A 136,750-nucleotide genomic window follows, 5' to 3' on the forward strand; every position below is an offset into this window, starting at 1 on the left:
ACTCTAACAGTGAGAGGTGTCAGGCTGATTTGATCTATAGTTTCCTGCTTTTGACTTCCTTGTTTCCTCAATAGTGGATTTACATTGTGCCTTTTCCAATTCAGGGAATGTTAAAGTATGCAGTGATCTACCTTCTCTATAAAGGTATTCACTTCATTTCAACAATGCAGGCAACTCATCAGACAATGGTTTGCCCAATAACTTTTTCTTCAGTGATAACTTTTTTTTAAAAAAAGTTATTTTTCCACAATATTCCCAAATATCTCACATTGTTGGGAAGTTTTAAAAAAGCATCTTTTACCATAAAGATGAGTCCAATACAATATCTGCCATTAAAAAAAAATCCCATTATTAACTGTAATCTCATCTGCCTTGAACCAATATTTACTGAAATCTGAATCTACTTTAGTTATTCTTCCCTTTTACACAATAAAACTTTGATAAAGTAGTACCCTTAATACATCGGTGGTGTTAGACTAGCAAATTTTCTAGACTATTGCGTATTACTCTTTGTACACTAACACATATTTCACATTATCTTTACATGTTATGAAGTAGTAAATTTCTAGTGAACCAATTAAGCTTAAAGGGAATGCAGTAAGCAGAAGCTCAATAAGTTTCTAGTAAAGTTCCCCACATTTCTGACCATTGTTCCTGACTTTAGACGGTGATTCTAGTACACCCAATCCACATTCCCAATAACATGCCATGGATCTTGTGAGTATGTAGCTCAGTGGATAGTAGATTTAAAGATGTCCAGTAAGTAATTCACTTCGTGAGCTGGATGTCAAAATATAGGATACCATTTCAGAGATTTATTGCCTATATCTTTAGAAGCTGTCAGTTCTTGTATTACTTGGTTATTCACTCTCATACACTATGACAGTTTCTTCCCTTCTGTCATCAATCTTATAAAAATAAAGTTATGAAAGGGATAGATCAGTTTTGTAATCTCAACAGCTCCAATTGTAAAGACATGACCTGCCCATACAAAGCCATATTGATCATTCTTAATCTGATCATTACATTCCAGACGTGCATTAACCCATCCCTGGGTATCTTTTCCAATGGTTTCCCTACCACTGATGTAAGGCTGACTGACTTACATTTTTCTTGATTATCCCTTTTCCCTTCTTGAAAAAAAAGTACAACATTAGCCACTCTCCAGTCCTTTGGATCCTCTCCTGTTACTAATGAGGATGCAAAAATATTTGTCAAGGCCCCAACAATCTCTTTACTTGCCGGGGATATAACTTGATGGTCAAAAAGACCCAACACCACCTCTTTTTAAATCTCAAAATATCCCAACAGATGAGCATTCCCCACATTATGTTCACTGTCTTTGTTCATGTCCTTCTCCTTTGTAAATACCAAGTGCCGAGTTATTACCTTACCCACTTTCTTGCCCCTTTTGTCCTTGAGTGATCCTAGCCATCTTTGATTTTTTTTAATGCAAGAAGGACTATAAAACAGTTCAATCCCTCTCCTTTATTTAAAATAAAATCCAAGAATAGCAAAACTGGCTGCTTCTCATTTTTACACCCCTTTTAAAAGCACTGTAAAAATCAACTGGCTGCAAAATTTAGACCTTCAAGTTGCACATTATGGATAATTCACTTCATAAATACATTCTTCATTCTATTAAATTACTTTTGTCAAAGTGGTGGCAGTGATATTCTCATTTACCTATTCCTGAAACTGAATACCATTTCCTGGGCACCTTTCAAAAAAATTCGTAATTGGCAAAATTCGCAACACAAACTAGAGAGTTACCAAATAATAAAATCATAGATACTGTGGTCTTGAGGATAAGTTTTAAGTTATTTTATTTGTGGAAGAGTGCTGGAGAAGAATATTCTATCTCTGTGTTCCTCTAATTGTCTCAAAGCACCAATTTTTTCACCCATTTTATTTGTAATTTTGTCTCAATGGACTTCCCTTATAGAATATTTATCAATAAATGGTAAGAACAGTCTCATAATGATGTTTGTAAACCTAGAAGGGATACAAATTAAAAAATAAAAACAAAATATTGAATAGTGAAAGAGTATCTAACATTTCAGGTTAATGACTTTCATCAGTACTTTGCTTTTCAGCTTGCTTAGTCCTAGATTTTCAAACAGCTTTGTAGACTGCAAAATAAATTCTTCACTATGTATCTCAGATGCCCATCAGCATGAAAAAAAAGATTTCATTAAGCAACAAAATATAAATGTTTGACATTTGAGAAAAGAAAGTAATAAACAGAGCAATTTTGTACAATATTCAAAGATTAATTAGGGTAATTCTTCAATATTAGTTTTTGTAAAATCTATTGAAGGAAATTCACTGTTTGTGTCATTACAAGTTTTACTTACCTCATAAAACATTCTGTATTATTCTGTAGTGTTTAATCCTGTTAAGTGTTTGGATCACTTTAAGTGTTTTTATAAATACAAATAATACTTTTTTCAAAACTCAACACTACAATATTTGCTCATGGATTTCAGCAATTAAATAAATTGTAAATATTATTCTAAATGCACAGTTTTGGAAAATCAAAACTTAATGATGAAGTAGCTTGTTTTTACAAGTCCAAAAGTCATAAAATGCAAATAACAGCTATTCCTGATTGGAAAAAATTCCAGTCATATGGCACATATTTAATCATCACCTTCACTCCAAATATAAAGCTTCTCCCAATAAAACAATGTTCTACAGCTTGGACCAGCAAATCTTGAACTTTCCCTTCCTCTGGTTCTTCCAGTTCCTTTTTCAAGTCTTCGCAGTATCTATATGGAATCGAAAACAATGCACAAATTGAAAGAAAGTGCTCAATGTGGATCACTTGTCCGGCAGAAGTGAACCTGAAGGGTTAGTGATTTGCTGGAATGAAATACCACCATTTGTATACTACCACAACATTAGGTTAGATTAATAGAGTTGCTTCAGTAAACCAAACTTTGTGTTCTATTTAGTCAGTGTATGGAATAGTATTTCTAGAAAGTCAAGTACAGCAGAGTAGAGAAATCTACATTTTAAAGGACAACTACATGTTAATATCCAGAGGTTGTTTAAAAAAAACCCCACTTTGGTTGAGTGCACTGTTGAAAACTCAATCATACTCATGTAGTAAAGCTTAACATTTTCAGAGTTTCAATAAATGTACTTAGTTTTAAGATGGTCTGATGGTCTTAATGACATCAATGATATTCCCAGACTTAGATTTACCTGTTTAGAAATCCTGCTGCTGCTCCAAAGTAAGGTTCAAGACAGCTCCCAAAGATGGTAATATTAAATATGTCACCCTTCCCTGCAACTTTTGCAGAAAGTCTGTATCTGTAATTTACATTCTGCGCTATTGATAAACAGTCACGCCTTGGGCACTGGAATCTGCAATTAAAATAAAATTGAATTGATCTTTCACAAAATATACATTTACAGTATTTCAATCTGAAAACCACTTCATGAATCATGGAGAATTGAGTATACACGCATACCTTCACAAATGTTTTTTAAAAAAAAGAATGAAACAGGTTACTGCTCAAAGCCAAATCTTGCAAATCACTGCAGATGTTGAGAGTTTTGGAAACTAAAGGAAATGCTCAGCAGATGACACAGCAACAATGGTGACAGAAATCAAGGTAACATTTCAGACCAATAACCTTTCATCAAACTGGGATAATTGAGGGAAGCAGCATCGTTTTAATAAACTATAAAAGGAGAATACTGGAAATCTGACATAAACGTTGCCAGCATTTTCTGAACTCAGTATCAAGCTTGAATCGTTTATTGCACCCAATTCTGATGGATGCATTGAGAAAACCATTGCTAAGCTATTTACAATTTGCTTGAGAACTTCTGCAGAGATGGAAATAAAAAAAACCCAATTCAGCCACAATTTGCAATCAATACACCTTAGATATTTCTATTCTTCAAAAAGCAGGGGAATTGAATGTTTACTGAGGGGTTTGAAAAGTGAGAAAGTCTTACTGATGTACAAGGGGAGAGCACAGATTTTATATACTTCTAGTGAAAACCTTCTCTGGCCTTGGTTAGCTCAGAATGTAATGACTTGGCTATTTCCTGAGATGTCCTATAAAGAGTAACTAAATGAGAAGTAGTAATCTATTGATTGAGAGATACAAGATTTTGTACTAAAATTGTTTTTGAGGGGTGATGCAGAAATAATCCATTGTAGCAGCCCACATGTGGAGACACAGACTGGCCCGCAAAATGGCCAATGGTGATCGCGCAGACCTGGGGGGGGGGGGTAAAGAGTGACACTGGATGTTGTCCCAGGTGACCTCTGCACAGCGGCAAGATGGGGAACTTTACCGGGAATGCTGGCCAATCTCAGGCCAGCGTTCCAATGACGTGGGGCCCTGATGTCAGCGCCTGGGGGTCATATAAGCGTGACAGCCAGAGCAGTAAACCAGTCTGGTTTTCCTAAACTTTAGTGTGTGTGTGACTCTTCTCCACATTCACGTAGCGCGAACGCTACATTGGTGACCCCGACAGGTCCAACCTGTAGTTGGACCCGAAGATGTTGGATCAAGTGGAGCCAGCGACCATCCACGCGATCTCCCTCAAGGTTCCATTGTTCTGGATGTCGCAGCCACACGTGTGGTTCGAGCAGGCCAAGGCTCAGTTCCAGCTCCAGCACATCGCCTCCGACTACATCTGCTACTTCTACGTCGTGAGCGCCCTCGATCAGGACACAGCAGTAAGGGTTATAGACTTCCTACGGCAGTAGGACTTCCTACGGCAGCCTCTGGAGCAAGGCAAATTTGCATCCCTAAAAGAGTTGTTAACCCACACTTTCGGGCTCTCCTGGTATGAGCACGCCACCTGATTGCTGCACATGGATGGACTAGGGGACAGGGCTCCAGCAGACCTAATGAGTGAGAAGCTCACTCTAACTGAGGGCCACAAGTCTTGTCTGTTCTTTGAGCAGATCCTTCTGGAGCAGCTGCCTGAGAATATCCGACTCTTGCTCACGGATATGGACTTCAGCAACCCTTGGAGGGTTGCAGCCCAGGTGGACATGCTCTGTAGAGCAAAGGAGGACACAAGCACCATCATAGACCACATCAGCAAGCCTGATGAACAGCCCCCGGTGAGATCAAGGGCAGTGGCTAGACAAGTTAATACCCCAGGACAGCGATGCTACTATCATCAGCGATGGGGTGTGGAGGCCGCCAACCCTGCAGGTTTCTGGGAAATGCCCTGGCCAACATCCACGTCTGGGACTCCTTGTCAGGCAGGTGTTTCTTGGTTGACAATAGCGCCAAGATAAGCCTCGTCACCCGCAACGGCAAGCACAGCACAGCACTGAGGGCAGCCAACAGCTCCTCCATTTGGACTTTTGGGACCTGCACCATTCCCCATTTGTTTCGGCAACAGCCGCCTTACACGGACCTTCACCTTCGCAGCAGTGGCACAACCACTTGGGACAATCATGCACCCGCTTGAATGAGTTTGGGCTGACGATCAACCCCACTAAATACCAGTTGGTCCGGCACTTCACTAAGCCACGCATGGTGAAAGGGCTTACAGGAATTCACCAATATGATAAAGTTTTACCACAGATTCATACTGGCAGCGGCACGCATCATGCACCCCCTCTTTGAATAGATGGCAGGCAAGCCAAAAGACGTTACTTGGGATGATGAGTCTTCCAGGGCATTCCAGAACACTACAGACACACTGGCCAATGCCACCCTCCTGGTCCACTCTAGACCAGAGGCACATACTGCCCTGACAGTCGATGCTTCCAGCACAGAAGTAGGGGGTGTGCTGGATCAACTCATTGAGAGCCACTGACAACCCCTGGCCCTTTCAGCAGGCACCTCCAACCCCCCCCCCCAGAGCTCAAGTAGCGAGCTTTCGACCGAGAGCTGCAAGTCATTTCGTTACTTTTTGGAAGGCCGGCAATTCAGGGTCTTCACTGATCACAAGCCATTGACCTTTGCCTTCCATCAGGAATCGGACCTGTGGTCAGCCCAACAACAGAGACATTTGTCCTACGTGTCCAAATTTACCACGGACATTCAGCACATCATGGGGAAATGCAAAGTGGTAGCCGACGCTGTCAGGCCCTGAGATTGTCAATACGTGCCCTGTCCAAAGGAGGTTGACTACGGGGCCCTTGACAAAGCACAGCAGCAGGACCCTGAGATCCCTGCATATAGGACAGCCATCTCCGGCCTCAAGGTGGATGATATTCCTGTCGGCCCAGGTAACCTGACACTGCTGCATGAACTCTCTACCGGCAGCAGCTCCTGCCCCATTGTTCCAGCTGCATGGAGGCACCAGGTTTTCAATGCCATCCACAACCTGCAAACTGCACCACAGTCAAAATGGTGGCTAGTAGGTTTGTCTGGCATGGCCTCCATAAACAGGTCAGCCAGTGGGCCAAAATCTGCACAAACTGTCAGTCCTCCAAAGTGCAGTTTCACACCAGAACACCCACAGACTTTTGAGCAAGCACTGCACAGGTTCAGCCATGTACACATCAACATAATGGGGCTGTTACCAGTTTCCTGTGGGGCAAGATACCTCTTGACCATGGTGGCCACTCCACAAGGTGGCTGAAGGCAATCCCACTGGCTGATACCACCACAGAAACCTGCACCAGGGCACTCATTGACACATGGGTGTCCAGATTCGGGTTCCCAGTGCACCTAACCTTGGACACAATGATACAATTCACCTCTGGGTACTTTCTTGAGATACAGCTCCACCACACCATGGCGTATCATCCTCAGGCTAATGAGTTGATAGAGCACTTGAGTACCTCAAGGCAACTTTGATGGCCCAGCTCAAGGGTCCCAACTTGCTGGGCAAATTGCCTTGGGTCCTGTTGGGAATTTGTACGCGCCGAAGGAGGACTTCAATGCCTCGACGCCTTTGGTCATCCCCAAAGAGTTCCTGGCCCCAAATACACACCCAGAATATCGCGCAGCAACCCTTGAGAACTTGCAGTGAAAACTGGGGTCCCTGGTCCAGCAGCAACCCCCACCATATGGCCAGCCCAAACATAATGTCCCCAGGGATTTAAAGACTTGTCAGTATGTATTCGTGAGATGGGACACACAATGGCCAGTCTTACCATAGTCCTACAGGGTCATCAGGAACAACGGTTCCAGCTTTGTCCTCGACATCGGTGGGTAAGGAGGAAATTTTTACCGTCGACCACCTGAAACTGGCATATCTAGACAGTAATGAGTTGGTCTCCACTCCCCACCACGACACAGGGGCAGACTGCCCAAGGCTATTGAAAATGGCTCGGTTTCCAGTTCGTGCATGGTGACACAGATCGGCCTGCAAAATGGCTGACGATCGCTGCAATCAGACAGACCTGGGGGTGACACTCACCTTCATCCCAGGTGACCTCTGGCGGGAACACTGGCCAATCCCAGGCTGGTGCTCTGATGATGCGGGAACCTACATCAGCGCCTGGGGCCCACATAAGCGCGATGGCCAGTGCAATAAACCAGTCTCACTTTCCAAAGCTTTGGTCGCACTTCTTCCCGCTCATGTAGCGCGAACGTTACACCGCCTTACTTCTGATTCACTCCTTCCCCAGCCCCTCTCATCCCAATATTTAACTAAATAACTCTTCGAATACAAACATTTAAATAAATTTGACTTTATTCTTTCTGAAAAATGTCTTACTAATGTATTTATTTTTATAAATACATTGAAGTTGTACTATTATTTTACAATGTCATGGGAGACCACTTAATGAACTAAAATGTTTTTGAATGCTAGAAATCTGAAAAATGCAAAAACCTGCAAATATTTAACAACTGCAGTGAAAAATCCATTCATTTTCTCTATTTTCACCATTGATGAAGCATATTCAAGACTTAAGTGACCTATCAACATTTCTTACACAGCCAAAAATACTTCAGCCATCCATCCGAATAGGCAATGATTTTAGTATAATATCTCGTATGATAGATAGCATCAGTTGTAAACAGCATTCAGCCAGTACTCAAACACCAGCCTAGGAAATGTGCGGTTATTGATGGATGCTTGAACCGACAGGCTATGACTTGCGTCCATTTTCTGTGATTTCCTGGACCCAATTGTGTCCGTAAAACATAATACACTATCAAGATTGATTACTCAATCCAATAGCCTGTCATTCTGCAGTCTCTCTGAAAAAATCAAGGCCACATCCAAAAATTTGTCGCACAGTAAACTACCAATAGGATTTAACATTACTAAATACTACCTTAAGCTAATCATAACACAAGGCTTAAAAGTTATGCCAATTCTGAACTTCTAATGATGACCTAAAGAGATTTTAAGGAAGGACAGAGGAAGGACCATCTGGAAGGAGGTTTAGATAAAGAAAGAATAGACAAAATAGCAATATCAGAAAATTTTCAAAGTTTACTGTATATTTCAATCTATTATATTTGATTCAAAGCTAATTTTAGTTCATACCTGCCATGATTAAAAAGTATCCGAGATCCACATTTCTCACAAGCTGGATACAGAAAGCAAGTGTCATGAAGATGCAATATCGATGCAGCAACAAAATATCTTTTCTCATTCATGCGACTCCTTAAAGAACAAAAAAAATAAAAAACCTAATTAATCATTTGCGTTCTAATTAAAATGCTCAAATTAAAAATAAATGAACAAATAGTGGTTCTTCAGAGCAGGGTGATATCTGAGCGCATTAGTTCAAAGTTGTTTAGGTGTCAAACCTCAGTTGGTCAATGTTATTTTCCAGTCTAGGTGAATGGAAACTGGAGAGAAATACATACTCAATGAGCATTGCATTAAGCAACCAGTTAATTAATTTTGGAGGAGCTGAAACACCATTCCTTAAAAGTGCATGAGATCAGTCATATGTACTTTTATTAGTGAATGACACTTTGCATAAAGGTCTCAACATAAATAAAGACAGCATCTTCAGTAGAAGATGGACAGAAACATTGGACACTATACTTATGCACCAAAATTCTTACTTGCTGCAGCTGAACAGGTACTTTGTTTTAAAAAAAAAATTACATATGAAATAATTGATTAAAAAGATAATAAGTACACAAAAAAAAGATAATAAATATTCAGTGATCTTAATGCAAAAAAAGTGACTTGGCAATAGTGCAGACAGTCCCTTTGAGGCATCAAAAAAGTCCATGATTCAGGTTCAAGTCATGAACTTGAGGAGCTTCAAGAGCCTGATAGCTATCGGCAAGAAATTGTTCTTGAACAGTAAAGCAATAATCTGACAACATTGCCCAGAAGCAACACTATGGACGCATGTTTGTAGCACGGCTTGAACTGAACTTATCTATTATTTGAAATAGTGACCAGCAACAATATTTATGTACAAATAGAATAATTCCAGGTAAGAGCAGATAGGAAACCCAACTTATCCATATCTAATTGTAGGTATTGCCAACAAGATACAAAAAACTTTGAATGTTTTGAAATTTATCTGTTAGCACATTATTTATGAACTATAGTTCCCACAAATATTTGTAAAGTCATTTCAAGGATGGATACATTTTAGATTTGAATCAGCTGAACTCAATTTTCAACTGGGGCAAGGCTTTAAAAAAAAAGCTTCTGTTTACATCAGAGGTACTGAGGAAAAGATGGAAGAGAGCTTTAAGTTTCATGAACAAAATAACAAAATGTTGCCCTTGCAGCATTTCAACTGATCTTTTTCTGTCGCACCATATATTACTTTTTAACTACCTGTTAAATTCAAGGATAAATGGACTTGCCTCGATGGAGAACAAAACATACTTTTCCCACTGTATTTCATTCATGTGACAATAAATGATTCAATTTTTAAAAAAATCCACATTGTCCCAATGGCCTAGAAAGCACTCCTCACCTCCAGTTCCTCAGAATTCTAATGAAATTTTGCATGGCCCCTAATATGCCTTACTGATTTTTACAAATACATCATAAAAATCAGGGAAAAATAAAGTATAGGCGCCACAAGACTCCCACCCCAAGGTTCAGGAACATATGCTATCCCTCCACCGTCAGACTCCTCAACCACAAACTTAATCAGGGACTCCTTTAAGGACTCTTATTTGCGCCCTTTATTGATTTTTTTCCCCCTCTCTGCATTGCAGTTTGTTTACAATATCTGTTTACAGTTGCTTACATATATATGCTGTATCCAGTTTGTTTTGCACGACCAATAAGAATCTCAAGGTTACCTTTAGTACTTTTGTCTGCACCAAATTGCAGATACTCCTTTTGTTCTCCCTATTTTGCTGTAAGTTAAAACACACTCGTTTCACAATTTCCCAGTTCTGAGGGGTCATGGAACCGGACCCCTGCTTGTCTTTCCCCAGATGCTGTTACGGTATCCGTCTATTTTCTTTCCTGTTCGATATCTGGACTTTAACGGCACCACTGATCTTCCCCTCCTCTTTTGAAATTCCCGCCGGAAGTGGTGCCGTCCAATTGTTGTCCCCCCTTCCCCTTTCCGCTGCCCCCGTTCCCCTTTCCGCTGCCCCTACTCCCCCCTTCCCCTGCTCCTACTTCCCCCGTTCCCCCTTCCCCTGCCCCCCACTTCCCCTTCCCGCTGCGCCCCTACTTCCCCCTTCCCCTGCCCCCCACTTCCCCCTTTCCACTGCGGCCCTACTTCCCCCTTCCCCTGCCCCCCTTACTCCCCCCCCCCCCCGGCTCATTGGTCCCGAAGATCGGAAGGTGGAGCGATTGTTTTCGTTCCGGTTTTTGAAGCTGTCGTGACAGGGGTTTCGAAGAGTTTCGGTTCTTTTTCTCCCACTGATCCTGCTCGAGCCGCCGAGTTCCTCGAGCAAAGTGGCGGCCTGGATCGGCTTTTCCAAAGACTGCAGGACGTTCGGTGCGGAGAACGCACGGAGGGGCTTCAGTTCCTCGGGGTCCACCAGCAGCTCGTGTGTGATGTTAAAATGGGGGGTGGAAACAGTGGGAAGCGCAAGGGCCAAGTCGGGAGTGGGCAGAAAGGAGCGAGATTTGTTTCTGACTTGAGTCCAGATCACTGGAACTTCGTACCCAACAACGTAATCCAAATAAGTATGGCTGAGGTTTGAAAGAATTGCACAAGTATTTTTCAGTGCATGTAGATTTTTGCTATAAAAGCAAAGATAGGCCTCGGCGATGCTCATTTTTAATGGAATGAGAATGGGAACAGACTGGATTTTGGAACAGACTGGATTTTGTGTCCGATAACAGATTTTTATTTCATGTAAATTCTGTTTGATTTATGAGGAGGGATCACATCAAACGATAATTCTCCCTGACCATTCAGAGTCTTAACGATACAACCAAAAAGTCCTGAGTATTCTCTCATGAACAATTTTTCCCAAGTGAAGTTCATTTAGCTGATTTTCTATTCAACCAATGTCGTCCCAACATTTTTTTTCCCCTGCAGAGTTATAGATGCACAGCTAAATTCAAAATGTTGAGGGGGTTTGGTGCAGCCCAGGTTGAATGAAGTGAAGGCACAGTAAATGACTTGTGATTTGCATCCTAACAACTTATTTGGGAGAGGCATACAGAAATATTCATGTAATATGAGAAAGTGAGAGGACTAAGACTGACAATATACTGAAGTGGTCAGATAGCTTAAAAAATGTGGTGGACAATCTGATGATTGATGGTGTCGCTTTTGACCAGTAAGTCAGAGGGTATGGCAGGCTCTCAGAAACTGTGACCTACCTAAAGTGGACCCCAAAGCTCTAAAAGGGAAACTCTGGAGGGTGAAAAAGTGGATAGATTCAGCATATGCTCATAGAGTATGTTATTTGTTTGGAGCAGTATGGACACAGAGAGGCTCCAAGAAAAACAATGGAGACCCCATACAACTTTGTCAGCAGATGTCAGATTTAATAACAGCACTAATGAAACCAACAGCACTTGCTATCTTAAAATGCCAGGCACATAAGAAGGAAATGATATGGTAATTAAGGGAAATCAGGCTGCAGATAGAGCAGCTAGATTGGCCTCTGGGTGCTGCTCTGCTGTTATTGCACTCAGGTGTTTATATCTAGAGCCTATGATGGAGGACATAATTGAAATACAAGGTAAGGCAACTCTAGCAAAAGAAACAATATGAGGACAAAGAGAAGCTAAGCAAAACCAAGAAGGCCTGTGAAGCACGGAAGAAGGTTTGTTGATAGAACCTATCCCTTTGTTAACTATCATCATTTCAGAGGTGCATGGGTTGGACCATTGTGCAGGGGGGAGGAAGAAATGAGGAAGATAAAAAAGGATGGATTCTGGTCACCCTATTTGCAAGCTTCGGTAGATCACATCTTGTCACAATGCGAGGTATGTGCTCAAGATAATGCTAGAAAGGGAATAACGACTCATATAGGCCATATACTTGCACCAGAAGGACCATTTAGGCATTTAGTGACCTCCATAAATCTTCATCCGCGAAGCCAAGCCAAAGAAAGATGTGGATATGATAAAAAGAGTAAGAGGGAAAAGATGCATGTTGGTAGCAATTGATAGATTTAGTAGATGAGTAGAGGCAGGAGCATGAACTGTAGTAAAATTTTTGACAAATTAGGTAATGCCAAGATTTGGTATACCTTCATAAATTTAGCTCAGACAATGGGTTGGCCTTTATCCAAAAAGTGATTAAATTGGTACTGCAAATTCTGAGGATAAAACAGAGATTTGGATGTGTATATCATCCCCAGTCACAAAGTATGGTGGAAAGAATTAATGGGACTCTGAAAACCAAATTGAATAAAATCAGTGCAAGCACTTAGCTTAACTGGATTGATGCTTTGCCATTGGCGTTGATGAGTTACCATATGCACACCAATCAAATGATGTGCCTGACACCACATGAAATGCTCACTGGCAGACCCATGCCAGTGTCCCAATGGAGAGGACCGTATAAAGGACCAGGTCTGGAGCAATTAGAAATGGAACTAAAACAGTACATGCCACAAATAACTATAGTACATAAATCTATCTATGCACAGAAAAAAACAGAAGGTGCAAGAGACTGATCTGGAAGAAGGATCTGTCAAACCTGGAGACCAGCCTTACTATTATGGTAACTGCAGTTCAAGTGGAAGGGTGATCCACTTGGTATCATCTTAACCATTGCACCAAGGCTGTCCCACGGACACAGTCTGATGCTGAATTTGAGGTAAGTGAGATAAGGAAGGGACAGCAGGGGACAAACTGGAAGAACAGAGAATTCCGACTAATCCACAAGACTTTGACCAACTAATAAGCAAGATTTTCAGGCACACTGACAGTTCTGAAAATGGCACTTCTCCAGATGATGTGGATAGGGATAAGTTGGGGGAAACCAGTCCTACTCCCTTCCTTTGTGATGCATCCATCTGTTCCTGTGCATATTTGGAAACCATTAACTTAGCAGAGTTTGCAGACCTGGCATGGTAGCACTAGGACTCTGCTAGAGCTAAAGGAAAGAGCTAAAAGAAATACAACATTTACTTACTTACCATGTTGCAGGCACACACTACTGGTACTGATGGGCAAATTCTACAGAAGCAATGATGGCTAGGGAAAGCTGCTACTATGTACCAGAGCCAGACCAATAAACCACATAGTGCCCATGCCCTTTAATTCCTCTACCTGCACACAGTGGTGAATAGGGGACAGTGTGCACAGCAGTGCCCGCATGTGATCAAGACTTGTAGTGAAGGTATGTGCGAGAGTGAGGAGGATGCATGTTTTTACAAGTGTATTGAGAATATCCTACACTATCCCTTTTGGTGCATGTTATCCTAAGCTTCTTCTCAATATGACCAAAACATCCTCGCTAAAAAATGTAATTACAGCAGGCCTTGGGCTATTAATAAAGAGAGCCAGGCCCCCTAGATGGATAACCTTGAGCTGCAGAGGAACTTAAGTTATGAATGCTTCACATGTAGTGGTAGTGCCACAGTCGGTCATTTCAGTGGAAAATGTGCACAAACTTGGGATGTGGGTGATGAGAACAAAGCGGGTTCCCCTCCCCCAAAAGTTGCTTTGGATGCCTAGACTATCCTGTTAGCAATACTTGGTGGCTGTATGGGCTGTGTGATTAACACTCCCTGTGGGTTGGAGTGGCACTTTCACATGAGTGATGCTGGTTCAGAAAATTGTTATATCCCCGAGGGTGCTAGTAGGTGATGTACCACAACAAACCTTGCATCAGGTGAGGAGGGATTATACCCCTGATCCAACAATTTGAAATGACAGTATAGATCAGCCTAGGGGTATCCCCAATTAATTTTAGGCAAGAAACGAAATTGCAACTGGATTGGAATCACTTTTTCCTGCTGTAGGGATTAATAAAAATGTAGAATGAATAAATTGTTTATTACAACCAGCAAACATTTATTAATTATACTGATGAGGCTCTCTCCGTGATAGGAGAGTGTCCTGGGTAAACTTGTACCTCTCACTTTGTTCATTTTAGATTAGTCACAATGTTTGAACTACCGAACGAAAATAGACACACACACTGAGAGCAGTTCAGTTTATACAAATGTTTATTATAAATTCAAAAGCTGATTTCACACTACAATATGCTAGCCCTTCCCAACTATACTTATCAAATGCCTGGACTGGTCCCAACTGCCAAAGCGAGGCAACAACTGCACACTTGTAGTAGGTTGTCGGGGCACTGGTAGCAGCTTCTCCACCTCCCTCGACTGGGACGTTAGCTGGACTAGAAGTTCTTCTTGCTGAGAGATGTTGCCACCTCTCGGAGAGTCTCAAACTTCAGCAGCTGGACCATGGCTTATATTACCCAAAAACTGCTTACTCAAGCACCTATTCCTAGCACAGTAAGAAAGATAAGCGAGGAAGCTAGCATGCCTAGGCTTCTATTGAATAACATAATTTTCATAATGGTTTATTTTGCATCAAGCCTAGGCCTCTGACAGTCGGTGACCAAAACAAGCAGGAAGATTAAATGTTCTTGGTACACAGATGTCCTTTTGTCAGATAACTGCAACTCTGGGCCCTTGGTGGAATTTAGCTTATGTCTGCGGATTCTAAAAAAACAAGCAGGTTCTCAGCCTTGCAGAAGCAAAGGCTGCAAAAGTAAAAAAAAAACACGGTTTAAATCTTCCATTACAGAGAGTAATTGGATGCAGGCAGCAAGATGTTATGGCCAAACAGACAAGCCTTAGATTGGTTCCTAGTGGAGAAAAGGAGTGTGTGTGTGTGTGTACTGTTTGGAGAGCATTGTTGCACATTTATACTGAATAATACCAGTCTGGAAGGATCTTTTACCAGGGTGATGGACAAACTGAAGAATTTAAGAAAGGTGCTTAAGAAGAATGCTGGGTTTGGACATCAGTTCTTTGATTCATTACAAAGCATGCTAGGAGGATGGGGGGGGGGGGGCATGGTTGACTAAGATCAGAATGAGTTGGTATTGTACTACTTATTTTTGCTGTTGTGCTGTGTTGTGTTTTTCCTTGTATTGTCCCTTAGTGCATGCTACTGTGAAGCAATTCCTCGTTGTTCTGGAAACCTCGGAACTGTCCTTGACTGAGAAGAAGATTCCAACACTTTATTATTTTGATTTGACACCAGAATGATGAGGTAATTTTTTTGTAGTGTTATGAGATATGTTACAATATACAAAGATCGTTACACAACACAAACAGTATGGATGAAATATGTCTTTAAAAGAGATGGATCATGGGGGTTTAGTTTAGGTTACACTTCATACACAGTAACACTTCTAAAAAGACATCTCATTTAAAATGCAAGAGCTTTGTTGAAGTGAGACTTTGTGTCACCAGTGACTTTGCAGAGGCAATGGAACTGCTTTGGAAAGAACTTCACAAGGAAGTGCAAATGGAACAAAGTCCAGACTCAGATACTGATAAGATCTTTCAAAGATTGGGTTTGGAGCCCTGTAAGAAGTTGTATGTTTTTTAAAAGCAGAGAGAGAAAAAAACAGACAGGTGATTTATCTTGGAGAGAGAGAGCGAGAAGTTTCAGTTCTACAGTAGCAGTTGAGGGTGCAAAATGGCAAGCTGGCAGGCTTGTTGAAAAACCCCATTTTGAAGATGGGTTGTGAGTTCTGAGTTCAGCCTATTCAAAACCCTTATAGTCCTTACAAGAGGACTTGGTTGGTTAGAGTGTTCCTCGTGAAAACAAGAGGAACTCTGTGGTGACTTGGAAGAAGCAGTTATTTGGAAAACCCATGATAGGGCAAGTTTCTTCAGCAAGACACTGAAGTGACTGATGGGAGGAAATCAGTTTGTGTGTGTCCAAAGAGCAACAAATTTCTCTCTGAAACCAGCAAGAACCTTCTTGAGCGGTAACCATTTAACTTTAAGCACCAGAGACTGGTGGAAATTATAAATGATAAATTCTGTGCACAATGTGAGAATTGCCTGATACCGGTGAACTTGGAGAAGTGAAAAGTGAACAAATGGACAGTGAAACAGAACTTTCCTGAAAATATACACATGGCAAACATGTGCGCTTAGAATGAGAAGGTTACATTAGGTTAAGTTAATATTAATAAATTTAAGATTGATTTTGTTATTATGTTTAAAGAAAATTAAAAGCAATTTTTGTTTAAGTAACTATTGTCTTGGTGAATTTCTATTGCTGCTGGGTTTTAGAGTCCTCTGAGCTCGTAACAGTAGTGTTCTTTGCCTGTGATGCTTGGGATTAGTCTAAGGGTCTCTGGGTCTTTTTCCTATCTCAGTTACGAAGTGACGGGTTTTTGGCCTAGTGGCTCTAGGAATGCCAAAAGAGTAGAGAATTAAAACCTTGAAATATTTGTGCCTTTTTCAGTATTATTATTACATATACTGGCCTATTGCAGGTTTAGCTCTTTGTATTCTTTTGCTGAGACCAGTAGGTCTCAAGGTGGGGGTGGGGGGGATTATATATGTTGTATTGTGTAACAGTGATGTAGACTGCTGAAGTAACGGATTGTTTCTACCCACAACTTACATATAATTTGTAACAAGGTCTTTGCTGTAGTCGGCTTGAGTAACATTGTTTATACATTGTTTGCTTTAGTTTGTCTTGTGTAACGATCTTTGTATAGCAATCATTACCCATAACAACACAAAGATAATTATGGCCAGACATCCAGCCGCAGAAAGACAATGGTAGCTAAACATCATTGCCTCTGCGCACCCAGTCCAACAGCAGAAAGATAACGGTGGCACTGAGTCGAGCAACAGGAATAGGTTGATGGAATACAAGGTTGGCTAGACTCATGTAATTAGATTATGAGAATGGTATTCAAAAGTGAACGTACACTGTGTTCGGGGTGTGGGGAGGGGGAAATCAGCGATTAGTTCGCTGACCGCCACAGCTTTTGTTTGCAAATAAAAGCTTTACCTCTTAAAGAATTTCTGCGTCTCCTGATTATTTGCGAATCTCGGCGCACCGCAACCAAGATTGTGGCAAAAAATAGGCCAGAATATTTTAATGTGCGATAAATGTATAACAGAAGTGGAATCAGAACAAGCATTGAAAAGGACACGTCCATGGTGAGTAGAGTCAGGATATGAAATAACGAAACAGGGAGATCCACTGGTCTGTCAATCATCTGTTGACAGATGGAACCCAGAGGTGCCACCCCATTTCCAACCCCTCCCCCCCTCCCAGACTCTCCCCCGGCTCTCCCAAGCCCCCCTTTCCCGTAGTTCCCCCCAACCCCACCCTCCCCTTTCCCGTAGTTCCCCCCAACCCCACCCTCCCCTTTCCCGTAGTTCCCCCCAACCCCACCCTCCCCTTTCCCGTAGTTCCCCCCAACCCCACCCTCCCCTTTCCCGTAGTTCCCCCCAACCCCACCCTCCCCTTTCCCGTAGTTCCCCCCAACCCCACCCTCCCCTTTCCCGTAGTTCCCCCCAACCCCACCCTCCCCTTTCCCGTAGTTCCCCCCAACCCCACCCTCCCCTTTCCCGTAGTTCCCCCCAACCCCACCCTCCCCTTTCCCGTAGTTCCCCCCAACCCCACCCTCCCCTTTCCCGTAGTTCCCCCCAACCCCACCCTCCCCTTTCCCGTAGTTCCCCCCAACCCCACCCTCCCCTTTCCCGTAGTTCCCCCCAACCCCACCCTCCCCTTTCCCGTAGTTCCCCCCAACCCCACCCTCCCCTTTCCCGTAGTTCCCCCCAACCCCACCCTCCCCTTTCCCGTAGTTCCCCCCAACCCCACCCTCCCCTTTCCCGTAGTTCCCCCCAACCCCACCCTCCCCTTTCCCGTAGTTCCCCCCAACCCCACCCTCCCCTTTCCCGTAGTTCCCCCCAACCCCACCCTCCCCTTTCCCGTAGTTCCCCCCAACCCCACCCTCCCCTTTCCCGTAGTTCCCCCCAACCCCACCCTCCCCTTTCCCGTAGTCCCTTTCCCGTAGTCCCCTTCCCCCTTCCCCGTAGTTCCCCCAACCTCTCCCTCTCTCCCTCCCCCTTTCCCGTTGCACCAACCCCTCCCTCCCACTTTCCCGTCCCCCAACCTCTCTCCCGTCCCCCAACCTCTCCCCTCCCCCTTTCCCGTTCCCAACCCCTCCCTCTCCCCCTTTCCCGTCCCCAACCCCTCCCTCTCCCGTCCCCAACCCCTCCCTCTCCCGTCCCCAACCCCTCCCTCTCCCGTCCCCAACCCCTCCCTCTCCCGTCCCCAACCCCTCCCTCTCCCGTCCCCAACCCCTCCCTCTCCCGTCCCCAACCCCTCCCTCTCCCGTCCCCAACCCCTCCCTCTCCCGTCCCCAACCCCTCCCTCTCCCGTCCCCAACCCCTCCCTCTCCCGTCCCCAACCCCTCCCTCTCCCGTCCCCAACCCCTCCCTCTCCCGTCCCCAACCCCTCCCTCTCCCGTCCCCAACCCCTCCCTCTCCCGTCCCCAACCCCTCCCTCTCCCCCTTTCCCGTAGTTCCCCCAACCTCTCCCTCTCTCCCTCCCCCTTTCCCGTAGTTCCCCCAACCTCTCCCTCTCTCCCTCCCCCTTTCCCGTCCCCCAACCTCTCCCCCTTTCCCGTCCCCTCCCCCTTTCCCGTCCCCCAACCTCTCCCCCTCCCCTTTCCCGTCCCCAACCCCTCCCTCTCCCCCTTTCCCGTAGTCCCCTTCCCCTTTCCCGTAGTTCCCCCAACCCCTCCCTCCCCCTTTCCCGTTCCCCCAACCCCTCCCTCCCCCTTTCCCGTCCCCCCAACCCCTCCCTCCCCCTTTCCCGTCCCCCCAACCCCTCCCTCCCCCTTTCCCGTCCCCCCAACCCCTCCCTCCCCCTTTCCCGTCCCCAACCTCTCCCCTCCCCCTTTACGTCCCCAACCCCTCCCTTTCCCGTAGTTCCCCCAACGTCTCCCTCTCTCCCTCCCCCTTTCCCGTCCCCCAACCTCTCCCCCTCCCCCAACCTCTCCCCCTCCCCCAACCACTCCCCCTCCCCCAACCTCTCCCGTCCCCAACCCCTCCCTCCCGTAGTTCCCCCAACCCCTCCCTCCCCCGTTCCCCAACCCCTCCCTCCCCCGTTCCCCAACCCCTCCCTCCCCCGTTCCCCAACCCCTCCCTCCCCCGTTCCCCAACCCCTCCCTCCCCCGTTCCCCAACCCCTCCCTCCCCCGTTCCCCAACCCCTCCCTCCCCCGTTCCCCAACCCCTCCCTCCCCCGTTCCCCAACCCCTCCCTCCCCCGTTCCCCAACCCCTCCCTCCCCCGTTCCCCAACCCCTCCCTCCCCCTTTCCCGTTCCCCCAACCCCTCCCTCCCCTTTCCCGTTCCCCCAACCCCTCCCTCCCCTTTCCCGTTCCCCCAACCCCTCCCCCTTTTTCCGTAGTTCCCCCAACCCCCTCCCTCCCCGGCCCTCTCTCCCTCCAGCCCCGCCCCCACGTTACCTCTCCCCTGCGCTACCAATGCTGCTCTCACTTGCTCCGGGTGCCAATGGCTGCAGGCTGGCTCCTCACGGTTGTCGCCATGGTGATGGCGGCTCCGTGCTTGGCTCCAGCCCCCACTCCATCGCGACTGTCCCGCTTGATGAGCGGCCGAGGCACGGCGGAGCCGGGCCGATTCGATTACAAGACTCGCTACTTCCAGCAGAAGGTAATGGAGCTGCACGGGCACGGTATTGAAGGAGGATGTGCGACGCCGGGTTGGATGTAAAGGAGACCCCCTGACACGTGGGCAGAACAGGACGATATCCCCCCCCCCCCACTGAACCACGATCGCTCCCGGACAACAGGCTCCAGCTGCGGGCTTGGTTCCTGCCGACCGATCACCACGCTCCCCCACCCCCCGGCTTGGGGCCTGATCCCCACACTCCCCCCGACTCGGGGCCCGATTCCCGCCCCCCCCTTCCCCGGCTCGGGGCCCGATCCCTACCCCCGCCCCCGGCTCCTGCCCCGCGGACCCGACCCCCATGTTCCCTCCTGTTTGCCGCAGAATGTTTCCTGGTATTTGAGGCGGAACTGCGGCTCGAACAACCGGCACATCTCTCGTGGCTTTAAAAAAAAACTATTTCAAACAATGAACAAAATGTATCTGAAATTTGCAAATGTTACTCCCCAAATAATGACCAAACCACCCACTCACTTCCTGTACTCGGAAGAAAACAAGATCATGGCGATGATGTGTTCTAACTTCCCATTATATTTTTAACCGGCCCCGCACTCTGTACCCTGAAGTTGTCGGCAGAAGCGGGTCACGTTTTGATGTAGATGTATTAGCGAACTTGCCGCCCTTTGGCGATATTGGGAGACGGCGATGCTATTATGTAGTAGATGCCAGATTCGATGACCGGCTCCTTGCATTAGAATGGAGAACTGACGCATGAATCGTCTCCTGTTCCAAATAAACCGATCAAAAAATAGCCCCAGTAAATAGCTTGGAAGCAACTCGAAAGAATATTGGGACAGAATCCCCAAACTCTACGGATATTTTGTACAAAGCTACCAAACACCACAGTTAAACCTCCATTACACCTCTTCATAACCCGACTCCTGTAAGGATTCTATTTCTTTCTCTCAATTCCTTCACCTCTGTAGCATCTGCTCCCAGAGGGAGCAAAAACTCCAAGATGCCCTTCTTCAAACGAGGTGGTTTTGTGACAGAGTATTTAGAGGTGTTTTGGGAAGAATTATTAGAGCAGGTTGCGCACAAACATTTTAAAACACAGAATACTTCCAGAGTGCTTTTTAGTTGCAAAAAAGAGCAACAAAGTTGCAGCACACACCTGGCCTGTGATTTTTGCAGGCGGACAGAACCGTTTTGCTCTCAGAGCTGGAGGCTGTGACGCAGAAAGAAAGGAGACAGAAATCAGTTTCGGAAGGACAAAGCTGGCAAACTTTTGGAAGACTGCCTGGTCAAAGGAGAAGACTGGCTGTCTGAAAGAAGGAGGATCATCTGAAGAATCCTGAAGGGGGCAAGTTTCATCAGCAAGTCTGATTAAACAGGAATCAGGTGTGGATGTCCTGGAACAAAAGGAATCTCTCTCTGAAGACCAACAAGAACCCTCCAGTGGGCTAACCATTTGCTTGTTAAGCACCAAAGACTGGTGAACTTGGTTAATGCTAACTTCTGTGCACAGAACAAGAATCGCCTGCAACCAATGAGATTGGACTGTGATCCAAAGAACTTTTCTAATCTTAAATACACATTACACACACCTGCACTTAGTATTGGAGGAATTAAGTAGGTTAGGTGGGTTAAGTAATAAGTTGAAGTTTAATTCTGTTTTCTTGTTCAAATATAATTAAAAAACGACTTTTGTTTAAGTAACCCTGTGTTGTGGAGCATTTCTAATGCTGCTGGTTTTTGGGGTCCTCTGGTCTCCATAACAGTTTCCCCTGAACTGTCATCAACTCGGGCCTCCTGCATCTCCTTTGTTTCCTGTACATCTGCCAATTTTTTAAGCATAACTTGAAAAAGGGCTAAGCCTGAAACATTTTGCGTCCTAAAGATGCTGCTTGACCTGCTGAGTTTGTCCAGCACTTTTGTGAAGTACACCAAATTCCTAAACCTTTCCTAATTTGAACTGAATAATCTATTTGATAGCAATTTTTTGAATGGTATTTTTGAGGCTTTAACAGTAAACACAATATTAAAAATGTATTTGTTTATGAGATAAAACCAAATTTGTGCTTGTTGGCGATTTCACCAGGATATTGGAATACTGAAGATTTTCATGTGCTCAGCACAGATTTTGAATTTGGTTTTGTGAGAAGGGAGGTGGGGATCATTTTAACTTTGTTGAAAGTATAAAAATGAATTGCATTTGAAAGGAAAGGAAATTTTTGGTGAACTTTGCACCACATGAAACCAGTTTGATGCAAATCAACTTTTAAAGACTGTCTCTTCCCCACCCATTTAATGTTCCCTTTGACAGCCACATAATGTAAAACATTCCATGTTCTAAAAAAACCCCAGCATATTTTCTATCATTCTTGTGGTGTTCCTCCTTAATATATGATGTAACTTCCATCTTGCTCATGTGAATGTCATAACCAGAGCATGTGATTTATTATCGACTTTGTTTCAGACATGTGATAAACATTTTTCTTGTATTTTATATTCATGTATTGCACAAATCAATGAAATTAATTAAAAATATAACTAATATTGTAGCTTTTGTAAGTAAATATGTAAATTTTATTCTTTTAACAGATTGATCACTTTGGATTTGTGGAAGATGATACATTCAAACAAAGGTACCTAATAGCTGACAGATATTGGAATCAAGATGGAGGTCCTATTCTTTTCTATACAGGAAACGAAGGAGACATCACATTGTTCTGTAACAATACGGTAAAAACAATTTAATCAGGACATTTTCTTTACCTTTATCTTCATTTCCTCTTGAAATCATTTACTTCAGGTCCTACATTTCATTATTCAATGTTGGTGTTTATTCTGACTCCAATATACGGTGAACTCTGCCAGTAGCTATTAGCCTGCATTTGAGGGTTTCTTACTGAGTTGGATCCTGTCCTCATTAGAAATTCACATAAATAATTTCTGTGAAAGATTACTGGCGAGCAGTTAGGAAAGAGGACTACAGTACTTTATACACTGAGTTGATCCTCATATATACTAATATTGGAAATATATGCCACAATATTGTGAATATGAAAAATTATATTTTGTGAATCAGAAGGGGAGATTTTTCTGGGTTAATATTTGGCTGCATTAACATGTACATATAATGTGATTGTTAGAAAAACGGGCAATTTTATTGTGCCCAGGTGGTTCGGTTTCCCAGGTGTCGGTTTAGGTAAGCCTCCCCTATCAGCAGGTATACAATGATACTGTAACTTGTTTTTACCATTTTGAGACCATTGTGCAATTCCTGTTCATTTTATGAAAATGGGAATCCAGTTACAATATGTTTCAATTTGTGCATATCAATTTATGGGGCGGCACGAATAGTATATTACAGCGCCAGAGACCCGAGTTCAAATCTCTAAGGTGTACATTCACCCCATGTCTGTGTGGGTTTCCTCTGGGTGCTCCGGATTCCTCCAACTCTAAAACCTATGGGGCTTGTAGGTTAATTATTTGGGGAGCACCAGCTTGTGGACTGGAAAGGCCTATTACCATGCTGTATTTCTAAAAAAAAATCTAATAAATGGACTGTATATTTGCTTTTTTTTTCCCCGTTTTTTCAGTTTCCTACAATTGTTTACTTTCAATTTCTTCCTGTGCTTTAACTTGTTTGATTGTGAACTTCAATGTGCTATTGTTAGTCATTTGCTTTTATGATTATGGGTTTTACTTTATGGCTTTCACTGTTTTTGTTTGTACTTTTAACTTTTTCAGGTTTTTGATTTCAGTGATTACAAAGATTGTGGAATTATAATGCAACAAATGCTGGAATAGGACAGCTTTAAAGCAGTGCTTTGCTCATATGTGCTCCTGATATTGCCTATTCCAGTTATACTTATATCCTAATCCTGCAGTCTACGACACCATTTCCTGTTGGATGTGATGGAGCTGCCTCTTAGTCATGCTTCTCACCAGTGATAACTCTTTATCCTGGGCAGAGGCGGCAAACAAAGGGAAAGTCAGTAGCTTCAGTCGCATCTATTAGGAGTTGATCTGAGAAAGATGACAAGATGGAGCATCTGTTTTGCATTTCTGTCTAAACACAGTTCTGAATGCTTCAGTTTTGTCAATAATGCATGCATACTGGGACCCGCTATTGTTCAGGATAAGGATATTCTTGGAGCCACCTCACATTAGCTGTTTAATTGTCCCTCATCATTCATGACAAGATGTGGTTGGACTGCACACACTCGCTTTGATTTATTGACTGTGGGACTGCTTAGCTGTGTGCATTCAATGCTGATTTTGCTGTCTAGTCCTCTACAGCATCGCTGGGCTGGCAACTCGTCAATGTGAGCATGCCTGGGACCATTGAACCAGATTGAAATCCTGTCTTAATATAATGATAATATAATAATAACAAAGAAATTAAGGTAGCTAGAGGCTACTGTTAGGAACATTTTGAAAATAGTTTCAACCAAAACTTGCTTTGATGCTAAAGCCCTTGACTGTATTCAGACCATGCCCAATGAACATTTTCCTAAAGGCATTTGCATCAAACTTCATTCTTGTTCATTTTTTCCCCTAGTTAATTCTATATTTTTTTGAGATGACTATGACTTGCATTTCATGAGAGTGACTGATAAGGAAGTTACCTGGCCAAGTTTCATTGCAAACTTGTGGAGGTCTTAAATGATCTGTACCCTTGGATGGTTATCTTTTTTTTTTACCTTCCTTAACTGTTATTTAAAGGATTTGCCATCATTAAATCTAGTCCAGTCCAGATGTTGCCAGGTTCACTAGTAGGGAAGGTGGAGGCTGATTCAATCTGCACCATCCTGTGAATCAGGGGAACATGTGCTTGATTATGACTTTATTTCTGAATGTTTAAAATGACAACTTTAAAAAAATATTTTTTTTAGGGTTTTATGTGGGATATCTCCAAAGAACTGGGTGCCATGATGGTGTTTGCTGAACATCGATATTATGGAGAGTCTATGCCTTTTGGGAAAAAAACATACAGTGTAAGTTGTAAAATTGTGCTTTACAAACTTGTCCATGTATTTTGCAGACAAATATTTTATGTTTTTTTTTAAGGTACACACAGCCTATCTGTAACTAAAAACCTACAGAAAGATCACCTGAGATTTAATGGCATATATTGAACACTACCGTTAGAAAAATTTAATAGTGCGAATTAAGTATTACAATGTGCATTATCTTTAGAGAAAAAGAAGCATGGTCTGACTTTTCATGGAAATTGAACAATATGCTTAACATAAGTACTTTAAATTAGTTATTTCTTGGAATAGAATAATTCTGAGTGGCTTTAGGGTTTTGATTTTGGAAAATAAGGATAAATACTGTAGTTTATATTTTTGACATTGGAGAAATGTCATTCACTTTCCACTTTAGTTTCACAGAATTTTATCCATTGCACATGGTTAATAGAGTTGAACCTACAAAATCATCAATTATTTCTGAAACGTCTGGAGCCATTTCATGGTGCTTCTATAAACTTGTATAATTAGTTTGCTTCAGGGTTGGCCTTCTTAATTCAGTATTCATAAATTAATTAGTTCTCTATTGAACACAATAACCAAGTTTTTTTTTTAACTCATCAAATTTTCAAATTAGAGAATTGGGTCAATATTTCAAACACATTAGACAGGGAAAGAAATTATTGCTGGAAATTATGATCGGTCTTATGGAATGCTTGGTGTGTAAAATACAGACGGCAATTTTTTTTTGTTTCCTGAATCTTAGCAGGGCTTTGTCTTTTGCAATTGATCATCAACTTTTGCTAAAGAAGAACCAAGCAATTCTAAAAATGTCCATTGAGAAGTGAAAGCTGAATTAGTTTTATGTAAAAGAAAACTAAGGCACTTCTGTGCAGTTGACAGCCTGTTTATGGTGACAAACGAGAGCTGAATGTACAGAAACCTCCACCATAAACTTCCTGAATGACTGTGTTTGAAATTAGGTATTTAAAACCCAAAAGTAGAATTGTCCTGTTTTACTGCCAAATTCCCACAGGCCTAAAAAGATTTTCTGACGACTTCTCAAGGTAGTAAATTTTAAAATACCATGGAAGTAAATTAAATAAAAGAAAAGGAGGGAGCAAAAGAGAATGGGAGCAACAAATCTGAGTAGGCATTAAATGATTGAATATGTGTTCATTCTTTGTAAGTTTTGATTTTGAAGTTTTTTTTATTTTGCACAATTACTGAAGCATAAATTGTGGAAAAACATAATGTGCAAATAGTGCGGATATGGGTATCTCTGTCTCTTAATTCTTGGATAATGAATGCAATAGTTCTATGAAATCTTAAGTGGTAAATGATGAGCAAGAATTTTCAGCCAGTTGATCTTTGGAGATCTGCACATGGTAAGAGTTTTTCTTTTACGTTGGAGGCAAGCTTGGGTGGCTCACGATGGATCACAAGTTCTAAGCCAGTCATTCCAAGTTTTTTTCTTTGAATATTTTATTTATTCAACATATATAATAGCAAATAATTAACAATAATATACCATAGTAACATAATAGAATGTTAACAAATATATGCTGAAACTAGATATAAAAAACCTAAAATCTAAAAACTAAAAGAAAAAAACTACTACAAATAAAAACTAAATCCCCTATTAGCTCACCCTCCTCCCTAAACTAGTCTAATCCCAAAACTAAAATATATGATATTTCATTACAAAATGATTACAAATAATTAATTCAGATTGTATCAGTTGAGAGTTCAAAAACATCATAAAATCATTATACTTTCAGGGAAAATTTCACTGATCAGGAAAAATAAATTAAAAAAAAATCATAATTTTAATTTCATTATTTTATCATACAGACCCCAAATTTTTAACAATAAAGAATATTTATCCCTTAAATTATACATAATTTTTTTCTAATGGAATACAACTTTGAATCTCAGCATGCTATCTATCTAATACTAATGAAACATCAGATTTCATATGACAGTCACACGTTTCCTTGCTATTATTAAAACCAACTTAACAAATTTTAATTCAAAACCTTAGAGCGATAATTTAGGAGAGACACTTTAAAAATTTCCTAACAAAAGTAATTCAGGGTTTCAAGGGAAGTTCACTCCCATTATCCATTGCAAAAATTTACTAATAGAATCCCAAAAAGGGTTGACCTTTGAACAAGACCATGTAGAATGAAGAAAAGTTTCAATTTCTGTTGCACATCTAAAACATGGATCCGATAAATTCGATCTCGTTCTACTCAATTTCTGAGGAGTAATACAGTTGGTGTAAAAAATTATAATGAAGTCATCTCTATCGTACATTAATAGTATTTGTCATAACTTCTTTACACAAGCTTGGCCTGCCTTCTTGATCTATTATGTCCAAATCTCATTCCCATCTTTCTTTTGAATTAGGTGACTAATCTTGTAATAATATATATATATGCAATTGAAATAATTTTAAAAATCATTCCATCAACCATAATTTGTTCCAAATTTGAAGGATTTTAAAAAATAATTTCCAATTCTAGTTTCTCTCTTAAATAAGCCTTCAATTGAAAATAACAAAATAATGTATTACAAAGTATTTCAAATTTAATCATTAATTGATCAAAAGACATCAATCTATTATCATAACAGCCCCCAATTTGGAGATTCCTATAAATTAAATAAAAGGATTATGTTTTGACAAAATCAATAAGGGATTAATTAATGGTGTTTTTAATGAAAGGATATTTCCATCAATTTTTAATTTAACTTTATTCCAAATATTCAATAAATGTTTTAATATTGGATCTTCTTTATCTATTACCCTAGATTTGGAATCCCATGTATAAATAAACTCGTCTGGTCTAACTTCTCCTATCTTATTTAGTTCAATATCCATGCATGATGGTCTAATTTTAACAAAATTAAAAATTGAAAACCTTTCTGAAAACCTGCTCTGTAATTATTCTTAAAATTGGGAAATTGTTGTCCTCCTTGTTCATATTTCCATGTTAATTTTTCTAATGACTTTCTTACCATCTCCCTGTCCAAATAAATTTCCTAACTTGCTTATTTAAATCTTTTTCCATGACGACAATTATGGCTATTTCTAAAAAAGGTAGAGATCCATTAAAGCCTACTTCTTATAGACCTATATCTTTGTTAAATGTAAATTATAAAACTGTAGCAAAAGTATTAACGAATAGGATTAATTAATATCTTCCCAATTTAATAAACATGGACCAGAAGGGTTTTGTTAAAAATAGACAACTAAAGAGAATATAGTAAGGTTATTAAGTATAATTCATTTAGCTCAGAAGAAAGAAGATTTGAGTCTTATTGTAGCTTTAGATAGGTTAGAGTGAAACTTTTTATTTAAGGTGCTAAGTAAATTTGGTTTTGGTGCAAATTTTATAAATTGTATTATATAGACGTCCTAAAGCTAAAATGATAACAAATGGATGGATATTTCAATCTTTTAATTTAAACAGATCTAGTAGGCAGGGGTATACTTTAGCTATAGAATCACTTGCACAAAAGATAAGAGATGACCAACAATTAAAGGGATTTGAGATAAATCAGATGCAACATAAAATTATTTGCTGATAATATACTAGTTTATTTAAATCAACCACAAACATCATTACAAAGACTTTATTGTGAATTGTTAGATTATGGGAAAATTTCAGGATACAAGATAAATTGAGATAAAAGTGAGGTAATGGAACCCGTAAAAGGAGATTATTCACAATGTAGACAAGCGGTTTGTTTTAAATGGACAGATAAGATTAAGTATTTAGGTATACGTATTGATACTAATTTGAAAAAAATTATATAAATTATATTCCAATATTTAAAAAGATAGAGGAAGACAAATAAATGGGTGTTTACCAATTATGTTAATTGGGAGAGTTAATTGTATTAAGATGAATGTTTTTCCACGAATTCAATATTTATTTCAAACTTTTACCTTTAGACATTCCAAATTTGATTAATGAAACAAATTGTGCATCTTTTTCCTTCACATTGTCAACTTTTGACTTTAATGAATTAAACACTCACAATATATGTGATCTAAAATAATACAGAATAAGTTGATACTATAATTTAATTATCATCCTGGCATGGAAAAAGCATGATGTTTCTTTGTATCGAAAGATGGTATGAAGGCCACATGTGCATATAAGACAATTCCCACACCGGGCCAAGCTGTGATGCTTATTACCCAACAGATTGCGTGATGCACTGAATAGCTGCATCGTGCCAGTCACCTGGTTCCAGACTTCATTCTTAAAACACAGTTAACTGGGGTGAGCTGGAGATCTGATGGCAGCACATTGGTTATCTGCTCTGCCACTGGATTGGCGTTGGAACCATAGATGGAGTCAAATGTTCTGAGCTGCAGGTCTGGATGAACTTTGCATTCAGTAATCCAGTTTTTCAACAATGATGGTTGTCTACATTGTAGAAATCTTTTCATTTAAATGGGATTGTTGACCTAGACTGAAAAGGTAAGAGCAGGTAATATGTCTTTTTATTACCTCTTTAGTTTACTTAATCTAAATGTTTTTGTTTAATATTCATCACAAATTAAAAATCTTATTTTTAATTTAATTTCTGATTTAAAATGTTGCATTTAAAATATTATTTTAATCTATTTAAACTGTTTCTTGGTGTGTCTGATTAATAGCAGAATTCAAAAAGATAATTTAGCCCTCTGACAGCAGTGAGCTCTCAGAAGGTCACTAGGGTGGTGTAACGGATCTATTAATATTAATCCTTAGTTTAATGTTAAAACTATATTTTATCTAGACATGTTAGTTTGGGAAGACAGGGCTCATTTATGTTCTACAGAGATATGGTTCTTTGCAGCTGTTAGCTGAATTCATCACAAAGACAACACATTAGCATTTTAAATATCCCTGGTTCTTTGAGACAAAATGGCTGCTGATTGAAGTTGGAGTCAAGAAGATGAAGGGATTTATGATGGTTTTTCAGATACTGAAAACAATAGATGTTATTTCAGAAGCACCTGTATAGACACATGGCCATTTTAGCTCTGAGGAGAGCAGACTTAAATGCTTTTAGCACATCTATGTCAAAAGACCTTATGAACTTCAAAGACAGAAATGATGTCACATACCATGTGACATGAGAGATTTGCAAGAAATATATTATTGAAATGGGAGACAAAGAAATTGGTTTAAGGAAACTCACCGTTCTGTTCAGATGTAGAACTGACCAGCAATAATTTTTCCTGAAAAAATGGGAAAAGCTGCCTATGTGTTACTCTAAATAAAAGGGGAACACAGAATAAGTAGATTTCAAAAGAGAAGCCTACTTCTGACTGTCTCTTTAAGATAAAGAGAGCAGTTTCATTTTTTGGAAAACAGATTTCAAAAGTCTTCATTCAAAAGTAGAAGCTTTGATCCTGGAAAGACAGGACTTCTATTATCCTTTTCATATGAGATATAAGATGGTCACTTCTGCTGAAGAGTATCTCTCAGAGACAACTCATCAAAAGAATTATGAATTTAAAGAGGCCTGAAAATATGATGTTTAAAAGCACTTTATAATTATTTCTGAACTGAAAATTTAAGACCTTCAAGCAAGGCAAAAATGATGCTGAAGTTTTAAAATTGACTTTTCAAAGTGGGACTTTATTACACACATACATTTTACATTTGCTTATAGTGGGGTTAAATTTAGAATTAAGTTAGAGATAAGTAAAAAATGTCATGTTATTATAGTTTAATAAAATCTATTATTTTTGAATTTACCATTGTCTGGTGAATTTTCCATTGCTGTTCCTTTGTTAGTACTAACAAAGTCTCTCTCGTCCCTAACAAAATTAAGAGGGTTGTTAGTTTGTAACAGGTGGTCCAAAGATTGGACCTTGAGATCTTCTGCCTGAGTACTGGTTGCTCTCTAAGGACTGCTCTGCTTCCAGACAGCATAACCATGAGGCATGAAAAACCTTTGGACCTATTGGAGGGGGTGGTGGGGGAGTTGCAAATAAAGTAAGTGCAGCTGCAGGACTAACATGGGCTGCATTCATGAAGAGAAGTTGGATCCAGTTCATGCTTATGCTGCAATTTCATTTGCCAATGCTGTGTCATCTTGGGTGTGGACCAGTCATTGGTGTTACGTAATCTGTAACAAAGCACAAGTCTTCAAATCTGTTAGCTCTAAATAACTATAAGAACATAAGAAATAGGAGCAGGAGATGGCCAACCGGGCCTTCAAGCCTGCTCCATCATTCAATAAGATCACGGCTGTTCTGATCATTGACTCAATTCCACCTACCTGCCTTTACTCCATATCCCTTAATTCCTTTTTTATGTAAAAATCTATCAAACTGAACCATAAATATGTTGAATGAAGTAGCCTTAACTGCTTCCCTAGGTAGAGAATTCCACAGATTCACTACTCTCTGGGAAAAAACAGTTTTTCCTCATCTCCATCTTAAATCTACTCCCCTGAATCTTGAGCCTGTGAACCCTAGTTCTGATCTCACCTCCCAGTGAAAACAATTTTCCTGCCTCCACCTCATCTATATCTTTCATAATTTTATATGTGGCTATAAGATCTCCTCTCATTCTTCTGAATTGAAGTGAGTATAATCCCAGGCGATTTAGTCTCTCCTCGTAGGTCAAACCCCCTCATCTCCGGGATCAACCGGGTGAACCTTGTCTGGACTACTTCCAAGGCCAGTATATCCTTCCTCGAGTATGGAGACCAGAACTGCACACAGTACTCCAGGTGTGGCCCCACCAGTTCCTTGTATAGCTGCAGCGTTACCTACCTGCCCTTCAATTCTTCTAGTAATGAAGGCCAATATTCCATTTGTCTTCTTAATAACCTGTTATACCGGCAACCCAACTTTTTGTGATTAATGGACCGGTACTCCCAAAAATCCTTCTGCACAACAGCAGGCTGCATTTTTTCCCCATTTAAATAATAATCTGTTCTTCTAATTTTCCTACCTTTCATTTACTAACATTGTACTCCATCTGCCGGACCTTTGCCCACTCTCCTAACTTAACTATATCTTTTTGCAGCCTCTTCACATCCTCTGTACAATTTGCTTTTCCACTAGATTTAGTATCATCTGCAAACTTGGCTACACGACACTCTGTCCCCTCTTCCAAATCATCAATGTGTATGGTGACCTCTGCAGAACCCACCTACCACTGTCTTTCAATCAGAAAAAAACACCCATTTATCCTAACTCTCTGCCTTCTGTCAGTTAACCAATCCTCAATCCATGCCAATATACTTGCTCTAACTCCATTCATCTGTATTTTATTGATAAGTCTCTTGTGCAGCACCTAATCAAACGCCTTCTGGAAATCCAAATATACAACATCAACCTGCTCCCGTATCTACCTCACCCATTATATTTTCCCAACTACAGACGTTATAACTGGCCAATAGTTATCCATCTGTCTACATCCCTTTTTTAAATGTTTTTTTTGTCTTTCAATCTGCTGGGACCTGCCCATGACACTGTGTATATTCAAGAGGGAAATGTTTGTGTGTATTTTGGTCAGTATGGTTCATAGTGTGAAAAATTAAAAAAAAAAATTAAAAGAAAACTATAACTCCCACCATTTCTTTCAGTACCTGGCATGCATCCCATCAGGACCAGGGGATTTGTCTGCCTTCAGTCCCATTAGTTTTTTCATCACGATCTCTTTTGTAACAATTATTTTATCAAGGCCCTCACCTCCCTTCGCATCTCTATCTCCACTCTTTGGCATGCTGGACGTGTCTTCCACTGTGAAGACTGACACAAAATATCTATTCAATGCCTTGGCCATTTCCTCATTACACAATATCAACTTACCTTTCTAATTTTTCAAGGGACCAATGTTGACTCTAGCCACCCTTTTCCGTTTTATATAGTTATAATTTTTTTTGCTATCTTTTTTTTATTTTTTGTGCTAATTTACCTTCATAATCCTTCTTCCCTTTCCTTATTTCTCATTTGGTTGTCTTTTGTTGTCTTTTAAAGTTTTCCCAATCCTTCAGTTTCCCACTGCTCTTGGCTACTTTGTACACATGAGCTTTTAATTTTATACTTTCCTTTATTTCCTTAGTTAACCTGGCTCTTCCGACTCTCTTACTGCCCTTATTTTTAAAGAGAATATATTTTTGTTGAGAATTGTGAAAAATCTCTTTGAAAGTCTTCCACTGTTCCTCAATTGTTCTGCCAACTAGCCTGTGCTCCCAATCCATGCTGACTAATTCCTCCCTCATCCTGTTGTAGTCCTCCCCCATTTAAGCATAATTCACTAGTTTTAGATCTAACTATTGCACCCTCCATCTGTATGAGAAATTCAACCAGAGTATGATCACTTTTCAAAGAGGATCCCTATCTACTAGATCATTAATTTTACCTATCTCATTGCACAATACTAGATCTAAAATAGCATTCTCCCTTGTTGGTTCCTTAACATGCTGCTCAAGAAAGCTATCACGGATGCATTCTATGAAGTCTTCCTCCAGACTACTTGTTTTTCCCAATCTACGTGGAAGCCGTTCCATTCTTGCCTACCTCAGCTATCTCTGGTTAAATGTCTGTGCCACTGTGCTATTGTTATTTGGTGGGCGATAGACAACCGATATCACTGATATTTCAGCTGCATTCCTAAATTGTTCATTATTGTGTATGTGGTGAATATGCCCGAGAATGGGCTTTGTTGATTCCACAATTGTGCCAAGTGTACAATCTTTAGTGACTTGTAGAAATAAATGTTAACATAAATGTTTATTGCAATGCCAAAGGTCATTAGAAATCATCACTTGCTGTCATTTCATTGTAAACAGATTTTATCAATTTTTCTGTTTTAGAATCCCAAGAACTTGAACTACTTCACCTCAGAACAAGCATTAGCTGACTTTGCAGTCCTTGTTAGAAATCTCAAGCAGACTATTCCTGGAGCTCGAAACAGCCCAGTTATTGCAATAGGAGGTTCCTATGGAGGAATGCTAGCAGCCTGGTTCAGGATGAAGTATCCAAATGTAGTTGTTGGGTGAGTATCACCTTAAGAAGGAAAGGAACAGAAATCCCAAAATAATTTGAGTTAATCAAATGTGATTTGGGGTGGGGGAGGGGGTTATGAAAGTGAGGTAAATTCAAGCAGGCACATCTAAGCATCCTTTAGTCTTGAGATAATTTACACATTAAGTACCTGTGAAATTGTGTTAATTCTAGTGCAACACTCTATTTGGAGCATTGCAAGGGAAATTGGACCATTTTGATAAAGGAGTAGCTATCATTGGACACTTGCAAAGTAATTTGATGTTCCCAGCATAGATTTGGACTGGAACACCTGTCAAGTAGGCAGTTTACTTGCTTTCCTCTTTCAATCACCAGCTCATTTCTCATCATTTACTGATCTGCCTCCCTGCTATTGATTTTTTTTCCACCTCCCACCGTATAAGCATCAATGTAATTGTTCTCATTTCTTTTCTACCTTCCTTGCTTCACGCAGCACAACCATTTGAACATCATCATGACTGGTTCCTTATTTTCTCCTGTAGGTTGTGCATATAGATTTGGTAAACACTATTGGGCTGATGATCATTAGCCATCCCACACCCAGCAGAGAATGAGTAATATGTATTAATTGTATTATGTGTGTAATCATGGTTGTTTAAATAAAAAAAAATAAAAAAAAGAGAACCGAGTAATGAAGAGCACATTTCGGATTGAGAAATAATGTACAATCAGTTGTCTTTCATTTGCTATTGAGTAAATGTCTGGTTTGATTGTAACCTCTCTGCTACTACACTCTAAAATTCTAAGCCTTTGTGCTTCTAATGTTCCAGAAGCATTTTTATAAGATTGAAATCTAGGAAAATGCCAATGACTTATTCCTGGCAAAATCCATGTGGCCGTAGAATTACACGGTACAGATACAATATAAAAAATAAATTGTGGGGGCGTGGCAAGATGGCGTAAGGATCAGACGTGCCTTCCAGTCCTCTCCTGACTCTATCTTATTGTTTATAATGATGATGTTAGTTTAAGATGAAGTGAGAGTTGGGGGAGAGAACTGGATAGGCACTATTTCCTGAAAGTCATCTGCTACGTGTGAGTTATCTCACACCCATTTTTTTTTGGGAGTTACTGCATTGCGCGGTTTAGACGGGAGGGGGTATTTTTAACCTCCTACCCGTTTTTTTTTTCCTTTTTTTTAATATTAGATTAAAGAGTGAAGGGGTTTTTTTTGTTTATAAAAAAAAAAGCATAAGAAAGTATTTGATTGTTTAAAAAACTAAAAATTGATGTCGTTTTTTTTGTAAATTTTATTCAGTAGATAAGGAATATTTGAAATTTAAATGTGAATGGGATGGATAAGTTTTTTTAAATTTTTTTCTTTAACTTTAAGGTGAAAGGAGTGGTAATTCTGGTGTATATTATTTTGCTATTTTAGTTATAGAACGAAGGGAATAATGGTGAAAGTTATAAATTGAATTGTACAATTCTTAATGAGGCTTGAATTTTGTTTATGGTTTATGCTCCATTTGTTGAAGATATAGATTTCGTTGTAGATGTGTTTTTATTATTTGGATATCTGAATTTTAACGTAACGATTGGGGATATTTAAATGTGGTATTGGAGCTTTTATTGGATAACTATTCAAGAGTAAAAGGGAAAAATGGAAGAGTACTAAAATTGAATTGTACAATGCTTAATGAGGTTTGAATTTTGTTTTAAGATGGTGGTTTATGTGACTAATATGATGATAGATGTGAAGTAAGTTGATATTTGGTGAAGGTTTATCTCTATAGAGAAAGTTTTTTTTTCTTTTTTTTTAATGCTACAATTTTTTTTAAGAAATGATTATTGTTTAAGAATTTTTGATAGATAATGTTACTAACTTTACTAATTTTTTATATTAAGTTTGAGTTACAGATATGTTTTATCTTAACTCCGTTTGTTAAATATATGCACTTAAGTTTGATTTAAATATGTTTTTTAAGTCTGATATCTTAGTATTAATTACTTTTCTTTTTGTTAGTATTTTAATTGGTTATGTTTTTGTTTATTTTTGTAAGTGGGTTTTTTTTCTCACATATATTATTAACTTTATTAATTCTTTACTCTTTATTTTGGGGGGGAAAGAGGGGGTTGGACTAATTTGAGTTGGGTTATTAATGTGTAATAATTATTGGGGAGGGTATAGTTTATTTAGATTACTGATACTGTATTGTAATTTTATTATTTTATTCTTAATTTTTTTTAATGTAATCCTATATGTTATTCATGTTATAAAATTTAAATAAAGTTTAAAAAAAAATAAATTGTTTAAGTTCTTTGCTAAAATTATGGTCAATTTTAATGTTACAACATTCACAGAGAATAATCAGTCTGCATTATTGTAACATCACTTTTTGTACACTAACTGCAGCTGTTTATCTTTTGTATTTATATCTTTTATCTTTTGTATTTGATTGTTTTAATCTCTCATGTGGTAATTTAATTTATATTTTTGTTAATATAATTTATGCATGGAAACAGGCCCATAGTTCCATCTTGTCATTGATGTTTGTACAAATAAATTTTTCAATTGTTTGTGTAAATATCCTAGAGCTCTTGCTGCTTCTGCTCCAATCTGGCTCTTTGGAGATTTGACCCCATGTGAAGCTTTCTCTGCTATTGTAACCAATGACTTCTTGAAGAGTGGAAAAGAGTGTGCTAAAAGCATCAGACGTTCTTGGGATGCAATAAATGACCTGTCATCCAAAGGTAATAAAACCCTATCTGCAATTGACTAATATCATAGCGCATTATTGCATTTGAGAGAATTGTATTAAGATCAGAAATTGGTTTACCTCTGATGATCTCACCCCAGATTATAGTTCTATGGAATGTACACAAAATATATGCATGCCATTATTTAAAATAATTCACTGACATAAAAAATATAAAATCAAGTACCTCTCTCTGGTTCCACTGTTTCCATCTCCTTTATTTTTTACAACATGGTAGACACCTGTGCTGCCCAATTAACACCCAATCACCTTACTGACCCTGTATGTTTTTGGAGGGTGGGAGGAAACCAGAGGATTGGGGAAAATCCACACTGGTCAAGGAGAGAATGTACAGACTCCTTACAGATGGTTTTTGATTTGAACCTGGGTCACTGGCATTGTAATGGCATTGCACTTACTGCTTTTATTTACCTACTCCTGTTTTTGTTTTTTTTCTGTCCTTTGCCCCTGGTCTCTCCCCATTCCTGTATCTCCACCTCTCCCACCTTCTGCACAATACTCCACTGTCCCATTTTTACTTTTTATCTCTAAAAGGGCACGACATGAAATGTTGACTATTTCTGCCCATGAATGCTGCCTGACCCACTTAGATCTTTCAGCTATTCCTTGTTTGCTCAAGATTCCAGCATCTGCAATTTTTGTGCTTCTCCATAGAATTATAAATTTTATGCACTATCAAGCAACAATATTCTGTTAAAATATAGATACATTGAATGTAGTATGATATCCCTATGATAATGTAACAGTTGGTGACTGATGAGAAGGCTTCTCTAGTTCTTGGTACATCACATATTATTTGAGTATTTTAGTACCATAATTATCCCAATTCTTGCCAAAAATAGCATAATAGTGAATAATTTCAACTTCTATGTAGTCTAACATTTTCTAACCTATCAGTGTCCTAAAAATTGTGATAATTGATCTACATCACACTTTCAATATTGAAATGATTTAAAAGAACCTTAGAGAAAGGAAGAGTTGATGACCATTAAGATGGAAGAGATTTAAAGTGATGAACAAAATAGTTTTGGCTCGATTTCATCCAAAGAGCAGAGGGAATGTAATGGACACACTCCTGCTCACATCACTTTACCTTCTGACCTGGATTTCAAACTGGGTCAAAAATATAAGAACATTGTGAGACAATTCACCAAGGATCTTGAATCCCTTTACTGCTATCCCACATCAGAAAGCTTTGAGGCTCCTCTCTTTCTTTGAAAGGAAGCCCAATCAGTTCCCTCCATCATCTCGTTCATTCGATTAGGATCTTGGGGATCAAAGATCAGTCTGCATTATTGTAACATCACTTTTTGTACACTAACTGCAGCTGTTTATCTTTTGTATTTATATCTTTTATCTTTTGTATTTGATTGTTTTAATCTCTCGTGTGGTAATTTAATTTATATTTTTGTTAGTATAATTTATGTATCTGCAGCAAGCAAGAATTTCAGTGTATTTGTACATTGTACTTTGTGTGAATGACAATAACTCTCATCTCAACTTTATGAATTTCATTCACTTTCTCCAGATTAAAAATGCAGCTATAAGAATTTACATGGGCCCCAACTAAGCCTTCTTTTTAGTTGTGGGGTCATATGGGACCACTTCCCTCAACTCTTTCTCCTATATGTCAGCAAGTGCATTGGTGCTGCATCTGAACTCAAAAATTCCATCACTTTTGCTCCTAATATCCACCCTGCTCTTACATTTTGTGATCCATCTCTGGCACCTCTCTTTTCTTCCTGGATTTCTATGTCTCCATCTCAAGAGATAGATGAGCCACTAACATCTTTTATATGCACATTCACTCATCCTGGTTAATGTGAGGACTCTATTCTTTTTTCTCAGATTTTTTTTCATCTCCATTGCTTTTGTTCCAAAGATGAAGCCATCCACTATGATGCCTGTATATTTCCTCCTCCTTACCTGAAACATTGGTTCCCTTCTAGTCTTTTGTCTTGCACCTCACTCCTCTCCCAGATCTGTTTTGAAAACTAAATCCTCCATTCTTCTCTGTGTTCTGATGAAAAACTGTTGATCAAAAACATTAAAAGTTCTCTCTTCCTACAGATGTGGCTTGACTGGCTGAGTTTTAAAGCATTTTCTGTTTTTTCTTTGTTTCAGATTCCAAGTTTTCTTTTATTCTTCTGTCTGGGCTTGCTCAAGTTTGGCTTAAACGTTTTTTAAAAATATTTTATTTTTGATTTTTTTCAAAAATATACATAATATCTTAAATATCACAAAATATTAAACTTTTTCTCACCAACAATAAAAAACAAAAAAATCTCTCCCTCCTTCCCCCTTTCCGTACATACAGATCTGCACACTGTCAGAGCTTACAAATCTTTTAAATACAGATACACAATCCTTTTTCCGGACATCTAAAATCCGGAAAGATCCAAAATCCGCAAGTGGGGAGAGAGACAACAGTGCAAGTCGGGCGGGTGAGAGACCAGCAGCACGAGTCGGGCAGGTGAGAGACCGGCAGTGTGAGTTGGGTGGGCGAGGGGAGATACCGGCAGTGCGAGTTGGGCAGGCGAGAGACTGGCAGCATGACTCGGGCGGGCGAGGGGTGGGGGGATGACAGCAGTGCGACTGGAAGGGGGTGGGGGTGGATACAGCAGCACAATTTGGGTGGACTTTTCGAAATCTGGAAAAATCTGAAATTCGGAACACTGTCCCCCAAGGGTTCCGTATGAAGGATTGTGTACCTGTATATAGAATACAATTATGGAAATCACTTTTGGGTATATATAATATCAGCATTTGTATTCTTTTCTGCTACTGTATTTGGGCCCCTAGGTGAAGTGGAGAGGCCCGAGATTGTTCGACTGCCGCATAATTCCCAGTTCCCCCATTTCACTCCTTTGCCAGACTCACCTTTTCGGGAGGGAATTGGTGCCCCTGGCATGGAGCGAGGGCCCTCGGTCAAAATGTGGTGCCTTTCCCTGTGCTTTGGATCGGCTGTGGTGCCACTATCGAGGGGAACGCTGCCAGGATGCAAGCAAATTCATTGTCTGAAAGCCTTATAGAGTTCAGGTGGGGGTAGGTAGCTTGGCTTTCCCCAGAGGCAGAGTCTGAAATGTTCTGGCATGCATCAAGTGCTGTCCCTTGAGTCAACAAGCAAGCAGTGGGCCCCAAAGGAAATTAGGCCCCAAAAGTGGTCACTCTCACTGCTGTGAGAGTAAAAGTCCATGTAAAGCGGCTTTTGCCAAAATGAAGGGGGATGATTCAGGTCCCAAAAGTCCGAATGGAGGAATTGTTGTCTCCCCTCAGTGTTGGGCCCTGCTTGCCGTTGCAGGTGTTGAGGCTTGTGGGAGATGGGACGCTTATCTCTGCGCCAGTATCGGCCAGGAAACGCCTGTTTGACAAGGAGTCCCAGGTGTAGAGGAGACTATCACATGGTCCAACCACCACAGCTCTCAATGACAGTTGGCCAGGGCGTCTCCTGGAAACCCACAGGGTGGGCAACATCGACAAGCCTCTGAACCCCATCGCTGATGATAGTAGCATAGCTGTCCCTGGGTACTATCTTGTCCCTCTGCTGGCCTTGATCTCGCAGGGGGCTGTTCATCAGGCTTGCTGATGTGGTGAATGACGGCACTGCAGTCCTTCTTCGCTCTCCAGAGCATGTCTACCTGGCCCACAACTCTCTGAGGGTCGCTGAAGTCCTCATCTGTGAGCAAGAGTCTGATATCCTTGGGCAGCTGTTCCAGAAAGATCTGCTCAAAGAGCAGGCAAGACTGTGGCCCTCGGTCAAAGCGAGCATCTCGCTCATTAGGACGGATGGGGCCCTGTCCCCCAATCTGTCCATGTGCGCTCACACCAGGAGAGCCAGAAAGTGCTCTGGAAGCTGCTGTAGGAAATCTACGACCCTTTCTCGAGGGCGCTCATGACGTAGAAGTAGCGGGTGTCGTTGGAGGCAATGTGCTGAAGCTGGAACTGAGCCCCGACCTGATTGAATCACACATGTGGCTGTTACACCCAAAATGTTGGAAGCCTGAGTGAGACTGCGTGGATGGACGCTGGCTCCACTTGGTTTGTCATTTTTGAGTCCGACTGCTGGTTGGACCAATGTGGTGTTCATGCAATGTGAGCGTGAAGAAGAAAATGCACACCTAAGCCTTGGAAAACGAGACTAGTTTATTGTTCTGGTATTTGCGCTTAAATGGACCCCCACCGCTGACCCCCGTGTCATTGGAGCCCTGGTCTGGGATAGGCCGGCGTTCCCACCAGAATTCTCCATCTTCTTGCTGTGCAGAAGTTACCTGGGACAACGGCCGGTGTCACTCCCCCAGGTCCTCACGGTCGCCGCATTCGTCAGCCATTTTGTGGGCCGGTCTACAATATAACAATAATATCTTTCCAATTTTTAAAAATAATACTGTAACATTTCCCTTTTAAGAAACATTTCCTTTTCAAGAAGCATTTCCCTTTAAAGAAACATAAACGTTTACCCTTTAAGAAACACACATACACATCCCTAGCTCTGACGGTGATGCCTGGAAGCCCACAAATAAAGCCCATGAAATCTTCTGAAGAAGAACCCCTCCCTTCAGCACCATCCTTTAAAACCACTCCTCTCTTGGCGCCATTTTTCCCCATAAAGCAAGGACCCCACCCTGCCACTTTTCCTCACCACCTTCCTTTCTTTCCAGAGCTCTCTATGTATATTACATGATTTTTCTTTTAACAGTAAAAACAAGACAGCTCAATACTACAAAAGAGATACATTCTTCAGTTAGTCCTGCTCCAAAATAGTCTTTTCAATATTCTTATCTAGCAGCTCAAATTGCTATACAACTTTCGTTAAAAACTCTTCCATTTCTTATTTATTCTTCAAATTTCGCTGGTTACCTTCTGGGACATCGACCCTCAGTGTCGCTGGGTAAATCATTGAATATTTTAAGTTTTTGGATTGCAGTTGTCTCTTTACCTTATCAAATTCTTTTCTTTGACCAAGGCAGGGCTAAAGTCCTGAAAAAACATTACTTTTTTGATGTCCACCACTAATGTGCCATTGTTATTTTTTGAATATTCGTACACTGCTCCCAAAATTGCATCTCACTCCCAGTAACTTAAAAGTCTTACCAGGATTGGTCATGGTTGTTGATTGCCGGTTTGTCTGGGTCCAAGCGTCTGGTGAGCCATTTCAATTTGCAGCTTTGCGTTTAATTTGTTTTGTCCTAGCATTTGTGGGATCCATGTTTCAAAGAATCTCACCGGATCTTTTCCCTCGATTCCTTCTCTCACTTCAAAGATTCTTACATTGTTGTGTCTGCTGAAATTTTCCATATGACCGATCTTGTCCATCATTCCTTTTCTGTCCATGTCCCAGGTTTTTGTTTTTTATTCTAAAGCCTTTTAAATTTTTTTATTTTTCACAGTATGAACCATATTAATCAAAATCTTTGGCTTGGCTTCGCGGACGAAGATTTATGGAGGGGGTAAATGTCCACGTCAGCTGCAGGCTCGATTGTGGCTGACAAGTCCGATGCGGGACAGGCAAGACACGGTTGCAGCGGCTGCAGGGGAAAATTGGTTGGTTGGGGTTGGGTGTTGGGTTTTTCCTCCTTTGTCTTTTGTCAGTGAGGTGGGCTCTGCGGTCTTCTTCAAAGGAGGTTGCTGCCCGCCGAACTGTGAGGTGCCAAGATGCACGGTTTGAGGCGATATCAGCCCACTGGCGGTGGTCAATGTGGCAGGCACCAAGAGCTTTCTTTAGGCAGTCCTTGTACCTCTTTGGTGCACCTCTGTCACGGTGGCCAGTGGAGAGCTCGCCATATAACACGATCTTGGGAAGGCGATGGTCCTCCATTCTGGAGATGTGACCCACCCAGCGCAGCTGGATCTTCAGCAGCGTGGACTCGATGCTGTCGGCCTCTGCCATCTCGAGTACTTCGATGTTGGTGATGAAGTCGCTCCAATGAATGTTGAGGATGGAGTGGAGACAATGCTGGTGGAAGCGTTCTAGGAGCCGTAGGTGATGCCGGTAGAGGACCCATGATTCGGAGCCGAACTGGAGTGTGGGTATGACAATGGCTCTGTATACACTTATCTTTGTGAGGTTTTTCAGTTGGTTGTTTTTCCATACTCTTTTGTGTAGTCTTCCAAAGGCGCTATTTGCCTTGGCGAGTCTGTTGTCTATCTTGTTGTTGATCCTTGCATCTGATGAAATGGTGCAGCCGAGATAGGTAAACTGGTTGACCGTTTTGAGTTTTGTGTGCCCGATGGAGATGTGGGGGGGCTGGTAGTCATGGTGGGGAGCTGGCTGATGGAGGACCTCCGTTTTCTTCAGGCTGACTTCCAGGCAAAACATTTTGGCAGTTTTCGCAAAACAGGACATCAAGCGCTGAAGAGCTGGCTCTGAATGGGCAACTAAAGCGGCATCGTCTGCAAAGAGTAGTTCACGGACAAGTTTCTCTTGTGTCTTGGTGTGAGCTTGCAGGCGCCTCAGATTAAAGAGACTGCCATCCGTGTGGTACTGGATGTAAACAGCGTCTTCATTGTTGAGGTCTTTCATGGCTTGGTTCAGCATCATACTGAAGAAGATTGAAAAGAGGGTTGGTGTGAGAACACAGCCTTGCTTCACGCCATTGTTAATGGAGAAGGGTTCAGAGAGCTCATTGCTGTATCTGACGTGACCTTATTGGTTTTCGTGCAGTTGGATAACCATGTTGAGGAACTTTCGGGGGCATCCGATGCGCTCTAGTATTTGCCAAAGCCCTTTCCTGCTCACGGTGTCGAAGGCTTTGGTGAGGTCAACAAAGGTGTTTTGTTTTGTTTTGTTCTCTGCACTTTTCTTGGAGCTGTCTGAGGGCAAGAAAAAAAAGAGAATCAAAATACACACAAACATTTCCCTCTTGAATATACACAGTGGCATTTTCTCCCTTTTTTTCCCCCCTCTCTTCCCTCCCTCCTTCAAACACATTAAATGTTCAACATATACAATAAACCCATTAAACAATTTCATCACACAATGAAAATAAACAAGAAAATTGTGTCATCTACTTTTACATACTGGATCAGGTAATTTTGTCTTCTTCTCATTCTATCATTTTAGGGGGTGGAGGTCCGCGGTAGGCCCTCTCTGTTGTGTTCCATGTACGGTTCCCAAATTTGTTCAAATAATGTGACTTTATTTTTTAAATTATATATTATTTTTTCCAGTGGAATACATTTCCAAGTTGACATACATTTTTTTGCTCCAGCTAAGGCTATCATAATAAATCTTTTTTGCGCTTCATCCAGTTTGAGGCCTATTTCTTTACTTCTTATATTACTTAGAAGAAAGATCTCTGGATTTTTTGGTATGTTGCTTTTTGTGATTTTATTTAATACCTGATTTAGATCTTCCCAAAACTTTTTCACTTTCTCACATGCCTAAATTGCATGTACTGTTGTTCCCGTTTCATTCTGACAGTGAAAAGATCTATCTGATAATGTTGGATCCCATTTATTTAACTTTTGGGGCGTGATATATAGCCTGTGTAACCAATTATATTGTATAATGCGTAACCTTGTATTTATTATATTTTTCATAGTTCCAGAGATCACTTTTCCCATATTTCATTTTTTATCTTTACGTTTAAATCTTTTTCCCACTTTTGTTTGGGTTTATAGCTTATTTCATCATTTTCTTTCTCTTGCAGCTTGATGTACATGTTTGTTATAAATCTTTTTATTATCGTTGTTTCTGTAATCACATATTCAAAGCTGCTTCCTTCTGGTAATCTCAGTCTGCTTCCCAATTTGACCTTTAAGTAGGTTTTCAGTTGGTGGTATGCAAACATTGTACCGTGAGATATACCATATTTATACTTCATTTGTTCAAATGATAATAAATTATTTCCCAAAAAACAGTTTTCTATTCTTTTAATCCCTTTTCTCTCCCATTCTCTAAAGGAAAGGTTATCTATTGTGAAAGGGATTAGTTGATTTTGGGTCAATAATAATTTTGGTAGTAGTAATTTGTTTTTTTCCTTTCTACGTGAATCTTCTTCCATATATTGAGTAAATGGTGCAGTACTGGTGAACCTCTATATTGCACCAGATTTTTATCCCACTTATAAAGTATATGTTCTGGTACCTTCTCTCCTATTTTATCTAGCTCTATCTTGGTCCAATCTGGTTTTTCCCTTGTTTGATAAAAATCTGATAGATACCTTAGTTGTGCTGCTCTATAATAATTTTGAAAGTTTGGTAGCTGCAAACCACCTTGTTTGTACCATTCTGTTAATTTATCTAGCGCTATCCTTGGTTTCCCCACCTTTCCATAAGAATTTCCTTATTATTCTCTTTAGTTCATTGAACAAATTCTCTGTTAAGGGAATTAGTAATGATTGAAATAGGTATTGTATCCTTGGGAAGATATTCATTTTAATGCAATTTACCCTCCCTCTCAGTGTTAGTGGCAATTCTTTCCAATTTTCTAAGTCATCCTGTAATTTCTTCATTAATGACTGATAATTTAATTTGTATAGGTGGCCTAAATTATTATCTAATCTAATACCTAGGTATCGGATTGCTTGTGTTTGCCATTTAAATGGTGATTCTGTTTTAAACTCTGTGTAATCCACATTATTCATTGGCATCGCTTCACTTTTATTTGCGTTGATCTTGTATCCTGAATATTTCTCCATATTCCTTCAATTTCTTATGTAGTTCTTTTATTGATAATTCTGATTCTGTTAAGTATACCATGATGTCATCTGCAAATAAACTGATTTTATATTCCTTCTCTTTTATTTTTATCCCTTTTATTTTATTTTGTGTTCTTATCAGTTCTGCCAATGGTTCTATTGCTAAAGCGAACAATGAGGGAGTTGACCTACTTAATTTAAATTGGTTCGATATATATCCATTTACTGTCACCTTCACCATTGGTCCCTTATATCATGCTTTAATCCAATTAATATATTTCTTTGGTAGTTTGAACCTTTGAATAAATAATTCCATTCTACCCTGTCAAAGGCTTTCTCTAAAGCAACAGCCACTGTTGGTATCTTATTTGCTTGTACTGCATGGATTAAGTTAATGAATTTACAGACATTGTCCGTTGTTCGTCTTTTCTTAATAAATCCAATTTGATCTAGTTTTACTATTTTTGGTACAGAGTCGGCCAATCTGTTTGCTAATAGTTTTGCTATTATCTTATAATCGGAGTTAAGTAGAGATATTGGTCTATATGATGGTGGTGTTAGTGGATCTTTGCCCGTCTTTGCTATTACTGTAATTATTGTTGTTTTACATGAATCTGGCAAGTTTTGTGTTTCTTCTACCTGCTTCATTACTTCCAGGAGAGGAGGAATTAATAACTCTTTAAATTTTTTTATAGAATTCTATTGGGAGTCCATCCTCTTCAGGCGTTTTATTGTTTGGTAGCTTTTTTAATATATCCTGTATTTCTTCTATTTCAAATGGTTTTATCAATTTGTTTTGCTCCTCTTCTTGCAATTTCGGTAGTTCAATTTTAGCTAAAACTCATCTATTTTGTCTTCTTTCCCTTTGTTCTCAGTTCAGTATAATTGTTCATAGAATTCCTTAAAGTTTTCATTAATCTCTGTTGGGTTATATGCAATTTGTTTTTCCTTTTTCCTTGGTGCCAGTACATTTCTTTTAGCTTGATCTGTTTTAAGTTGCCAGGCTAGTATTTTGTGCGTTTTTTCTCCTAGCTCTTAATACTTCTGCTTTATTTTCATTATGTTCTTCTCCACCTTATATGTTTGTAATGTTTCTTATTTTATTTTTTTGTCTGCTAATTCTCTTTTTGTTGTATCTTTCCTTGTTGCTAGTTCTTTTTTTGTACTTACTATTTCCCTTTCCAACTGTTCTATTTCCCAATTGTAGTCCTTTTTCATCTTAGTTACATAACTTATTATCTGCCCTCTAATGAAGGCTTTCATTGCATCCCATAATATAAATTTGTCTTTCACTGATTCCGTATTTATTTCAAAGTACATTTTAATTTGGCGTTCTATAAATTCTCTAAATTCCTGTCTTTTAAGTAGCATGGAGTTTAATCTCCATCTATATGTTCTTGGTGGGATGTCCTCCAGTTCTATTGCTAATAACAGGGGTTATTGAATGATCAGATAACAATCTAGGTTTATATTCCGTTTTCCTACTCTTCCTTGGATATGGACTGACAACAGGAAAAGGTCAATCCTTGAGTATGTTTTATGTCTACTCGAATAATATGAGTATTCCTTTTCCTTTGGGTGTTGCCTCCTCCATATATCCAAAAGTTGCATTTCCTGCATTGATTTAACCATAAATTTGGCTACTTTGTTTTTTTTGCTAGTCTTTTATCCAGTTTTATCCGCCTTTGGGTCCAAATTAAGGTTAAAATCCCCTCCTATCAATATATTCCCCTGTGTATCTACAATCTTCAAAAAAATATCCTGCATAAACTTTTGATCCTCTTCATTAGGTGCATATATATTGACCAAATTCCAGAATTCTGAATATATCTAAAACTTTTTCATTATATACCTCCCTGCTGGATCTATTATTTCCTCCTCTATTTTGATTGGTACATTTTTATTGATTAATATAGCTACACCTCTGGCTTTTGAATTATATGATGGTGCTGTTATGTGCCCTACCCAGTCTCTCCTCAATTTATTATGTTCCACTTCACTTAGATGCGTTTCCTGCACGAATGCTATATCTATTTTTTTCTTTTTTCAGTAAATTTTTACAGCCTATTTCTTTTGATTTGGTTATGTTGTCCATTAATATTTATAGTCATATAGTTCAACATGGCCATCTCATGCTCTGTTTACACCTCATTTCTGCTTCCTCACCACTACCTTTCCCCATTTTCATCTCTCAGTTTTCCTTTTTTGAATTCAATGTGACAACATTTCTAAAACATAAAATACTTCAACTATTCCCACATCTAAAATTCCCTTAACCCCAAGTGTTTCCCCCCCCCCCCCCCCCCCCCAGGCAACCACAACTCCCCTCTCCATTCGGATTGCAAACCCGTTTGCAAGTGTCAACTGATTTCGCAGTGACTGTTATTCTCTCCCACCCAACCCCTTCCAGAAAAGACTTTTATCTTTACATTAAAACAAAGCTCACCCTCTTCTTCTTTTTTCCCCCTCTTCCTTACTTACCATTTCTTTCCCTTCTTTAGTTCTTACTTATACATTATATTTACATCTTTATATCTAGTTTGTCATCGTTCTTCGTTCTTGTAACATCTCTTCATCTCTCTTTCTGTCCTGCAGGTGTTCTGCAAATTCTCGTGCTTTCTCCGGATCTGAGAACAGTCTGTTTTGCTCCCCGGGATAACTATTTTAAGCACAGCTGGATATCTTAACATAAATTTATAGCCTTTTTTCGATAGGATCGATTTTGCTGTGTTAAACTCCTTCCTCTTCTTTAGGAGTTCAAAACTTATGTCCGGGTTAAAAAAACAAATTTTTTGACCCTTATACCAATGGTTTTTTTTGTCTTCTCTAATTTTATTCCTTGCCCGCTCCAGTATATTTTCTCTTGTCATGTATCTCAGAAATTCTACTAAAACTGATCTTGGTTTTTGTTGTGACTGTGGTTTCGGGGCTAGTGTTCTGTGTGGCCTCTCTATTTCCATTCCTTCCTGTCTTTCTGGCATTCCCAGGACTTTTGAGATCCATTCTTTTATAAATTCTTTCATATTTTTGCCTTCTTCATCTTCCTTTAGGCCCTTTATGTTGTTTCGCCTACTATAGTTTTCCAACATAGCAATTTTCTGAGCTAACAGCTCTTGTGACTTTAACTTTTTTGGCACTTTCTTCCAATTTTCTTCTTAAGTCATTCACTTCCATTTCTACAGCCGTTTCTCGTTCTTACACATTTTCTAATCTTTTCCCTATTTCTGTTATGACCAGCTCTATTCTACTCACTTTTTCTTCTGTGCTTTCATTTGTTCTTGAAATTTTTAAAAATCTATGTACTGTCTATCTATTTTACCTTCTATTCCTTGGTGTTCTTCTTCTTCTTCTTCTTCTGTGTCTGCTCTTGGGTTTGTGCCTTCTATTTCTCTTCCTTGTATCTGTGTCTCTTCTGCTTCTTGTTGTTGGTCCTCTTCTTCTGGGCTAGTTATCTGTTGGGCTTCCTGTTGCTGTTTTTCTTTCTTATCACTCCCTTTCCTGTTGCTTTCCTCTTCTTCAGGCTGAGAGCCCTGCTGTCGGGCATCTCTTAGCTGGTCGCACTGTGTAAGTTCACTCCACAGCTGGGAACCCCCCCCCCCCCCCGCCATCGGTATTTTCCTTTTCCTTGTTGTGTGCACTTCTGTTTGGCTCAGTGAGCCATTTTTGCAGTCCTGCGGTCGGGAGGTTACGACCCTGCGGGGTCTCCACTAACTTTGGGGAGCGGACTCCTCTGTCCACAGCGGGTCCCTGCCTCTTCATGCAGGTAAGGCTTTCACCTTTCTCTTCCGGCATCTTTCCTTATTTTTTTCTGTTGTTTTTGGTTTTTCCTTCTTAGGTGCCATTTTCTTTCTTTTCTCCACACCTTTATCTTTTATTTGTTGTGTTTTGGTTTCTTGAGCTTTGAGTTTTCTTCACTTTATTTCTTCTTTTCTGGAGAGGGCTGGTATTCTCCTACCGGCCACTACTCCATCACATGACTCCTCCCCCTTTTAAAGCCTTTAGCCTGTCTTTTGCTCTATCCAGCTCAGCTTCCACTTGAGTCATTCGTTCCATTAAATCTTCCATGATTTCTTTAGTTTCCAATATCCTTTTTATCGCTGATTAAACGCTCATAAAACGAGTGCACAAAATTTCCATCTTATTCAGGATGTTGGCTCTGCTGGGCTCAGCCAGTCCCAAGGTCTCTCCTGTGCTTCATTGGGCTTTCACTTGATGTTCCTGGCTGACCTGTTGCTTCTTCAATTTTTATTTTTGGTTGCCATGGTCATTTAGAACTAGTTTTATACATTTTTGATGATGAAATTCTGATATTGAGCTTTTAAAACAACTTTTTAATACTTTTTATGAAGAGCTCTTTTAAAATACATCTGCTCAGATCCTCTGCATGGCCGTGCCCTGACTCAAACATTGTTAAGCTATCTTCAGATTGGCGTTAAAATAAAGGTTGTTTGGGTCAGTTTGGGTAACTATTGATATCTGTCAATCCAGGTAAAATTTTAAAATGTAATCAATGTTTTTGTTTATTTTAGCTGAAGGCCTACAGTTTCTTTCTGATACTTTTCATATCTGTTCACCACTACAAGCATCTGATGTGGGAATCTTCAAATCATGGCTGATTGAAACTTGGGTTAATCTAGCAATGGTGGACTACCCTTATGAAGCAAACTTTTTACAGCCTCTTCCTGCCTGGCCTGTTAAGGTAATTGATGTAAACCTCAATTATGGAAAAAGATTCCAGAATTCTAATTTAGATAAATCTTAAACTTTTGAAAAATGAGTGTTCCATTTATACAGTGCTACATTTATAGTGAATGGTATCTTAACAAAAATGATCCCTACAATCTATGTACTAACGAAGCCTTCCTAACTTTGTTTATGAGCATAAATGATAACAAGAATGCAGAAGTGTTGAACCTTAAAGTGAAGAGACTTATTTGTTGTTGCAATTTGTCCTGAAGAATGCCTTCAGGAAGTTGTGCAGTACACAAAAGTGCTGGAGAAACTCAGCAGATCACATGGAATCTATAGGAAGCAAAGGAATGTAACCAATATTTTGGGCCTGAGCCATTTGCCAAGATATGAGCAGGCATCGGTGGGAAGAAGCTATTTGCCAGCATGGGACTCCTGAGTTTTGATACTCCTGTACCTTCTTGATGGTAGTGGTTCAAAGATATAGTGTGCTTGATGGAAAGGGTCCTCAATAATTCTTTGAAGTTTATTTAAGCAACACTCCTGGTAAATATTGTTAATAGATGGAGGGATTTTCCTTTGGATTGACTTCTGGTTGGTCCAGTGCTTTGCAGCTATACTATTCCACACAATGATATAGCCAGACAGGGCTATCAATTGTGCTCTGTAAAAGATCCTCAACCTCAGAAATTGTAGGTGATGCTGAGTCTTCCTGGCAAATGAGAAGGTGTCTTGAGTCGAGGATAAGTAAACCTTTTTATGTACACCAAGGAACTTTGTGCTCTGCATGATGGAACCATTGACGTGTAATGGAGAGTGATTGACCATCCTCCTCCTGATGTCCACAGTCATCTCCTTTATCTTATCCACGAGATTCTGGTGGTTTTTGCATCATTTTATGTACCTCCTAATCTCCTCTCTGTAAGCTAACTCATCATTGTTGCCAATGAGGCCAAATACTAATGTCTCATCTACAAACTTGATGATTCTGTCTGAACTAAATCTGGCAGTGCAGCTGTGAGACAGCAGCGTGAACAGCAGTGGGTTGAGCACATTGCACTGAGGTGCGCCAGTGCAGCTGTGAGACAGCAGCGTGAACAGCAGTGGGTTGAGCACATTGCACTGAGGTGTGCCAGTGCAGCTGTGAGACAGCAGCGTGAACAGCAGTGGGCTGAGCACATTGCACTGAGGTGTGTCAGTGATTAGCGTGATGGGATTTAAGTATATGCTACCAAACCAAACTGATAGAACGATGTTCTCCCAGAGGATTCTTTAATAGGGAGTTAGAGGATTTGTATTCAATGATGTAGATGTAATTCAGGTCAGAATGGCAATGTGACTTTGAAAGGGCCTTGCAGGTGATTGTGTTCTAAAGCACCAATCCACCTAGTCTTTCTAGGCAGCATTGTTTTCAAGGTTGAGGAACAATATTGAGCAGGTGTTGCGCAGTTTATGCATTTGAAGTAGAATGTCTGTCAAATAAACCATTTGTATTATTGGAGCCAAACTCATCCAGGTAAGTACAGTATTGCAATCTAACTCCTGACTTGTGCCTTGTAGATATTGGAAAGTCTTGGAGCAGTCAGGGAAGATGTTTCCCCTGGTGGTGGTGGTGGGTGGATGTGGGTGGGGGGGTGGGGGGAGGGAGGTGCGGGGAAGAAAGAGAGAATCTCGAAGTAGGGGTTACTTTCTCAGGTTAAGACACAAAGTTATTTAGGGCTGAGGTGAATAAGAATGTCTTCATTCAGAAGGAAGAGAAATTATGAAATTCTCTATCACAGAAGATTGTGAAGGATAAGTTGCCGAAATCCATTAAGAAGTAAAAGGAGAGTGCAGGAATATGGAATAGAGACAGAGAGTCAGCATGGTCATATTTTTTTGTGTCTATCCTGTGGTTTTGTTAGCTCCTGCTGCAGGCTCATTCAGGCAACTGTGTCAGGATTTGACCAGTTTGTTTTTGTACCAAATCCCTTTTAATGGCAGGCATTAAAATCTCCACTCAGAGTATACCTGTCTCTTGCTCCATTTCTCTGTTTTTTCCAGATGGTGTCCAATTGGAGTGTAGTTTCATAAATTGAGGGCAGTAGATGGTAATTTCCAGGAGGTTTTTTAGCCCATGTTTGCTGTAATGCCCCTTTACTGTTTATTTGCCTAAAACTGAATTCTATTCCCATCTCCTTGACAAATGAAGCAGTCCCTGCTTGCACAAAGCCTGATGTTTATTTGTGCTATCATTATTGAGTTCCCACTTGGGGGTGGAGGAGAAAGGGAAAGGGGTGGGTCACCAGTAACAAAAAATTCAACTATTCCAGCCACCTAAATACTGTGGCCACAAGAGCATGTCAGAGGGGCTGGGTAACCTGGTGAATGACTCAATCCCGGACACATGATGGTCTTTCCACCATCTACAAGTCTAGCAAGTGATTAAAATATTCTCAGTTCATTAGATGAATGCAACTCGAACAACACTCAAAACGTGTAACCTATCCAGATTAAAGCAGCTCACTTACTTAGTAAGTGAACTCATCCTCTCCACCACCAACATACCATGGCTGCATTGTGTACTTCTTACAAAATATACAGTAGAAGGACAGGAATTTCAGACACAACACCACTGTCTGCATACTCTCTTCAAGCTCCACACCATTTGTGCTGTTTCTTTATTGTCAATGAGTTTAAATCCTGGAATGTTCTCCCCAATGGCATTGTGGAAGCACATTTACCACAAGGACTAATGGTTATATGGTTATAACATATAACCATATAACAATTACAGCACGGAAACAGGCCATTTTGGCACTTCTAGTCCGCACTGATCCAAGTACCCTCCTCTAATCCCACTTACCAGCATTTTACCCATATCCCTCCATCCCCCTCCCATCCATATACTTAACCAACTCTTTCTTAAATGACAAAATTGACCCTGCCTCCACCACCTTTTCTGGAAGCCCTTTCCACACAGTAACCACTGTCCGAGTAAAGAAGTTCCCCCTCATGATACTCGTAAACCTTTGCCCATCAACTCTCAACCCATGACCTCTTGTATCCATCTCTCCTACTCTCAATGGGAAAAGCCTTTCCACATCAACTCTATCTATCCTTCTCATTATCTTAAACACCTCTGTCAACCCCCCTCTCAGCCTTCTACGTTCCAAGGAATAAAGATCTAATTTGCTCAATCTTTCCTTGTATTTCAGATGCTGAAACCCAGGCAACATTTTTGTAAATCTTCTCTGCACTCTCTCTATCTTGTTAATATCCTTCCTATAAATCGGTGACCAGAACTGCACACAGTATTCTAAATATGGCCTCACCAATGACTTGTATAGTTTCATCATTACTTCCCAACTCCTATATTCTATGCACTGATTTATATTGGCAAGCATACTAAAGGCCTTCTTCACCACCCTATCCACATGCGCTCCTACCTTCAGGGAACAATGCACCATTATTCCTAGATTTTTCTGCTGCACTGCATTCTTCAATGCCCTCCGATTTACTACATATGCCTTGCTTTGATTATTCTTTCCAAAATGAAGCACCTCACACTTATCAGCATTAAACTCCATCTGCCATCTTTCTGCCCACTCCTCTAAGCAGTTTAAATCCCTCTGCAATCTTTGAAAACCCTCTTCATCATCCACAATTCCACCTATTTTAGAATCATCTGCATATTTACTAATCCAATTTACCGCCCCATCCTCCAGATCATTAATATATATGTGACAAACAGCATATATACCGCTTGTCACCGGCCTGCATCCTGACAAACAATTATCTACTACTACTCTCTGGCACCTTCCTTCCAGCCACTGTTGAATCCATTTGACTATCTCCAAATTAATACCCAAGGACTTAGCCTTCCTAACTAACCTCCCATGCGGAACCTTATCGAAGGCCTTACTGAATTCCATATAGACAACATCCACTGCTCTACCCTCATCAACATTCCTAGTCACCTCTTCAAAAAATTCAACAAGACTGGTCAAACACGACCTTCCACACACAAATCTGTGTTGAGTGTCCCTGATCAGACCCTGTCCCTCCATATACTTATATATACTCTAAGAACGCTTTCCATCAATTTGCCCACCACAGACGTCAAACTTACAGGATAATTGCCAGGCTTGCTCCTCGAACATTTTTTAAACAAAGGAACCACATGCGCAACACACCAATCCTCTGGCACTATACCCGTCTCTAATGACATTTGGAAAATCACTGCTCGAGCCTCTGCTATTTCCTCACTAACCTCTCAAGGTCCTGAGGAAAATCCTGTCAGGACCTGGAGACTTATCCACCTTTATATGTTTCAAAAGCTTCAGTACAACCTCTTTCTTAATCACTATAGTCTCCATATATACCCCCTTTGCTTCCTTTGCCCTGCACAGTTCAATATCCTTCTCCTCAGTAAATACTAAGGAAAAGAAATTGTTCAAGACCTCCCCCATCTCTTTTGGCTCCACACACATTTGTCCTTTCTGATTTTCTATTGGACCAATTTTATCTCTCACTTTCCTTTTGCTATTTACATATTTGTAGAAACCCTTTGGATTTATTTTCACCCTGCTTGCAATAGCCTTCTCATACCTTCTTTTAACTTTTCTAATTTCTTTCTAAAGATTCTTTTTACATTCAATATAGTACCCAAACATCTCCTTTTTTCCCTTTTTCTTATATTTATTGTTGTACTCCCTCTTTTTTCGAAACAAGTTTCCAATATCCCTTGAGAATTATGGCTCTCTCAAACTTTTGACCTTAACAAATCAAGATGATAGTTCCAAGGTACAAAGGTCCAATGAACCAGGCCAACAAGGCATGGTCCCCAAAATAAATACTGAATAATATTGATTACTCTTTCTTGACAGCAGTGACCACTTCTGTTTGATATGTCCTGCTACTGTAATGAGACATGCCAATAAAGTGTGATAGAGGATTCTGGAACCATGCAGAATGATGAGTACGATTATGTCAAGCTGTTATTTTTCCTGTTGTTCATCTCTAACAATCTCAATGTTCATTTACATTCTTCTAAAATTTAAAAAAAAGATGCTGAAAATACAGAGTAAATATAAAATGCTGCAGATAAAGTGAGTCAGGCAGCATCTATGAGTCAATGAAGTGATGTTTTAAGTCAATAGTCTCTGACTTGAAGCATTGTTTCTCACTCCATGTGTGGTGTCTGGCATTCTGAACATCTACAACAGTGTCTGTTCCTGCGTTAATGTACAACATTGACCAGTCAAATTTTTAGCCATGTTTTCTGTAATGCCCCTTTTCTGTTGATGTGATATATTCACTAATCACCAACTTTAATGCTATTAAGATTGATTCAATTCATTGCAATAATGTGAGTTTTGATATTTCATTGTCATAAAATAATAATGTAATGTGAGCAGAGAACAAAAGTTTTTTAAAAATTCTGCTCTTTGTTTATGTTGCTAATGGAGTTTTGACCACTTTTGATATCCTGAAGCAAAACAAGTTCAATAATGCTATACATTTTATTGCACATTAGGGTTAGGGTTATTGTAATCTGTCAACATTTTTTTTAAAATGGAGGAATGTACAAACCCTAAATCACGAAGAATGAGAACCATTCTGCATCTTGCAGCTCATTAAAAGACTGTCTTACAGGTGCTGAAGTAGACAAATTTTAAGATTGTCCATTTTTCAATGGTTGATAGAATCTTAGCAAAGATGAATCTCGAAGCATTTCCTATTGTAGTGTACTTTTGGCATGTTGATAATCTTTTATTTATTTCTTAGGTTGTTTGCAACTTTCTCAAAGACTCCTCGTTGCCAGCAAAGTCATTACTCCAAAATATCTATCAAGCTGTGAATGTATACTATAACTACACTGGCAAAGCTGCATGCCTGAATATAACTCAGACATCAACTTCCAGTCTCGATGATCAAGGGTGGTACTACCAGGTGAATAACATAATGTGTGATGTTGGTGCAATGTAAATATTTTAAACTGTCCAGTAATAATGCTTTTTTCTTTACTTGACATCAGATGATAATTCTTGTGCTAGGCACTTTTATTCCTGTTACTGGTATTACGAGCCCAGAGGACCCAAAACCCAGCAGCAATAGATATTCACCAAGCCAAATGGTTATTGAAACAAAAGTTGTTTTTAATTATCTTTAAACGTGAAAACAAAATCACACTTTAACTTATCACTATTAACTAACCTAACTTAACCCCCTTCTAATTCTAAGCGCATGTGTATGTAATGTGTTTGTGAGTTCAGAAAAGTTCTGTGATTCATAGTCCAATCTCACTTCCCAATGATGGGGAAGACGAGGACTAGAGGGCATAGTTTAAGAATACAGGGTAGGCCCTTTAGGACGGAGATGAGAAAGCATTTTTTTACCCAGAGAAGTGTGAATCTGTGGAATGCTCTGCCACAGAGGGTGGTAGAGGCGGATTCGCTGACTATGTTCAAAAGAGAGTTAGATAAGACTCTTGTGGGTAACGGAGTTAAGGGTTATGGGGATAAGGCTGGAAAGGGGTACTGATGGTAATGATCAGCCATGATCTAAAATGGCGGTGCTGGCCTGACGGGCCAAATGGCCTACTCCAGCTCCTATTGTCTATTGTCTATTGTCTCATTCCTCCAAGTTCACTGGTTGCAGGCAATTCTTATACTGTGCACAGAATTTAACATTTATAAAGTTCACCAGGCTTTGGTGCTTGAAAGGTAAATGGTTACTGCTCAGGAAGTTCCTGTCAATTTTCAAAGAGAGATTTGTTGTTTGCTGGACACCCACAACTGATTCCTTTTTAATCAGCCACTTCAGTGTCTTGCCCCCTCAGGGTTCTCCAGGTGATAACCTCTTTCTTTCAGGTCACCACAGAGTTCCTTTTTGTTTCACTTATTCCAAGTGAAACATTAGACAGCCAGTCCTCTCATCTTGCATGATCCACAAGGGCTTTGACCAGGCTGATCTAAGCACTCACGACCCGTCTTCCAAATGGGGTTTTCCGCCAGCTTGTCCTGTTCCAGACCCAGCTGTGCTGCTGACTGTAAAACTGCAGAACTGATCTCTCTCTCTCTCTCACACACACACAGAGAAAGCCTGTTTTACTCTCTCTGCTTGCAAACCCACATGACCCTCTGAGAACAGCAAGTTCCACTCCAGACAGTCTGCAGCTCTGACAAGTTCTTTCATCTATTGCCTTTTTGTAAACAACAATCCATTAGTGAAGTCTCTTGGGCACTCTCCAAAGCTTTTGCAAATGCTCTTGGGACCGACATGTCTAACATAGAAACATAGAAGATAGGAGTAGGTCATTCGGCCCTTCGAGCCTGCTCCGCCATTCAATGAGATAATGGCTGATCTCCGTAACCCCTAATTCCCTTATACTGAAGAAATATATCTAATTTCCTGCCTCTACTGCTCTCTGTGGCCATGAATTCCACAGATTCACCACCCTCTGGGTAAAGAAATTCCTCCTCATCTCTGTTCTAAATGGTTTGCCTATTATCCTCGAACCATGGCCCCGGGTTCTGGACTCCCCCACCATTGGAAACATCCTTTCCGGATCCATTCTGTCCAGTCCTGCCAGAATTTTATATGTCTCTATGAGATCCCCTCTCAATCTTCTAAACTCCAGCGAGTGTAATCCCAATTAGCGCAATCTTTCCTCATAAGTTATTCCTGCCATTCCAGGTATCAGCCTGGTGAATCGCCTTTGCACTCCCTCCATTGCAAGAACATCCTTCCTCAGATAAGGCTGCACATAATACTCCAGGTGTGGTCTCACCAAGGCTTTGTACAGCTGCAGTAAGGTATCCTTGTTCCTATACTCAAACCCTCTTGATATGAAGGCCAACATACCATTTGCCTTTTTTACTGCTTGCTGTACCTGCATGCTCGCCTTCAGTGACTGGTGCACAAGAACCCCTAGGACTCTATGCACTTCCCCATCTCCCAATCTATTGCCATTCAATAATAATCTGCCCTCCGGTTTGTATTACCAAAGTGGATAACCTCACATTTATCCACATTGTAGTGCATTTGCCATGTATCTGTCCAGTCCCCTAATTTATCCAAATCACAATGGAGCTTCCTGACCCCCTCTTCCGTGCACGCAACCCCTCCTAGCTTAGTGTCATCTGCAAATTTGGAGATATTACATCCAATCCCCTCATCTAGATCATTAATGTTAATTGTGAACAGCTGGGGTCCCTGTGGCACCCCACTGGTCTCCGCCTGCCACTCAGAAAATGAGCCGTTTATCCCAACTCTCTGTTTTCTATCTGCCAGCCAGTTCTCAATCCACATCAATACCTTGACCCCAATCCCATGAGCCTTGATTTTGCATGCCAGTCGTTTATGTGGGACTTTATCGAAGGCCTTTTGGAAATCCAGGTACACCACATCCACTGGCTCTCCCCCATCTATTTTACCTGTCACCATCTCAAAGAATTCCAATAGATTTGTCAAGCATGATTTACCTTTTGTAAATCCATGTTGCATCTGTCTGATCCCTTCTCTGCTAGTCATATGCTCCACTATACATCCTTAATAATGGATTCCATCATTTTGCCCACTACTGATGTAAGGCTCACTTGCCTATAATTCCCCGATTTTTCTCTTCCCCCCCCCCCTCTTTTTAAATAGTGGGGTAACATTAGCTACCCTCCAATCCATGGGTACTGATCCTGAGTCTATCGAGTTCTGGAAAATAATTCTTAAAGCATCTGCTATCTGAATGTCTACTTCTTTAAGTACCCTAGGATGTAGATTATCAGGCCCCTGGGATTTATCGGCCTTCCATTCCATCAATTTCCCTAAGACCATGTCCTTAGAGATACTGATTTCTTTCAGCTCCTCCCTTGCATTAGTCTCTATGTTTCCTAACATCCTTGGGAAGTTATTTGTATCCTCTTTTGTGAAAACAGAACTAAAGTAAGAATTTAATTGGTCTGCCATTTCCTTATTTCCCATTATATATTCCCCTGATTCTGACTGCAAGGGACCTACTCTGGATTTCACCAATCTTTTCCTCTTGACATATCTATAAAAGCCTTTGCAGCTGGTTTTTATGTTTGTTGCAAGCTTACTTGCGTAATTTATTTTTGCCCTCTTGATTAATCCCTTTGTCCTCCTTTGCTGCATCTTGAACTGTTCCCAGTCTTCGGATTTGGTACTTTTTTTGGCCAATTGATATTCTCTCTCTTTGGACCTAATGCTGTCTCTAATTTCCCTTGTTATCCATGGTTGAGTCACCTTTTTTGGTTTATTTTTATGCCAAACCGTTATAAACGATTTCTGCAATTCTTCCATTAGATCTTTGAATGCTTTCCATTGTCTATCCACCGTCAACCCCCCCCCCCCCCCCATAAACACCACCCAATCAATCTTACTCAACTCCCGTCTCATACTATCATAATTCCCTTTATTTAAATTCAGGACCTTTGACTCGGTTTTAATTTCTTCACTCTCCATGTCGAGTGAGAATTCGATCATATTGTGATCGCTCCTACCCAAAGGGCCTCGTACAACAAGATTGCTGATTAACCTCTTTTCATTACATAATACCCAGTCTAAAATGGCCTGATCCCGAGTTGGTTCCTCGACATATTGGTCTAGATAACCGTCCCGTAAACATTCAAGGAATTCCTCCTCCTCAGTATTTTTACTAATTTGGCTAGTCCAATCTATATGTAAATTAAAGTCTCCCTTGATGACAGCTGTTCCATTATTGCACGCTTCTCTAATTTCTCTTTTTATGCCTTCCCTCACCTCTACATTACTATTTGGAGGCATATATACCACCCCCACTAACGTTTTCTGCCCCTTGGTATTCCTCAATTCTACCCATATAGATTCCGCATCTTCCGAGTTAATATCCTTCCTGTCAATCGTGTTGGTCCCTTCTCTCACCATCAAAGCTACCCCACCCCCTTTTCTTTCTTGCCGATCCCTCCTAAATATTGTATACCCCGGGATGTTAAGTTCCCAGGCTTGCCCACCTTGCAGCCATGTTTCTGTAATCCAAATCAAATCGTATTTGTTTGTCTCAATTTCCACAGCCAATTCATCTACCTTATTCCGAATGCTTCTTGCATTAAGATATAAAGCCTTCAGATTTGCTTTTTTCACCCTCCTTGCTCTTTCTGATTTTTTACTTTCGCTGCCTAACCTAACTTTTCCTATTTTATCTTTCCTGTCCTTTGCCCTATCATACAGGTTCCCATCCCCCTGCCAAATTAGTTTAAACTGCATCTGACGGCTGCACCAAACCTAGCTGCCAATATATTGACCCCTTTTGGGTTTTGGTGTAACCCATCCTTCTTGTCAAGGTCATACCTTCCCCAAAAGAGATCCCAATGGTCCAAGAAGCCAAAACCCTGTCTTTTACACCAGCCCCTCAGCCACACATGCATTTGTCTTAACCTTCCATTTTTGTCCTCAGTTGTACTTGGCACAGGTAGCAATCCAGAGATCACCACCCTGGCGGTCCTGTTTCTTAGCTTCTGTCCTAGCTCGCTGTAATCCTTTTTTAGTACCTCCTCCCTCTTTTTATCTATGTCATTTTTATCTATAACATGAGCAGAGCTCCAGTATTTTAAATAAGATCTGTTTTAAAGTGTTTGTGACTGACACTAAAAAAACCTGCCCTAATTTATCTCCCAAAAGCATATCTATATTCAAAACAAACACAACATAATCTACCACACTGGTCACACCTCTCCATTGAAAACCAAGTTCTCTTAGGCTTTACAGTGTTCTGTAACTTTGGACTTGCATGCAGAAACTTTCTTAGATTATTCAATTAAAGATACAAATTAACCAGAAAACTTATTGTCGACTTTCATAACTTGTCCATATATCCTTCTATCTTCCTCAACATTTCACCAGACCAGATTTCCCATGAGCTTAGCATTTACTATTACATAAAGTGATAGTAGGTATCTTCTGCGGTTCATGGAACCATTCAACTTTGAAAATTTGCTACAAGGGGAGGATAAATAATTTAAAGAATGATGTCCTCTTTAACTGCACTTTGAAAGACAAACGACCCAGAAGTGAAGAATTGCCTTTTGGTTCCATTTTGTGGAATTGAGGATGGGACATTTGTGTCTTTACTATTATCAACAACATTCTGAGAGAACATTTAAAAAATACAGTTGTTCAAGAAATAGTTCTCCCATTGGTTTCATGTGTTCAGGATGTCCTTTAAACTATATGTACTGTTGAAAATGCACGCACTCAATGCATGCACTAACTTTTTTTTGAATATTTTATTTTTGTTCTTTTTCAAAAATTATACATATTAAACTTTTAAATATAAAATATATTAAAGTTTTTCTCATAAGCACAACAAACAAAAACAAAACGGTCCCTCCCTCCATCCCTTCCATTCACAGTGAGATCTGATATATATTTTATAGAATACAGTTGGGGAAACTACGTTTTTGTATATATAATGGTTACTTTTATAACATTTTTTGTTAATTTTTATTACTGTATTTGGGCCTTTATATGGTCCAGGTATGGCTGCCAGACCTTTACAAAGGTGTCATATTTATTCTTTAAGCTATATATGATTTTTTTACATAGATACACAGCTGTTCTTTTCCGCAGTCCATTGTGGTATAAGTAGAGGGGAGTCGGATTCCAAGTGATCGCAATAAAAATTTTCGCTACCGCCAATGCTATTTTTATAAAGGAGATTTGATATTTAGTCAATTTGTCACTTATTTCCATGAAATTGCCTAATAGATATGGCTCCAGGACACCCGAGAAGGCCACTCCAGTTATTCTGGTTAATTTTTCTGCCATTTCTTGCCAAAATGGCCTCACTTTCATGCATGACCATGTGGCATGCAGAAACGTTTCTGACTCAGTCCCACATTTGAAACATATCTCTGAAATTTTGGCTTTTGATCTGTGTGACTTTTATAGGATAAGATATAATTGGTATAAAAAATTATACTGAACCTGTCTACATCTTGCATGTATAATTGTTGTCATGCTGTCTTTACACCAATCTGACCAGCTTCTTTCTGAAATCACCACACCCAAGTCCCACTCCCTTGACTTCTGCAACCCTGGTTTTACCCTTTTGCTCTGGAGAGCATACTACATTTTTGTTATAAATTTGGATGTATTCTGCATCCAAACTATTCGTTCAGTTTCACTAATTTCAGGTTCTGTCAATGTTGGTCCCTATTTTTCTCTAAGAACGATCTAAGGTGGGGAAAATAGAAGAAGGTCCCATGGCCACTCCATATTTGTGTTTTAATTGAGTTCAAAGGATATGAGTTCCTTCCATGTAACAGTCCTTAATATAACATATATTTTTTATACCACAAATTTAATATTCTATTGCCCATGTTCATAGGCAATAAGACATTTTACACAATGGTGCTTTTATTGATAACTTTTTTTTCCCCTATACATTCATTAATTTCTTGCCATGTTCTAATCATATATTAAAATGGGTTATCCATCTTTTCCTTTAGTTATTTGGAACTTTATAGATAAAGTCCTTTGCTTCCGCCTCCTCCATTGAGTACATTCCCATTTAAACCCAAGGCAGGAGGTTATCTTCAGTAAAGAAGGCCGAGAGAAATCTAGCCTGTACAGCTATGTAATATTTTTTGAAATCTGGAAGACTAGGTCATAGCCCATAGTCCTATGTCATTTTTTCCATTGCAATTCTTGGTACCTTATTATACCTTCCAGCTTGATAAATAGAGGTATCTTCTATTAACACTGGTGTGTTTTTATTAATTAGAATTGCCACCCCTCTTGCCTTTGAACCAAAGGAAGATGATATTTTTTGTCCCACCCATCCTCTTTTTAATTTTTCGTGTTCCAATTTGGTGGGTTTCCTGCAAAAAGATTATATCCACTTTTAATTTATGCCAAGACCCACTTCCTCCTCACTGTCCCATTTATCCTGTTAATATTAATACTAATAAACATCAGTGTTTTATCCATACCATTTTCACATAAATATTGTATAATAATAATATCTTCCCAATTTTCTAAATAATGTCATGACATTTACCTATTAAAAGACATTTTCATCACATACATTTCCCCTTTAAGAAACACACACATCCCTAGCTCTGGACATTGACAATAGTAGCCGGAAGCCCGCTAAAAAGAAAAAGAAGAAACCCTCCCTTTGGTGCCATCTTTTAAAATCGCTCCTCTCCCAGCGCCATCTTCGCCCCCAAGATCAGAGTTCCCACCTTGCTGCTTTCCTTACTACCCTTCTGTCTTTTCAGAGCTCTCAATTGTTAGGTCTGCTTTGTTCATGAATGAGTGAGACAAACACCAGACTGAGTCGAAATCAGGGTTCTTTGTTCTTTATTACCGGATTGTAACACTTGCGACTAACAAAGTTAGTCGGAGAATGCATTCTGCCGTTATCAGCAAAATGGTGTTTTTTTATACCTCAGGATACGTACTTAGTAAATTATCATACCATGACATTGTCCAATGAATAAACTGTTGCTACCCTTCTCTGTTAGTCTGCTGCTCATCATTCTTGTTAGTGCAAAGCTTATCTTGAGTGTACAAGGTCACATCTGCATTCTGTTACTCCTTAGTACTGGGTGACTCCTTCTCCGGTCCCATCTCATGATGTTTTTACCTTACACTATATAAACCAATGTTTTGTTTTCTTTTAACAGTTAAAACAAGACGGCTCAATACTATTAGTATAAATAAAAAGATACGTCTTTCAGTTAATCCCATTTTGAAATAGTTTTTTCAGAATTTTCAGCTGGTGACTTTAATCTTTTTAAAACTTTCCTAAAAATTCTTCCACTTCTTTATTCTTTAAAATTTGTCGATTTCCTTCTGAGTCATCTACCCTCAGCGTTGCTGGATCAATCATTGAATATTTAAAGTTTTTAGATAGCAGTTGTCTCTTTACCTCGTCAAATTCCTTTCTTTGACCAAGGCAGGGCTAAAGTCCTTGAAAAAAAATTACTTTGGCATTGGCCACCACTAATGGGCCATTATTATTTTTAAAATATTTGTACGCTGCTCCCAAGATCGCATCTCTCTCCCAGTAACTTAAAAGTCATACCAGGATTGGTCATGGTCACTGTTAGCCAGTTCTTGTGGATCCGAGTGTCCAGTGAGCCCTTTCACTTTGCAGCTTTGCATTTAACATATTTTATTCCAGCATTTGTGGGATCCACATTTCAAAGAAGCTCACCGCGTCTTTAATGCATGCACTAACCTGATAGCAACTGTTCTGATGAGAAATTCTCTAAAATTTTGGACAAAAGGAAGGAAAGTTAGAAATTTAACTTCAGACTTTCATATGTATAATTTTAAACTATTTATAATCTTAGTGTAGATTATCCTTTATTAAGGATAATTAAAGAGTAAAACTTGGAATGAAATTTGGATTTCTAATTCGTACCAACATCAGAGAAATTATTGACTTCATAATGAATAAATGGCACTTCATAAACATGCTATTCTCTTTCCCACATATTTACAAGAAAATAAGCCCAATGTCTCTTCTGCTGACTTTCAGAGTAGTCCCCATTTCTCATCTTTATCCTGCTCCAACGCTACCACAGTATGGAAGTGGCACATTGATCTCGTCGCTACCCAACCTTGCCATACCACCTCATTAGCTCTTCCACTGCCTCTAAATATTTCCTCTTTTTTTCCTAAATTATTTACTATACAGAAGGAGAATATTGAGCCAGTTTGAGAGTATGCTCCCAATGCCATCAATTTTTCCTCTATTCTCCACCTGCCACAGACATCAAGCGTAGTTTCTCGTACTGAACTGATTGGTGTGCCTTTGTCAGATAGGAAGAAACTGGAGGTGGTCCGTGCCGTTGCAGGCTGCTTCCATTTGGGCAGCAATGAAGGTTGGAATCAGAATCTGATTTATTGTCATGAACATGTGTCATGAAATTTGTTGTTTTGTAGCAGAAGACAACAGAGCAAGGTGCAGAAATAACTATCAATTACAACTGCATAAAAACAAGATTTAAAAAATATTTAAGCATTGCAAAAATAAGAAAAAGTGAATTAGTGTTCATAGGTTAGTTGTCTGTTCAGAAATCTGATGGCAGAGGGGAAGAAGCTGTTTTTGTAACGTTGAGGTAAAAACAGTGTTGGGGAATTCAGCAGGTCAGACAGTGTACTTTATATAGCAATGCCATCTGTGATTCAGCCAACAGTGGTGTTGTCTGCAAATTTGTAGATGGCCTTTTAATTCTGCCATGCCACACAGTCATGGATGTAGAGAGAGTAGAGCAGTGGGCTAAGCACACATCACTGAGGTGTACCTGTGTTGAGTGTCAGTGAGGAGGAGATATTGTTACTGATCTGTACTGACTGGTCTTCTGATAAGAAACTCAAGGATCCAGTTGCAGAGGGAGGAACAGATGCCCAAGTTTTGATGGATGAAAGTTGAGCTATAATTGATGAAGTGCAGCCTGATGTCCGTATTGCTGTTGTCCAGGTGATCCAGGGCTGAGCGACGAGCCAGTTAGATATTGCATCTGCTGTGGAACAATTGTGACAGTAAGCAAATTGCAATGGGTCCAGGTCTTTGCTTGAATACAAGTTACTTCTGGTCATGACAAACTTACAAAGCATTTCATTACAGTAGTTGTGGGTGTTACTGGGTGATAATTACTGAGGCAGCTCACTCTGCTCTTCTTAATGATACCCTTTTGAAGCAGATGGGAACCACCTGGGACTGGAACTGTGAGACAACTATACTAACCATGGCACCAGTGTGCTGTTCTGAAAATAGCACAATTAAAAGTTATTGGCCTAGAGTTTCCCGTGAGTGCCCCAATAGTTGCATTTTCCATATGCTTGAATTTGCCCTTTCTTGATCAATATGTTGGTTGAAATGGCTCTGGAACCATTTCAAGTGGTAAGGATCAAAATGCTGACAAGGCCTTGGCATGATTGAATGATGTGAGTGGGTCAGAATAAGGCCTGCCCACGAAAATCCTCTGGGGTGGGGAAATTCTGACAATCAGCAAAGTCTGCCTCCATGTTTGATATCATACCCAGGGGTTTCAGTGTTCTTTATCTCTGATGTTGGGAAACTTTTATCTAGTAGTTCTGCATTGGTTTTGGAGAACCAAACTTGCTCACACCCAAGTTGAAAAATGCCAGGAATAAATTGCTGGCAAAACACAACAAAATCTTATGAACTGAAGACATGAGAGATGCTGGGATCTGGAGTAACTTTATAAATGGGTTTTACCAGAAATGTTAGCAATTCTTTCAATCCCACTGACGCTGCTTGAGTTCCTCCAGCAGATTGTTTTCTGCTCTGTTTGACATGACCTTGAGTAATTTTGGTGAATGATGTTTTGTGAGCAGCAAGTATTGCCTCAGTAGTTGAACTCTTTTTTTTTTTGCCTTTTCCTCCCTGCCTCTTAAGTCAAAGGTTGGAATGTCATGTCTCATGAGCAATGTGGTACGTATTGAAAGAGTACTGCACAGAGGGAGATGTTGCCTTTTGTTTGAGATGTAATCCCAAGCAACTTGTTTGCTGTCTTTGGTGGATGTAAACGATTTTGTGATACAATTTAATGAGAAATTTGGAGTTTACCATGGTGACCTTGCCAGTATTATCTTTCAATGGGCATTAATTGGATTATCCATCCATTTATCTCAATTGTTTGTAGGAGTTTTTTTTGTGCAGGTTGGGATTCTAGCAGAAGAAAGTATGAAGTGGGTGATGCAAGTTGTTATAAATGTTTTCAGAAAGCTTGATATTTTAACAGCATTAAGTTAATTGTTAAGGAAGAACATTTTTCACTGTAAAATGTTCTAAAATGAAGTAGACCTCTTTAGAACAACATGATGACCACTGTGAATAGTCCAAATTACTCGTAAAGACTTCTTCCCCCATGATATAATGCAATGTCAAGTGAAAGATTATGACAAATCACCCATATTTCTCAGATGATGGCAATGTAAGGACCTGTGATTGCTTTATTTTTGCTGACAGGTTACCATGTTCCAATATTACTTTCTAATGAGATTTTGCTATTCATTCTGTGATTTATGAATATCTCTAATAAATATACATTAAAGGAAGTAACTTTTTGCCACTGATTTACAATTACTTTTGTTATTAGACTTGTACAGAAATGGTGATGCCTTCATGTACAGATGGTGTGAATGATATGTTTGAACCAATGCCATGGGATCTCAAATGGTTTTCTGACAACTGCAAAAAGGACTGGGGATTGCGTCCAAGGCCTGACTGGATCATCACGGTTTATGGTGGGAAAAATATCAGTTCGCACAGCAATATTGTCTTCAGGTGAGTATTTATAAAAGTGGAAGGCTTTCCAAGCACCATTAAAAACATTTTTACTGAGAATACATCACCATTTCAGAAGCCAAAAAACCCAACTAATAACTATTCCAGCTACTTTAAGAATGTTGGTTCTGCATGTGGAGGATTTGTATTTATTCTATTTGGACTGAGCACTATTGCTTTCTAATCACTAAAGTTTGGATGAATAGGTGGTAGAAATATTTGAAAGTTAAGCTTGAAGTCCAGTATCATGTGATCTTTGAGAATTCGAGGGTTTTTTTTTTAACTTTTTTATTTTTCACACCATAAATCACAATAGCCATGATATACACTTTTTCTTTTCCACACATTTACAGTGACTTTTTCTCCCTCCCCCCTCCCTCCTCCCAAGCCACCCCCCCACCCCCCCCCCCCCTCTCATCCATTTTAGGTATACAATCTAGGTTGCATTAATTCAGTTAGACAATGTTGTCATTCAACAAAAATACACCAGAAATTCTACTGAGTCCATTCTTTTCTTTTCTTCTCCTTCCATCAACTTAGGTAATGTTTGTTCCCGGTAGGTTTTCGCTATTGTATTTAATGTAAGGCTCCCATACTTGTTCGAATATTTCAATATTATTTCTTAAACTATATGTTATTTTTTCTAATGGAATACATTTATTCATTTCTATATACCATTGTTGTATTTTCAAATTATCTTCCAATTTCCAGGTTGACATAATACATTTTTTTGCTACGGCTAGGGCTATCTTGACAAATCTTTTTTGTGCATCTTCCAAGTCAATTCCAAATTCTTTATTTTTTATGTTACTTAGGAGAAAGATCTCTGGATTCTTTGGTATATTGTTTTCTGTTATTTTATTTAATATCTGATTGAGATCATCCCAAAATTTTTCTACTCTCTCACATGTCCAGATTGCATGAATTGTTGTTCCCCTTTCTTTTTTACATCGAAAACATCTATCAGATACTGTTGGGTCCCATTTATTTAACTTTTGCGGTGTAATGTATAGTCTGTGTAACCAATTATATTGTATCATACGCAGCCTCGTATTTATTGTATTTCTCATCGTTCCAGAGCATAACTTCTCCCATGTTTCCTTTTTTATCTTTATATTTAAATCTTGTTCCCATTTTTGTTTAGTTTTACCATTTGTTTCCTCATTCTCCTTTTCTTGCAGTTTAATATACATATTTTTTATAAATCTTTTGATTAACATTGTATCTGTAATCACATATTCAAGGTTACTTCCCTCTGGTAAACTCAAGTTGCTTCCTAATTTATCTTTCAAGTAGGATCTCAGTTGGTAATATGCCAGCGCTGTATCTCCAGTTATATTGTACTTATCTCTCATTTGTTCAAAGGATAAGAATCTACTTCCTGAAAAACAATTTTCTATTCTTTTAATCCCTTTTTTTTCCCATTTTCTAAAGGCAAGGTTGTCTATTGTAAAAGGGAGTAGCTTATTTTGCGTCAATATTAGTTTTGGTATTTGGTAATTTATTTTATTTCTTTCTACATGAATCTTCTTCCATATATTGAGGAGATGGTGTAATACTGGAGCAGTTCTATGTTGTACCAATTTTTCGTCCCATTTATATAATATGTGTTCAGGTATCTTTTCCCCTATTTTATCTAATTCTAGTCTCGTCCAGTCTGGTTTTTCCCTTGTTTGATAAAAATCTGATAGGTACCTTAATTGTGCGGCTCTATAATAATTTTTGAAGTTTGGCAATTGTAAGCCTCCTTGTTTATACCATTCTGTTAATTTATCTAGTGCTATCCTCGGTTTCCCCCCTCTCCATAAAAATCTCCTTATTATTTTCTTTAACTCTTTGAAGAATTTTTCTGTCAGTTGTATTGGCAATGCCTGAAATAAGTATAGTATCCTTGGAAAAATGTTCATTTTAATACAGTTTATCCTTCCTATCAGTGTTAGTGGTAGCTCTTTCCAATGCTCTAAATCGTCCTGTAATTTTTTCATTAGTGGATTGTAATTGAGTTTATATAATTGGCCTAGATTTTTGTTTATTTGCACACCTAGGTATCTTATTGCCTGCGTTTGCCATCTGAATGGGGATTCCTCCTTAAATTTTGAGAAATCCGCGTTATTCATAGGCATTGCTTCACTTTTATTTACGTTTATCTTGTATCCCGACACTTCTCCATATTCCTTCAATTTCTTATATAGTTCTTTTATTGATAGTTCTGGTTCTGTTAAGTACACTATCACATCATCCGCAAACAGACTGATTTTATATTCCCTGTCTTTTATTTTTATTCCTTTTATATTATTATCTCTTCTTATCGATTCTGCTAGTGGTTCTATAGCTAGCGCAAACAATAATGGTGATAGTGGGCATCCCTGCCGCGTTGACCTGCTTAAGTTAAATTGCTTTGATACATGTCCATTTACTGTCACTTTCGCTAACGGTCCCTTATATAATGCTTTAATCCAATTAATATACTTCTCCGGTAAACTGAATTTTTGCAATACTTTGAACAAGTAATTCCATTCTACTCTGTCGAAGGCCTTCTCTGCGTCTAAAGCAACTGCTACTGCCGGTGCTTTATTTCCTTCTACTGCATGAATTAAGTTAATAAATTTACAAATATTGTCTGTTGTGCGTCTTTTTTTGATAAATCCAGTTTGGTCTAAATTTACCATTTTCGGTACCTGTTCTGCTAATCTGTTCGCTAATAGTTTAGCTATTATCTTATAATCTGTGTTTAGCAGAGATATTGGTCTATATGACGCTGGTGAGAGTGGATCTTTCCCTTGTTTTAGTATCACTGTAATTATTGCTGTTTTACATGAATCTGGTAAGTTTTGTGTCTCATCAATCTGGTTGATTACATCCAGGAGGGGCGGTATTATTAGGTCTTTAAATGTTTTGTAGAATTCTATTGGGAGTCCATCCTCTCCTGGTGTCTTATTATTTGGTAAATTTTTTATTATCTCTTGTATTTCTACTGTTCCAAATGGTTCTGTTAATTTATTTTGTTCCTCTATTTGTAGTTTTGGTAGTTCAATTTTAGTCAAAAATTCATCTATTTTCCCTTCTTTCCCTTCGTTTTCGGTTCGGTATAATTGTTCATAGAATTCTCTGAAGTTTTCCTTAATTTCTTTTGGATTATATGTAATTTGTTTGTCTTTTTTCCTTGTTGCCAATACCATTTTCTTAGTTTGCTCTGTCTTAAGCTGCCATGCTAAGATTTTGTGTGTTTTTTCACCTAGTTCATAATATTTCTGTTTTGTCTTCATTATATTCTTCTCCACCTTATATGTTTGTAATGTTTCATATTTTATTTTTTTATTCGCCAATTCTCTTCTTTTGGTTGTATCTTCCTTTATTGCTAATTTTTTTTCTATGTTTATTATTTCCCTTTCCAACTGCTCTGTTTCCTGATTATAGTCCTTCTTCATCTTGGTTGCATAACTTATTATTTGCCCTCTAATGAATGCTTTCATTGCATCCCATAGTATAAACTTATCTTCCACTGATTCCGTATTTACTTCAAAGTACATTTTTAATTGTTTTTCAATAAATTCTTCAAAATCCTGTCTTTTAAGTAGCATGGGGTTTAATCTCCATCTATACATTCTTGGAGGGATGTCCTCTAGCTCTATTGCCAATAACAGGGGTGAGTGGTCCGATAATAGTCTAGCTTTATATTCCGTTTTCCTAACTCTCCCTTGAATGTGGGCTGATAACAGGAATAGATCTATCCTTGAGTATGTTTTATGTCTAGTCGAGTAGTGTGAGTATTCCTTTTCTTTTGGGTTTTGTTTCCTCCATATGTCCACAAGTTTCATTTCTTGCATTGATTTAATTATAAATTTGGTTACTTTGTTCTTCCTGTTAATTTTTTTCCCCGTTTTATCCATATTTGGATCCAAATTCAGATTGAAATCCCCTCCTATTAGTATGTTCCCTTGCGTATTAGCTACCTTCAAAAAGATATCTTGCATAAACTTTTGATCTTCTTCGTTAGGTGAATATATATTAAGTAGATTCCAAAGCTCTGAATATATCTGACATTTTATCATAACATATCTCCCTGCTGGATCTATTATTTCCTCTTCTATTTTAAATGGCACATTTTTGCTAATTAATATAGCCACTCCTCTTGCTTTTGAATTATACGATGCTGCTGTTACATGTCCTACCCAATCTCTCTTTAATTTCTTGTGCTCCAATTCAGTTAAGTGTGTTTCTTGGACAAATGCTATATCTATTTTTTCCTTTTTCAGTAAATTTAGTAGTTTCTTCCTTTTAATTTGGTTATGTATTCCATTAATATTTAGAGTCATATAGTTCAGCGTAGCCATTTTATATTTTGTTTATCTTCTCTTTCCGTTTTTCCATCATTACCTTTCCTCCTTTTCCATTTCTGTTTTCTTATTTTCAACTCTTTACCAGACAACATTCCTACAACATCCAACATTTTCCTTATTCTCCTATTTCTATCTTCTTTATCCCCAATCTCCCCTTCCCCTCCTGAGTTGCCCTTTATCCCTTGTCGGACAACCACATCTCCCCTCTCCATTTGGATTTGCGAATCCACTCGCAAGCGTCAACTGATTTTGCAGTGACCGCTCTTTTCCCCCACCCAGCCCCCCCAGAAAAGATTTTGCTTTTTATATGTCACAAAGGTCACTCTTTTAATTCCCTCCTTATTCTCTCTATTCCATTACCTTCCCTTATTAATTCTTGTCTATACTCTCTATGTTTTCCTCTAATTACAGATACTTTCACATATGCCCATTGTCTCTATTCACTCTTATACCTCTTTACCCGCATACATATCAATCGTGGTCATTTTTACCCTCCTTACCCGTCTTCATCCCTCAGTCTATTTTTGTCTTTACCCACATACATATCAATCGTGATAATTTTTGCTCTCATTACCCGTCTTCATCCCTCAGTCTATTTTTGTAATTGTTCTGCAAATTTTCGTGCTTCTTCTGGATCCGAGAATAGTCTGTTTTGTTGTCCTGTAATAAATATTTTCAATACCGCAGGATGCTTCAGTGTAAATTTATATCCTTTCTTCCATAAAATCGCTTTTGCTGTATTGAACTCTTTTCTCTTCTTTAGGAGTTCAAAGCTTATATCTGGATAAATGAAGATTTTTTGCCCTTTATACTCCAGTGGTTTGTTGCCCTCTCTTACTTTTTCCATTGTCTTCTCCAGTACCTTTTCTCTTGTAGTATATCTTAGGAATTTTACTACAATAGATCTTGGTTTTTGTTGTGGTTGTGGTTTAGGGGCCAATGCTCTATGTGCCCTTTCTATTTCCATTTCTTGCTGTAGTTCTGGACATCCTAGGGCCTTAGGGATCCATTCTTTTATAAACTCCCTCATATTCTTGCCTTCTTCATCTTCCTTAAGGCCCACTATCTTTATGTTATTTCTTCTGTTATAATTTTCCATTATATCTATTTTTTGGGCTAGTAATTCTTGTGTCTCTTTAGTTTTTTTATTAGATTCCTCCAATTTCTTTTTTAAGTCTTCTACCTCCATTTCTGCTGCTACTGCCCGCTCTTCCATCTTGTCCATTTTTTTCCCCATTTCTGTTAAGGTCATATCCATTTTATTTATTTTCTTTTCTGTGTTGTTTATTCTTCTTCTTAAATCATTGAATTCCTGTGTTTGCCATTCTTTAAATGACTCCATGTATCCTCTAACAAGAGCAAGTATATCCTTTACCTTGCCTTTCCCTTTATCTATTTCACTGTATTCTTCCTCTTCTTCTTCCTCTGGGTTGGCCATCTGTTGTTTCTTTGATGCCCTTTCCTCCTCTTCTTTCTTGTTTCCATTGTCCTCTGTGGTCTCTTCTTGCTGCAGGTGTTCTGCAGCTGTCGTTGCCGGCTGTGGAGATCGACTCCCCAGCTGGTCCCCCCTCCCGTCGGTGTGTTTTTTTTCATGCGCATCGCGCATGCGCGACTCCTCGCGCATGCGCGGTTGCGCACCTTTACTCGGCTCTGTGAGCCATTGTTGTAGTTCTTTTTCTACCGACCTGAGGTAGTGGGGTCTTCTCTCCACAGCGGGCCTCTTCGGACAGGTAAGGCCTTCACCTTTTTCCTCCGTTGTCTTCTCTTCCTCTCTTCTTTCCGTTGATTTTGATTTTTCTCCTTTTGTCTCCATCTTCTTTCCACCTTTATACTCACTTTTCTTTAACTTGTATTTCTGTGCCTTTGTATTTTCTCTTGTTTTTCCCGACTTTTCTGGAGAGGGCTGGAGTTCACCGTCCGGCCACTACTCCATCACGTGACTCCTCGAGAATTCGAGGGTTTTTGATAAACATAAGGAAAAGGAGGCGTAGGCCATCTGGCCCATTGAGCCTGCTCTGTCATTTAAAAAATTCATGGCTAATTTGGCTGTGGACTTCCCCACCCAATCCTCAATTTCCCAACTATTCAAAAATCTATCTATCTGTAGAAATGGAACATTCAATTCAATTCAATTCAATTCAGATAAACTGCCAAAACGTTGTTCCATGGTATTCAGTGTAGAACCTTTTCAGTTTGCTTCTTGCCACGTTTTCTGGCACTAATTGATGCAAAGTGAATAATAAATATCTACTGTTGCAATTCACTTTTCTATATTTGATGCGCTTAAGAGTCAAGGGTTTAGATTTTTTTTTGACCAGTATTTTTAAAAATTAGTTTAAGGACCTCCATTCCACATTATGTCGCATGTAAGGTTCAAGGTCAATGTTTTAAGACATGAACATGCTGAAGGCCTGTTCTGCAGAGCGTACTGAGGAAAAACAGTGGATTGTTCATCTGATTCTTGGATTGTTTGAAATAAAAGTTTGCAATAAGTCTGTGAGGGTTAGGAAGAGGAATTGTTGGAACTTTAGTTAAGTTTGGGAGAGATAGGACATTGAGTTGAGGTAAGCAATTGGGTGGGAAGTGGAAATTGCAAATTAACTGCTATTGAAACAAGGGAACCTAATGAGAAATGTTGAAAGAAATAGGTTGTTTCATTTAAAGTGGATGCACCTGAAGTATTTTCCCCGCACTGGGTTTTGCAGATCCTAGTTGGTTGGAGAATTGGGAGAGGGGAAGTTAAATGACGTGAGAAGCAATATGCAGGGCAATAGGTGGGTGAATAGGGTTGCAGTGAGAGCCAGGATTGATTCAGTAGGATGAATGGCTTCCCCGTTACAAAAAAATATAGACAAAACACTTTGTTCTCTTGAGCAGTAATGTACATGAGATATGAATGGTTAGAGCCATAATATCCATGAGTATCTCTCCAGTATCAACTGTGCTCCTGGCACTTGCATGTACTGATTCCGCAAGGTTCCTTCAGCAGTCTGACCTTTGTCCTCTGGGCTGCAGGTGTTATTAATTCTGAGGCTATAGGTCAGGTATCTCTAACCATAGTTATTGTGCCTTGAGTATTTTGGTCGTCTGATTCCTGTTCACTGGGTTGCATCTTTGGCAAATACTGCTGATGTTTAATCAGGCAAAAATTGACACTAAACTTTTCAAGGAGAAATTAAAACCATTGTCTAAAAGTTTGGAAAATAATGTGGACCTGGATTAATATCCTACAGAACAAGAAAGAACTGGTGAGATTTATAGGAACCCAAATTACTGAAGCAAAAGGGCAACAGAGTAAACAACATTAGCTCTGGTTGCACTTTGTTTTTGACCTGAATCATTAGCCCTTTCCTCTTCCCACAGATATTGCCTGACCTGTGCATTTATAGTGTACTTTTTGTTTTTATTTGAGAAAACAATGAGAAGTTAAGGCTATAACAATCTCTTCATTTTCTTATCTGCTCATGTTTCCAGCATTTGCAGTTCTTTGTGTTCTCTCTCTTTACTTTAATTACTTCCACTATCTCCGCAGCAAGAAAGGTTGGAGGGCAAAGTGGAAGCATGCACCTGGATACCCTTTCACACTCCCCCCCCCCCCCCCCCCCCACTCCACCCTTGTGCACCCAAATGCTGAATGAAAACTGATCCCATGCAGAGACATCTTTCAGGTCATGTTTCTGGAAAAAAAAATATTGTCAAACCCCTCTTTTTGAAAAACATTCAACATGGTGTGGTATTAGCTCAAGCATATGAGGACACCCTAAATGTTCTGCATCAAACCCTGGCCATAAAAATACTGGAAGCTCATCCAAAATGGTGCTTAGATCACAGGCTTTCAGTGACAATTTGCTGATGGACTGCAGCTTACTCGAGGTCAGAGCATCTTTGGTGAGTGTACTTGGATGTCATCTTGTATTGGTTTTTGGGATTCGGGGATCAAACTTTCAATGCATCAGTAGTAATGTGAGTCTTTCTATAACACAAAGACCATTGAGATCCCTGGTATGCAAGTGGCCACTGAAAAACCAAGCACCATGTCTATATGTGCATCTCAGATTGCTGGAAAAAAAACCACCCAGATAGACTCAAAACTATTACAGTGATCCAAGATGCAGGTCAATATTTTTGTGTGCACATTGCTATCACTTTGTGATAGAAGTACATCTTGTAAAGGTTTATCAATCAGTTTGCATGGAGCTCCTTTTTCACTAAATTGTATCTTCTAAAACTAACCTTCACTGAAACATAAGCACACCACTAATGAATGGTAGAAATCTGAAATAAAGGACGGTGCGGGTGGCATAGGCAGTTAGCTCAATGTCTTTACAGTGCCAGCAATTGGGACCAGACAAGGGTTTGAGCCCCTCGCTGTCTGTAAGGAGTTTGTATGTTCTCCCCGTGTCTGCATGGGTTTTCTCTAGGGGCTTTGGTTTCCTCCCACCATTCAGAATTACTGGGAGTGTAGGTTAATCAGGTGTAAATTGGGTGGCATGGACTCATGGGCTGAAATGGCCTGTTACTGTGCTGTATGTCTTTAAAAAAATAACAGAGGCTCCTTAAGGCACTAAGCATGGTGATGACATCTATTCAGCAAGAAAGGTTTATAATTTTACCCCGGTGCTGGAAAATAACACACATGTCACAGGTTTTTAAGCAAGGTGCAGAGAAAATTGGAGTTGCAGATAGATAGAGGACAAAGGAGGATAAAAAGGTTTTCATAGGGATGGAAAGCAAGAATGAATGAATGAATGAAAAAATGTTAACATCTCAGAGCTAATATGACTGGCTAGCAGGTTTAGCAATTAGTTTCTTCAGTCTAATGACCACAGCTATAATAAATCAAAGAAATAGCAACTTTGAATTTGCAATAGTTTGTTTAATACTTTTCTGTTAATTTTGGATCAAATATTATTATGCCACCTGTGATTAGTATTTAAATTTGCAAATATTCTCAAAACTTTTAGTGATATATCTGAAATTATTTCTGTCTGGATACTTTTCTCTAGAGCGCAGCAAATATTATGCATTTATAGGTCAAATAATAATGCTTTTTAGAATTCTTTAACAACAATAATATTAGCCATCAAAAATGTGACTGTGCAATTGAACTTTGCAGTAGCATTTGTCTCATCTCAAGAGAAACATAGTTTACAAATTAATTTTAAAATGTTTTTGAGATGTGTTAATTCTGGACATCAATTCCTTTTGACAGCAATGGTGATTTGGATCCTTGGTCAAGTGGAGGAGTGACCAAATCTATCTCTGATACCTTGGTTGCTATCTTTATTCCTGATGGAGCTCATCATTTAGATCTGCGTTCCAGTAACAAACACGACCCTCCTTCTGTCCAAAAAGCACGTGATATGGAAGTTCAATATTTCAAGAAGTGGATTGAAGAAGCGAAAATTGAATCTGATGATATCTATAATTTTCCTAATCACTAAATTATATAAATTTGGGTGAAAAGTTGTCAGATTTAACAGAATTCTCACTTGATATTCTATAATTCATTTTCAGTTTGCCATGAGAATGTTTACAAAACAAAATATCTTGGTTGCCTTACAAGAAATTTTATATTTTGATTTGAACCTATGACTGGGTGATACTGATCATATTTAAAGGCAAAGTACTTACCTGTGTTTCATTCAATTTAGGTTTTGTTGATTTGTTATCTTTATGTACTAAATATAATCAATAACTTTGTTTACATGACTTTTTTATTGATTTACATCTTTGAATTGGGATTTGCTGGTCAGATCTTTAAGATTGAAATTTAGGTTGTGTTTCACTGGATTTGTAAAAACTTCTATTGTTTGATAACAAACTGAAGTAAAGCAAATTCCACTGACACCACTGATATGAAATTTGTAACTCAAAACGCACATGCTGTTGTCCACTTTTAATGATCTATCCATGTGCCTTTGATACTACATCTATCTGGTTAATCATTTTTAAAATTAAATTTCTACATAATTTGTCTTGTGTGCTGCCTTTGTATCTTTCCCGTACCATTGTGCTTTTTTTTTAAAAAAAGTAACAGGCATCATCTGATTCACAATGAGACTTCTTAAAATTGCTTTAAGTAACGTGAAGTTTGGTGAGGCCAACATTTTTGTACCCATTCCAGAATTATTTTGAAAATAATTTATCTAGTTACCTTCTTAAATTATATGTTGAAGGTACTCCCAAACAACTGCTAGGTTGGCAGTTGAAGAATGAAGAAGGTTCAATATTATATTTTTCTTCTTCTTGCTGAACTTTGTTCTTCCAAGCTGTAGCTTTGAGCAGAGTTGGTGAAGAATTCTTCATTGGTTGCAATAATGTAGAGACTGCAATATTTCTTCAGTTACTGCAACTTATTCTTCAAGCCAAGTGAGCAATATTCCATAACACTTTTTAAATATTTTATTTTTGTTTTTTTCCCCCCCAAAATATACATAGTAACATTTTAAATGTACAATATATTGAACTTTTTCCTCACAAACACAAGAAAAACAAAACAGTCCCTCCCTCCTCCCCTTCCATACATACAGATCCGTTCACTGTCGGCGCTTACATAAATTTTAAGTATATAGAGTCTTTCTTTGGCTTGGCTTCGCGGACGAAGATTTATGGAGGGGGTAAAAAGTCCACGTCAGCTGCAGGCTCATTTGTGGCTGACAAGTCCGATGCGGGACAGGCAGACACGATTGCAGCGGTTGCAAGGGAAAATTGGTTGGTTGGGGTTGGGTGTTGGGTTTTTCCTCCTTTGCCTTTTGTCAGTGAGGTGGGCTCTGCGGTCTTCTTCAAAGGAGGTTGCTGCCCGCCAAACTGTGAGGCGCCAAGATGCACGGTTTGAGGCGTTATCAGCCCACTGGCGGTGGTCAATGTGGCAGACACCAAGAGATTTCTTTAGGCAGTCCTTGTACCTTTTCTTTGGTGCACCTCTGTCACGGTGGCCAGTGGAGAGCTCGCCATATAACACGATCTTGGGAAGGCGATGGTCCTCCATTCTGGAGACGTGACCCATCCAGCGCAGCTGGATCTTCAGCAGCGTGGACTCGATGCTGTCGACCTCTGCCATCTCGAGTACTTCGACGTTAGGGGTGTAAGCGCTCCAATGGATGTTGAGGATGGAGCGGAGACAACGCTGGTGGAAGCGTTCTAGGAGCCGTAGGTTGTGCCGGTAGAGGACCCATGATTCGGAGCCGAACAGGAGTGTGGGTATGACAATGGCTCTGTATACGCTTATCTTTGTGAGGTTTTTCAGTTGGTTGTTTTTCCAGACTCTTTTGTGTAGTCTTCCAAAGGCGCTATTTGCCTTGGCGAGTCTGTTGTCTATCTCATTGTCGATCCTTGCATCTGATGAAATGGTGCAGCCGAGATAGGTAAACTGGTTGACCGTTTTGAGTTTTGTGTGCCCGATGGAGATGTGGGGGGGCTGGCTGATGGAGGACCTCAGTTTTCTTCAGGCTGACTTCCAGGCCAAACATTTTGGCAGTTTCCGCAAAGCAGGATGTCAAGCGCTGAAGAGCTGGCTCTGAATGGGCAACTAAAGCGGCATCATCTGCAAAGAGTAGTTCACGGACAAGTTTCTCTTGTGTCTTGGTGTGAGCTTGCAGGCGCCTCAGATTGAAGAGACTGCCATCCGTGCGGTACCGGATGTAAACAGCGTCTTCATTGTTGGGGTCTTTCATGGCTTGTTTCAGCATCATGCTGAAGAAGATTGAAAAGAGGGTTGGTGCGAGAACACAGCCTTGCTTCACGCCATTGTTAATGGAGAAGGGTTCAGAGAGCTCATTGCTGTATCTGACCCGACCTTGTTGGTTTTCGTGCAGTTTTTCAAGCTTTGTTGGGACCAAGGTAAACTGCCTCAGGATCTTCGTGATGCCACCATCATCACCCTGTACAAAAACAAAGGCGAGAAATCAGACTGCTCAAACAACAGGGGAATCACGTTGCTCTCCATTGCAGGAAAAATCTTCGCTAGGATTCTACTAAATAGAATAATACCTAGTGTCGCCGAGAATATTCTCCCAGAATCACAGTGCGGCTTTCGCGCAAACAGAGGAACCACTGACATGGTCTTTGCCCTCAGACAGCTCCAAGAAAAGTGCAGAGAACAAAACAAAGGACTCTACATCACCTTTGTTGACCTCACCAAAGCCTTCGACACCGTGAGCTGGAAAGGGCTTTGGCAAATACTAGAGCGCATCAGATGTCCCCCAAAGTTCCTCAACATGATTATCCAACTGCATATAGAGTACAGTTGAGGAAACTACCTTTTTGTATATAATAGTTATTTCTATACTTTTTTTTGTTCCTTTTGTGACAGAGTATATAGAAATGTTTTTGGGAGATACATTGGGAAAGGTTTGTTAGAGTAGGTCACATGCAAACACTTTAAAACACATCTTATTTGAAATACTGAAGACATAGTGGCTTCTCACACATTTTGCTAGAACTTTGCTCAAGAGACTTCACAGATGGATTATTGATTATCAAGGCAACAGATGAAAGAGAAGGTTGGAACTGCTGCTGTCTGAAAGGGGAATTTGCTGTTGTAAGAGAGTCGTGGTTTTGTAAGCAGAGAGAGTCAAACAGGTTTTCTCTCGGTCTTGGTGTGTGAGAGGCAGAAAAGCAGAGATCACTCTGTGTTTCAGCCAGCAAGAGCAGCTGGAACTGAATCAGGAAAAGCTGGCAAGAAGCCCCAGTGTGGAAGATGGCTTAGTCACAGCCTTCGTGGTTCATGCAAGAGGAGAGGACTGGCTGTTTAATGTTTCACTTGGAGTAAGAGAAACAGAAAGGAACTCTGAAGACCTGAAAGAAAGACGGGGCAAGTTTTGTCAGCAATACACTGAGGTGTCCAATCGAAGTACATCAGTTGTGGATGTCCTGGAACAACACATCTCTCTGAAAACCGACAAGAACCTTCCTGAGCGGTAACCATTTACCTTTCGAGCACCAACACCTGGTTAACTTTATAAATGTTAAATTCTGTGCACAGCATAAGAATTGCATGCATCCAATGAACTTGGAGGAATGAGAAGTGAGATTGCACTGTGAACCAAAGAACTTTTCTGAATTTATACGCACATTACATACACATGTGCTTAGAATTAGGGGGTTAAATAAAGTTAATAATAGGTAAGTTAAAGTTTGATACTGTTTTCATGTTTAAAGATAATTAAAAGCAACTTTTGTTCTTGGTGAATATCTACTGCTGCTGGGTTTATAGGTCCTCTGGGCTCGTAACTTTATTTCTGTATCTGGGCCCCTATATGGTCCAGGTATGGCGGCCAGTCCTTTACAAAAGTGTCATATGTATTCTTTAAGCTGTATATGATTTTTTCCATAGATATACAGCTGTTCATTTCAGCAGTCCAACGTGCTATAAGTCAGATCACAATTGATCATGATACATTTTTTGGCTACAGCCAATGCTATTTTTATTAATAAGATTTTGTAGCAGTTCGCTGGTAGTGGGGGGGTGGAATTGACAGAACCAGCACTAACAGCTCCAAACTCATTATAGCTTGACACAACAGGCTGCCAACTTGCCACTACAGCATAGTGACTCAACAGAACCCATAGATCTGCTGAGAAGCCTTGGCCTTCTCAACGTGAATGTCATGAGATAGTATGAACTCCAAATGTCATGATGCCAGATCACCTGTTATTTGTCTATATCTAGCCTGACAGCACGTCAATAAATTACTCTTTTACTCTTCTTTGGCTGAAACCTGAGTTGTGTTCTCGTTATTCATCTTATTTCAACTTGATGGCATTTGTCCACAACTTGCATCTGCCACAATTTGATATTTGGTCAATTTGTCTGTTATTTCTATGAAATTACCTAATGGGTAATACTCTGGGTTGCCTGTGAAGGCCACCCCTATTATCCTGGTTAATCTTTCTGCCATTTATTGCCAAAATGGCCTCACTTTCATGCACGACCATGTGGCATGTAGAAATGTTCCTGTCTCAGTCCCACATCTGAAATACATCTCTGAAATTTCGGCTTTTGATCTGTGTAACTTTTATGGGGTAAGATATAATTGGTGTAAAAATTTATGCTGAACCATTCCATATCTTGCATTTATAATTGGTGTCATGATGTCTCTACACCAATCTGACCAACTTCTTTCTGAAATCACCACACATGAGTCCCACTCCAATCTTTCCTTGTCTTCTGCAACCCTGGTTTTACACTTTTGCTCTGGAGAGCGTACTACATTTTTGTTATAAATTTGGATGTATTCGGCATCCAAACTATTCATTCAGTTTCACTAATTTCAGGTTGGGTCAATGTTGGTCCCCATCTTTCTCTCAAGAATGATTTAAGGTGGAGAAAACAGAAGGTCCCACTGGCCACTCTGTATTTGGGTTTTATTTGTTCAAAGAACCTAACAATTCACATTACAGTCCTTAATGTATCATACCTTTGTCATACCACAAATTTAATATTCTATTGCCCATGTTCATAGGCATTAAGACATTTTACACAATGGTGCTTTTATTGATATACATTAATTTCTTTGCCACTTTCTAATCATATGTACAGGTACACAATCCTTTATCTGGACATCTAAAATCCGGAAAGCTCCAAAATCCAGCAAGTGGAGAGAGAGATGGTAGTGTGAGTCAGGCAGGTGAGAGATCGGCAACGTGAGTCGGGTGGGCAAGGGGGAGTGATTGGCAGTGTGAATCAGGTGTGTGAGAGACCGGCAGTGCAAGTTGAGTGGGCGAGGGGGAGAGTCTGGCAGTGCGAGTCGGACAGGCGAGAGACTGGCACCATGAGGCGGGCGGGCAGGAAACCGGCAGCGAGACGTGGGCAGGCAAGGGGGGGGAGGAGACCAGCAGCGCGAGTCGGGTGGGTGAGGGGGGGGAGATGGGGAGATGGCAGCGCAACTGGAAGGGGGTGGGAGTGGAGATGGCAGCAGAATTCGGGTGGGCTTAAATCTGGCTTTCCAAAATCCAGGAAAATCTGAAATTCAGAACACACTATCCCCCAAGGATTCCAGATAAAGGATTGTGTACCATTGTTAGAATGGGGTTTTCCATCTTTTCCTTTAGTTATTTGGCACTCCATTTATAGATAAAGTGCTTTGCTTCCACCTCCTCCATTGAGTATGTTCCCATTTGAACCTATGACAGCAGGAGGTTGTATTCAGTGAAGAAGGCTGCAAGAAATCTAGCCTGTGTAGCTAGGTAATATTTTTTTAAATCTGGAAGACTATGTCCTCCCAGCCTGTAGGCCCATATAAGTTTTTCCAATGAAATTCTAGCTACCTTATTATTCCATAGGAACTGTATAATATGGTTGTCTAGTAGCTTTAAAAAATTTTTAGGTAACAGAATAGGCAATGATTAAAAAAGACATTGCAGTCTTGGCATCACTTTCATTTGACACAGTTAACCCTTCCCACCAAAGTAATCGGTAAGTCTCTCCATTTCTCTAGGTCTCTTTCTACCTTCCCAAGAAGAAGAACATCGTTTAGTTTGTATCGATTTTTCAAGTTATTGTCAGTTGCTATTCCAAGATATTTTATTCCATCTGTCTTTCTTTTAAACTTACTTCCTTTTTGGCATCTCTCATATTCAAAATTTGTTAATGGCATTATTTCACTTTATCCATATTTATTTTGTAGCCTGATATTCTTCCACATTTGTCTAGTGTTACTTGTAATTTTTCCAAAGGTTTAGCCAGTTCTATTATGTACAATAGCACATCATCGGTGAATAGACTGATTTTGTGTTATTCTTGCCCAATTTTGAGGCCCTTTATATCTGGATCCCTTCTTATTTTTTCTGCCAGCAGTTCAATCACAAAAATAAAAAGCTACTTGATCAACTCAAGGGGAACACCACTAACATCTGATTATTTGTTATTATTTTAGCTTGTGGTTTATGGTATAAAGTTTTTATCCAATTTATAACATGTTTCCAGTGTTTAAAATAAAAAGGGTCATTCCAAATGGTTGAATGCTTTTTCTGCATCTAGGGAGATAGTAGTACTGGGCTTTCATTCATATGTAGCCATGCGTATTACATTCTTCCTAGACTTTTTGAGGAATGCTATTGTTTAACAAATCCTGTTTGATCTGTATGTATCAGTTTTGGGAAGTATTGTCCTAACTTATTAGTCATTGCTTTCTCTAGTATCTTATAATCAGCATTTAACAGGGATATTGGGCTGTATTACATAGTTTTTTTTGTGGATCCTTTTTTTTTGATAACACTATAATAATCCTGGTTGAGAATGACTCCAGGAGGATCTTTGTTTCCACTACTTGGGCGAGGACATCCATTAAAAGGGGAATTAATAATTCTTTGAATTGTCTATAAAAGTCAGGTGGAAATCCATCCTCTCCCAGTGATTTATTAGCCTGTAGGGTCCCCAGGGCCTTTTTGATTTATTTCCTTGTGAAGGGAGTATCTAATTCTATCCTTTCTCTCTCTTCCAGCCTTGGAAGTTTGACATTCACCAAAAATTATTCCATTTCATTCTCATCTCCTAGTAATTGATACAAAGTACTGGAGAAACTCAGCAGGTCATGGTGCATCAAAATGAATGAATGTAACCAATGATGTTGCATTTTCTGTATTGTGCTACAATCACAGTGTCTCCAGAATTTCCTGTTTAACTCCATTGAGTAGACCCACTGTATTTTTTTAGAGAGAATATCTAGCCTCTTATGGTTTATTTTCTATTACAGGTGCTGATGGTATTAACTCATAATAAGAGTACAGCTTTACATGTTTGAGGCACCCTTCCCATATTAAAGCAAACGGTGATATGAATTTCCTTTTAAAATTCAACCATGGCATATTTTGTCTGCAACGTACCTTAAATCTTTATGGCCAGAATTGTTTTGAATTAATTTGGTCGCTATACTCCCATATTTTCATTGTTTTATGTATCGTAAAAATATTATTGTTGGACGTGTTTTTATCCCCATGTTATTGTTAATATGAAATTGTCAAGTCCACAATACCAGGTCCAATAGTTCTGAGACCAATAATCACTGCAATCCATTTACATTCTTTTTGTGTTTTTCTGACTTACTGCCCTCTGGAATATTCCTCGACTCCCCTTTGAATGCACAAGCTTGATTTTTCAGATTCTAATTTATTTCAACTGTAGGATTGGTCATGCTACATAGCATTGAGTTCTGATTTAGTTTAAGTAAGCTATGTTCTGTAATATGCCAGTCCTACCAGAATATAAGCAAAACTCATCAATCAATGCTTCCAATTCAAACCTGAATATTTAAAATCCAAATGATTTGATGCATGTTGATTTGTTGTCTTTGCTTCAGACAAGTAGTCAATGTGTTCTACAGGAGTGATTTTGATGGTACTGACAATATGTACATTAAGTAGTCTTGACGAACCTGGACTGCTTTATATACAAGGTCACTGGGATGACCCCTGGTGATTTAGTGCTGTAATTACATATCACTACATTGAGATTACTAAATTAATTTACCACTCAAGTCCTCAAATTTTTTACAATATCTTGAACCAGTCTGCTAAGGAGCAGATGTGCCTGTGATTATCTTTTTAGAAGGGAATAAAACTAAGACTGGTGTTTTTGTGTTAGCATAATTTGCTTGAAATTATTTTGTAGTACTTATCAGTAATATAAACATAGAAACATAGAAGATAGGAGCAGGAGTAGGTCATTCGACCCTTCGAGCCTGCTCCGCCATTCAAAGAGATCATGGCTGATCTTAAAGTTCAGTACCCCGTCCCCGCCTTCTCTCCGTAACCTTTAATACCCTTATACTGAATAAATATATCTAATTCCCTCTTAAATATATTTAATGAACATGCCTCTACTGCCCTCTGTGGCAATGAATTCCACAGATTCACCACCCACTGGGTCAAGAAATTCCTCCTCATCTCAGTCCTAAATGGTTTGCCTATTATCCTCAAACCATGGCCCCGGGTTCTGGATTTTCCCATCATTGGAAACATCCCATCTGCATCCATTCTGTCCAGTCCTGCGAGAATTTTATATGTCTCTATGAGATCCCCTCTCAATCTTCTAAACTCCAGGGAGTACACCCCAATTTGCGCAATCTTTCCTCATAAGTCATTCCTGCCATTCCAGGTATCAGCCTGGTAAATCGCCTCTGCACTCCCTCCATTGCAAGAACATCCTTCCTTAGATAAGGTGACCAAAACTGCACACAATACTCCAGGTGTGGTCTCACCAAGGCCCTGTACAGCTGCAGTAAGGTATCCTTGTTCCTATACTCAAACCCTCTTGATATGAAGGCCAACATACCATTTGCCTTTTTAACCGCATGCTGTATCTGCATGCTCGCCTTCAGAGACTGATGTACAAGAACCCCTAGGTCTCTCTGCACTTCCCCATCTCTTAATCTATTGCCATTCAAATAGTAATCTGCCCTCCGGTTTGTATTACCAAAGTGGATAACCTCACATTTATCCACATTGTAGTGCATTTGCCATGTATCTGCCCAGTCCCTCAATTTATCCAAATCAAACTGGAGCTTCCTGACCCCCTCTTCCGTGCACACAACCCCTCCTAGCTTAGTGTCATCTGCAAATTTGGAGATATTACATCCAATCCCCTCATCCAGATCACTAATGTAAATTGTGAACAGCTGGGGTCCCAGTACAGATCCCTGTGGTACTCCACTGGTCACCGCCTGCCACTCAGAAAACGAGCCATTTATCCCAACTCTCTGTCTTCTACCTGCCAGCCAGTTCTCAATCCACATCAATACTTTGCCCCCAATCCCATGAGCCTTGATTTTGGAAGCCAGTCGTTTATGCGGGACCTTATCGAAGGCCTTTTGGAAGTCCAGGTACCACATCCACTGGCTCTCCCCCATCTATTTTACCTGTCACCATCTCAAAGAATTCCAATAGATTTATCAAGCACGATTTACCTTTTGTAAATCCATGTTGACTCTGTCCGATCCCTTCTCTGCTAGTCATATGCTCCGCTATTACATCCTTAATGATGGATTCCATCATTTTGCCCACTACTGATTAAGGCTCACTTGCCTATAATTCCCCGCTTTTTCTCTCCCTCCCCCCCCTTTTTAAATAGTGGGGTAACATTAGCTACCCTCCAATCCATGGGTACTGATCCTGAGTCTATCGAGTTCTGGAAAATAATTCTTAAAGCATCTGCTATCTGAATGTCTACTTCTTTAAGTACCCTAGGATGTAGATTATCAGGCCCCTGGGATTTATCGGCCTTCCATCCCTTCGATTTCCCCAAGACCATGTCCTTAGAGATACTGATTTCTTTCAGCTCCTCCCTTGCATTAGTCTCTATGTTTCCTAACATCCTTGGGAAGTTATTTGTATCCTCTCTTGTGAAAACAGAACTAAAGTAAGTATTTAATTGGTCTGCCATTTCCTTATTCCCCATTATATATTCCCCTGATTCCAACTGCAAAGGACCTACTCTGGATTTCACCAATCTTTTCCTCTTGACATATTTATAAAAGCTTTTGCAGTCGGTTTTTATATTTGCCGCAAGCTTACTTGCGTAATTTATTTTTGCTCTCTTGATTAATCCCTTTGTCCTCCTTTGCTGCATCTTGAACTGCTCCCAGTCTTCGGTTGTGGTACTTTTTTTGGCCACAACACATTTGTGTTAAAGACCCTTTTGGCCAGTGCTATAATAAAAAAATGATGCCATAGTTTAAATATTGCTGTTTAATAATATCTGAATGAATGTGTCTTCTTGATTCAGATCCTCACCAAATAGTGAGCTCCATGCATTGCCCATAAAGGGTGTCATCTGGTTATTACTTAATTTTTATTGACTCGATAAATAATGTATTGTGGCGGTGCACATCTCTGTGAACGAGCTGGCCCTGTTTGTACCGCCGCGCTGGCAGAAGATGGCGCCGTCAGGGCATGCTCATTGCCTCATACCTTAGGCCACAGGTCGCATCCTGGTCCATGTGATGACATTATTGCTGTGCGGGGCGGAACTCCCATTGGCCTTAAAGGTGCACACACGAAATTCAAATAAGCAGTTCTACTGGAATCCCCACCGGGTTCAGTGGTGTGTTTCTGTGTTGTAGCAGCTGCTACAAACCTTCCAGCGGCTCATGGACACAGTGGATAGAGACTTGGTGACCCCATTCTGAGGAAACGGCGGCCAAAGTAGATGACCTGATCCACGATCCTCAAGTATATCACCCTCAAAGCCCTCCTCCTTGGCACCTTTGGCTTCTCCCGTTGGGCAGCATGCGGCCAGGCTTATGCACCTCGATGGCCTGGGGGACAGAGACCCATCCACCTTAATGGATGAGATGCTCGCACTGGCAGAAGGTCACAAACCTTGCCTGATGTTTGAGCAAGTCTTTCTCAAACAAATGCCGGAAGACATCCAGTTTCTACTAGCGGATGAGGACTTCTCGGACTCCAGGAAGGTCACAGCCCATGCCAACGTGTTGTGGCGAACTAAATGAGAAAACGAGGCCACCATGAACCAGGTCGCCTGCCCTGGATCCAGCCGACCACAGCCCACCCCCAGACAGAAGACAGAGGAGTACCAATCCACCTGGTGCTTCTATCAACAATGCTGGGGAGCCTAAGCCCCCAAATGCTGCCAACCCTTCTTGTACCAGGGAAACGACCAGGCCAGCCGCCGCTGATGGATGCGACGGCTTACCACATGAACAGTCTCCTACACATGGTGGATAAAACCGATGGTTGGAGTTTCCTGGTGGACACTAGAGCAGAATTCAGCGTGCTGCCCCGACCGCCCTTTAGTCCCACATGAGAGCACGAGGCCCCACCCTGCGGGCTGCGAACAGCACCGACATAAAGACCTTTGGCACACGGACTGTTCAGATACACCTTGGGCAGGATAAATACTGCTGAAAGTGCCTACTGGCCTCCGTGAGAACTGCGCTGTTAGGAGCCGATTTCCTCAGAGCGCACAGACTGCTGGTCGAACTAAAGGGCAAGAGGCTCATGCACACCTGTACCTTCCAGACCCTCTGACTTGAGCCGTCCAACTTGCAAAGCCCAGGGATAGCAACCGTCTGCACGCCCAGGGTCAAGTACTCCTACATCCTCGACAAGTTCCCCACCATCTTATGGCCACGGTTCATCACCACCATGTGTCAGCATCCCCACACAGGGCCCTCCACTCCATGCCAAGGCCAGACGATTGCTGCCGGAGAAGCTGCAGTTAGTGAAAGAGGAGTTCTCCCACCTCCAGGTACTCTGCATAGTCCGCAGGTCAGATAGCCTGTGGGCCTCTCCCCTGCACATGTTCCAAAGGCCTCCTGGGGTTGGTGGCCATGCAGGGACTCCTTCCAACTCAACAAACAACCACACCTGACCGATACCCCATCCCTCACATCCAGGACTTCACGGCCAACTTGCACGGCCCCAAGGTTTTCTCCAAGGTCAATTTGGTCAGGGTCTACCACCAGATCCCCGTACACTCAGAAAACATTGGCAAAACCACCATTATCACACTGCTCGGGCTTTTCAAATTCTTTTGCATGCCTTTTGGCCTGAAGAACACAGCCCAAACCTTCCAGCGGCTCATGGACACAGTGGATAGAGAGTTGGATTTCGTGTTCATCTATCTCAGCGACATCCAGCCAGTCGAGATCATAATGAGCATGTCCTATTTCCGCACACTGTTTGCCTGTCTGGCTGAATTCGGTCTCACAATCAACGTGGCCGAATGTCAGTTCCTGGGCCAAACTATCATCACAGATGGGGCACCACCATTGCAAAACAAGGTCAAGGCCATAGAACAGTTCCCCAGGTCAGACACTCTCAAAGTCCTGCAAGAGTTCACCGGGATGATCAACTTCTACCACCATTTCATCCCAGGGGCTGCATGCATAATGCACCCACTGTTCGCCCTGATCTCCACTAAACAAAAGACTCCCGAGGGGTCGAAAGAGTCCGAGACAGACTTCGCACAAACCAAGGCTGCCCTTGTGGGTGACACCCTACTGGCCCACCCATGACTTGATGCCCACACAGCACTCTTGGTGGACATATCCACCAGGGCCATTGGGAGCATCCTTGAACAAGTGGTCAACAGGCAATGACGCTCACTGGTATTTTTCAGCCGGCACGTCTGACCACCCGAGTTGAAGTACACTGCATTCGACAGGGAGCTCCTGGCCTTGTACCTCTCTATCAGGCACTTCTGCTACTTCCTGGAGGGCGGACCATTCACCACCTTCACGGACCACAAGCCACTCGCTCAGGCCCTCGCCATGGCTAAGGATCCCTGGTCGGTGCGCCAGCAGTGACATCTTTCCTACAACTTGGAGTTCACCACCAATATCCGACACTGGGTGGGAAAGGACAATGTCGTTGTTGACGCGCTTTCCAGACCGACCATACACAACTTGTCCCCTGGCCTGAACTACGCCTAATTAGCTCAGGCTCAGAGGGAGGATGAAGAGATGCTGGCCTTCTGAACTGCCATCACCTGCCATCACCTGAAGCTGCCGGGCAGCCCACAACACGGTTCTGTGTGATGTCTTGACTGGCTTGCTGTGACCGGTTGTCCCCTGGCAGTGGAGGCAGGAAGCATTCCGGGCGATCCACGACCTGGGCCACCCCTCAGTCAAGACATCGGTGCGCATGTGGTGGAATGTTTCATCTGGCACGGATTGAAAAAAACAAGTGGCCCAGATGGCGAGGAACTACATGCATTTCCAAGCATCCAAAGTCAAGCACCATGTCAGACCCCCCAAAACAGCATTTAGACCCACCAGCCAGGAGGTTTGACCATATCCACATCGACATAGTGGGCCCCCTACTGGTGTCCAGGGAAGTCCGCTACCTCCTGACTATGGTCAACTGGACAACGAGGTGGCTGGAAGCCATTTCCATCAGGGACACTTTGGCTGAGTCCTGCGCCAGAGCCCTGGTTGCTAACTGGGTTGCCCATTTCGGCATTCCACATGACCAGTGACAGGACAGCCCTCTGGGAGCATCTGGCAAACTGCTTGGGAATCAAACTCCACCACACCATGGCCTACCATCCCCAAGCGAATGGACTCGAAGAACATTTCCACCAACACCTCATGGTGGCTCTCATGGCTGAAAGGACCCAACTGGACAGACAAGCTGCCATGGGTCCTGCTTGGCATTCGAACGGCTCCAAAAGAAGATCTCCAGGCTTTGTCTGCAGAATTCGTCTACTGTGCACTGCTGTCACTACCAGGGGAGTTCTTTGGAACAGGCGCTGAACCTGGAGGTGAGACCCTGACCTTGCTCACATACTTCTGCAACAAGCTCACCTCGCTGGCACCCCCACCACCGACCCACCATGGCAAGCATCCGGCGAATGTCCCCAAAGAGCAGGTCTCAGCGGAATTTGTTCGTCTGGCATGGCCCGCACCTGGCCCCCCTGCAGTGCCTGTATGAAAGCTTGTACAAGGTCCTCCATTGATCGGGAAAGACTTTCACTCTGGACATTGGGGGCAGGGAGGAACTTTTCACAGTCAACTGACTAAAGCCAGCGCACGTGGACCTAAACCAGCCTGTACAGACAGCCCAACCTGGACATAGGGGCTGGCCGCCCAAACAGCAGCATGCGTAAGCTGGTTCTGTGGGGAGTTGTGTGGTGGCGCACATCTCTGCAGCTGAACCGGCCCCATTTGTACTGCAGCTCTGTCGGGGCAGCTGCAGAAGATGGCGCCGTTGGGGCTTGCTCATTGCCTCGTGGCTTAGGCCACAGCTCTTGCCCTGGGCTTCGTGCTGACGTCACCGGGGGGGGGGTGGGGGGGGCGGAACTCCCGTTGGCCTTAAAGGGGCGCACAGGAAATTCAAATAAATAGTTCTACTGGAAACCCCACCAAATTCAGTGGTGTGTTTCTGTGTTGTAGCAGCCGCTACAATATATAACATATTAGGTAATGTACATTATACTATTTCTTTAAGAGTTGGAGGTTTGAGTCTGGCGAACACCAATGAACTTTATACGTGGTTCCCAGATTTTTAAAAATTGTCCAGAATGATCTTTTAAATTATAATGGAATACAGCTATCTATTTCTATATTACCAGCGCAGTATTTTCAAAGACGTTTCCATTTTCCAAGTGGTCGCTATGCATTTTTATTTTGCTGCTAAAATCATCATTAATAAATTGTTTCTGAGATCTATCCAATTTTAACTGAAAGTCTTTATCATTTATATTACTAGGAAAATTGTTGGATCTTTAGGTACTTTATTCTTTGTTATTTGATTTAATATTAGATTCAATTCATCTCAGAAAAAAAATTACTTTCTCACATTTCCAAGTTGAATGTGATATTGTACCGTTTTCTTGTTTACAACGGAATCCTTTATCTGATAATGTGGGATTCAGTTCTTTTAGTTTTTGAGGTGTCATATATAATCTATGTAACATATTATATTGTATCATACTATACTGAGTATTTACTGTATTTATCATACCATCATGCTGCTCTCCATTGCAAGCAAAATCTTCGCTAGGATTCTCCTAAATAGAATAATACCTAGTGTCGCCGAAAATGTTCTCCCAGAATCACAGTGCGACTTTCGCGTAAACAGAGGAACTACTGACATGGTCTTTGCCCTCAGACGGCTCCAAGAAAAGTGCAGAGAACAAAACAAAGGACTCTACATCACCTTTGTTGACCTCACCAAAGCCTTCGACACCGTGAGTAGGAAAGGGCTTTGGCAAATACTAGAGCGCCTCGGATGCCCCCCAAAGTTCCTCAACATGGTTATCCAACTGCATGAAAACCAACAAGGTCGGGTCAGATACAGCAATGAGCTCTCTGAACCCTTCTCCATTAACAATGGCGTGAAGCAAGGCTGCGTTCTCGCACCAACCCTCTTTTCAATCTTCTTCAGCATGATGCTGAAACAAGCCATGAAAGACCTCAACAATGAAGACGCTGTTTACATCCGGTACCGCACGGATGGCAGTCTCTTCAATCTGAAGTGCCTGCAAGCTCACACCAAGACACAAGAGCAACTTGTCCGTGAACTACTCTTTGCAGACGATGCCGCTTTAGTTGCCCATTCAGAGCCAGATCTTCAGCGCTTGACGTTCTGTTTTGCGGAAACTGCCAAAATGTTTGGCTAGAAGTCAGCCTGAAGAAAACTGAGGTCTTCCATCAGCCAGCTTGCCACCATGACTACAAGCCCCCCCACATCTCCATCGGGCACACAAAACTTAAAACGGTCAACCAGTTTACCTATCTTGGGTGCACAATTTCATCGGATGCAAGGATCGACAACGAGATAGACAACAGACTTGCCAAGGCAAATAGCGCCTTTGGAAGACTACACAAAAGAGTCTGGAAAAACAACCAACTGAAAAACCTCACAAAGATTAGCGTATACAGAGCCGATGTCATACCCACACTCCTGTTCGGCTCCGAATCATGGGTCCTTTACCGGCATCATCTACGGCTCCTCGAACGCTTCCACCAGCGTGGTCTCTGCTCCATCCTCAACATTCATTGGAGTGACTTTATCTCCAACATCGAAGTACTCGAGATGGCAGAGGCCGACAGCATCGAATCCACGCTGCTGAATTTATCAAACTGCGCTGGGTAGGTCACGTCTCCAGAATGGAGGACCATCGCCTTCCCAAGATCGTGTTATATGGTGAGCTCTCCACTGGCCACCAAGACAGAGGTGCTCCAAAGAAGAGGTAAAAGGACTGCCTAAAGAAAGCTCTTGGTGCCTGCCACATTGACCACCGCCAGTGGGCTGATATCGCCTCAAACCGTGCATCTTGGCGCCTCACAGTTTGGCGGGCAGCAACCTCCTTTGAAGAAGACCGCAGAGCCCACCTCACTGTCAAAAGACAAAGGAGAAAAAATCCAACACCCAACCCCAACCCACCAATTTTCCCTTGCAACCACTGCAACCATGTCTGCCTGTCCCGCATCGGACTTGTCAGCCACAAACGAGCCTGCAGCTGAAGTGGACTTTTACCCCTCCATAAATCTTCGTCCGCGAAGCCAAGCCAAAGAAAAACATAGTTCAGACCGTTTCATTTTTTATCTATATATTTAAATCCTCTCCTCAACGTTGTTTTGGTTTTTACATTTCTTTATCATTTTTATTATTTTGTAATTTAATATATATATTTTTAAATATCAATGTGTCTGTAATTATATATTCAAAACAGCTTGACCCAGGTAGAAGAACGTCCTCATTTGACTTTGTGTGAAAAAGGGTTTCAGATGTGCATTTAGCCCCTTTTCCACTGGTACATTGTCCCAGGAATTAACGGGGAATTAACTGGGATAGGGTCCACTGGAAAAAGAAAATAGTCAGCACTCTGGCGTCAAATGATGTCATTTCACACCGGGGATTGACGGCTTCTACCCCTACTCATATCTACAGTGTCTGCTGATTAAACCAGTGCCGATTAAACCAGTGGAAAAAGGACAGAAGTCACCTGTTTCCAGTTGAAGGTAGAACACTCTTATCCCTGGGGATTAATTGGGTTCAGTGGAAAAGCAGTCACTGTCCCAGTTAAAGGTGGCCCAGTAGAAACAGCACAAATGGCTTCCTATCCCATGACTAAGTGAACAATGGTTTTTAAAAAATTAAAAAAAAATTTCACACTATGAACCATATTAATCAAAATAAACACAAACATTTCCCTCTTGAATATACACAGTGTAATTTTTCCCCCTTTCCCTCCTCCCTCCTTCCCACCCCCTCCAAACCCATTAAACATTCATCATATACAATACAATAAACCCATTAAACAATGTCATCACACAATGAAAATAAACAAGAAAATTGTGTCATCTACTTTTACACACTGGGTCAGTACATTTCGTCATCTTCTCATTCTTTCATTTTAGGGGGTGGAGGTCCGAAGCAAGCCCTCTCTGTTGTGTTCCATGTACGGTTCCCAAACTTGTTCAAATAATGTGACTTTATTTTTTAAATTATATGTTATTTTTTCCAATGGAATACATTTATTCATTTCCATGTACCATTGCTGTACTCTCAGGCTCTCTTCTGATTTCCAAGTTGACATTATACATTTTTTTGCTAAACCTAAGGCTATCATAATAAATCTTTTTTGTGCTTCATCCATTTTGAGGCCTAATTCTTTACTTCTTATATCACTTAGAAGAAATATCTCTGGATTTTTTGGTATGATGCTTTTTATTTAATACCTGATTTAGATCTTGCCAAAACTTTTTCACTTTCTCACATGCCCAAATTACATGTACTGTTGTTCCCGTTTCCTTCTTACAGCGAGAACATCTATCTGATAATGTTGGATCCCATTTATTTAACTTTTGGGGTGTGATATATAGCCCGTGTAACCAATTATATTGTATCATGTGTAACCTCGTATTTATTATATTTCTCATAGTTCTGGAGTATAACTTTTCCCATGTTTCATTTTTTATCTTTATGTTTACGTCTTGTTCCCACTTTTGTTTGGGTTTATAGGTTATTTCATCATTTTCTTTCTCTTGCAGCTTGATGTACATGTTTGTTATAAATCTTTTAATTATCATTGTGTCTGCAATCACATATTCAAAGCTGCTTCCTTCTGGTAATCTCAATCTGCTTCCCAATTTGTTCTTTAAGTAGGTTTTCAGTTGGTGGTATTCAAACATTTTACTATGAGTTATTCCATATTTGTACTTCATTTGTTCAAATGATAATAAATTATTTCCCAAAAAACTATTTTCTATTCTTTTAATCCCATTTTCTCTCCCATTCTCTAAAGGAAAGGTTATCTATTGTGAAAGGGATTAGTTGATTTTGGGTCAATAATAATTTTGGTAGTTGGTAATTTGTTTTTTTCCTTTCTACATGAATCTTCTTCCAAATGTTGAGCAGATGGTGCTGTACTGGTGAACTTCTATATTGCACCAGTTTTTCATCCCACTTATAAAGTATATGTTCTGGTACCTTCTCCCCTATTTTATCTAGCTCTGTCCTGGTCCAATCTTGTTTTTCCCTTGTTTGATAAAAATCTGATAGATATCTTAATTGTGCTGGTCTATAATAATTTTTAATTTGTAACAATTGAAATAGGTATAGTCACCTTGGGAAGATATTCATTTTAATGCAATTTACCTTTCCTATCAGTGTTAGTGGTAAATCTTTCCAATGTTCTAAGTCATCATGTAATTTCTTCATTAATGGCTGATAATTTAATTTGAATGCTATTCTTCTTTGGCTTGGCTTCGCGGACGAAGATTTATGGAGGGGGTAAATGTCCACGTCAGCTGCAGGCTCGTTCGTGGCTGACAAGTCCGATGCGGGACAGGCAGACACGGTTGCAGCGGTTGCAGGGGAAAATTGATGGGTTGGGGTTGGGTGTTGGGTTTTTCCTCCTTTGCCTTTTGTCAGTGAGGTGGGCTCTGCGGTCTTCTTCAAAGGAGGTTGCTGCCCACCAAACTGAGGCGCCAAGATGCACGGTTTGAGGCGATATCAGCCCACTGGCGGTGGTCAATGTGGCAGGCACCAAGAGATTTCTTTAGGCAGTTCTACCTGATATTTGTGCTTTGGGAAACTATACAATGGAGCAGATAAAATCAACTGTTCCCTTTCAGTGAAGTTCAGTGTTCTCTCGATTACTGGTTGTTTTATACTACTTCTATGTTGAACGTTCTCTTCATACCATGGTTATTGGTCACAAAAATATCAAAACCTTGTGTCACAAGGTATGTTCAAACCAACTACACTGTTCAATTCCAAATTATACTTGTGGAAGAATTTTTAAAAATAACCCAAGAATGAGTTGTGACATGTGTTGAATGGAGAAAAATTTATGACCATACAAAGGCTTGACATTGCAAAGGATGAGACAGCTTTTGTGGAAAGATTAAGATATGAAGAAATGCTTTTATAGAAAGTGGTGGGTGTACCTGGAAGATGAATTAGCATGGGGGGGGGGGTGCATGTTGGAGCAAGGAAATGTGCCTTTTGTATTCTTGATCTGATAAAGTTAATTGTAGGACTGAAATCAGAAATGATGTCCTGATTCTTGCTGCTGATTACTGTTGCAGGCTTGGGCTGTAAATTCATCTTTCTGGAAGTATTTCTTGCAATGGCAGATAAATTATGAAATCTTACTGACTCCACACAATATCATCTGAGAAGTTGCTGCATCAAGTCTGCATTGTTTTTCCTATACATCCACACAACATTAGATGTCATGAAGGTGCTGTCCCTTTAAATGAAGGGACATTACAGAAGCTGAGTGATCACATCTGGCTAACCTAAACTAGTCTGAAAAAACGATCTAGTGACATGGTTAAAAGACAGGAACAGGTGTTGATGTTTTTCTTGCAAGAAATTTGCACCTCTTCCCCTACTGTGTTGACTCAGATCCCCAGTGTGCTGGGATATTAAACGTTTGGTCAAAATATATTGAAATGATTTGCATTTCGCCCAAACTCTTGCAAGCTCTTGGGTAATCCCCTAGGTGGCATGCTGCATCTCAGACTTAAAATTTCATATAAAAGAATGAATGATTGAAGGGCAAGTGATTTAAGATGCTGATTTAACTTTCCAAAACCAAATTCCCACATTGGAAAAGACCAAATCATTTAAAAACCTTTTATCCATAAATTAGTAGCAAATGGATAACATGAGAATTTCATTCTCTTTTGTAATTAGAGTTCTTGACATATTACTGGTTGCTCTCTTGTACATTTTAACATAATCTTTATATTCTCTTCATATGGCCATTTTTAGTTGTGAATTTGTTTAAGTTTTTTAAAAATATGATAAGAGTTGGGTAAGTAAACAGGATTTCCCAGTTCAGTGAATTGCCATTGTAGAGCAAACATTGGAGTACAGCTGTACTCATCTCACACCAGGAGGGATCACTGTGCAGTTAAAAACGGTGTAGTTGTTCTACTAAAATTGCAAATTTACAGCTTTTAGATCTTTTGATCTGGAATAAACTCATTCAGTTATCATCTGGGAAGAATCTTTCAGATGGCAATTTGAATACTCTGCTCTTATCCTGTCTGCTCATCATGATGTGAAAGCTTCAATTTTTCTAAAAAAGATAATGAAACTAACAGGAGTAAAGTAACATTCATTGCTGCTTGATAATAAAAGTTAATAATTATAAAGATTAACAAATTTTCTATATTCCATATTTCCCTGTAACAGAAGGACATTCAGCCCAATAAGGATATGCCAACTCAGAGTAATCCCATTACCCACCTCCTCCCCCAACTTTAATTTCCTGGTATTTTATTCTCCCACATTCTTATCAAATTGTCCCAGTTTCTACTACTTACTTGGGTTGTGGGAAAAGTGGCTAATTAACCCACCAACTCGCATGTATTTGGGATGTTGAAGGAAACTTGCAACATGGAAAAAAAATCTATATAATTACAAGGAGAGTTAAGGATTTCCATGAGCAATGAAAGCTTATTAGTTCCATCATTTAATTTCTTTAGATTTCTAGCATTACAGTTTTTGACTTGATTTTAATTGAGAATTCATTTATGCGCTAATATTGTCAGGCTGAAGTACAATCAATACAACTGCAAGAGATGTTGCTTCAAAATTTTGATTTAGATCTCTAACTTCATAGGTCCAATGATTTATGGAAAGCAGTAACAACTCAGAAATAAGCATAGAATACATAAATTAAAGTCTATTTTGTGAGATTACTGATTTACAAAAATTAGGTATCTGAATTGTTCACACAAAATTACTATGCTCCAGTTTTGTGTTTAAGATATTTGACTAAATAATAAAAAGTATACCAAGAAGTGCATTTTAATATACCCTGTTGGAAAATACCTCCCATGAATTGTGTGAGACACTGCATTTTTTTCAGTTAAACTGGATCTTCCCTTTCATAAATGACATGATACTAATTCCCAAACATTTTCCTAATGAACAGCAGGTTGATTCCAGCTTCAGGTATTTTAAGCTACAGTTTTGTGTAATATTTTAGTATATCTCACAATTGTTTTCTGGATTTGAACCTATTTTCAATTCCTTGTCAGTGCCCTTTGAAGTTTAAAAACTCTGTTCAGAATATTTGTGAAATAATGACAACAGCAGGTTAAATAAAAATTAGAACAGAATTATTGTCATGAATATTTGCCACAAATTTTGTTGTTTTGCAGGTGCCTTATCTGTTTTTGTACCACTGGGTGTTCGTCTTCAGGCTCCTGTATCTCCTTCCTGATCGTAGCAGTTAGAAGAGGGCATGGGCTAGGAAGTGAGGGTCCTTGATCTGCTTTCCTGAGATTCAACCTCTTGTAGATGCCTTTAATGGAGTGAAGGCTAAGGTAAGGCTCATGATGGCGCAGGCCGAGTTCACAACTCTCTGTAGTCTTTTCCTGTCCTGTGGGTTGGCACCTCTATAATAGACAGTGATGCAACCAGTCAGAATGCTCTCTACTGAACACGTGTAGAGATTTGCAAGAGTCTTTGGTGGCATACCGAATCCTCAAATTCCTCATGAGGTATAGCCGCTGGCGAGTCTTCTTCATGATTCCATCAACATGGAGTCCCCAAAATAGATCTTCAGAGATGTTTGCACCCAGGAATTTGAAGTATTTTATCCTTTCAACTGCTGACCCCTCGATGAGGACTGGTTTATGTTCTCGTGGTTTCCTCTTTCTGAACTCCGCAATCAGTTCCTTAGTTCCATACACCCATCAATGTTTGCTGGGGTTTTCCTGTTGCAGTAGCTGCATCATATATTAGGATCGTGGTTAGTGAGAAACAGCTCCTGATTACTTCACTGCTTCAATGAGGGAAGGCACAGAGTTTGTGCATCCCAAAATGATCAGGATTGCCTGCAATGGCCTCTGAGAGTTGGTAGGATTCTTTTTCTATTAAGGAGAGGTGATATTTGAAAAGTCAATTGCATGTATTGGAAAATGAATGCTATTAAATTGTGCAAAATCTAAAAAAAAATTTCAATGTGCCATGTAAGATCTACTTACAAAAATGTAATTTGAAATGGAATAATTATATAGTGTTGTCTTTATAGATGGCCTGCAGTTTTACATTTGTATGCTGTGTATTGTGATTCAGTTACTATGTGCTGCTATTCATTGTCCTTAATTACATCTTGCCTTGTGCTTCTTTTTGCTCATTTGTTTCACCGTGGATAGCCATGTCTTCAGTTATTTAACTACATTTCCTTTAATTCCTTGTTTAAATCCTGTTTCCTCACCGATTCTGTTCCCTTGACATATCTTAAAAGCTAGGCATATATTGTTTTTTTTGCTCATGCCTTGATGAAGGGCTCAAGCCCGAAAAGTTGGTTACCCTTTGCTTCTTTCAGATCCTGTATGACCTGCTGAACTTTTTGAACATTTTTGTGTATTGCATGAATTATATGGGAACATGTTGGGAGGAAGGTAACCTAAAATACAAATACCAATGTTTTCATCTCTTCTGAACACAACTGAAAATGCTGATATTTAATTTGTCAGAAATCATGTTTTTTTAATTGAGATTAGAGTTGCAATTATTTTAATGCAAGTATAAATGCAATCCTTGTTGCAGAATGTTTGAACATGTTTTACATATGTGAGAAGAGTTCAGGTAAGAGCTACGGTTCACAAAAAATTCTTAAGTCCTTATTTTATTGAAGTCTAAGTAATGCAACTCTATAAGTTCCTGAAAGGGTAAGGTTGTTTGTGTTAATGTCTGAATAATAAAGATTTCATTGTAATTGCTTTGTAAAACACTATCTGTGTGACTTTACTTCAGAGAATATTGTGGTCAGCAGGGCCTTTATCCCTTAAACGGTTCAAGAACCAAAATTACCTGCTAAAAGTGAAAACATGCAGGAACACAATGAAGTAAGAAATTCTGTTTAGTCAACGATATATTTTTATATACATAGGTAAGTTGGTAATGTCAGCAATTAGATGTTTATTTTTGTTTGTTGTGTTCCAACTTGTGAAAATAGTGATAAAAGCCATTGAGCATAAAATACAGATGTTCATTTTATATATTTTTTAATATATGCCACCTCTATGGGTGGTTTAAGCGGTTTAAACACTAGCTAAAAGAGAAGCTTCTTTAATGACAAAACTAATGTGATTATCTTAGTGACTATGAGAGGGCTATTGAGGGCTTAGAGAAGAGAAATCTGTTGGCAGAACTGAATGTATCTGCTTAATCCCCTCTTTAATGTGGACGGAAGATGCTCCAAGGAGCAATTGCTGTTTTATGGTGTAAATCACTAGTCTCTGGAGGCAGGGAATATTTGCAGCTTTAGTCACCCATTGCCCTTTTTCTTTAAAACAGTACAAAAGCTCTGGAGAGAGTCTTTGAGACCTAGAATTTTCCCAATAAAATTCTACTTGGTATATTGCCAAGACCTGGCAACTCTTTTGATTGTTTAGTGCACAAACAGAATATTTAATTTTATTATGCAAAATTATATCTTTGCTATTATGGATCACCAGTAAATTTATTTTGATTTGCTTTCAATAGTTGCTTTGGAAAGGTGTATTTGTATTAATCCAAAGCCAAGACGCAAGATAATGTAATTTTAAACATATTTTCAGCCTCCGTCCATGTTTACTGAGATGTTTAAAAAGAATGTGTTTAGTCAGATTGATTTTTCAATGAAATTCTTTGGTTTCAAGTTGAGTAGCCAATATGAGGGCAGAAATAACCATCTCAAGTAAATATCAATCCTCTCTAGGATGTCATGTAGGTTTAGAATTCCAATGGATATTCAGACCAACATCTATCCCAATCTCATTGAGCAGATTTCTAATTGTAACATTTTAAAAATTTTGACATGTGCTATCTTGCTATTTGAAGGTTGTACCACTTTAAGGATGATATAATTTGATTAGCTCCTTTCTGTCATGATGCAACATTGTTTAGTGTGGAAAGTTCAAGAATCTATCTTGTGGCAATGACCTCTGTTCAGCTAACAGAAATTTGAGGTACAGAGTAACATTCGTTCTCACAGCATTTTTGTGAAAAAAGTAAATAAATAACAATTTTTATTTTACTTTTTCAAATGGAATAGCACATACGGCGTAACTTCAAGTTATGCAAAGTTGTGCTACGGACCACTTGCTTGGAATGCAACTTCTCCGTAATTTGGTTTCCCGAGCATAATTTTACACCACAGAATTTGCCCTATTCAAGTGGACATGCTACAAATACATATTCAATGCTTGTAGGACCAGTGCATAGATAATCATGGATGCGTGCACTACTTCACAGTGAGTTGTCGCTCATAGAATGTAGATTTTAATGCAATTGAATTTGTGCCTGATATGTGTAACATACCTGAGGTTAATTAAGACAACTGAGATGTTGCATGGAGCTAGTGAGACTGAAATACTGAAGAGCAACATTCCCTTCAGAATTGCTTCTGTAGTAATTTGTGTAACTACAATTCTCAGCTGTACCAACATATTGTTGTTAATGATTATATTTTTTGAGTGAACTATTAAGCTAATGCCCCTTTTGTCTGTTTTAGATGGGCAAACAATATCCCCATAACACTATTTTGGAGTCAAACAGTACAGGAACAGTCTCTTTTCAACATCCATCAAACACCATTGACAACAATCCATTCTCATCCCATTTTATTCTCCTCGCATTCCCTTTACAGTTCCAAATCCAACTGCTCACTCATACTCTAGGACCAATGAATAGTCACTAATTAGCCTATCAAGCCACATATATTTTGATGAAGCAAAAAAAAACAACCCAGAGTATCAAGAGGAAATGCATGGTCACAGAGAGAAAATGCAAAGTCCACACAGTAGGTCAGGATGGAATTGAGTCCCTGCAGTTGTCAGGCAGCAGCTCAACTAGCTGCACCACTTGAAGAATAATCAATGGGAGTCCTGCTTTGGGTGCAGGTAGGTGCTGACAGAAATTTGGGAGGTTCTTCAGAAGAACTGAGATAGTAGATATGAATGGCAGGTGTCAAGCATCTGGATATAGAAGCAGTTTGGTAATTACACAGGAGTGACAAATATCATGTCATAGGGGAAGAAATAGGCTATTCGATTAATCGAGTCTGCCCTGTCATTTAATCATGAGCTGATCCATTTTCCCACTCAGCCCCACTGCATGGCATTCTCCCCATAACCTAGCTAATCAAGAGCATATCAATTTCTACCTTAAATATACTCAATGATGACCTCCACAACCACCTGTGGCAACAAATTCCACAGATTTACCAACCACTGGCTAAAGAAATTCCTCTGCATCTCTGTTCTAACCAGGCACCCTTTAATCCTGAAGTTGTGCCCCCTTGTCCTACATTCTTCCACCAGGGTAAACAACTTTTCTACATCTACTCTGTCTATGCCTTTCAACATTCAAAATGTTTTAATGAGATCCCCCTTATTCTTCTAAATTCCAACGAGTTCAGGTCAAGACGCTCCTCATTTGATAACCCTTTCATTCCTGGAATCATCCTTGTGAACCTCCTCTGAATCCTCTCCAATGTCACTACATCCTTTCTTAAATGAGGAGCCCAAAACTGCTCACTGTACTTTGCAAGGTCTTAGCAGTGTCTTATAAAGCCTCAACATCACATCTCGGCTCTTGTATTTTATTCCTCTTGAAATGAATGACAACATTGCATTTGCCTTCTTCACCACTGACTCAACATGTAAGTTAAACTTTAGGCTATCCAGCACAAAGACTCCCAGGTCCCTTTGTATCTGAGTATTTTCAATTTTCTCCCCATTTAGAAAATAGTCTGCCCGTTTATTTCTTCTACCAAAGTGCATGACCATATAATTTCCAACAATGTATTTCATTTGCCACTTTTCTGCCCATTCTCCTAATCCATCTAAGTCCCTGTTTCTTCAACACCTCCTGCTCCTCCACCTACCTTTGCATCATCTGAAAACTTGGCCATAATCCGAATTATTAATATAAAACATAAAAAGAAGCGGCCTCAGCACCGACCACTGGAATACCACAAGTAACTGGCAGCCAACCAGAATATGATCCCTGTATCCTGACTCTCTGCTTCCTGCCAATCAGCCAATGCTCTACCCACACTAGTGCGTTTCCTGTTATACCATGGGCTCTTATCTTTTAAGCACCTCATGTGGCACCTTGTAAAAGGCCTTCTGAAAATCCAAATTACACAACATCCACTTCATCTCCTTTGTCACTTCAAAGAATTCCAATAGGTTTGTCAAGCAAGATTTTTCCTTAAGGAAACAATGTTGGCTTTGGCCTATCTTACTGTGTGCCTCCAAATGCTCTGTAACCTCATCCTTGAAAATTGACTTTATCATCTTCCCAACCACTGACATCAGGCTAACCAGCCTATAATTTCCTTTCAGCTGCCTCCTTCCCTTCTTGAATAGTACCATGACGGTTGCAATTTTCCAGTCCTCTGGGACCATAGCAGAATTTATTGATTCCTTAAAGATCATTACCAATGGCTCCACAATCTCTACAAGTACTTCTTTCTGAACTTGAGGGTGCAATCCATCTGGTCCAGGAGACCTATCCACAACTGCCAAATGCCTCAATCTAAACTACAACAGGGATAAATGTGTTTTCTGCACTACCCATTTGACGATCCTTGTTGTGGAGAATGGAGTTATTGGCCCCGACCCCAACTGCATGCACTGCCTGCTAGAGCTTCCTCTCCCCTATAGCCTCAAGGCCCTGAAAAGGTGCCTGGGGTTCTTTTCCTACTATGCCCAGTGGGTCCCTAATTATGTGGACAAAGCCCACCCCCCTTATCAATTCCACATCTTTCCCGTTGACAAGAGAGGCCCAGGCAGCCTTCGGTCGCATATGCGGTGGATGAATCTCTCCCATTTCAGACATCCAATTTCGCCTGGCCACCACCCTGAACCAGGCAGGTCGGCCCATGGCCTTCTTCTCCTGTACCCTCCAAGGGCCCAAAGTCTGACATTCCTCCATCGAGAAGGAGGCTCAGGCAATAGTTGAGTGGTGTGGCACTGGAGGAATTACCTGGCTTGCAGACATTTTACCCTGCTCATGGACCAATTGGCTGTGGCATTCATGTTTAACAACAAATAGCAGAGTAAGATAAAGAATGATAAAATTTTGAGGTGAAGGATCAAACTCTCCACCTATAACTATGATATTCTGTATCAGCTGTGGAAGCTTAACGAGCCCCCAGATGCCCTGTCCTGAGAGACATGTGCCAATGTACAGAAAGAACGCCTCAAAAACCTTCCACAATGACCTCTGCCACCCCGGTGTCATGAGATTTTTCCACTTCATTAAATCTCGTAATATACCGTACTCCATCGGGGAGGTCATAGACATGACCAGGGGCTGCTGGCTCTGTGAGGAGTGCAAACTGCAATTCTACCAACCAGATAAGGCACATCTGGTAAAAGCTACATGGTCTTTTGAATGCCTAAGTATGGACTTCAAGGGGCCCCCTTCCCTCTACCAACTGCATTCACATTTCCCCTTTGCCATCCCCTGCCACCACCATGGTCATCAGGGTAATGTGCAACTTGTTCACCCTGTTTGCGCACCCATCATATGTCCACAGTGATGGGGGGTCCTTGTTTATGAGCGACAAGCTGCACCAATACCTGCTGATCTCCACTAGCAGGACCACTAGTTATAACCCCCCAAGGGAATGGTCAGGTGATGAGGGAGAACACCACTATGTGGAAGGCCATTCTTCTTGCCCTTATGTCCAGGGGGCTGCCAATCTCTCACTGGCAGGAGGTCCTTCCTGAGGTGCTCCACGCTATCAAGTCGCTGTTATGTACTGCCACCAATCCTACCCCTCACAAACGAATTTTATCCTTCCCCAAGATGTCCGCCTCGGGGACCACCCTGCCATCTGTGGTTGACATCCCTAGGGCCGGTCCTGCTATGGAAACATGTGAGGGGCCATAAAACTGACCCACTGATTGAAAGGGTCCAGCTCCTCCATGTGAACCCCCAATATGCTTACATGGCCTATCAGGAAGGGCGCGAGGAAGCTGTCTCCATCCAGGACCTCGAGCATGCGGGAACACCCAAGGAAGATCCCCATCAAGCAGCACGCTCCCTTCCCATGGACACATACTACATTCCATCACTCCCTAACCCCACCCCCACCCCAGTCATTTCTGGTCAAGTTGCCAAGCCCCAAGCAGGTCAACACAGCACTGGAAGTCCAGGACTCACCAACGACCCCAACTACAGCACTGCAACCAGCTCTCTGCCAGTCACAACAGAAAACCAGGCCACCGAACAGATTTAACCTGCAAGACTTTGTGCCCCACGTCAAAATAAAAAGAAACAAGGGGTGAATGTGGTGAACTGCAACACTCCAGCTCTGGATTAACCATTGTTTTTGCAGATTACCTGATATTGTTTTCTGGCTTCATCCCATTCTGTGGTTCCTCCCTCGACCCTGAATAAAGGCTCCAACACCATAACCCCTCCCCAGAAAGCCTGGGTCACAGGATGACTGTCAAGTTTATTGTAAATACCTGTAAAAGCCTATTGTTGTGTAACTCGTCTTTCGAGTTATTGATAGTGCATCAATTATTAAGCTTTGATTTATGAATCCCAGGATCCCATTCCATTTCCTAACCACTACTTAATAGGTATTTCTACCCTTATCTCTGATATCTGTGTACTTGCACACCTTGTAGAAGTATGTATTTTGGCCTATATAATCTATCCTTGCATTTTGACACAAAGTACATCACTTCATACTTTGAACACAAAGCCCTGCAACACCGGACAGCTAAAATGCCTACATCAGGATGCTCTTTATTGACTACAGTTCAGCTTTCAACACCATCATCCCCTCAAAACTAAACAGCAAACTCAGACCTGAGCCTCAATGTGTAACTGGACTCCAAGGCTCTATTTGCTTTACTCTGTGGCTCAACAAGACAACATTGGTTACAAATTTGTTGATGATATCACATTAGTGGGTTGTATAAAGGGAGGGGATAAATCAGTATATAGGAGGGAGACTGAAACCTTGGCTGAGTGATGCACCAACAACAATCTTGCACTCAATGTCACCAAAATCAAGGAAATGATTGTTGACTTCAGGAAAGGAAAACCAGAGGTGTACGATCTAGTGATTGGGGGGAGCAGAAGTGGAGAGAGTGAGTGATTTTAAATTCCTGGAAGTAACTATCTTGGAGGACTTTTCCTAGACCCTACATACTAATGTCATTGTGATAAAATCGTCAGCACCTCTACTTCCTCAGGAGTTTGCGGAGATTTGATATTTCATCATAAACCTTGCCAAACCTCTACAGATATGGACTGGGAAGTGTGCTGACCAGCTGCATCATTGCCTGGAATGGGGGCACCAAAACCTCTGAATGGAAAGCTCTACAAAAGGTAATGAACGCAGTGCAGTCCATCACAGACAACACTCTTCCCCACCATCTAGAAAATCTTCATGGGGAAGAGAGCAGCAGCAATCATTAAGGATCCATACTAACCAGCATATGCTCTGTTCTAGCTTCTACTATCAGGAAAGGGGTACAGGTGCCACAAGACTCGCACCACCAAGTTTAGGAATAGCTGCTACCCTTCCACCATCAGACTCCTCAATGACCATCTCAATCAGAGACTCTTTTAAGGAGACTTTCTTTGCCTTTTATTTATTACTGAATATTTATACTTTCTGTATAGTACAGTCAGTTTATTTACACTTTTTTCTTTGTTTACATTTCTCTCCTGTGGACACATCTTTTCCTTAAGGAGTGCAGAGGCGATTCACCAGGCTGATACCTGGAATGGCAGGAATGACTTATGAGGAAAGATTGCGCAAATTGGGATTGTACTCGCTGGAGTTTAGAAGATTGAGAGGGGATCTCATAGAGACATATAAAATTCTCGCAGGACTGGACAGAATGAATGCAGATGGGATGTTTCCAATGATGGGAAAATCCAGAACCCGGGGCCATGGTTTGAGGATAATAGGCAAACCATTTAGGACCGAGATGAGGAGGAATTTCTATACCCAGAGGGTGGTGAATCTGTGGAATTCATTGCCACAGAGGGCAGTGGAGGCAGATTCATTAAATATATTTAAGAGGGAATTGGATATATTTCTTCAGTATAAGGGTATTAAAGGTTACGGAGAGAAGGCGGGGACGGGGTACTGAACTTTAAGATCAGCCATGATCTTGTTGAATGGTGGAGCAGCCTCGAAGGGTCGAATGACCTACTCCTGCTCCTATCTTCTATGTTTCTATGTTTTCTATGTTTCTATGTTTACAGTTACCGATAAGTAGAAATTCAACCTGGCCCACAGGAAAAAGAATCTCAGGATTGTATATGATGTCATGTATGTGCTCTGACAATAAATCTGAAATTTGATATGTAGAAAGGCTACACACACGTTAGCTTCTAGGATCATCAAATTTGAAAGGAGGGATGAAACTGCTTTTTAACGCCTTCATTTTAAATGTTTTAATATTCTTTTCAAAATTGGAAACTTAATTTTGGTACCAGTGTATGGTGATGTGAGACTGAGCAAAATGTGCATGTCTGCCGTGCGCTCACATCACATTACATTGATAAAGCAATACATTGTCTTCTCTCCCAAAAATAAGTGTTGACTGAACTCAGTTCATATCCAAGAAATATCTTATGAATAAAAATTAATCCAGCATTGAAACATTTACTTGTATTTTAATATTATGGGATAGACATAGATTGTTTCAACTTGAATATTTTACATTGTTCATTACAATATTTGGCTGGATGCCTTTTGCTTTCAACTCAGTCTTTTCTCTTGCCCAGCAGGACGGCAATGAGAAGTCAAAAACTCCACAGGCTGGTCTATATTATTAAAGCTCGTGTGAAGATTCTCATGCTATTTAGCTCAATAGATTCACCAAAATTTGAGTTATCTTTAGTCTGAGAGGAAGGTTCGAAACCCATCTGTCTTAAACATTCTCCACGAAGGGTTCAGGCCTGAAACGATGACTGTCCTTTTACTTCCTATGGATGCTGCGTGACCGACCGAGTTTCTCCAGCACCTTTGTGCATTTCTATTAACTCTTATTTGTATTGTAGAGTGACTATAAATTGTTTTTACTGCTCATCTGAAGAATCTAAAATAACTCGAGCACCTGTGTTTTTTCACACAATAATGGTAACCTAACATTTTATTGGCAGTAAAGGTGAATCATCAAATTTGAAAATCTCCTTGGTTAGCACAGTGATTCCAAAGGGAAAGTTTACAGATCTACATAAGCCCCCCAACCATTCTGAAAACCTGAGATTTAAAAGGTCGTTAAATACAAAAATAAGTAAAAAAAAAGAAATAATTAATTCTGACAGAAGAGCACAGAAATTCTTATTTTTCAAAACATAATTTTCAGCCCCTACTGTCGAGATTATGATGACCTCATGAATAGTGATCCATTGAATGCCAATTTAGACAACACACACTTTCAGTTTTCTTGGCACAATCTAACAACTGGGAAGACTGCCATCACTGTATTGCTTGGAAGTATGTTTTCAGTCTAACTTAATAATATAATTTGAATTTTTTTTGTGTTATCAATAAACCATGCATATAAATAAATGCATGTTATTTTTGACTGACATTGTGTTTAAATTTAATCAAGTATTTTCTTAAAAATGAGCTGTTTTCCTTCTCTTTGGCACTGAGCAGCCAGAGAATTCTTATCATGACCCGAAAGAAGAAAGCCTTTCAGCTTTTTCTTCAGTGAGTACAAAATCTGGAGCTCTTGGCTAATTTAGATGCTTGCAAATTTCTTTTTCTTAAGCTCCAGCTCTATGAAGACATTCATGACAAATATGTGCTTATGTGGATTGGAAGCAGAATATTTATTAAATAATCAGAGATTCATTCTCTGAACTCTGCCATGCTAATCTCATTGGATAATGTCAGGATTTAAATCAGATTTATCTTTCCTTTTCATAATTTCCATGAGTGTTATTGAGCAAACTGAATAATTAATTCCACATGAATAATGATTCTGAACTTGGTTGAACAAATATGAATCTTGCCAAATTGAAAACGTGGTAACGTGAATCGTCTGAGTGATATTGCTATTAATGAGAAATATATTCAAATTATTGCTCTCAGTTTTTTCCCCCATTCTTGGCTTTCTTTGAAGACTGAGGAATTACATTTTTGTTCAGCTGGCAAGAACATTACCTTGGCTTTCTTTGCAAAACTGTGGAGTTTTGCAACCTACTGCATACACCAAAATCAGATGCAGGTATAATTTAAAGGATAAATCTAGACAACATCAATGCCATTGTTGACATTCAAGCAACTGTCAAACAACTAATACAAATAATCTTTTGATCATCCATTGACAACTTTCGATTGCTTTGCTGACATTTCATAACCCTTGCCCTTCTAAATGCCACCAGGCTCTTCAGATAAAAGTTTTGTTTATTTTCAAGCCAACGGAATTTTGTGTAACAATTTGCTTGTGTGGAATGTCGTGATATTTTTGTTTGCTTATTAATATTCTTTTAAGTTATTGATTTCCCTCAGAAATAGCCACAACTTTTAAAAATAGAAGGGACACAATTAAAAAAAGAACGTGAATATATGAAATGATTCCTAACACTATAGAACAGAATTTGCTGCTGGAAATTTGCTCTGTTAACTCTCAAGGTTCAAGACTCCTTTTATTGTTACATACTAATACATAAAAATGTAATTGTACACAATGCACTTCAATGTTTGTCTGCCGTAAGGCAAACAAAAATTTGCCACGAACATTGCTCGGCACTCCTAAGAGAAAGAGAAGCAAAAGAGAGTCCCATTAGAGACACTCAGTGTCCGCAGATTCATCTCCAGTGCTCCCGCAGCCTCTGCAGCTCCATGAACTCTTGTTTAAATCATTGTCAAACTGATATGATCAGGAAGACTTCAGGCCCGAGGCCCTTCAGGTGCCCTTCTTGCCTTCAGTACCCCTCTTGAATCACAGTTCTGAATATCTGGTTCCTAAGAGCTGGTCTCCAACAGCCCCCTACCTGTGCGGATCCTTCGATCACAAGTCACCAGCAGCTCACAGCCTGTATTGGTCCTTCAACAATTATCGTGTCACCCGAGTATTAAACTTGATTTTGAATCTTATGCCCATTATAGAAACTATCTAAATATGAATTAATCTGAAATTAGTTTCTATGAAAGTTTAATGTAAACAATGCCAATTTAACTCTTGGCAGTAATTTGAGTTCCACAAAGTTAACTTGCATATAATTAATAGTTTGATGCAAGATTTGTAAGTTCCATTGAGGCAACATAATCAAAAGTAATTTCAATCTCTTTGTAGAAATTTGAGTATTGTCTCATAATAATTACAAAAATATAATACATTTAATAAAACATGAATTAATTAGAAATAATTAAGTTAAAAATAACAAGATATTTAGCTGAAATGTCTTTTTTATGAAAATGTGCAAGCATATTTAAAGAAGTGCATTTTCATTAGATGCTACAGCTGTGACTGCTGTAAAGCTGAGGGGCCATGTACCAAGTATATCTGACCCTTTAAGTTAAAGACTTTACAGAATCAGAATCTGGATTTATTGTCATAAAATTTGGTAGAGAGTAGACAGTGGTGGCTCTCAGTGAACCAAAAGGTCAGGTAACCTCACGCCTGACTCTGGTGCATTCCATGCTTTCAAGTTGCAGTGAATGGATCTGGAAGTCTTGAATATGAGGACATCTGCACTGCAGGGAGATCCAGGTGGTCGACCATCATCAAGATCATCAGCCTCATCTGGCTTGATGCCTTTTCCTTATCTATCACTGCCCCAATATTTCAACATGATGTTCAGCCTCTCTTGGGCTACCTCTCAGAGCAGAGGAATGCTTGGTTCTAATTCCACATAGTAGGCTGATGAGACATGAGTTGGCCAAATGGTAGTTTGGGAAGGTGGTATGTTCATTTTGCCATTTTCACTTGGCTTCCAAATATGCTTGACAAAAAACTTAGGATTCTCAATATTGAATTAAATTGTTTATTATTGTCACATGTGATAAGATAGTGAAAAACTTGGATTTGTGAGCTATCCAGACAAATCAACTTGCACTTAAGTTCAACAGGTGGTGCAAGGTACAACAAAATAACAGAATATTGTGTTGCAGATTGTTACAGAGAAAAGTACAGGTAAAACAGTGAAAGCTGCGTGTGTGTGAGAATGAGAGATCATCTTTTGTATATTGGAGGTCCTATCTAGAGTCTGATGACAGTGAGAAAGAAACTGTCCTTAAGCCCGGTGATATGTGTTTTCATAGTCATACCTTCTGCCGGACAGGACTGGGATGAGATGGATCTTTAATACGTTAGCTGGAGTTAATGGCAGAGAGGTTGGTTTGCATGATAGCCTGAGTCACAACTCTCTGCAATATCTTGCAGCCTTGGCAGAACAGTTCCAGTACCAAGCTGTAATGCCTTGGACAGGATATAGATGACATTTTCCTTATTCTAATATATCCTAATTTCAAAGTATCATCTTCCAAAGCATGAGGTGTGATACCCCAAATTTCAATCTCTTTAATCCAACAAATCAAACTCAGTGGCTGTTTCTTTATCTAGTTTTAATTTGTTGATAGAATGGATAAACATTTTGCATAGTTTTGCATTAAGACTTTTGTAATGATGAATAACAAAGCATTTACTGTATAATGAAAATATAAGAGATATATAGAGAGACTCAAACTTTAAAGAGATACAAAATTCAAAGAAAAATTTCTCGTGCTCCTGCTTCCTTCATATCTTGAAGAATAATGAGCAAGCGGATATTATGACATATTACATCATAGTCACTATGGTAACACTACAAACAATAGTTCTCTTAAAGAGACAGGCACAAAATTAACTAAGAATCAAAACAAGTTTTTAACCTTTACACAGGATACTTTTATATGTGCATCTATAAAAATGTGTAGAAAACATTGGAGACATGTTGAATTTCTTTAGTTTTTGAGGAAGTAGAAGTATTGGAGAACTTTCTTAGCCATAATGTCTATCTAGTTGGATCAGGACAAATTAGTGGTGATAATGGCAATGCTGTTAGTGCAACACTGTTACAGTCCCAATCTCTGGTTTCAAATCCAGCTCTGTCTGTAAGGAGTTTGTACTGTCTCCCTGTGTCTGTGTGGATTTCCTCTGGGAGCTGTTACCATTCAAAAACATACTAGGGATATAAGTCAATTGAGTATATACTGTGCTATATGTCTAAATATCAATTTAAAATAATTACAACTAGAAATATACTCCCAGATACTCAATTCTAAGTATTTACCGGTCTCTATTTCCCAGGTGTGAATGAAGGTCATCTTTATTGGGGCATCTTTGGGACCATTGAAAAATTTTCTCTTTCATCTTGGAAATTATTTTGTGTGACAGAGCTTGAAGTGGAGTGCCAATTGCAGGAGTGGATGATCTGGTTCATCTGTTATGGCTGACTGCCTATAATCAGAGCTTTGATCCTGGGAATGTTAGCCTGGATAGGTGGAGTAGAAGGTAGGGTGAGGAAACAGGGAGGCTGCAGCAGGACTTAGACAGATTAGAAGAGGGGGCATAAAAGTGGTAATTGAAATACAATGCTGGAAATTTTGGTAGAAGAAATAAATGGGCAAGCTATTTTCTAACTGGGGAGAAAGTTGAAAATTCCCAGCTGCAAAGGGACTTAGGAGTCCTTTTGTATGATACCCTAAAGGTAAACTTACATGTTGAGCTGGTGGTGAAGAAGGCAAATGCAATGCTGGTGTTCATTTCAGGAGGAATAGAATATAAGAGCAGGGATGTGACTTTATATGCGATTCACTTGGAGCATTATGTCTTCCTCATTAAGAAAGGATGTGCCAGCATTAGAGAGGTTTCAAAAGAGGTTCACGAGGATTATTTTGGAAAAAGGGTTATCATATGAGGAACATTTGATGGATCTTAGCAAGTAATCATTGGAATTTAGGAGAATGAGGAGGAATCTCTCTGAAACATTTTGAATGTTGAAAGGCCTGGACAGAGTAGATGCAGGAAAGTTGCTTACCAAGGTGCAAGAGTCTAGAACAAGAGGACACAACTTCAGGACTGAAGGATGTCCACTTAGAACACAGATGTGGAAAAATACTTTTAGCCAGAGGGTGGAATCTGTAGAATTTGTTGCCACATGTGGTTGTGGAGACTGTCATTGGGTGTATTTACGGCAGAGATTGATAGGTTCTTGATTAGCCAGGGCAGCAAAGGTTATGGATAGAAGACCAGCCAGTGGGGTTGAATGGGAGAATGGATCAGATCATAATTGAATGGTGGGGCAGACTTGATGAGCCGAATAGCCTATTTATGCTCCTATATCTTGTGGAAAGTGGCTTCACTTCCTCAGCAATTGGAGAAGGGTTGTTATGTAATTGGAAACCTTAGCAAACAACTAGAGATGTGAAATGGGAAGTGTGCTGACCAGCTGCACACGGTCTAGTATGGGGACACTAATACCTCCAAGTAAAAAATCCTGCAAAAGGTGATGGATTGAGCCCAGTACATCACAGGCAAAACTCCCCATCATTGAAAATATTTACATGGAATGTTACTATCGGAGAGCAGCAAGAAATATCAAGGATCCACACCTCCCAGAACATTCTCTGTTTTTGCTGCTGCCATCAGGAAGGAGATATAGTTGCCACAGGATCCATAACACCAGGTTCACGAACAGTTGCTACCCCTCAATTATCAAACTCTTGAACAGTAGACTAATACATAGGGATCAAACTGGATTTGTAAAAGATCGGAAATCTGCAGATAACGTGGCAAGGTTGCTTAGTTTAATGCATTCAGCTCAAAAGGGGAGATTTGAGTGTTGCAGTGGCTTTAGATGCAGAAAAAGCCACTGCAACACTCTTTAAGTTTCAGAAAAATGTGGGTTAGGATCAATATTTATAGATTGGGTTAAAATGTCATATAAGAATCCTAGTGCAAAAGTAGTGATGAATGGTCAAGTCTCAGCAACGTTTCAGTTAACGAGATCAAATAGACAAAGTTGTCCATTGTCACCAGCTTTATCATTTTAGCAATTGAACCTTCAGCTGAATTAATAAGACAGGATTCAAAGATAATTGGTATTAAGGTGAATCAAGAAGAATATAAAATAAATTTATTTGTGGATGATGTTTTGATCTCTTTAATAGATCCTTTAAATTCCCTGTGCCAGCTTAAAGTTAGATTTAAAAAATATGGGAGGTATCTGGTTTTAAAATCAATATGGAAAAAAAGTGAAATTATGCCCTTAGTAAATGGAGATTACAGAGAGTGCAAGAGCGCAACTGATTTTAGATGGCCAGAAGCTGGAATAAAATATCTAGGTATTCGTGTGAAACTGGAATTAAAAAAATTATTTAAATTCAATTGTTCATTATTATTGAAGAAAATAAGAGAAGATTTGGAAAGATGGAATACATTACCCATTACTTTAATAGGTAGAGTAAATTGTGTAAAGATAAATGCTTTTTCTAGAATACAATATCTTTTTCAATCGATTCTGATTGCAATTCCTCAAAAACGTTTAAAGGGATTAAATGCTTGTGTTAGGAGATTTTATAGAAAGGGAAAACGGCAAGGATTTCTTTGGAAAAATTAACGAGAAAATATGATTTAGGGGGTTTACAGCTTCCCAATTTTATGAACTATTATGAGGCAGCCCAGTTGCATTTTGTAATGTATGACTTAGATACAATACCAGCTTGGGTAAATATTGAATTTAGTAAAATAGGGGAAACAAACTCATAAGATTTTATTTATGAATCGAATTCAATTTTTTTTGCAGCAAATAGAGAAACATTTATTCGAGCTTTGGAAAAAGGTTGATAAAGCTATTGGAGGGACGAGGTTTGATGTCAAGAAGGAAACCCTCATTTCAAAGTAAACATTGCATTTTCTGTAGGAAATGAATTTTTAAAGACGTGGCAATGTCATGGTTTTAAGAAGATTGTTTTGAAGCGGGGAAATGTATTACCTTTAGTAGAATGAAGGAGAAGTTTAAGGTATCTGAGAGTAGCAGATTTTGTTATTATTAGGTTATGAGATTCTTACGTGAAAAATTTGGTCAAGATCTGTTATTGCCAGCAGGGACAGAAGTGAAAAGTCGGGGTACATAATTCAAGACAAAGATGGGAAGTAGATTTGAATAAGCAAATAGATGAGTGCAATTGGATTGCGTTGTGTAGAGAAAGTATGAAAAAGTCAATAAATGTGAGGATAGGTTGATACAATATAATTTTATTTATCAGTTATATTTGACACCACTAAAGCTAAATAAATTGAATTAGACTTTCTCGGATTTATGCTTTAGATGTGAATGGGAAGTTGGTATATTTTTGCATTCATCTTGGCAGTGTCCTAAGGTTAAACCTTTTTGGTTGGAAATAAGTAATTTATTAGAATGACTAATGGGGGTTAAATTCCCACAGGATTCAATGTTATTTTTATTGGGTGATATCAGAGGAGTTGAACCTAAATTAAAATTGAATATATATCAATAGCTCGAAGATGTATTGCTATGACTTGGAAGTCTGATATAGACTTGGGAATGGAGAGATGGCATATGGAAGTTTGGAGTTGTATACCACTTGAGAAAATTATTTATAATTTAATATCATATATTTTGGAAAATATGGAGCACACATTTATAAACTGTGGATATGAATATTTGAATGAATCTCAGATATTCCCTTTCTCCTAAAAGTCTCTGCATATTAGAAGAAGCCTTATAGTCAGGAGTGCTCCTGTTGAGGATCTCTTGTCCCACTCTTTTTTGCTTCATAGAGGGTTAGAGGTGGGAGGGGGAGGGTGGGAAGTTTATGGGGGGTCTTTCTCTTTCATTCTTTTCTTTTTCTTATACATACCACATGTATTTGAAATGGACTTGCATTACTGTAAAATGCATGAATCTTTTGTGGTTTAAATTTATAAATAAAATTTATATAAAAAAAAGACTAATTCAAAGACACACTAAAAGACTTGGATTTTGTTCATTAATTATTATTGTGTGGTGGGCTGAGCCACTCTGCAAGCGAACTGGGACTTGCAGAGAGCCCGGATGTACCGGGTGCAGGATGTCATTTCCATCCTGGGAGTCGCAAGCATCGTAAAGAACTGGGGGATATAAGCACGCGCATGAGTTTGATTAAAGTAAGTTGGTGTAGGTCACTCATGGCTACTGGTATGGTTTGTTTGCTGCACATCCTTGCGACCACAGTGACCTCGATGGGCCCAAATGGCAATTTTGGACCCCATGATGAACAAAGCTAATATACAAAGTGTGGTCTCACTGAAACTGCCTATCTTTTGGACCTTACAGCCTGTTGTCTGGTTCGAACAGGCTGAGGCCCAGTTCAACATCAGGCGGATCACTGCGGATACCACAAAGCATTACTATGTGGTCAGCTCATTCGACCAAGAGACTGCTGAAAGAATGATTAATTTCCTGCATCATCCTCCTGCCATTGACAGGTTCGAGGCCATTAAAATGTTCCCTCATCTGAACTTTTGGACAGCCTAGGCGACAGAATATCATCCACCCTCATGAATGACATGCTGGTCCTTATGGTCAGTCACAAAACTGCCTGATGTTTGAACAAATATTCCTGGAGCAGATGCAGAGGATGTTCACCTGCTCCTGGCAGATAATGATTTCAGTAACTCCCATAAGCTGGTGACCCATGCTGACATCCTATGGCACATCAACCAACACGACCAAGTTGCTGCGTCATGCCAGGGAACTCAGTTGATCCTGCCCCAGAACTCCATGACTTTGTCTCAGAACAAGTATGCCAAAATCTTGGCAGAATTTCCAAGCATTGTCACCCCACAGTTCTCTGCAGCTGTACCCAAGCATGGCGTCCAGCACCATATTTCCATGGAAGGATCACTGCTACACACCCAGACATGCAGACTGCCTCCTGATAAGCTGCGGCTCGCCAAGGAGGAGTTCCGGAAGATGGAAGAGATGGGGATAGTTCATCATTCAGACAGTGCATGGGATCCCCCCCCCCAATATATGGTACCGACGGCAGAGATTATTGCTTGCTCAATGGCGTCATGACTGCAGGCAGGTACCCAGTTCCTCATATCCAGGATTTTAACACTAACCTTCATGGACAAAGATCAACCTGGTTAGGTGATACCATCAGATTCTAGTGCACCCCAAAAATATTCCCAATACAGCACTCATCATGCCATTCGGGCTGTTTGAATTCCTATGCATGCCATTTGGACTGAAGAATACAGAGCAAATGTTCCAGAGGTTTATGGATTCAATGGGTCATGGCCTGGATTTTGTGTTCATATATCTGGATGGCATTCTCATTGCCAGCTGCACTCCTCAGGAGCACAGAACATACCTGGGTCAACTCTGCCATCGAGTATGGCCTGGCTATCAATCCAGTAAAATGACAGTTTGACCTTACATCTATTGACTTCCTCAGGCACCATATCGACCGACACAGAGCAGTGTGGAGGCCATATGCAAGTTCTCCAAGCCAGCCATGGAGAAGGGCCTACAGGAATTTGTAGGAATGGTGAATTTCTACCATCGATTTTTTACCGGTGGCACCCAGAATTATGCAACCCCTCTTCAAACTTCTGTCCAAAAATCTAAAATGGGATGAGGAGTCGACAGCAGGTTTTGAAGATGCGTTGGCCAATGCAACCATTCTGGTACATCCATGAGTCAACATGCCCATGGCCCTCATGGCCAATGAGTCTGATATGGCTGTCAGTGGGGTCCTAGAGCAGCTGGTCAATTTAAGCAGACAGTTAAGGGCTCCCTGAACAGTGCATTCAACTGAGAGCTCCTGGCCCTTTACCTCACCATCCGGTACTTTCTGGAAGGAAGAGATTTCACCATCTTTATAGACCACAAGCCCCTCACGTTCACCTCTGCTAAGGTGTTGGACCCATGGTCGGCAAGGCAACAGAGGCATCTCTCCTATATCTCAGATTGCACTACTTCCATTAGAAATACTGCAGGCAAGAACAATTTTGTGGTGGATGCATTATCTCAGACATCCATTCATTCAATCTATTCCTTGTCGAGGCCAACCTCGACGCATTGTCCCAGGCACTTGGTGACACTGTGTCCAAGGCAGTTCATGGCCTGGTGCACCCATCCATTCGAGCAGCCACACAGCTCAAAGCAGACAAGTTTATGTGGCAAGGCATACAGAAACAGGTTGGCCACTGGGCCAGAACTTGTGTGCATTGTCAGGCCTCCAAGATACAGAAACATGTGAAAGCCCCTCTCCAGTCTTTTCTTCCGATGCACTGGTGTTTTGACCATGTTCACATGGTCTGCTGCTGCCACCTTCGAGAGGCGCCAAGTACCTGTTCACAAGAGGAGGAAAGATTAAAACAAGAGGACATGAGTTAAGAATTAAGGGGCAGAGGTTTAGAGGTAACATGAGGGGGAACTTCTTTACTCAGAGAGTGGTAGCCATGTGGAATGATCTTCCGGGAGAAATAGTGGCGGCGGAGTCAATTGTATTATTTAAGAAAAGGTTGGACAGGTCTATGGATGAGAAGAAGATGGAGGGTTATGGGCATTGTGCAGGGAGGTGGGACTAGAAAGGGGTGTTTGGTTCGGTGCGGACTAGAAGGGCCTAATGGCCTGTTTCCGTGCTGTAATTGTTATGTTATGTTATACAATGATCAACAGATTCACAAGATGGCCGGAGAGATTCCATTGACATTTGAAAACAGCCCTGAGGGCGTGCCTCAAAGGTCCAAATTGGGTAGACAAATTTCACTGGGTGCTACTAAAACTAGGCATATGCATGGTGCCAACTGAGGATCTGGCCATATCCTCCACTGAGCTTGTGTATGGGGCTCCACTTTTACTGTCCTGGGTGCGTTCGTGCCAGCAGCTCGGAGACAAGAAGATTTGCCCACAGCCCTCCTTACATGACTACGAAGAAAAAGTAGGCACCTTAGCCCCTATCCCAACCTCACAACAGTCTAACTCCCTCTTATATCCTGAAAGAGCTCAAGGACTGCCAGTATGTTTTCATGAGGAGAGGAATGCACCGAACTCCGCTTCAGCGCCTATGCATGGGTCCATATAAGATGCTTCAACACAATGGCCTGTCGTGTGTCCTTGACATTGGGGCAGGCAAAAAACATTCATGATCGATGGCCTCAAACCAGCACACATCGATAGCAGTGTGCCCGTGGTGGAGGGGTCACCCACATAAACATGGCTCGTCATCTCTGAACACTGATTCTGGGGGGGAGGGGGCTCCTGTGGCAGGTTGAGCCACTCTGCAAGTGAACCAGGTTATTGAGCTGATGACTTGCAGGGGTCAGCAAGGCCTGATGTACTGGGTGCAGTTCCAGCCCTCGGGGCTGACGTCATTTCTGTCCTGGGAGTCACAAGCACCATCGGGAATCTCATGCCTCCTCGAAAATGAGTTCCAATAAGGATCTCATGGACAATTTCTGGCTAAAAATTTGAGACCAAATGTTTAGCTGCATTCACCACTTTCTTTCCCTTTCTCACCAGACCAAAGTTATCCTAATGTTCTCTGTTGTGTAGCCCTGAATTGACATTCTTCAGATTTTATTACATTGCTTGCCTTGCTCTTTCAATGAGACATCCTTGCTCCCACTAATCCATTCCAATCAAACTATCAGCCACCCAGCATCTTTCCCTGAGCTCCACTTTAGCTAATGCTCTGATGGTTCCCTCTTGTTGGGCATTGCTCCCCTGTCTTTTCAAGTTTCCCAACTTTGCTTCCATTCCAAGAATGATCTATTGCCTGTCTCTCCTCACAAACCATAGCAGCCTTCTTCCATCCTGTTACCCATCAATGTATTGAAATCTATGTCTCTTCGCAGCTCTATACCTTGCAATTTCATATTTAAATCTTTCCAGTTTTTGGTTCAGCAAAAAATGGATGTAGCCCTTCACAATTGTAATTCTATGTGACTGTGAGCATAATAAACTATCTTTCATCGTTCTCTCAGCTTTTCTGAGGCTTTCAATACATTTGGCCTCACCATCCAACTCCAAAACTCTGCTGTTCTCTTGGATAATAATACTCTATCTGAATCCATTCTTATTCATTTAACTGTAGCCTGAAATTCACTCTTTGCAAAGACATACTATTTCCACCTTTCTAATACTCCCTGTGTCCCCCTTGCTTCCATATCTTTGGCTTAATCCTTTTCTTACTTACCTCTATTCCAAGGCTATTAGGTTGCTACTATTGTACATCCTATGTACATCCTATGAACTCTTCGAAATGGTTAAATGTTTTTGCTATTCTTCATTATGTACATGGCTATCTCATATCAACATTGTCATCCAAAATGTGGTGAAACACTACTGTATATATTTGCATGCCATATGTAAAGTCATGACCTTTCGTGGTTGACCCTCCTCTCACTGGCCGGCTTGTGATTCCTCCCCCTTTCTTCCCTATAAAGGCTGTCATGCCACAAGCCTGCCCCCATTTTGAATCGGGTCAATGCGAGCCAAGAAACCAAGGGATGCTGTCCCTCTCTTGTAAATAAAAGCCTTCAGTCTTGGCAACTTTAGTCTTGGTATAATTGATTGTGCATCACAATATAATTCTTTTCCTTTCACTGCAGAACTTCTACCAATTGCTTCACGTGTATCCTCGATTTAATTTTTCCACCTCTGACAGCTGTTTTCAACTGTCTTGTTCCTACCCTCTGGAATCCTGTTCCCAAAATGCAACCTCTCTGGAAATTTCTCTTCAAAGTCGACTTATTATAACAAACATTTGATTATCTTTCTGATTTCTTTGCATTAAAGCCATTATTATTTATGATGGTCTTATAAAGCATTTTAAGTATTAAATCTGCTACAAAAGTTTATGTTGTAATGATGGTTTTTATGACTGATGGTTCTGTAGTAATTAAGGAAAAATGGATAGAGTAGGAAAATTCTGCTGAAGTGGATATTCATCCATGATCTTGACGAATGGAACAGCAGGCTTGAGGGCCAAATGGCCTGTTCCTGCTATTATTCCATACATTTTTATGACTGTATGGTAATTTGACATTCTCTCTTTTGATACTCTTTTAGCTCCAAAGTGCTTTCTGATTTTCACATCAGAGCTGCATAATTACTTTTCTTCTGTTTATAATTTGATAATTTTTTGGAGTCTTTATTTTGGTGCTTCCAATATTCCTCCCAAACCATTACATTACAGTTGTTCACTCTGTGTATATGTCCTATTGATAGGGGCAATAACATTTATTAATCTTCATGGTCTTTGTCACTTTTGCCTTCAACTCTGCTTTGCGATTAGAGGTTTCAGAATTATACAATTGAGTGTTTCATTTTCCCTCTTTGTTGAAATACAGAACAAGATTTGTTTGATTCAAAAGTCCATTATAATGTTACAGCAAGCTATATAGAGCTTGAGGGTTAGGGTTTAAACTCGGTAATCTGAAGAACTCCATACAAAGAGAAAGTACGACACGAATATATAAGTCTTAAGAATTCAATTATTTGTAAGCAATGATTTCACGAGGCTAGGAATTTTGCTTAAACATGAACTTTTCTATTCATTCATTTATTAGTCTCAAAAATTATGACCATACAGAATTAATTATAGATTTAGGTTATGGTGATCCACCTTTATGCTATGCTATTGAATGGAATAAGTGCAATTCATTTAGTAATAATTATTTAAATTACATCATAAAAAGCCAGGAATAGTAATATTTGCTTGAAGATATCTGATTACAAGCCAACCAATTAAATGCATGCATGTATTAAGACACTTGAGAGAACATATTCTCAAGTTTATTCATTTTGAATATGTCTTGCATTGCTTTGTTTCATTCCAAATTAATTGATTGCCTTTTTGCAGGAGAGATATATATTGAGTTTGCTTGAAAACCTTTCTGAGACCTTCAATATTTCCAAGGGGCAACAAGTTTTCCATGTTGTAAATGAGTAAGGAGCAGTAATACCAATAAAAATCATGAAGGTCTATATTTGGACTTTGGCCATTGAATAGTAGACTGCAGGGGGTAGGAGCAATGAACTGGAATAAATGCTAGAACTATGGGTAACCTGCTGAATTCCTTGGGTCACAAAGCAATTTACAGAAGTCGTCTAATGTCATTAAGTTTATTTCCAGACAACTCTGGACCCCTTGGTGTATGTTGCCTTGCTGATTGCAATATTAATAATGTAGTTACAGTCAGCAGGAGATGAAGAAAGTGTTGAAAGTACAAAATACATCCTGAAAAATGTGATGGGGTAAAGTATTTTAAAAGATGTTAGGTGGTCTCTTGCATGTCTTTATGACTTGTACAATTGTGAGGGACTTGTGAAACCAGCCAGCCAATAACTACCATTTCAGGCATTCTCTGTGGGATACCCACTGCTTTGCCTTGTTGCTTTTTACTTTAGCCACTGGCTGTTAAAGATCAGGATGGGAGAATAAAAATTGTCAGCAGGAAGTCTGAAACTAAATGCAGTTCTTTCCCATGTTCATTTATTTCCTCTTTAGTAAACTTTGGGGTGGAATTTTAAAAAAAATCTTCTTTTAATGTGGCAAAAATAATCCAATGAGTTTTAATACTGGTTTGAAAAAAATCAATCCACAATGCTGAAGTGTGTGGTGTTGCTGTTACCTATAACAATGTGCTACACAGATAAGAGTTAGTAAGGTGGAAAGATACATGTTAAAATCCTTGTTAAACTGACCGACTTCTCATTTTCCACCTTAAGCATATATATATATATCTATTTTGTCCATTATTTTATAGGTGAGTGAAAAAAATATGGGCAATGCTGCAACAAAAGAAAGTCACCCCTATCAAGTAGAATATGATACGATTTCTAAAACTTCAAGATTGGGACATTCTAAATTTCTAAAGGGTTCCAAAATGTCTCCCTGCTCCTTTTAAACAAGAGATTAAATACTGTAGGTAGTGTGAGATAGGATGGATTAGAGCAATGTATTGGGGCTGAATGCGGTGTTTGCTTTGTGCTCATAATCAAAAGTAACTGCAGGGTGTTCAAAGTGAAAATAGCCTATGCCAAAAAAAGAAATGGTATGAACTATATGTAAATATTGCCACTAATACAAACCATATATTTCGGCATATAAGTCGAGGCTCAAAACCATAACAAAGCACTCAAAAGTCAGGGGTCAACTTGTATGCCAGATTCAAAAATTAGACCTTAAATTCAACTAAAAAAAATGTCCGCCATAGATTCGGTGTATAGGACGACCCAAGTACCTCCCCACTGCCGGTGCCACCACTCCTCGACACCACCCCACCTAGATATTTTACAATTGTAGAATCCAAGGTCCCTGTTCCTGCCCGGGAGCCTGAGGTCCCCACTCCTGCCCGGAAACGAGATCCCTGCTCCTGCCCAGGAGCCCGAGGTCCCCACTCCTGCCCAGGAGCTGACACACAGCCAGGGTTCCTGTACTGAGCACACTTGGGCAGTGAGATGACTTCTTCGATGCAGACGGCACCTCACCCGATGTTGAGAATGGCATCATCATCACCAACTCAGGCTCCAGCTCCATTTGGCATCTTCCCAGAAGCAAAAGGGTTTTTTAAAACTTTTTTTCCTTGCTTGCTTAATTTACAGATTTGTTACTTGGCGATTGGGGTCTTAACAAAGATCGGGTTGTTGCTGGGAGGCCTGGATGCACGTTCCTTGCAGAAGATTGGGGGGGTCATCTTATATGCACGATATAGGATAAAACCTTTTTTGAGGTTTTTCAGTTGGTTGTTTTTCCAGACTCTTTTGTGTAGTCTTCCAAAGGCGCTATTTGCCTTGGCGAGTCTGTTGTCTATCTCATTGTCGATCCTTGCATCTGATGAAATGGTGCAGCCGAGATAGGTAAACTGGTTGACCGTTTTGAGTTTTGTGTGCCCGATGGAGATGTGGGGGGGCTGGTAGTCATGGTGGGGAGCTGGCTGATGGAGGACCTCAGTTTTCTTCAGGCTGACTTCCAGGCCAAACATTTTGGCAGTTTCCGCAAAGCAGGACGTCAAGCGCTGAAGAGCTGGCTCTGAATGGGCAACTAAAGCGGCATCATCTGCAAAGAGTAGTTCACGGACAAGTTCCTCTTGTGTCTTGGTGTGAGCTTGCAGGCGCCTCAGATTGAAGAGACTGCCATCCGTGCAGTACCGGATGTAAACAGCATCTTCATTGTTGGGGTCTTTCATGAAATGAGGCTGAAAATGGGGACCTGACTGATCTGAAAGTTGATTTATTCGCTGAAATATATGGTTCATAAGGAAGATTCAGCAAGAATTCTTTCTGAAAAATTGTGGAGAATAATACATTTTAAATAATCTAACTGAATTAATTATAGCATGAAGACTGGTTTATTTTGTCCCTAGTAGTGAGGGATCTATTGATGCTCCCTGACTTTTGACTAGCTTTGAAGTGGCATGATATAGGTAGAGTTATCCATCAAGATTGTTCAGGGAATTCTAGTGTTGCAAACGTCAGTCAGATGACTATTAATTATACCATCAATGCAATGAAGAAATGCACTTTATAAAATCGAGAATGCATGTGTATTATTATTTTAGATGAGATAAAAGCTATCTGTTCTACTTTAATTTATTTTTCTCTATGAATCTGAGGTCTGTCAGAATGTCATCACCTAGGTGAAGCATCATAGTCTTCTTTCAAACTTTTTATCTGGGCAAAACTATTAACTATATTTGCTGCAGGCAGGAGTAGTAATTGGCATTAGTGAATACATTCGCACATTACCAAGAAAGTGATCAAAACCTAGCAATGTTGCTTTTGAAATATGAATGTTTCATGTAATTGTTGCTATAACACACATGTCATCAACAACATGTGTATAAATACATGTGTGTTACAGCAACAATTGTGGGGGGGCTGGTAGTCATGGTGGGGAGCTGGCTGATGGAGGACCTCAGTTTTCTTCAGGCTGACTTCCAGGCCAAACATTTTGGCAGTTTCCGCAAAGCAGGACGTCAAGCCCTGAAGAGCTGGCTCTGAATGGGCAACTAAAGCGGCATCATCTGCAAAGAGTAGTTCACGGACAAGTTTCTCTTGTGTCTTGGTGTGAGCTTGCAGGCGCCTCAGATTGAAGAGACTGCCATCCGTGCGGTACCGGATGTAAACAGCGTCTTCATTGTTGGGGTCTTTCATGGCTTGGTTCAGCATCATGCTGAAGAAGATTGAAAAGAGGGTTGGTGCGAGAACACAGCCTTGCTTCACGCCGTTGTTAATGGAGAAGGGTTCAGAGAGCTCATTGCTGTATCTGACCCGACCTTGTTGGTTTTCGTGCAGTTGGATAATCATGTTGAGGAACTTTGGGGGACATCCGATGCGCTCTAGTATTTGCCAAAGCCCTTTCCTGCTCACGGTGTCGAAGGCTTTGGTGAGGTCAACAAAGGTGATGTAGAGTCCTTTGTTTTGTTCTCTGCACTTTTCTTGGAGCCGTCTGAGGGCAAAGACCATGTCAGTGGTTCCTCTGTTTGCGCGAAAGCCGCACTGTGATTCTGGGAGAATATTCTCGGCGACACTAGGTATTATTCTATTTAGTAGAATCCTAGCGAAGATTTTGCCTGCAATGGAGAGCAACGTGATTCCCCTGTAGTTTGAGCAGTCTGATTTCTCGCCTTTGTTTTTGTACAGGGTGATGATGATGGCATCACGAAGATCCTGAGGCAGTTTACCTTGGTCCCAACAAAGCTTGAAAAACTCATGCAGTTTGGCATGCACACATCTCCATCGGGCACACAAAACTCAAAACGGTCAACCAGTTTACCTATCTCGGCTGCACCATTTCATCAGATGCAAGGATTGACAATGAGATAGACAACAGACTCGCCAAGGCAAATAGCGCCTTTGGAAGACTACACAAAAGAGTCTGGAAAAACAACCAACTGAAAAACCTCACAAAGATAAGCGTATACGGAGCCGTTGTCATACCCACACTCCTGTTCGGCTCCGAATCATGGGTCCTCTACCGGCACCACCTACGGCTCCTAGAACGCTTCCACCAGCATTGTCTCCGCTCCATCCTCAACATCCATTGGAGCGCTTTCATCCCTAATGTCGAAGTACTCGAGATGGCAGAGGTCGACAGCATCGAGTCCACGCTGCTGAAGATCCAGCTGCGCTGGGTGGGTCACGTCTCCAGAATGGAGGACCATCGCCTTCCCAAGATCGTGTTATATGGCGAGCTCTCCACTGGCCACCGTGACAGAGGTGCACCAAAGAAAAGGTACAAGGACTGCCTAAAGAAATCTCTTGGTGCCTGCCACATTGACCACCGCCAGTGGGCTGATAACGCCTCAAACCGTGCATCTTGGCGCCTCACAGTTTGGCGGGCAGCAACCTCCTTTGAAGAAGACCGCAGAGCCCACCTCACTGACAAAAGGCAAAGGAGGAAAAACCCAACACCCAACCCCAACCAACCAATTTTCCCTTGCAACCGCTGCAATTGTGTCTGCCTGTCCCGCATCGGACTTGTCAGCCACAAACGAGCCTGCAGCTGACGTGGACTTTTTACCCCCTCCATAAATCTTTGTCCGCGAAGCCAAGCCAAAGAGAGACAGCAACAATTACATGAAACATTCATATTTCAATACACTGATAAACAGTGTATTGAAATATTTAAATGTTTAATTTTATGGGATTTCTGCCACAATCAATGTCAACTCAATTGTTTTGCAGCCTAATTTATTGTTTGCGTGGTAACTCCAATGAACCATTCATGGATACCCACAAGAGAATGGGAAAGGCCAATCAAGCTTGACCATTAATTGAGATTTATTTCTATTTCATTGGTTCACCTGCTATTTATTCAATCCTTGAAGTAGATTGCTTTTCCTCATAAGGATATATTTTATACCTCTAATGCCGGGGGGTGGGTGGGAGGGAGGGAGAGAAGGGGGAGGGAAGAGGAGTGGAGAGGGGGAGAGGAGGGGAGGAAAGGAAGAGAGGAAGTAAACACCTGGAGGAAGAGGCAGCAGCTTCACCAATTGCCCCACAATGCATTGAAAATGAGCCATAAAGTGTGAAACATAGGGTTATTTTCTTGGTTTGGCTAAAGTCAAACTATTATATCAATGATTTAACCTCAAACTCAGAATCAAACTGTTGAAATTTGCAAATGACACCAGACTGGATAGAGACAGTATAAGTATAGTTGGTAAAGTAGGAAAAGTGTACAAATGTGTGTGTACGTACATGTGTAATATGTATAATATATACATACATAGGCAAGAGGAACATTGGTAGACCTCAGCTTCTCTTCAAGGACCTCTGCAAAAATCAACACAGAATGGTGGTAGAATACAGCAGATAACCACAACAAATGGCAAGGTATTCTTCAACAACACTTAAAGCAAGGCAAAAGAGTGATCTTGAGTCAGTCTGAGGAGCAGAAAACAAAGCGAAGAGCACAGCGAACAGCAGACACCAATTCAATGTTGCCCTATATTTGCACCATCCTGCTGTTCTAGGATCAGTTGATGCTGCTAAACAAACCAGTGTCTACCAGAGGTCCAATCCCCATGGCCGATCACGATTGACACACACAGACATATGTCTGTGTGTGTGAATATATAAACACACACACACACACACACACACACACACACACACACACATATATATGCAGTAAAACCCCAGTTATCCAGAATTCAAGCAACTGGAAAAAAAAGGAGAGAGAAGTAAATAAATAAATACAAGTTTCTATAAAACTTTAAAATTGTAAAATTGGGGCGGTATGGTTCACATAGCAGTTAGTGCAATGTTGTTACAGCACCAGAGATTTGGACTGGGGTTAAAATCCCATGTTATCTGTAAGGAGTTTGTATATTCTCGTGTCTGCTTGGGTTTTCCCTGCGTGCTCCGGTTTCCTCTCACCATTCTAAATATACTGGGGGTTGTTAACTGGGTGTAATTGGGCAGTGTGGGCTCATGGGCCGAAATAGCCTGTTACCATGCTGTATGTCTAATTTAAACTTTTTAAAATGTTCTCTAAAGTGACACATTAACATTTGGAGAAGATGGGAGCAAATATTCAGCCAGTGGAATGCCTTGGTCATGATTTGGTCGCAGCAGCTCTTTGTATAAAGTTGTGTTGAAATAAAATGGCGTCTCCCAGAATGAAGAGCTGGTTGGCAGCCTGTTTAGTAAGAGTCCTATTAAGAAGCTTGCTCTCTGCTTAGTAAGAGTCTTTATCTTTATTAGCATATTATTATTAAGTATATTCGTAAGGCTTTATCTCTAATCTTGGGGGAGGGGTTTTAATCATCTTTTGGGCAGTTCCATGGCAATGCAGTGACAGTTAAATGTTTTCAAAGAACGTGACTGAAAATAAAGTAAAATGTTTTAAGGTTTATATATTCATGCAAGTGAAGTTTGTTCAATGTAAGTACAGTATAGTATTGTTGTCTTTTAAATTGTTTATTCTTAATGCACGTGTATCAGTTAGGCATTTGTAAGAGTGATTCTCAAGCAACTGGAAAACTCACTTATCTAGCATCTACCAATCTCCAGGGTGTGGGATACCAGGGGTTTTTACCGTAAAATGCAAAATCAATTCAAAACTAGAATGCGTAACTATATAAAATGTTGGTCAGGCTGAATATTGAGATTTGTGTGCAATTCTGGTCCCATTGCAGGAAGGAGATGGCGACTTTGGAAAGAACATAGAAGAAATTTACCAGGCTGTTGCCTAGATAAAGAATATGAGCTATAATGAGACATGAGACAAAGTTACTAGGATATTCTAGTTGATAAAGCAATGGTTGGAAGTACAATGCTTGATGTAACTTTCCAAGAAGGTAAAGATTTGCAGATGATGTTGGATTCAAACCAATGTTTGGTTGGACCATGATTGGAATACTGTGCACGGTTCGTGTAACTAAATGAGAAAAGAACAATGAACAATCGGAACAATTGCAGAATGGATTTGCATGCTATTACCAGAAGTGATAGGGGCATTCATGAAAGACTAAGTTGGCTTGTATTCCTTTATCAGGAAAGCGATGCAGAAGAAACTCAATAGATGCCTTTCTCATTTTAGGAAGGTACATTAGAAGAATGTGGGAAAAACATTTTCCACTCCTGGATGAGTGTAGAATAAAGGGGAATAATGTAAGATCTGTGTTATTACATTGAATAAAGAATGTAAGAGAAATTATACTGTGACTGGTGAGAGTGTGAAACTTGTTGCAACATGGATGATTGAAGCCATCATGTATTTAAGATGAAGCTTGGTGTAAGAACAAGGGAGAAGAGAATAAAGGAATGTAGGGATGGAGTAAAAATGCATTTAGAGTGGAAGGAATTTTTTGTGGAATATAAACTCTGGCTTAGGTCAGTAATGCAGAAAATATTCAACATAAGCAGGCAGATTAATTACACTTAATGGAGTCTATGACCTACCAGTCTAACTTAAATAATCCATTATTTACATTAAAACTTTTGTTCTCTTTTTGTGTTCACACATGCTACTTAATCAATTAACTGCTCTTAAATTTGTAGTGAAAAAGATAATTTGGTATAATCTGTCAACAATGACATTTTCATGACCAATGTTTACTGTACATTCAATGGAAATTAGTAGCATACTGGAACTACAACTAGGAGATGAATACTTCCACAAGCTAATGCATTCTAGAATCATTTTACGTAAATCAGTTTTTCTTGTATATTTGATTTTTTTTCCATTTTACATGATATGCTCGAGTTTTTTTATAACAATTTTACATGATGCGTCTATTGTGGTGAACCGCACCACTCTATTATCAGATAGTGGCAGGCCCCTGCAAGAAGAGGAGTTCCCTGTGGCCAGGAGGCACAAAGAACTCTGGGAGGTGCGTGACCTCAGTGATCGGGTGATTGTGACAGTGCGCCAACTGTAATTATTTAAACTCCTGTGAAGATTTCATTCAACAGTTATGTTGGTTCAGCTCACAGACAACTTCTGTTGTGCTTTATTCACTGCACCACTCGCTACGATGGTGACGCTGATGATCCAAATGACATTTTGAACCTCACTATGGATGTGCAGAATGCCGATGCGCTCAAATTTTCAGTACTTTGGACCTTGCAGCCATAGGTCTGGTTCGAGCAGGATGAGGCCCAATTCCATCTATGCCAGATTACTGCTGACACAACAGAGTACTACTATGTCGTTGGATTGCTGGATCAAGACACCGTGGGGCCTATTGTTAATTTCTTACACCAGCTTCCAACCAATGATGGGTATGAAGCCACCAAAATCTTGTTCATAAATATTTTTGTCCTTTCCCGACGCAACAAGGCAGCATGACCTTTCCATGTGCACGGCCTGGGAGACCGCACTCCTTCCGAACTAATGAGCGAGATGCTGGTGCTCATGGACGGACACAAACCCTGTCTGCTTTTCAAGCAACATTTTCTTGATCAAATGCCAGAAGACATCCATTTGCTGCTTGCAGATGAAGACTTTAATGACCCCCATCGCTTAGCAGCCCGTGCTGATGAGTTGAAGCATGCTAAGCAGCAAGGTAGACTTTTGGTTGGGCGTGTAGCGGTGCCTCAGCAAAGGGCACAAAACCTGCCCAGTCCAGATAGTGGTGAGCCTCAGACTCAATTGGACCCAACTCAGATTGAGCAGTGGTTCTATTATCATCAGAGATGGGGAGCTGCAGCCCGCCTCTACCATCTCCCCTGCACTCATCCGGGAAATGCTGAGGCCAGTTGTTGGTAGTGGCCATGATGACCGGCCATAAGAACAACTTTTCCTCTAGGATCGACACTCAGACATTCATTTCTTAGTTGACAGTGGAATGGAGCTTAGCCTGTTTCCCTCCTCCGACCCAGAGACACTTCAGGAAAGAAGGGCCCTCCCCTCACGGCCTCCAACAAAAGAAGCATCTGAATGTATGGATCATGGACAATTCCACTCAATTTTGGCTAGTTGTGGTTCAGCTGGCCCTTCACCATTGCTGATGTATCACAGCCACTCCTGGGAGATGATTTTTTGCAAGCACACTCCCTTCTAGTAGATCTCAAAGGATGCTGTCTAATTAATTCGAAGACTTTTGAGTTCCTCACCTTGCACCCCACGGCATTGCCTCCATTTTGCCTCAGCTCAATGCTGCTTTCAGACAATGAGTACACCAGAATCCTAGCAGAATTCCCCAGCATATTGCTCTGCAATTCTCAATAGCCGAATCGAAATATAGAGTAGAGCACCACATTCTGACTCATGGGTGTCCCTTGCCTGCTTGAATGTGCAGGCTACCTCCGGATAAATTACAATTGGCTAAAGATGAATTCTGACACATGGAGGAAATAGGGATTGTTTGCTGCTCTGATAGCCCTTGGGCATCACCACTGCATAGTCCTTGTGGGGACTATTGGCGTCTGAACAACATCACTATGGCAGATTGCTACCTGGTTTCCCATATACTGGATTTTGCTGCAATCCTTCATGGTGCTAAGATTTTCTCCAAAATTGATCTGGTGCGCGGGTATCATCAGATCCCAGTTCACCTGGACAACATTCCTAAGACTGCATTGATGACCCCATTTGGGTTAATTGAATTATGCCTTTTGGTTTAAAAAACACAGCCCAGACATTTCAATGTCTAATGGACACAGTGACGCGGGGTCCATATTTTGTATTCGTTTATTTGGATGACATCCTTATCGCCAGCCACGTGGCACCAGCACTGGGCCTATCTCTGTCAACTATGTCAGCAGCTAGATGACCACAGGTTTGCAATCAACCTGGTCAAATGCCAGTTTGGCCTCACATCAATCGATTTCCTCAGCCAACACCAAGCGGTTCAAGGTCGAGGCCATTTGTAAATTTCCAGGACCCTCTACCATTAAAGGCCTGCAGGAATTTGTTGGCATGATTAACTTTTACCATCATTTCATGCCAGCTGCAGCCAAAGTTACACAACCACTTTTCAATCTCTTGTCCAGACATCCCAAGGAACTTAAATGGGATGTCGAGGCCGCGGCCGCATTCAAGACTGCCAAAGGAGTGCTAGTGAGAACCACTCTGCTCGTTGTGACAGAGTATTTAGAGGTGTTTTGGGAGGAATTGTTAGAGCAGCTTGTACACACACTCATTTTAAAACACAGAATATTCACAGGACTTTAGCAGAATGCTTTTTGCAGGAAGCAACAAAGTATCAACAGCAGCTTGCCTGGGAGAGCATATGATCTTTGCAGGCAGAGGAGAAGAGTTTTGCTCTCAGAGAAGGAGGGTGTGAAACAGAGAGGAGAAAGACAGAAATCCGTTCGAGAGGGACAAGCTGGCAAACCTTTGAAAGACTGTCTGGTCCAAGGAGAAGACTGGCGGTGTGAAAGGTGACGTGAAAGAAAGAGGATCATCTGGAGAACTCTGAAGGGGGCAAGTTTCATCAGCAAGACTGATTGAGAAGGAATCAGTTGCGGATGTCCTGGGAAAACCAGAAAGAACCCTCCTAAGTGGTAACTATTTGCCTGTTAAGCACCAAAGACTGGTGAGCTTTTTCAATGCTAACATCTGTGCACAGTACAGGAATGGCCTGCAACCAGTGAGATTGGACTGTGATCCAAAGAACTTTTCTAATCTTAAATATACATTACCTGTGCTTAGTATTAGAGGGGCAATTAAGTAGTTAGGTAGGTTAAGTAATAAGTTGAAGTTTAATTCTGTTTTCTTGTTCAAATATAATTAAAAACAACTTTTGTTTAAGAAACCCTGTGTTGAGGTGCATATCTATTGCTGTTGGTTTTTGGGGTCCTCTGGACTCCATAACATTGTGCACCCAAAGGTTGACATGTCAACAGCTCTGACAGTGGATGTGTCAGGCACTGCAGTAGGTGGGGTCCTGGAACAGCTCATCAACGGCATCTAGAATCTTTCTTTAATCATCATTTGAGACCACTGGAGCAAAAGTACACTGACTTGACAGTGAGCCTTTTACTCTCTACTTGGCCATATGACATTTTTTCTATTTCCCAGAGGGCAAAGGGTTCATGTTTACACAGATCACAAGCTGTTGACTTTTGCCTTCGCCAAGATGACCAATCCATGGACAGCATGACAACAACAACTCTCCTACATTTCAGAGTTTACAACTATAATAAAACACATTGCCGGGAAGAACAATCTTGTCACCAATACACTATCCCGCACCAACATCGCTTCCCTCCTGCTCCCGGTATAGACTACACGGCTTTGGCAGCAGCTCAGTAGGAAGCTGAAGGGATGGCTGTGAATTGCGCTGCCATCTTGGGACTGAAATTGGACAACATATGTTTGGCCCAGCAAATGCCTCCCTACTTTGTGATGTATCCACCAGCCATGGCAACGTTGGGTGTTTGATGTCATACAGAGTTTGGCTTACCCTACGATCAGGATGACAACAAGGCAAATTCAAGTGTCACGGCTTGGGCAAGGACATGCATCCAGTACCAGACCTCAAAAGTTCAGCGCCACACCAAAGCACTAGAGGTTTTTGCACCCATACAGTGCAGGTTTGATCACATCCACATGGATATGATCAGCCCGTTGCCCCCATCCAAGTATGCTACTCATCTCTTCACAATAGTAGACAGGTTTACAAGATGACCAGAGGTTGTCCTGATCTCCGACACCTCTGCCTCAGCTTGTGTGAGAGCCGTCATCACCAATTGGATAGTACGTTTTGGACTATCCATGCTTATCTCCTCTGACAGAGGAGCTCAGTTTACGTCCAGGTTATAGTCCACAATCGCACAGTTGCTGAGCATGTAAATGCATTGGTTGATGGCCTATCATCCCCAGTCCAATGACTTAGTAAAACGTTTTCACCATCATATGAAAATGGCTCTCATGGCACATCTTAAGGGACTAGATTGGACAGACGAATTGCCTTAGGCATCCGAACCTCAATGGAGGAAGCCTCCTAATGGTCCCAGGGGATTTCATTCTAGCAGCACATGGGCACTCACACATTTAGGGAGAAGGTAAGTACACTGGCACCTATCCCGGCCACCCAGCATGGGTCTGCGACTTCATACATTCCGCCTGAACTTAAGGACTGCCTTTATGATTTCCTGCACAGGGATGCGCACAGGACGCCATTGCAATGGCCATATAAAGGTTCTTTCAAGGTGGTATGGAATGATGGCTGCACATTTGCTATAGACATTGGCGGCAGGCAAGAAACAGTTTTGGTAGATCATCTTAAGCCGGCATATGTGGACCTAGATCAGCCAGTATGGGTAGCATGCACTGATGCAGGGGGCATCTGCTGGCCCATTCTAGCCATATAGGTGAGACAGCGGTGTCACCTCCAAACTCTGGTATTTAGCGAACCTCGCCACTCCATTATCAAACCAGCATCTGTAGTTGCGTGCCCTCACAGGATTAGGAGTTCCCGTTAGTTGGGGGGGGGGGGGGCACGAAAAACTCTGGGAGGCGTGTGACTTTAGTGGTTGGGTGATTGTGATAGCGCGCCAACTGTAATTATTTCAACTCCTACAAAGATTTCAATAAACAGTTCTGTTGGTTCAGCTCAAAGACAACTTCTGTTGTGCTTTATTCACTGCACTACTTGCTACAGCATTCATATTTCTAGGGTCCATGATAGAATGATAATGATCAGGTCAGCAGTAGATATTAAACAGTAACCTTAAACTTTAAGGAGGAAAGCAACATACATTGTGAGCAAAATGCCTGAAGCTCATTGGAGTTCAATGAAAAACAAATAGTCTTGCACTTCCCCCACACATTCTACTTCATTCCCTTCTCCCATACAGGATAAAATGAGGAATAATCTCCTTCCTCTGGTGTGTGGTCTGTTTTCTGCAGCTTCATGCAGACAGTACAGAGACACAAGGTCAGGGGATCAGCAGAATACTAATAAGAAAGCTGATTGATGAAAATGTCAGCTGAATAATGTGTTAGTTAATTAATGACTTCTGCCCATTTAAAGGGCCCTTTTAAAGGAAGCTTCTCGTCTCACCACTTCTATTTTGGGAAGAAACCACCCCTGTAATACTTCGTTTTGCAAACAGCAGCAGAAGGACTTCAAAGGTGAACACAACCACTGTTGTATTTGGGCTGATTCTTTTGTTCTTTTGCAGGGCAGTCAGGCATGTTTCCAAAGTTTAAAAATAGCAGAATGCTATTGGACTCCTTTAGATTAAAACTTTAAAGGAAAATACGATGTTCCAATTCAACTTCTTTGTGACAAAGATGGAATCTGATGTTATCTTGCCAGAAATACCCACATGTAAAAAGAAAACATGAATCAATGGACAATAAATTAAAAAAGAAACCAAAAGAAAAAATAACTTGTAAATAACATTTAATAAAATGTCATAATCAAATACAAATGCAACAAAAGATGAAGAACATAAATGGAATTAAAAATGATTTTTATCTGGGCAATAATCATTTCTGGATAAAAAAATCTCATTAGTTTCCTTAGTGAAAGAACAAAAGAGTGAAGATGCTGGAAATCAGAAACAATAGCAGAAAATGCTGAAAACACTCAACAGGTCAGGTAGCATCTGCAGAAGAAAGAATTAACATTTTATTTTTGACCACTCACTCCTTTCATGGATGCTCCCTAACCTGCTAACAGCTCCCAGAATTTGCTGCTATTTTCCTTTAGATTTTCCTTATTTATACTCAGGAATGGACCCTTTTTAAATCTGTGATTTTTAAGAGAACATTTCCTATTGTTAAAATATTATTTAATTCTTATAATTAAATAACCTGTTCACATCGTTGTGAAGTAACAGACAGATTTTAGCAATGATCTGTTTTTAGTTTTGACCCATTGATATTGCTAATGGCAATGCATGCATTAGATTACTAGTAGCACATGGAAAGAATGGCCCTAATATGAGATTTAAGCTCTGTGAGGCTGCCTCTTCAATGGGGTATTGCATTAATTCATTGTGTAGATGTATTCGCAAATCACTGGCTTAAAACATCAGAGAACCGCAGTGAATGAGTATAGAAACAGCACAACAACCAATTCATGTGGGACAAATGCAGTTTATTTGTTGTCAATTTATAATATTGATTTTGTGCTCTGTTAAGCCAAGCTGGCTCTTTTTTTAAATAATTTGAACAATTTGGTGTTTCTAGCCCTTGACGCTGAACCTTAAATATTCTATGGCAGCAGAATATGCAGCTA

At 40.3% G+C, this 136,750-nt stretch overlaps 2 protein-coding genes across 2 annotated transcripts in view; one reads left to right on the forward strand and one right to left on the reverse strand.

Moving 5' to 3' along the window:
- ddias (DNA damage-induced apoptosis suppressor) overlaps nt 1–10,420 on the reverse strand; it is a 17,090-nt gene extending 6,670 nt beyond the window's left edge. Inside the window, exons 1-4 of the mRNA XM_069890979.1 lie at nt 10,182–10,420; nt 8,440–8,559; nt 3,211–3,372; nt 2,654–2,771 (exon numbers count right to left, since the gene is read on the reverse strand). Of these exons, the coding sequence (XP_069747080.1) occupies nt 2,654–2,771; nt 3,211–3,372; nt 8,440–8,552 (393 nt within the window). The 5' untranslated portion in view covers nt 8,553–8,559; nt 10,182–10,420. The remainder of the gene's footprint in view (nt 1–2,653; nt 2,772–3,210; nt 3,373–8,439; nt 8,560–10,181) is intronic.
- A 9,358-nt stretch (nt 10,421–19,778) lies between these two features.
- Nucleotides 19,779–77,644, forward strand: prcp (prolylcarboxypeptidase (angiotensinase C)). The gene is made up of 9 exons (XM_069890980.1): nt 19,779–19,987; nt 22,547–22,687; nt 24,847–24,948; nt 33,766–33,947; nt 36,513–36,670; nt 49,865–50,034; nt 55,794–55,958; nt 67,142–67,329; nt 76,882–77,644. The coding sequence occupies exons 1-9, from the start codon at nt 19,829–19,831 to the stop codon at nt 77,111–77,113; spliced, it is 1,497 nt and encodes a 498-aa protein (XP_069747081.1). The 5' UTR covers nt 19,779–19,828; the 3' UTR covers nt 77,114–77,644.
- The last annotated feature ends 59,106 nt before the right edge of the window (nt 77,645–136,750 follow it).

Source organism: Narcine bancroftii, chromosome 7 (genome assembly GCF_036971445.1).
Source record: "Narcine bancroftii isolate sNarBan1 chromosome 7, sNarBan1.hap1, whole genome shotgun sequence".
NCBI lineage: Eukaryota > Metazoa > Chordata > Chondrichthyes > Torpediniformes > Narcinidae > Narcine > Narcine bancroftii.

Excerpts from the sequence above, each read along its gene's own strand:
- prcp (XM_069890980.1), top strand. The coding sequence starts at position 19,829 with ATGGCTGCAGGCTGGCTCCTCACGGTTGTCGCCATGGTGATGGCGGCT. Across the intron at positions 22,688-24,846 it reads CATTGTTCTGTAACAATACG|GGTTTTATGTGGGATATCTC; the intron begins GTAAAAACAATT and ends TATTTTTTTTAG. Across the intron at positions 33,948-36,512 it reads TATCCAAATGTAGTTGTTGG|AGCTCTTGCTGCTTCTGCTC; the intron begins GTGAGTATCACC and ends TAAATATCCTAG.